General features: G+C 37.6%; 1 protein-coding gene and 1 long non-coding RNA gene across 6 annotated transcripts; both read left to right on the top strand.

Annotated features, from left to right (window-relative positions):
* The first annotated feature begins 4,752 nt into the window (after positions 1-4,752).
* LOC130143903 (uncharacterized) lies at positions 4,753-16,621 on the top strand. The gene is made up of 3 exons (XR_008819919.1): positions 4,753-4,825; positions 5,430-5,552; positions 13,562-16,621. It is a non-coding gene; the product is annotated as an uncharacterized LOC130143903 (long non-coding RNA).
* A 7,365-nt stretch (positions 16,622-23,986) lies between these two features.
* Positions 23,987-111,524, top strand: PRDM5 (PR/SET domain 5). 5 transcript variants are annotated; one of them, XR_008825131.1, is made up of 16 exons: positions 23,987-24,205; positions 29,251-29,334; positions 38,251-38,373; positions 49,834-50,017; positions 50,637-50,811; positions 51,979-52,071; positions 52,352-52,473; positions 54,871-54,950; positions 61,800-61,884; positions 63,130-63,287; positions 68,403-68,496; positions 73,883-74,043; positions 78,254-78,347; positions 84,114-86,283; positions 92,106-92,191; positions 105,322-105,344. XR_008825131.1 is itself a non-coding variant. In XM_056358169.1 (16 exons), exons 1-16 carry the CDS (start codon positions 24,113-24,115, stop codon positions 111,052-111,054), a joined length of 1,836 nt encoding a protein of 611 aa, XP_056214144.1. In that variant the 5' UTR covers positions 23,987-24,112; the 3' UTR covers positions 111,055-111,524. The 5 variants fall into 5 exon arrangements, 4 of the variants coding, with proteins under 4 accessions (XP_056214144.1, XP_056214134.1, XP_056214150.1 ...); XM_056358169.1 differs by lacking the exons at positions 63,130-63,287; positions 84,114-86,283 and adding exons at positions 66,874-66,965; positions 110,890-111,524 and having other exon boundaries at positions 105,322-105,426; XM_056358159.1 differs by lacking the exon at positions 84,114-86,283 and adding an exon at positions 110,890-111,524 and having other exon boundaries at positions 105,322-105,426.
* Positions 111,525-144,179: the final 32,655 nt, after the last annotated feature.

Below are 144,179 nucleotides of genomic sequence, written 5' to 3'. Positions count from 1 at the left end.
ATCCCAATTCCAGCTCTATTCCCTTTAGCCAGATTTCTCTGGATATTCATCCAGCTCATTTGTTTTTTCTGCCTGCTAACCACTTACATTTGCAGTATGTCACAAAATGAAACAATTCCCCAAGATGCATGCATCTTCTGTTTCTGAACACTACATTTTCAAAGAAAAATGTCACAATATTTGTCTTTATTCCCACTGGAATTCTCCTTTTCCCAAAAAACTAGCTCTATTCATTCTGGATGAAACTGAGACCACAGTAGTATCACAACTGCTAATTATCCCATTATTATTCAGGTCTTCATGGAGTCAAGTGGATCTGAGAGAAGCAGTTCTTGTTTTGAAGGATGGAGTAAAAATAAGAACACCAGTCTTTACACAGTGCAAATGTAAGTCACCCTTAGGTGGGAGGTGACCAAAGTGGGTATTAAAGTAAAACAGGTGTCATTGCTGGGAAAGCTCCAGAACGGGTGTGTGAAGCCCAGAGCCCCTGTAAGGAGTCACAGTATGGGTGAGCACAGAGCTTTCCTTATGCCCCATCACTGCCAGTCCGCCTGGCTGCGAATGCAGTTCAGGCTACGTGTGTCTTCATCCTCCAGCTTACCTCATCACCAATTTACAGCTTTCTTCCACTGAGAAATAAAACAAACCTACACACTCTTTTCACATGGGCCGCAGAACAGCAGTAACTTTGAACTGGTGTCCTACATGAGGTCTGAGAGTCACAGATCTGGATCCTGTTATTAACGCACTGTCACATCTGTATCCCTAGTTCCACATCAAAACATAAATTAAAAACTTCTTACAGAATATAATAGATGGATGGATACATGGCATAGAAGGACAAAAAAAGCAGATATATCAAATACATATACAAATATATATAACATATAAAAAGTGTTTTCATGCACAAAGCTGGAATTAAAATAGAAACATAAGCTTGGAAATAGAAGGTTCAATGAAGCTCAGCATTCATATTGATGGTATGTGTCCCTCTGGGAAAAAAATGCCATGCTGGAATATGCAGTTGAGGAACATGCAAGGCCAGCCTGGTGACAGCACCTCATTAAGGCATGTCTGCTGCAGGAGTGAGTAACAGAGAAGAAATCCTCCACGTATTTTGTTGTTGTTGTTGTTTGTTTCAAAACAAATAAAGAGTCATTGAGCCATTGCATACCACAGCAACATAATCTTCAACACCTTCATCAATCGAAATTGAAGTTATCTAATTTTACTGATTGTCTTACCGACATATGTGGCAGCAGCCTTTCAATATAAGCTTCAAAGAGGTGGAAGGGCAAAATAGTCCATGATTTACAGAACACAGGTTAAGGTTGTGATGGTAGCAAAACTGCAGAATAAATCAGTTATACACGCAGACATACAACTTCATTTCAAGAACTCCCCTTGTTCCCAGGGTATGGGTCTCAGAGTCATATTTGTTTGGGTTCTAAGCAGCAATGTTAAGACTGATAATGTACCAGGGAGAAAGAAAATCCTTACTCAGAACAGCAAACGTTTTTTACCTTAGTGCTTGGAAAAGAAATGCCATAGCTGTGGTTGCTCAAAGTCCTTTGAATATTTAGTTTTAAGGTTATCATGTTTGAATACATTCAGATAAATGGGATGTGAGCATGCATGTTACCAAATTCAGTACATAAACCATGATGAGCAACTTTGTACCCGGAACCTTGAACTCTTCTTTCTCAGCCTCCCTCTACCTGGGAACTTACTCATAAACCTTTGCGACAGCAGAGATCAACCCTCAACTTTTGTGGCAATACGCAACTCTGGTCTGACTGACAACGCAGATATTGTCCCAGATCTGCACAGCACAGCTAGTAATTTGGGTTCTCAATACTACAACTACTAATTCAAATTACTGTGGCTTCAGTTATTTAGAAGTAAAGACATATTTCAATAAAGCATATAATTTACACTTGGCTTGTACTGAGTAGAGAACATGAGGCTGAAGGCTGGTGTACACTATGAAAAGCTTTTACCGTAGGTTAAATTCTGGGAGTCATTGAATGTTACTCATACACTAGTAAGCTGTTGGTCTTTGACAGAACCTTAGGAAAAGTCAGCATTCACCTACCCCTGTCTGGCTCAGTTGGAGAAGCTGTCTCTTCCATCTTCTACAAGTGGTACTCACTCTTATCTTGTCTTGTAAAAAATATACTTCTAATAAAAACAGCAACAAACCTTGCACTTGTGAGTGCAGTGTTTAGTTCCAGATGCCAGTTGTCATGCAGTTCTGCTCATCTGGCCAGCAAGCCTACTCAGGTTTTCAGGCCACTTTCAACAAGCACATCAGGTCAAAGCTTTACTCCAGGGAGACCATCTTTTTATGTCTCAGAAAAAAGAATTCAAACCCACAGTTTCAGCATGAATGCATATTTTATCTTCTCGCTTGGCCAGCACCAGGAACTTAATTGATGTTTGAAAAGTGCAGCATCTCCTTGCAGTATTTTTGTCTGCTTCAGCAGTGCAAGCCCATTTCCCAGAGAAGTCAGACAAACTCACTCTTGGCATAATGAATGAAATTAGCAAACAAAGAAACTATGCTGGGAAGGGTTACTTTGCTGAAAGCACTGCATACTGGCTTGCGGTGCAAGGGACTGCTCTCTAAGCAGTCTGTCTGGCAATTTCCCCTGGTTTGTGTATCAACTTAATTAGTAGCTACCTGGTACAATTACTGTCAGTTGGGTCCCTGTCTTGTAACGTGATGCTCTGCGTCCGCACAAGGACCTGCTGTGGCTGGAAGTCTGTGTAGGGGCTGGGGTTCCCCTAAGCAGATCTCATTTCAGGATTTGGGTTTGAAACTATGAGGCAGACCCTCTAGAGAGTACAAGGACTGTGTGAATTGACAGCATTTGATAAATAATGTGTGTAGACTAATTTAAGTTGGTTTTTTGGCCAAGAATATATCTATTTGGGAAAAGGAGGTTGTTTGGCTTCTTTTTCCACAAATAGTAATCTCTGTTCTTCTTAACCACAAACTAATTGCTTATGGCAGAATAAAGTGGAGAATGTAACTGTGTATTTCCAGTCTTGTCTCCCTTTTCCAATTCCATTTTGCAAGCATTCCTGCAGGTCCAAGCTAAAATGAACAGATAAAGTCTTGGCATATGCAAAGAAAATATTTTATAAGATTCTGGATGCCAAAGTATACGTTAAGCTCTTGCCCTAGCGCAGAAAATTGGGAAGGACTGGAGTAGTCCTGAGGTATTAACATTTTCTTTTATGTCCTCTTCCATTTCATAATGTTTGCTACTACTTAAAAGGTCTCATAGTATTCCAGCAATGTTAGAAGGAGGCTAGAAAAATGTGAATGGTTTTTTCTTGCTTATTACACACTTTCTACTTTTTTGCCTGTTATTTCTTGCCACTGGTTTTCATTCAAACACATCTGCTTAGAAGTTGCAGCAGAGTAAGATGCACAGTTTTGCCCAATAAACAAACTCAGAGCAATTTTACTTCCTCTTCTGGGACGCAAGTAACAAAGATCATGTTAAAAAAACCATGGGGCTGTGGCATATCAGCAAAGCCACCTACCAAGGCCATAAAACCTGAGAAAAACCCTGTAAAAACCCCCTTCTCTGCTGGCCTTCCCTCTTACATAGACTTTTTACGGCGATATGGGTACAAAATAAAGCCACATGAAAGAAGATGGCTTTTTCCATCTGCTTCTACCTTGCTTTCACTGATTTGAGCTGCTACACAAAGTGCTCACCAGTTCCACAGGGAACTGTCAGCCTGCTCTCCAGAGCGTGTGGCTCCCTGTCAGCCCCGCAGGGCCAGGGAGGATGCAGCTGGGCTTCATTACTAGCCCCACCACTGGGGCCAAGTGACCTTGCTTCCTTTAACAAGCCTTTTAACATGAACTATAAAAGATGCCTGTCCTGCTTTAGGAGGAGGGAAGGTAACAGTAAGTTGCTATGGGTAGGTGAGTCAGTTTGTCTTTGCCTTTTTAAGTTTGTTTTTTAAGGAACATTTTCAGATCTGCAGGTGTTTTGGTTTTTAGCTCTAGCAAGGAGATTTTTTTTTTTTCTTATTGTGATACTGGGCTTTCAGCCAATTGTTTGTGATTTGTAACAGTAGCCCAATTAAAAAATGTTTCCTTCTTCTTTCTTTATTTTGCCTGAAAGTATATGTATTTCTGACCTGTATTAGGTCTCCTGAGTCAGCTAACCTCATATGTAAGGGGTTTAAATTAAACTGCTGTGTCTTCTTACTTAGAAAACAAACATAAGAATTCTAGAAGCCTTTCTTTGCTCTTTGAATAAATAATGAAAATGTACTTCATATCATAAATGTTTGTTGATAGTATAATAGTAAAGTTGTTAAAAGGCTGATACAGAGGAAACTATAAAGTGCAGGGGTTTTTGAGTATTAATGCTGTGTTAATACACATGCTGACTCTCATTACCTGTTTTGTCCACCCCTGCAATGCCTGTGTTTTAATGCTGGGTTTGGATGGTAGTTCAGGCTTTTCCTATGTGGCAGTAAGGGTGGGCTTAAGGCTACAGGTGTTCAGAGGCTTAATTTGTTTTTATCTGAATGTGAACTAAACATACCTATATGCTCTGTGTATGTGTATTTGTATTGCTTGGTTGTTTAATTACAATGCTAGCTATGTACTTATTGCTTGAAATAAGATACAAAAAGGTGAAGTAAATTTTCTTACAAATACACAATTGTCTTAGCTTTTATGGTATCAGGCAGAGGTATGAGTATTTTCTGTGATGTTGTTACAGCCTCTAGGTATTACTGGGAGGTACTCTCTTGCTCCAGACAGCTGAAGTGAAACTTTCAGCCTTTTGAAGTCAATGGATTGCTTTCTTGACTTCATCAGTCTTGTACTTCTGTAAATGGTTTCAGTGTAGGCAATCTAAAAAGGCTGCATCCTAGATTCAACACATGCTAAGGTATTTTCCCTCTACAGCAAATTGCATTTGGTATGCATGGACTAGTTTTATGTGAGGCTTTTCTAGAAGGCATTCGTTCTCAAACTTACTTCTGCTAATTTTGATGATAGGAGGGTCCAGCCATCACTGAATGTTTGTTTGTTTTTTTAAACCTGTCCTAGGTACTCTGAATGCCAAATAAGTGATGGCAGATACAGAAGTTGACAGGAGATGTTACACACTCTTTGTGTCACGCTGCATGTGAAAACCATCAGTTACTAGCAATACGTAGTATAGCACGTGCTAGAAGTAAGCAGCCATGTGCTTAGTCCTTTCCCTTTTTAGAAAAGTATATCCCTGTGTGTTTGTAGCAACAGGCAGCAGAAATAACTGAATTTCTGCTCCAATGGCTTAGCTTAAATAAATGTTGACAGGATTATTAACTATTAATCTTATAATGCATACCTTCCTAAAGGACCTGAATTCTCATTTTAATTGTATCAAAATTCTTTCTAAATCTAGCAGGTCTGGTAGTGAAGGGTCTGACCATGTGAAATTTCTTTGTAAGATGGGAGTAGGACTGCTTCTTCATTAAATCATAAATGGGAAACACTGCTCTAGCTTTCCACGCTTGTAGAATAAGAGGTAAGGAATTATCCTGCTTATTCTTACAGTATGCTTTTTTGCACTCAGGGAAAGAGATCAGACAGTTTGGATTTAGAAAATGACCTTATGTCTGGTGCTCAGTGGTTTAACTTGGTTCCTAATCCATGCCTATTTTGTTACCTGTGCTGTTCCACATCTGGGACTGCACACCATTTCAGGTGAAACAGTGATACGGAATAAAAACTGAGATTTAAATGTTTTGTGAAGTAAAATATTTTAATTTTCTTTCACCTGCCCCCCAGTTTCTGTGCTGTTAATGTTTACAGCATGCTCATTTCTCCTTGACTTCCCTGCCCCTCTGCCTTTTCCAGCTCCTGTTTTAAAAATGCTGCATTCCCCTCTTGAGCTATAGCAGCTGTAGCTGGCTGTGTAACTTAAACCTGTATGTAGAGGAGAAGCTGGGCTTTTCACTTTTCCATATTAAACTTTCCCCAGTAGCTCCATGAAGAGAGCCTCCCATTTGTTGTCTTTAGGTCCTCCATGGATTTCTAGAGCCTGTTTAGACTTTCAGTGAATCTGTGAAAGGCTACAATAGCAACTGATATAATTCAGAGATGATCTAGTCTTCTAAATCGGTGTTTAGACTGGTTTATAAACTTGTAGTATTAACCCTGTCAGAGATGCGAGTTCTTACTTAATTTCATCTGTTCACTGGTTCCAAAGTAGGCTTTGGAAGATTTCTTCTATCGCTTCTTGAAAGCCCAAACAACTGGTTATAATAATCATAATCCTCAGCTTTCATTGACAACCACTGCTGATACTAGGGCATGTGGAATATACCCCTCCTGTCTCTTTTAAGCCATTTATTTTAAACAGAGATGTTCTTAAATGCAAGTTCAAGTGACCCAATAACACTGATAGGTTTTTGAATGCAGCTAGTTATCACTTTCTAGCACGACTTGCTCTGTAATGGTAGGTATCTGCCTGTGTAACAAAAAAGGGACTCTCCTATCTCATAATAGGCATGAATGTATAGTTGGCTGATCTTGCAGCTGTTGTGTATTTTGGAAAGTCCGCTGATTGACAATTTGATTTCTGCCTGCTGAAAAGCGTGGAGTTGAGGTACCTTTTGATGAACTGCTAGATAAATGTTTATAATTCACTTCAAAAAGATATCCCCTCTCCTCTGAAGATTCTTTTTTTACTGATACTATCTACCATGAGGAAAACTGGAAAAGCACAGGAGGTGGAAATGTTATTACTTGAATGCCTGCTGGTTGTAGACACAGAATAGGGTGCCTATTAAAAAGGTTGTTCCATCTCAAAGCCAGATAACATCATCAGGGAGGGATGATGTTGGAGGGTGTTTCCTTTCAAGCAGTTAAGCATGATTCTTATTTTGCTCCTTGGTGGAATCAGGACTTACTCATCCTCTATGTCTTGGGGAATTAATTAATTCTTTGAGGACACAAGGATGAAGTTCCTGCTGTGTGTAGGCAGGGCTTGCACATAGGCTGTGGGCACTTCTGGTACTTTTCCTCCCACATACCCATGCATGTGCCAGCTGCAATCTGGGCCCATTATTATTACTGTGTTTATTCTCTTCAATTTCCCATCATACAGCTAGGAAGTTGTGGGTGAATGTATTGTGTTTATTTTGCATTCAAGTTATTTTGCATCGTGTTATAATTAGAAGCTGGAGACAACTCTCTGTTGTTCAAGTGAGGCATTGTTCCTTCTCTTGGCTTTTCTTTTTCCAAGTGCTGCCTCTTCATAGTCATTCTTTCACAGACCAAAAGTTTTGGGCTTTTTTGTTTGACACATTTAAAACTAATGGGCAGGTACACTGAGCTAATGCATGTAGTGTGCTGTCCTAGAGAACTGGTTTAGTCTGTCTTGAGAGCAGGAGCAGCTGCAGACCACCTGCAGATGTTGACTGGACGGACAGTTGCTCGTGAGTGATTCGATTATGTTTCTTCAGTTCCCTTTTTGAGTCATGTTGGGCAACTGCTCCCAGCCCTTAATGGCTTCCTTATGTTCTTTCACCCTCTCTTGTTCAAACTGTGCAGCTGGCTGCTGGGGAGGACAGCACAGTGAAAATGGCTGGTGCCACGTGGTTTGCAGGCAGATGATGTGTGACACTGTAGACAAGACAGTGGTTCCATTTCCTCTGTAACTAACTGGTGGCTGCTGAGTGCCAGGTGATTTGTCTCATGCCTTCTTGAGAGAGGGTGAAGGAGACCTAAAGGATGTAGAGAAAGTCATGCCTGCTGCTTTGGTTTGAGCAATAGGTTAAAGCAAGTTACAACTGTTTCTGGATCCCACTTAGTCATAGGTTCCCTTTTGATATTGACAAAGCCCCTGTTATCATTGTGTTTTAGAGATGTCTGACCACTTTCTCCTGGACTTGCTTAACCAGCATTACAGCTGGTTGTATAATAACCCCATCTAGCATTCACAGCATTCTTTGCAGGAGGCTCGGCCCAGAGGTCTTGATCAGCAGTTCCTAGTTTGGATGAAGTATGGGAGAACTAGAGGAAAACTATGAAGTTATGAAATCCTTTTTATGAGAGCCTCATGCTGACTTTATATCCAAGTGTGAAGAAATTGCTTCTGAGATCATAGCTGTTTCTGAGCTCAAATTGTGTCCTTGTGCATAGCTTGTGATGTTGCCACTCACTAACAGGTATGGCTTGACAAGGCCAGTACTTACATGCTGCACATGGCAGCAAAGTATTTATTATCATACTTAAATGAAACCCCAAAATACCTCTGCAATTAAAAATATATATATCTCTGACCAGAGCTTTGAGGTAGGTCTGTCCAGCCTTCTTCCCTCAAAGAGCTTTTAAACTCAAACCTCAGGTTTTCCGTGAACAAAGCCGACATCAGACAAACCTCTTAGAACAGAGACAAGAGAGAAAAAAGACAGACTAGACATGGGGAAGGGTTTATAAACAAATCTCCTGCTGCTCACTTTGTCCTTGCTTCCAGTCTTGGTTTCAGTCGGCTCTGTGGCTTTCAGGGTTGAAGCAGACTGTGAGTTCACTCTAGTCCCTAGCAAGTTTTTTTTGTTGTCACTGTGGGGCTTATTTCTAGCTTTTCCTGCTGCTTTTGGCCATCTCCTGAGCCTGAACTGCATGCTCATGCCTCCTTGCTGTTTGCTTCTCCCTTGTCTTAAGCACACCCAGTAGCTCTCAAATGCAGATACTGCATCCTTTTCCCTGCAGAGGGGCCCACTTGGCTCTGTTGCTCTCTTTAAAGGAAGATAATATACCAAGAGAAACAAACAAATTGGATACTGTCTGTTCTAGCCCCTAACAGAGACATTTTTCTGGAAAAAGAACGGTATGTTGTGATAAATGTGAAATGTACAATCTAAATATTTAGCTACTGTTAAGTCATCTGTTAATGTTTTCTGGCTATCTTTTAAAAGTTGTTTGTGTGCTTCTCTGTATAGTTTCCATCAAAAAATACAAAAGGCAGGTTTTTGAATTCACATGTAATGGAGAAAATGTACAGTTATCCATACCTTTGGTTTGTGCAAAGATTAACTGGGAGATCTCTGACTGCCTTACACCTCAGCTGGATTTTGTACTTTTAAGTCCTTAATAGCAGTTTTGGTTGTCTAGGCTGCTTAGTTCTGCTAGTTCAGCAGACCTCTTTGTAATGAAGAGTGGAGGTTCAGTATTTGGTATATTTTCTGCATGGGATGAATAATTTTGCTCATATTTGGTACTGTTGTAGTAGACCTCCTATATGAATACAAGTGTAGATGTCTGCTCAGTGTAGGTGCTTAGATTAGATTAAGAGGAAAGATCTGATGGGCAGCAATCTGAGAAATATAGCAAGTTTTTGTCTGGTAAAGTAATGCAGCTCCCATGTTACTCTGCACAATGAATATGGTTGCTTTTATCCTACTTCAGTCTGAAACTTCCCAATGAGTTCAGAGAAGTTTATGGTGGAAACATACCCATCTGTAAACTAACCACTAGTGTAATGAAAAGTTATACAAAAATGTAACATCTAATGAGTTCCATGGCAACTAGAGGAACAGCAAGATACTTCAATATGATGACAAACAACGATATTGAGGAGGAACGTACATGAAAGAAACAATCAAACAATAATAACAAGAATAGAGGCACATTTTCATTAGATGAAAACTACTTAAACAATGACCTTTCTGACAAACCACAGAAATAGCAAACACGCAAGCTTTTTAATAAGTTGCATATTGCAGTTTTGCACACATATCCCCTGGAAGCTTGATACAGTCCAAATGTCTGTCCCTTGGTCAAGGCCTGTGGGTATGTGCTCTTTGATGGCTGAACGAACAAGTGAAAGCTTGCAGGTTACTCAAACCTGCAGGAAATCAGTGGTTCTGACTACTCTTCCCTCCACTTGAATATGAATTTTTCTCATTTGATGTTTTCTTAGTCCTTGTCATTACTTTTGTGAGGGAGAGAGGGGAACAAAATTGTTAGTAAATGATCTGTGATCAAAGGTATGGTTGGGATCCAATAAAATTGACTTGTCTCTGAATTTAGTCCAAGCCAGCTCTAGTTCCTGCTTATGTTGTAGCACTCTTTAATGCCATATTGCATTTGAAATGTATAAATGTCTTGATTTATATTATGAATGGGTCTTTGGTTGCTTTGTCCCATTAGGCTGATGCTGTAAGCTGGAGAGGAGGGAACAAAATATCATGTGGGATGATACCAGAATTAGTAGCTGTTCCTTCCAAGACTTCTCAAAGCAGTAGGTTTCTTCTGAAGAAAGTATTTCAGATACATTGAAACCTTTTTAATTCTCACTTCTTGCTAACAGTTCTCATTGAGATCTATCAGGTCTATCTGGTTCTTAAATCAGGGGGTTATTATGTGTCTTCAACCTGTCATAATATTTATGAACAACAAATTTTCAAGAGCATTAGAGATTAATTCTGTTCAACTAAGTGTAGGCTATTAAGAGTTAAAATCCCTGCAATGGAAAAATGATTCACCTATGTCTATTTAATGTTTTGCTCACAATCTCTTGGCTTGTTCTAGGGTTTTTTTTTCTTGTCTTTTATCATAGTTCAATGTTAGTTATTACAAACATTCTCCAACCTTCAAAATTGCATTAGAAATAATGGTTATTCCTACTGTCTGTAAAGATGCAAAACACATGAGATAACAATTAAACTGCCATTCTTATTTGGTGTTTTATCAGAAATGAAATGTATGGTGTATATATGCCAGTAACTCTTACTGCAGTTTTTAAACTAAAAGGAAGTAATGCAGTGTCAAGCACTATTGGACAAATAATAAAATTCAGCAACCCCAAACAGAAAAAAGATGGTTTCTTGCTAAGAACACACGAGAAGGGGAAACAGACTCTGCTTCTTTTTTTTGCTGGGGGCTCTGTGTGTATAGTTGTGTGCCTGTGCCTATGTGAGGAGTGGGCTGGGTGGGTTCAAAAATCCACTGGTTAGACAGGCAGGACCATAGCAGCAGCTGCATATTGAGTGCTCGGCATCCACGGTGCTTCCTTCGCTCTCACTTCTCTTTGGCTCCCTTCATGCTGTAAGAATAACACTGCTTAGGCACAGATCAGGCAAAATCATGTTAGTTGTGTTGTATCCTGTGACTCTGTGCAGGTTAATGCTTTTCATCTATGTTAACAGAACAATGAAGCATGGTCAGCATGCAGGTTGGCCACAGCCATGTTGTACGACAACGGCTAAATATGGCTACTTCTCAAGAGTAGACAGAGCTTCATTCAGCCCTTCTGTGACTAATTATTACAGTTTGGGCAGACTTTCATACAGTTTCAGAAAGGGCATGTTAATGTCTTGTACCTCTTGAAAGACACACTTTTAAATAAGATGCAGCTGCACTGTATTTTCAGTTCATTCCCTTGCTGCTTTATGAGAAAAGATGACTAACTCATTTACGGCAACACTGAGCAGTAATAACTTCAAATTTATGGGGCACCCAGTGTCTAGATGCCTTAAGGCGCCTGACAGGCTATAACTTAAAATGTAACTTGAAAAAAAGCAGTCTGATTTAACACAATAGAACTGATGGAGAAACAGAAACCCTATTGTGTGATAAATAGAACAGCGTCCCACAAACAATATCGAACCCAAACTCTCTGCAGCCTGACCCAGAGGGGTGCCATTGTTCTCTCTGAAATGTCATAGGCGTACACATTTGAGCTAGGAGAAAGCATTTATATAGGCAGGCTTTGCACATGGTAAACCAGAACTAGCTACAGCTTTAGACTGAGCAGTAGGATTTGTTTGCCTTGTTAACCAAGGATGAATACTTCAGAAAGGAAGCAACATAGTGGCAGACATCTTTCAGATGTCTTTCTATAGGTATTACTTTTCTTTGAAAAGTGTGCTTTTCAAAGTACACTTCTCCTATTAATGGTTAGATTAATCTGTACATATACACATATTTTTCCACTGGTCCCTCTTCTCTACTAGTTTCAGATAGTTACAGAACTACTTCCTGGCTTTAATCTCGTCTTAAAATAAACTTCTGCCCCGAAGTGTGGGTTTAACAGGCTTCTCTCAAGCTTTTCTATCAGCTGCTGTTCTGGGTGAACAGTGAAAGTAGTTCCTAGGAGGGTGCCCTGTGAGATCCTTTCCCCAATTATTTGAGCATCTCCAGACATTTCTGCTTTGTGAAGCTAAGTAGGCTTGTAAAGTTTAAATGAAAGGCTTTGTCTGTCTGAAAGAGTGAACTTGTTTGAATCATTCTACCATTGCTTGTAAGGAAAACTATTACTTATTTCTGTCTCAATTTTGAAAACATAAAAGAAATGAAGGGAATAAAAAATATACTCTGTAATCCTTCTAGTGTTTTCAAGACTGAGTAGCTTCACTAACCCATGTTAAGCTGCACAAAATTTTTGTAATAACAGAACTTAATCTTTGAAATAGCTATTGGCTTTCTTCACTTTTACTGTTTGCTTGTTTTTCTAATGTACGTAAGTCACTTTACAGTTGATCCTTATAGTCCTTGACAACAATATCTGCAAATCATTTGAGCTAGAGTTGTATACTTGACGATTGCTGCTTCTTAAATTCTTTTTAGTCTAGTCTGACATATTGTATAACACAGACTTGGCAATAAGACTCCTGCAGTTAAATAAATTATCCTACTAAGTATTGTGAAATTTTCTTTCTAATAACAACAGAAGCCCTATGTTTGTGATTTTCTTATTTGGTGTTATGACTGTACCCAGGGGATGGGGGAGTGGAATTAAGCAGTTTCTAGAGTCTGGCATACGATTTCCAAAACAGTGCATTTCACAATCTTTATCTACCTCATGGCACCCCAGTTAAATAAAGTTAACAAGAAATACAGTGCTCCAAGAAGTTCTGTAGCCCGGAATTTACACATCATGGCATCAAAAAGTATTTCTATTTGTCGGATAGCAAAATTGTAAATAGTTATAATCTAAACACAAGTATTATTTATAAAGATTAATAGAGGAATGGAGAGGACACAATTTTACACAAACTGATGCTATTCAGTGGGTGGCTGTAAATCAGAACAATTTTTATTGAAATCAGTTCTTCAGAATGTTATAACATTTTTTTAAATATTGCTAACAAGCATATATAGTACATACCAACAGGTAACTTACAGCTCACTCTCTGATCCTGTATTTTCAGCTGACTTGACTTTGAATTCTGAATCTTTGAGATGGAGCTGCTGAGTACCCATGGTGTCAGATGGAATATAATGAGGATTAGTTTTCAGATGGGAGTATTCAACAGAAAAGTCACTTCCAAATATTCATCCTGTACGGTTTAATGAAAACCTAACTCCTGACAAATGTTGACGTGTTAGTTGGTTGGCTTGTTTTTTGTTAGGCTCAGTTCACCCTAAACAGGTGCATATGGTACCCCTGATTATTCAGGTTCTTAAGTCATATAAAGCAACTCATGACCATGGGTGTTGGTGAAGCTAGTTCTGCTGAGGCCTGTAGGTGGAAAAATCTTAGATTTGTTTTACATTTTTTATATGCAGGACTGACTTCTCTTTCAGAATTCAACATGTATTTGGATGGAGTGAAGCAAAGATCCACTGAAGAATTCAAATATGTCTTCTAGGCCTGTGTTAAAGCTCCAAGAATTTCCCTTTCTTCCAGAGGAACTTGTTACAGCACTGAGAATTACATCTTCCTGGCGGAATATTTTGCTAACTGAGAAAGTGACTTAGCGGAAGACAGGCAGGTAGAGACTGAAAACTAAGGAAAGCACTAACGTGTGTTTAAGATAGTTCTTGCCCATTATTCAGTTAGTAGCTCTCATTTTAATGTGTACTTTAAGGAAAATGCTCTTTCAGAAGCTCACATAATGCTTCCAAAAAGGTTTGGAATGATATTTAATTTGTATATTTGGATTTTCAAAAACCCCACATATTTTCTTTGTCAAGAAAAAAATTTAAATCTGTATTCTTAAAATTGATTAGAAGATGCATTCTGTGCCATGTTTACGCAACTTTCCCAAATCTCTTGTTATAACCTTGCATTTCGTAAATGGCACAGAATTGCCAGAAATCTAACACAATTTGAAATGTAAAAAAATATTACAGCATAACTAAGGAATGGTGTAGGAATGAGTGTCAGCTTAAGAGTCAAAGCAGAGCTCAATATTAAATAATTCTTCACCGAAGCAGTTGGAGGACGCAGTCTTCTTTCCAACACTGTACTGTGCATAGGACTCAAAACCCAAAAGAAACAATATTCCATTTATGGGTCTGAATGTCATATTGCCTCTTATGAGATAATGTCAAACTACACAGTGTGCTGATTTCAGCTGTTCTAAAAATAACTAAAACCTAGGAAAAAATTCCAACAGCCTTCTAAATAATACTCCCAGATACTAGATCCCTGCAGTCAATGAGAATTTATTTTGCATTTTGAATCTACTGCCTCAACCCCTAATGGTTTGGCTACCTGTCTTTTTTTGTCTAGTATCTCAGGTCAAATACCATAGATAGCTGTGAACTAAACATTTCATAAATGGGGAGGGGGGAATTAATAATCGGGGTCTGTAAATACTGGAGGCATATGCTGGTCCTTGAAACATGATCTCTTTGCATTCAAAGTCTACAAGACAGACTGAAGTGGTGCTGATGGTGAGACCAGTAGTGCATTGAGGAGTATTAATGGAAAAAAGTTTGGAGTTCTTTGAAGGGGGGTTGGGGGGAAGTATTCAGTGGCTAAAAGTTGAGGGTGTTTTCCAGTAGAAAGGAGTACTAGAAATGCCAAAATGAAGCAGGAATGAAGACAAGATGCGAGTAAAGAGGCTGGAAAGGAGTCAGAAGGGAAAGTAGCAGGTGTGCAGGCTGCAGTGCAGGAAGATAATACTTGACCATGGGATCTGGTCTAAGATGGTTACAGCTATGTAAATACTCTTAGGTGGACCTGGGAATTAGGCTTAGCTCCCCAAATAAGTGATCTTTTTGTGTTTCCATTTCCTGTAGGCCATAAAGAAATCTCTTCTCTTCTGTGACCGGGTTTCCTGACCATGGGAATCAAATTGCTCCAGCTCATAGTTCAGGAAGAAACTAACAAGTATGTAGTGTAGCTCATCAGAGGGTTTAAGCCCTCCACTGGTGGTTCAGACACAGCTAAACAGAATACAGAAAGGTAAAAGGTGGAAAGGGCATCAATGCCATTGACGAGGGGGTAACACAAGTGCTATTTTTCTGAGAATGGGAAGAAGACAGTGAGGCTAAGAAGAATAATAATTATGTGAAATGACCTGAGACCAAGCTCTGAGCAATGAACAGGACAGATCTTGAAAATGTTCTTAGAGTGCCAGGATGACTTTTCCATATCTGGCAGTTCTGAGAAATATTTTCTGCATGCATGTAGCTGTTTTCCAAGGATTTTAAAACCATTTTGTGTAGCAGCTTTATGATACCCTATGCAGCGGACTGACTGCTAAAGATTCATGGAGAAATGAAAACAGGGATATCCAACACCATGTGGCAGACATGAAAGGTAGAGGTCAGTAATGAGAGTTGTCACTTGTCTGCTATAATATTAACAAACCGCTGTAAGTTCATGGTACAGTAGTCAGCGCTCTTCCTGCTATAGGAAAACCCAACATGGTGTTCTAGCTTCCATGTCCTGTTCAGGAATGGTGGAAAAATACTTCACAGCCTTAAAGCTCTTTCAAGGTTTTATAAAGAATTTGTGTAGTTGGGCTGCTAAATATGAGTTAAATAACAGGCAGGTACTGAAAGGGAACCTAACTTCTGTCTTTTCAACAAATAAAAATAGTTACACAGAGTAGGAATGATCTTGGTGACAAAGTTCATGTTACATGAAGATCCCTCTCAAGATTAGGTTGCAAGTAGGAGAGGAAGTAGGTAAGTTTAAGACTTATTGCTCCCAGAAGGAGCATATGATCAACTCAGCGCAAACCCTAATGGGAAGCGGGGCCTGGGAAAGTATGACCTTTATGCAATGGGGCATGTATGTGAATGGTTAGGATTGAAGGAACTAGCTCACCCGGGAGAAGCTGGATCTGGAAAGTCACTTTCTATTAATAAAGGCAAGAAAAGGGGTGAGCTGATTCTGAAGGGTCTGACAGGAGACACAGGGTGGGTGAAATCAGTTTAGGAAGTAACTCTTGAGCTAAAATAGGATATTGATGGGCTGAGGAAGACACTTCTAGAAAGTGTATGGATGTGGCCCAGCAGTTCATTTGCTGCATAAAGTGGTTCTGATAGTTCCTGTCATTTGAAAAAAATAACGGAGATGGCTTCCTTTAAAACATTTACTGTATGTATTTTGGAGTTTAGTGCTCCAATTTCTGATGTTCCAAGACTCCCTAAGTTAATGTTTTTCTAGGCTTTTTGATATCAGAGCATAACATGAGTATACCAGAGGTCACTCCACAGCACTGTCCAATAGCAGGTGTCTAGAAGAAATTGAGTGGGTCGGGTGTGCATGATGTTGCCCCTGGGTACTTGTCTGGCCTCCAGCTATTTGAGGCATGGACAATTTCTTAGCTAGACACAACTTCTATCAGTGTAATAATAACCCTCAACAAGCTTTTCTTACATCAGCCTGTTGAACAGCCCTTTGAATCTGACCAGCCAGCCAGAGCTATGTAGGCTGGGGAGTTCATGGTGGTTTGTTTTTTTGGGTTGTTTTTTTTTTTTTCCCCCCCAGTTAAAGCTGACTGACCGACACAACAACAGGGGAGGGGGTTGAAAAAGCAATGATATCAAATCAGAAAAGGTCAAAAGCTGGAGCCTGAAGTCCTGGCTGGATATGGGAAAGCTACCTCACGTTTTTTTCTAAGTACTGATACTTTGTGTATCAGTCTGACACCACTTTTTGTGCATCTCATTTTAAACTCAGAATTACAGGAAATGGGACTAGAAAAGAGCTCAGGAAATAATCTGGTGCAGGTTTATGTCAAGCACTGGCTGTGCCTGTGTCACTTCATACGCTTGCCTAGCCTATTCTCAAAGACCCCTGCTGATGAGAGCCCAGTGACCTCACCAGGTGGCCTGTGCAAGTACTTTACTCGCTTAGGAAGTATTTTTGATGTCTAAATTCTGACTTGCTTCAATTTGTGTATTCATTCTTCTTGTGTCCATAGTGGTCATAAAGAATAATTTTTTTCTAGTTTTGTTTGAAGTATTTATAAAGTATTTGAAGACTATTATTACATATCCAGAAGTTTTCTGTTATCTGGACTAAACAGTTCATTATCTTCAGTCTTGCTTCTGAGGCCGTAACTACTAGGCTTCTGATCAATGTCTAAGGTTATCATCTAGCCTTTATTACTTTGTCTATAAGGGCTGTAATACCTATAGAAAGAAATTAATACACTTGACATAATTTTCTTTTATCAAAAGAACAGGCTGCCCAAGACAAGAGGAAGTGGCCTCAAGTTGTACCAGGGGAAGTTTAGATTGGATATTAGGAAAAATCTATTCACCAAAAGGGTGCTCGGGCATTAGAACAGGCTGCCTAGGAAAGTGGTGGAATCACCATCCCTGGAAGTACTTAAAAACCACATAGATGCAGTGCTTAGGGGCATGGTTTAGTGATGGACTTGGCAGTCCTGGGTTAATGGTTGGAACTGATGGTCTTGAAGGTCTCTTCCAACCTAAATGATTCTGTGATTCTAAAAACATGCTAGAACTTTGCTGTTCAACTTTTTTCTGGAACTGTGATACCTCAAAATGAATCAAGTTAGCCAGCTGAAGCTGAACTGATACTGAAGCTGACTTTATCTTGCAGTCTTTCATGATGGGGCATATAGAGTATATAATATATTTTCACACCAGCATAATAACTTTGACTCAAGTTCAGCTGAAGACCCACTACTGCTTCCAGTACTTTTTTTTAAAGACAGCTAGCTATGGGATTGTATTCTTTATCCCTTTTACTTATGTTGTGTAGCTATGAGATTTTCACTTTTGAACTGCAACCTGTTTTATCAGGTCACACCTTCAATCTGTCAAGACAAAAATGTAAATACTACAGTGCTTAGGGCAGGGCCTGCTATTCTGAAAGCAAGTTACTCCTACGCAGTATTTTAAACCACTTTCTGCTAGTTCTTTAGACTTCTTTCCTATATTGCATACATGAAGCTATGTGAGATAGTAGCAAAAATCTACTACAGTCAAATTATATTGTGCCTCTTTTAGGTCCATACGATGTGGATTAATTAAGTGGTCATTACTTAATTCAGGTTTTGTAGTGATGCATTACTAGCTTAATCTGGTACTTATTCACTTAAAAGTTTTGTCTTAAGAACTCATTTTAAACCCTGGTTTAAAAACCTCTGAAATAATAGGGGTGGATACTGAATTTGCCATCAGCTCAGGAACAGAAATGTGAAAACATGTATATATTATTTTCAAAGGGGAATGAGAAAATTCTTAATTCTGAAATCCTACAGCTAACTTCTAGGACTTCGAATAGCTGAGAAAGAAACTTTGACAGTAACTACTCTGTATATGTAAGCAAAGAGACAGAAGTTAAAAACTAATCTTACAATTTACTGCTTTGCATGACCTTGAATATCACAACACAAGAAGTCTGTATCGGTTTACAGCGAAACCAGAAAATCAAGTCTGCATTGATTAGAAGAGAGATTTCGTGGGGAAGTATTTTTAAGGTTGAAATGATTACTGAATTCAAAAAAAGCTCTGAAGGAATCAGTGTAAAAACAAAACAAAACAAAAAACGGTCCTTCAAAATGGCTCTGAAAGGCATTTTCCTCAGCAAATTAAAGTGCATTAGGGAAAGAATAACTTAAGTTTTTCAGATCCCCAGAAAATACAGACAAAACAAACACTGATAGAACTGGGGAAAAAAACCCTGAGACACTGAGTAGATAGGACTTATTGCCATATTTACAAAAGGTACATTTAACTGTTTTGGAAAATTGATTGTCTTAGATACAAAAGATTGATTTTTAGTTGGTAGTATAACATGTGGTTTAAGTTGACTGCATGTCAACACAATTTGTTCCAGGTACTTGCAGTCACAGTGCCTGGTGATAACTAGTAGCAAGGGTGCCATTGTCCCCAAAGCAGAGCAGACTTTAAAGGCATACACATCTCCTCCTGAGCTCTGCTAGTCAGCTGCTTCTGTTTCCAAATCTTTCATTTGAAAGTATTAGACTTCTTGGATTTGTCTTCAGAAACAGAAGAAGAGTCATTCTGACTGCATGAGCTGGCATATTGTGGGGACTAAAGCAATACTGTTTCATATTCAGCTTGTCAGCATTGCATATCATAGTTGTTGCTATTGGCTCTAAAGAAGGGGGAAATTTTTCCTATATGTGTATTATCTGGCTTCTTTGGGGAATGGAGTAGTTAAAAAAAAAAAAATAAAAATTTTTTTTAGGTTAAACTCCACAACTGAGAAAAGAACAAAAAACGGAGAGGTCTGTAGGCTATTCCACTTCAAATGTTCCCCTCAGATTCTGTCATCAGACAAGTTGAAACCTTTGTTTCCTGAAAACCTCAATGCAAAATGAGAAAATACAAAGCCCTTTTTCCATCCTGGTCCGGATACTGCAGTGTAGAAGGTCTGGGAAGTCATTTACAATGAAAAAAGAACAAAGGTCCCATACCAAGTTAATGACCTTGTACCCAGTCAGAGAAATGGGCTTGGCGAATTCCAGGAAAATATCTTACTGAAATCTTAGCATACCTGGTCAAAGCTAAACATTATTTGCACACTGGAAACATGCAGATATACATGAACAAAGGGAACAGTCTGATAATATTGTAAGTGTTCTGCAAATGGGGTACAAACCAGGTAAGAAAAGATTTTTTAATGTGCTGATCCTGATCTTGCCAGGTTAAGAGGAAGTGGTTGGGGTTGGAAAGGAGATATGTAGATCAAGGAAGGAAGTTTTGATTCAAAACAGTAGCTGCACATTGAATCTGCAGTGCAGAAATGTTTTGTGGACCATTTGTGAATGTACAGATTTGGAAGGGGGAGCCATTATTTATGAACAACACCCTTTCTCAGATCTGTCAGCTGCCAGAATCAAATTTGGTATTGCTATGGATACTGCAAAAGCTACTATTTTAATACTTAAGGATGCAAGGAACTCCTAAAAGGATAAAACCCCCCAAACAATTAGCCTCTTTGATTTCAGTCCAGCTGCCTGAGGGGCAGGAGGAGGGAAGAAAGAGATGTGAAGTCCCTGAAAACCTTTAGGGATGATAACACCACCATCTGAACAAGGGATTAGCTATGAAAAACCATCCTTTCCTCTGGAGAACACATTTTCCTTCTAAGCTGCTGGATACTTCAGTGGCTGGCATGTTTATGTCTGGAATCCTGAAGACCATTGTTGTCTTAAATCTTTCTGTTTCTTAGACTGTGACATGTGAACTTAAGTATGACCCTTAACTGTTCCTTGGGTTGACTGAGTATCATACTGTGCTTCTTGTATGTATTGTTACAATTATTGTAACTCGAGACAAGCAAATCTCGTAATTATTTTGTCACCACATGTGGATTCCTGCCATGGTATTTCATTTAGGGCACAGCAGCTTCCATGACTATGTAAGAGCTTTATTCTGAAAATACCTCTTTCTCTTTCCAAGAAAGTTATGTAAATAGTTCCTGACACCGTTAGGCTTCAAATCTGAGAGCTGCTGGATTCCCTTGTGTTTCTCCTTAGTGTTCCATGTAGCTGTAAACAAGCAGCTATGGAGCTACATAGAAACAGCGGGGTCAACATGTTCAATTTCTCTGTGCTGGATTGCAAATGAGTTAGTTCAATGTTTGCTTTTTAAGGAGGGTAAGATTTTTCAGCTGCTATGCCAGCGAACCCTGGTGGATCTGCAGAGATTGTAACAGAAGTGTGTATTCACTCATTCAGTTGGTCACTTTAGAGATGATTTAGCTATGTCAGTAAGAAAACACCTTTCACTAGTGTATGCTGTGTACTCAGCTGAAGGCAATCCTGGCATAGGTATGTTGTGCAATTGATATTGTTCATGATGGGCAACTACAAGAGCCTATATGCACCTATACTATTTATGTACCAAATAGAAAATAGTTCTATTGAAACTTACAGGGCTCCACTCCTGCCATTGACTAGGGATCAGCATACATTCAGCATGATGCGATGTCTTTCACCTTTGTTTGGTCCAATTTGATTCATTTGGAACTTTCAGACCTCATCCTTGTTGCGACTGCAGCTAGGACAAGATAGAACAGAGTTGTAACATACATGCCTGCTGGAGTAGCACTCATCAACTTCATGCTCAACAAGGCTGACTTTATTTCCTCCAGTGGCCCTTCTATGAACCAGAAAGGAAAAATACCAACACCAACAGGGCATGAAGCCTGTTTATAAGACCTTATGGTCAACAGCTGATTAATTTAAATTAAAAAAAATAAAATGTTGGTACAGGTGGCTAGGCAGTTGTGAATATCTGATTAATGTCACAACACCCATTAAACTACAAAAGGAGATACTGGTGTCTGTTTTGTCCAGTGCTGTAGCATTTTTCTTATGGTTCAACTGAATGAGATACAGGAAACTGCATTTCATGTTGGGATAATAGCGGATGAAGTTTATAAATGAAAATAGTTATTCTTGCATACTTCAAGAGCTTAAAAACAAAACATGCAAATGCATTGCAAATTACACTGCATTATTTCCTTTTTTTGAAGTTAAATGTAACCCAAGGTTCAAAATTAAGAACCCCCAAGTTCTTATTTTAAAGAGAAGAATACTGAGGCCTTCATAAAGTGGAAAATGATTTTAAAATTTTCATAGCCCTTGGAAAAAGGTCAAAGACAGGGGCAAATGATGCCAACACTTTAATCTGATATACTAAGGCAGATTGGTCTCCATTCAAGAAGGTATTCTAGTCTACAAAGGTATTAAGTATGTTGAATTATGCATATTGAAGCTTTGAAGCTGTATCTTTAAAAGAATAGTTAAATTATGCTCTTACTCTTAAAAATGAAACAGTTGCCCCAAGCAAATCAATTCCTCTGTTCAATGTATTTTGTTTTTGAGGTGTTTAGAATTCTTTCTTACATAAATTCAGATACTTCATTTTCATTCTTTTTACGTTTTGCTAAATTAACAATTGGTGTCTAGGCTACCAATCTAAGTGTAAAACCTGTGTGTCTGTTTTCATTCCCAGAGTTATTCTTCCAACCATATTGTTGGATTCTCTCTTTTTTTTTTTTTTTTTTTTTTTTTTTCCCTCTCAAAGTGAGGGCCTCATCTAATGTACTGGAGCAGTTGCTCATGTATTGAATGGCATCATGCAGCACCATATACTTATTTGTGTATATATGTGTGTTGGCAAGAATAAACATTATTTTGGTAACATTTTTTTTTTTAAGCTTTGATAGCTACCATATGATTGTAGATACTAAACCAAATGGCATCATTGTGCACAACATCTAAGGGCACTAGAAAGTAGTCAAAGGTTTTCTGGTGTTCACCTAGCACTGGTTTTGATTCTTTTATTTTTCCCTAGATGTCAGCCTATGGACTGGCTGAAATCCAACTGATCCAAAACAACATAGTGCCTTACAATTATCTTAGTTATAACCATGTTATAACTAAAATTCTGTACATTTTTTCATTCCTTCTAGCTGACATCAATACAAAACTTTTTTAATACTTCAGTGGAAACTAGAGACTTGTAATATTTAACTTCTAATTATAGATCTGTTAATGTCACTGCAAGAATACAGATAAATTTTTATGCTCCAGTGGTCTAATTATTAATGTTAGCAGCACAATTTTAAAATGTCTATAAATACAGCATTTTTTTCAGGTTTTTCCTTTTCCCTCTGCTTGCCGCATGTGCCTTTGAACTTACTTTTACATAATCGGATGTAACCAAATCCCTTTTCCAGCTACAACACTACTTCAATTTAGAAAGCATCAATAGTTATGATGTGGGCTGAAATTCCAACTGGAGTTCTTCAGTTTTTTTAGAAAAAGTTCAGTGTTGGGTATTGTACTTTATGTTGCATCCATTCTCTTTTTTTATTAAGCAACTTGCTAAGTGTAACTTCTTTTTCCCTGTTCAAACTAGATTGTCTGTGGTATTAGGCAGAATACAATGCCCCTGTTGGGTGCTGTTATAAGAATATATAGGGTATTACTTCTTAGACAGAAACAGTGTTATGTTATGGTTCCTTTAGGGCTGCTAAATTTCTGGCATTCCCTTGGAGTTCCCTCAAAAACAATCCATGAAAGTGAAGGATTACATAGCTTCAAAAGTGAATGTAAATCTGCATTCACCCATTCCTGCAACAGAAAAATAATTAGGATAAGTCAGAGTGATGATTGAGGAAAACATACAGTTCATGGGAAGTGTTACCTGGCATTGAAGTCTGTTTGGGCATTGTTTCTGGTGAGCATGCTCCTGTACTCTTAAGCAGTCGTACCGGTAAGTACCAGCGGACATATGCATGGTTTTTGGCACCTCTGTGAGAGATCCCAGGTCTTAAAAACAATGAACTGGATTTTCGTGACAGGGTGAAGCAAGCACCTCCATTGCTCAGATCCAAGCCCCAGCAGGACCCCGTTGCCACTCTCCTCACACCTGCCGTGGGCCGCACCGCTGCGGTCACCCAAGCCACAAGCCAACCCGCTGGCTGTGGGCATCGCCTGGATGGTGCCAGACCACAGGGCTGCAACCGGGTGGCAAAGAGCCCCTTTCTCTGGAAACAAACGCCAACCCTCGGGTGAGGAACGCGCCCTTACGCCTCGTGGCTGAGCACACCGCACGGCGGCCCGGCGGGACGCGGCCTGAGCAGCCCGAGGGCTCCACGTTTCCCGTCACAGCGCAGCCGCCCGCCGCCCCTCGACGGCGCGAAGCCCCCGCGCGCGCGGGCGGCCGGGTCCCGCCGCCCCCCTGCCGCCGCGCCGCCCCGCCCCGTCCCGCCAGCCGCCTGGCTCCGCCCCTCTTCCTCAGGAGCCGGGAGAGCCCCGCAACCAGCCCCTCTTCCTGCCCCCTCCCCCGGTCTCTCTCTCCTTGCTCTCCTGGTGGGATGGAAGGCCCCGGTAACCCTCCTCCCCGGTAGCGGGCGGCGGCCCGAGTCGGTGCAAAATGCTGGGCATGTACGTGCCGGATAGGTTTGCCCTGAAGTCGTCAAAAGTGCAGGACGGGATGGGGCTCTACACGGCCCGCAGAGTCAAAAAGGTGGGTGACGGCCGGGCGAGCGGGGTAACGGCCTGTCCCGGCCCGGCGGGGAGCGGCTGCCACGTATCACAGGAGAGCGGGGCGGCCCCGCCGCCCCTGGCCGCCGCCGGCCGCGCTGCCGCACTCCCGCTTCACCTCAGCCCCGCCGAGCCGGCGCTGCCTCCCTCCACTTCCGTCCTCCCGCGCTCCCTCTTCTCAGGGGAGGCACCGCCCGCCCGCCCCCCGGTAACGGGGCCGGCCGGGCCGGGCCGCCGGCCGACCTACGGGGCCGCCGGAATGTTTGCTGCGTGGCTTTTTGTCTTCTCCCCGTTTCTCTTAACTTCGTTTGTGTTTCTGGCCCCGTTCTGCGGGCAGAGTGGCTCCGGGCAGGGCTGCCGCCTTGGCGGTCGCCTGGCCCCAGGCCGCGAGGCGCCTCTGAGGTGAGGGCTGAGGGCACCCGCCCTGGGCCGCGGGCTGCTGCCGCCGCTCCGCTCCGGGAGCTCGGTGGGGTGGCCGGCTTCGTTCACCGTTTCGGAATAATAAAGCCGGGCCTGTGGAAGATATGATTCAGCTAAACTGCAGGTCTCTCGTACCCCAACCGGGTCATGCCCCTTGACACCTTGTAATTAAATTGAAAGTCTCTTGATTGTCTGAAATCTCAATTCTAGTTAACCAGGTGACTTGTTAGAACAGGTAAAGGCATATCTAAAATGATGAACCCTGCATTAGTATATGCTTCTATGTATTTTATTTATGTGCTTTCCATCTTTGTCCTGGTTTTGGCTCTGAAAGGGCTGCCTGACTTTTCAGTGGTTTCATCAACAAGACTTAAGATACTGTGGGGTAGGGGTTTCTCATTTTCAAGATGCCCCTAAGTGTTAATGGGAAGTGGAAGGGGAACAATTTTATATCGTGTGGTTTAATTTTTTTTTTCCTCAGAGGTTCTGAACGTTCATTTGAAAACTTTGGGAGTTCATGTAGCAAGGAAGGTTGCATGCTACTAGTGTATATTAATCCCTGGACTCTGAAATAGAGCGAGCTCTAAAGTGAAGCTCAAAGAAGCCCTCATTCGCATGCCAGTATAAATTCTGAATGTCAGTTCAGGGTCTGAGCCCCTTACTTTACACTATTGTCAATTAAACCATTAAAGCTGCATGCTTGGAAAACCAGAGCGTTTTCTTTCCTGAACTCCAAGTTGTTTTTGAACTCTGTACAGGCAAGTCATATGCTGTTAGAGCTCTGTCTGCGCAGCTCTTCCTTTGTGAGCATGTCATTCAGGACATCCTAGCAAAACTGAAATGTTGCAAGTGCGAAGGTATTGCATATGGAATGCAGAAGGTAAAGGCAGAGGCACTTATAGTTAAGATCTATTTGTGTTAATAGTGTTTGGTGACAGTGTTTGTTACAAGTTTGTCCTGTGGCACTGAATCCTCTGTGCTGGTAGGACAGACAATTGTGGTATGCAAAGCCTTGGTCAGAAGTGGTTTTTGATAGGCTGAGGAACCAGCTCCTGAGTTGCTCTGTGGGCAGTGGTTGAAAGAGGTATTCCTAAAAATGGTGGGCGACCTAAGCACTGTGTGTTGCCATGGCTGCTCAGAGGAGGGTGGATGTGTAAATAACAGATGATACGTTGGATATAGCCAAACTGTGTTAGGCTTTTCAATGGAAACTGAAAACACATCTGAAATGCTTTCAATGTGTCCTGTAATGAGGCAGCCGTACTGCACTAAATGGCTGTGATACAGAGTAGCTAATAGCTGTTGAAGTAATTCCTTGGAGGTTTGGGATTGGGAGGAGTTGTTGAATATGACACTTAATTGTGAAGTAAGATCTGTGTTGCTGAGTAGGAAATACTGTACCATTTTCTCTCTATTGCTATCACACAACTGCAGTTGTTTTAACTGAAAGTAAAACACATTTCAGATGATCTTATAATCAGAAATTGTAGTACCAACTCCCCAAGTGCTCGATAATCATAAGTAGGCCTCTGAAAATTCTGCTGTTAGCGAAGTTTTGGTAATAATACATTTTCAACTGCTGTTGTCTGCCATCTGCTTTTGCGCCTTCAGGCATTGTGCTGTGCTTTCAAGTTTCTGTCTGTAATCATAAAAGGTGGAAACTTTTGGGGTTTTTTTTTTGTTACCTTAACAAAAGCTGTGATTCTCTTGAATCTTTTCAACAGCTGGCCTTTGGTTACAGCACAGGTATTGTAAGTCCTTTGGTATAATCATCGAAGCTACCTACATTTCTTAGTGTTTTGCTGTGACTGGAAGATGATTAGTCACTGCTGCTTTCTGAAAGCAACTGTTGAAACTAGCTTTTATAACATTTGAGTGATGTGCCTTCATATCTTGAATCATTTCTGTGGTTGACTTTAGACTATGTTGTATGCCTCACTTTTATTGATCAGAGAGAAAGTTGAAGTCTTAGCACATTTTTTGATCTATATATATAGGCATACAGCAGCATGTTTATTAACTAGGACTAATAAATATATAGAAATATAAAGAAAATGCCTTGAAAGACTGGATGAATAATTACACTTATCCCCACGGACCTTTGTGTTCCAAGATACCAGATTTTGCTGTTTATAATTTCTGCTTTCTCTCCAAGTTTGAGAAGCTTTAAAAAGTGCCTACTGTTCATGTTACATTCACTTTACATTTAGAGGTGGACATTATGCCTTTTGCTTTTGCTGTAGTTTTGAGCTTCTAGAAGGTCTTAAACGTATTGCAGTAGAGGTTTATTGGTTTGGATTAGCTGAGATAGGAATGATGTATGGTGTTTCTTGTTTTGATTCGGTATGCAATATTAAGCTGTTGCTGTGCTTCATCCCAGAGGTGGTGTGCTTCAGTGATGGGCAAAATTTACACTGTACGCGCTTTATAATGTATCTAGGGGTCCTTTGGATTGCAAGGATGTAAGTATTAGTGAGGTGAGGGTTGTGGAAGCCTCCAAAGTACTTAAGGAAGAAATTAATCTCTTTATGTTCTCTTTAGAAGTGTTACTCTGTTGCTGAAATGAGTGTGGGAGACTAGCTTTTTCAGGTTCTTTATTCATTGTCTTTCAATAATTTCTCTATTAAATTTATGGAGCTATTTTCCTTTTTCTTTCTATAGAACTAATCTAGATTACAGTCTGATAAACTTATTTTCATCTTGATAATTGCTACGTGTAACGAGAGATCCAGCAGATATAATTATGCCCTCTCTTAGATCTCAGCAATTGTAGTGAGCTACGTTCCCTCTTGCACCAAAACTACTTGTTGCTTTCTAAGCGAATGAGGAAAGCCAGCTCAGCCTGGCAGGAGGTGTCTGCTCCAGAAAGAGCCTACCTTATCTTTACTGAGCTAGGTAGGACCATACATTTCCAGAGCAGATTTCCTCTGCTACCATCTTGACTCTTCCTCTTCCTTAAACCGAGCGAAAAACACAATCAAAGCAAATTGCTTCTTACATAATAGCTGCATGACCCCTATTAGACAGCAGTATGTTTGCTGGGGTGGCATGCAGCATAGGCTGAAACTGTTGATGGCTTCACATGTGTAACTGTATTCACCTGTTTTCACTTTCACTGCTGATGAGGTAAAAGAAGGAAGTTTCATTTTGAGTATTAATCCCAGGATTTGTAAAGCTGACAGGGGAGGAACTCTGACCTCGTTTGATTAGCAAAACACCGAAGGGTGGTATGGGGGTCAGTGAGAGGTGAAGGACATGATGCCCCATAGTGCTAGTTCTTGCTATCGCTGCCCGTATCTGTATCTGCATTACTGCTCTGGATTCCAGGTATCATCTTTTGCTGTTCTTGTGTTTTTACCTTCTGCCTTGCTGTTCTTCCTAATGAAATCTTTGTGCGCATTTAAAAATAGTGCCTCTCAGTTCTGTTGCCTTGTTATGTAATGCCAGTTTTCGTTTCATTTGTTTCCTAACAATGTAATGTTAAACTAAACTCTTTAGGTTGGACTTTAAATACAAGGATTTATTTTGGTTTGGTTCCTTGTTTCTGAAAGGAATCATCCTGGAAGTTTTTCATTCTTCTTTCCATTCCACTTCTTCCTCTCCACCCTACCTGTAGGCAGTCTGTAAAAACTAAGCAAGAGAGAAGATACGTAGCAGGCTGTTTCTGGGATCATGGAAGGTGCCTGAGGGAAGGGATATGTGGACAAGATCGATACTTCTATTAGCCAAAATACTGTTATTTTTAAAGAAACAATGAAGTTGCTTTTCATAATGCAGTTATAATCTAATGTTTAGAAGTATATAGAGCTTTTTCATCTGAATACTGCCTAAAGGAACATAGCGTTCTGCATTCCGGTTTGTAAGGCTTGTCACTGCAAATAAGGACAAGGCAAGGGGGGGAGTTTGGCCTTTGTAACAAGAAAGTCCTATTTGAATAATTTGCCCTGCTGCTGGTGTGATGTCTGTGAAGGAAAAAAACACCGATACCCAATACTTTTGGAAGAACATATCAGTGGATGCTTTCACAGCATGTGTTATGACTAGCAGGTGGTGTAACATTCTAATTTTGTTTATGAAGGCTTGAATTAATTCATAGACACGTGCATACTCCCTAGATTTTTAAACAAATCTGTCTATGATCAGACCCTCAGCTATTCAGTATTTTGATTTGTGGCACTTCAAAAAGTAGTGTTTCAAATAATCTTGCAGATAAATCTAATGTAAACTTTGTGCTTGCCAAATACTTTACGTTTTAGTTGGATGACTATTGCAAGGTGCTTCCTGAAAATCTTGTAAGAAATATAAGAAATTTTAATTTTAAATTTCAGCCTTATTTGGGAAAAAGCATTCTTCTTTATTTTAAAGGGGAAACAAGAATGTAGAGGAAAGGCTTGGGTTTAAGATATTCTCTGAGGTATGAAAAGAATGGGAATTAGATTGAAGTTGAACCCTCATGGATGTGCACCTTCGTGACATATACTACGATGACAAAGAAAACCTGTCCTTTTCAATTTGAAGCTAAAAATGATACCTCTGGTGGAGTTTGGTAATTCACTTGCCTTCCCCCCCTACCCCACACTGATTCTTTCTTTTATAATTGTTCCTTAGGGTGAAAAATTTGGCCCCTTTGCAGGGGAGAAGCGAATGCCGCAGGAACTGGATGAGAACACAGACTGCAGGCTCATGTGGGAAGTGAGTAGTGTGTGTGACATCATCGCACAGAGCAAAAAGTGTTCTCAGAATTGTTTTACTGTAACAATGTTTTTTCTTTTTTTTCCTAATTTAAAGATATTATAGTGAGATTTTGTGCTTTTGATGCTTTTAAAATATGCTTTTTAGGCAGAGGGGGATTGAGTTCTTTAAAACAATAAAGAAATAGCAAACTATAGTTTGTAATCAATGAAGTGTGAAAGCTATCAAGCAAAACACAAAGATATAATTTTGAAAAATTACTGGAAAATATGAACATAATAAAAACTAAAATAATTTGAATATGGGAAGATGATTGTAACTTACTGAGATACTGATTTGTGCTATCAACAGGTGTCAGCTGATAGCTTCCTCCAACTGCAATATAAAACGTTTCCTGCTGTGGCACTTGTGCTAGGGTTTGGCAGTTGTGTAAGTGAAGTTTTTAAATTTTAGCAAGTTTGTAATGCAGTGTGTTGCCATGAGATCTTTAGCGGAATAAAAGCTTGGTGCTTTAGGCAGATGAAGACGACATCAGTTTCAGGGCTCTTCTAAAATTTTTTTATATGTGTTAGGCAGCAACAGTAGTTTATGTGCTAGATTTTGTAATTAGGTTCTTAACCCATCCTAGTTCCTGTCATAGCTGTTTGCCTGTAGCAAAAATCTGTCTGAGTTTACCAGTTGAGATTACACCAACTGAAAGATAGTTGCAATAACAACATTTCCACCTGGTTAGAAACACCTGCTTTTCAGGGCCTCTGTTCTATCTTTGTAATCTTGCTTTTCTGCTGTAGTTCTTTCAGCAAATTCATTTCCTTCGCCCCCGCCCCTGTCAAGCAGTTTCTATTGAATGCGTATTTAGTCCTTTTTTATACTGAGAAGGGGACTCATTTCCTACTTTTTCACCTTTCTGTGGTTAGAGGTGGAAGGATGACTGATTTTTATGTTGTGTGCCACTGTACAAAAAAAAGCTTGTGTTTGATATCTGGCTTAAAGCACTGCCTGTGCATTTATTACAAATAAATGTTTATTTGAAAAAAACTGTAGCATTAACATCACTGAGCAGCTTATAAAGAGAGCATAGTATTGATACACTCTTTAGCAGAGCTATAAATAGATTATACACACTGGAAAAATGACTGAGAGAATGGTAAAAGCCCATCTCATTAAACCCAAACTCAACATATATACAGTGAGTGGCAGAATATTTCTAGATGGGTACTAACTCAGTTCTGTGAATCCCTGTGCCTTTGTTCTCCCCCTTCCCACCCTTTTGTAAAGTTTTTCAGTCTAGGGGTGTGCCCAAGATATCCTTTCCAAGAGAAGATTTGGATGCTTTGTTCCCCTCTCACCTTTGGTTATATGCTCAGAGCAACTGTTTAATCTTCTTTACTTTCAGCTGAAGACAAAACAATACAATGAGCTTTTATTACAAATGTTTGCTGAATATGGTACATGTTAATGTGCCCTGTCTCACTTGACTTTTCATGATGTTTCTGCAGGTTATTTTAAATCAGTAAAATACTTGAGCTAGAACAAGGTTTTCAGAAGGGATGGTGGGTTGATTATAGCAATGGGAAAGTCTTTAATACAAGTTTGTTGGAAAACCATATGATTTTCCAGATTTGTCACTGCTGATGATTAAATGAGATTTATCTGTTTCTGTAAGATAGAAAATAATAGGCAAATACATGTATTTACTGGTGACACTAACATGACCCCATTGACAGCAAGCCAAAAAATTATTTTTTTATTAGCGTGTCTAAAACCATTTCATAATATCTTATTGTAACCTAGTTTTCAGAGTCTTGAAAAGATTCTCGCATACCAAATTTTATGACTTCCGGAATGTTTGAAACAGAGTTGTTCATGTTTACTGAAGTTGATCTGAACATGAGCTTTACAATATAATTTAAATCATGCTGAGGGTAGTCTTAAGTTGAAAATCAAGACGGGGAATGCAGAAAGTAAAAAGTTGAACAGTCCAAGTAGGTGGTTATTCCAGAGACTGTGGGAGGCAGTCACAGCAACTAGCCAAGTTTGTGTGTAGTCAGCTGTACGAAAGATATTAAAAATAATTAATTTGAAGACTATTGGATGAAGGCATACTGAAGCCTTACCTCACAGCCTTACGACAGTCAAAAAAATGCATTTTCAGAGAGGACACCTTCATAAAGAAAGCTAAGTAGTAGATGCTTTTTTGTAAGTCAAGTAAAAATCAACCTTAGTGGAATATTACTTTTCTTGGTACGTAATGCATGTGATCTAAGCTTCGATTTTGTGGAATAGTCTTCTCTGAGGAAGTTTATCGCCTGCATTTCTAGTTGTGTAGAGTAGCGGTCTGTGATGTGGTCTGTTTTGATCAAGCTATTCCTTTTTCTCCAAGACCAGCACTGTGAGTTGCCATCTTTAAGATGTCACATTGAGATAGGATTGTACATGTTATGGTTTTTTTTGGGTTTTTTTTTTGGAAAATATGGCAGTCAAAACATTTGTTGGGTCCAGTGATTTTGTTAAATAAAGTTCTGAGGATGTTACAGTTTCTGTTTAATTTAAATATAGCACAATGCCATTAGTCTGGCTGTAACTTGCATAGTTTTGAAGAAATCAAAGGTGTACACTTGCCCATTCAACAGATTCCAGAGGACTGGGGCAGGGGAAGCACCTTTGGTCTTGCTGTTATCTTTGTAAAGAGCTACATGCTGAAATGTTTTAGCTACAAGTGATGTGACAAGGAAAAATCCCAAACCTGTGGTAACCATATAGTTAGGAATCATAATAAAAAGCCAGGGAAATGTCCAAATGGCTTTGTGCTGCTTCTTTGTTCTTTCTGTCAAAAAACCACCTCCCTGTTATCCCCTAGTCCCCATGTCATTATCTCTCAGACTGAATTACATGTTGTGCTAGTTAAGTACCCAGCTAGTGGCTGGTGATGAGTTGAGAGCTTTGTTCTTTATTCTTAGCATCCCACTAACACCTTGATTAAATACTGCTTTGTTGGTCTGCATTGGTATACTTGGCATTGCAATTTTAGATTATGTGTATTTGCTGGAAGAGCAAGTGCTTTAAGGCAAGAACAAAATAATCTTTAGGTACTAAAGGCCACAGAAGATTTTGCCTCTGGAGGCTCAGATTTCCCTTTGCAAAGGGAAGATATCTATTCAGTTTATTTTTTTTATTGTCCCTAACCAAGAAAGTGGTATTCATTTCACTACTATTGGGTTGTGGCAAGCATATACTTTTGGTGGTGACTTTGGCTAATGTTAAAACAGGGAGGGCTGGAAAGACAGTCCTCCTTAAAATACTGTGACGTAATAGGAGGAAATGTTGGTCAGGATTGGATAGCACATAACACTGAATGTTACATATTGCAGGTTTGGTTTCTGTCTGTCTGCCAAGATGATGTTTTCTTCTTTGTTATGTTAAAGCAAGGAAGAACAGAAACATGCTGGAGATCAGTCTTTCAATGGAGGCTAATGTTCATGTATGTTTATAATAGAAAATGAAATGAAGGTATGTTTCTACTGCTTAACTCTCACCACTTTTGCAGTGACAATTGTTTTCAGTTAAATAAGCCTGCCTGAAAACTAGTGAAGGCAACAGAAAATCTTCTATTGGCCACGCCAACTTTAGATCAGAGCTTTAATGTTTAGGATTGAGGTATGAGAAGTTATGCATTTCAAGCTAATGGTGGAGCGTTTTTGAGTTGTTGGGTTGGGGTTTTTTTTGTTTTGGTTGGGTTTTTTTTCTAATTTTTTTTCTTTGGTATCTTGCCTGTAAAATTTGGCTCTGGCATGGGAAGGCTTTGATATACATTAAGTCAAATTAGGTCCTCAGTTTCATGATCAAATCTTAATTTGAAGAATTCTGTGTTTGATCTCAAGATGAGAATGTAAGATTAGAAATCTACTTCTCAGCAATGTAGTGTTTACGTTTTTTGTATAAAGATTACCTTCCCAGTCGTTACTCCTCTGGTAGTATTTACATTTAATATTATTTACTTTTAATGTTTTTGTGTGATTCTTTGTTTAACTTTCAGAAATGTTTTTGGTTTTCTCATTTTTAGACAACTGCATCTGGATGCATTTTTATGCAAGTTGCATTTAAAGTAACTTTTGCCACAAATTAGTCAGATATTCATGCCCTATCTCATTTGCAAGTTTGAAGCCTAGATTTTCAATTTTGTTAAATTCATCTCCATTGGGATAGGTAGGTGTCTAAGGTAGTTTATTAATATTCTTACCAGTTTGTTTATTTAGCAAAATTTCATTAATCAACTCCTTTAAAGCTTGATTTAGTCATCTTTATTCATGTTAAGTGCATGACTTACAGTGACTTTTGGGATAGGCACATTAATGATCTTCTGGTTTTGGTGATAAGAAGAATCTGCTCCCGAAGGTGACTGAGAATATTAGGCTCACCTCTTCAGTTATGTGATTTATTTAAGAAGTTAGAAAGCACAGGCAGATAGGTTCTAATATGAGCTTATTATAGACGATAACACAATTTGCTTTAAGAGTTTTGGGTGTCCTTCCAGTTAACATGAAGTTCAACCCTTCTTATGAAAACTCCACAAAATGTTAGTGAAAGTCTACCAATGAGCCTTCTGAACTGCTCTGTCTCTGACAAGGTCAAATAACATCATGCACCAGAAGGAGCTTATCATAGAATCACAGAATGTTTCGAGTTGGAAGGGACCTTAAAGATCATGTAGTTCCAACCTCCCTGTTGCTGTATATTTTGGCTGAAGAAACATGTCATGTGCTGTCTATGTCCCTGTACTTCTTAGTGAGTAATCAAATCAACAGTTCCTGCCTCAGGTCTCCTTTGCAAGTGTTATTTTAATACTTCCTACAGCAATGTTAAATGTTTCTTCTCTACAGTGAGTTCTGTGATAGAGATCTGAAACTGAGGATGTACAAGTATTGCATCTAGCTGTTTTATACTATTAACAATAAAAGTCATGTTTTCAGCTAATCAGAAAAGTACAGTGCTGAAAACAGTACTATTCTTTACATGATTGTTTGAATGAACATAGGCTTTTAGATTTATAAAATCTAAATGTTTAGAAAATGGTTTCCAGAAAGCAGGCCGTGTGTTTACTGCCTTCAGCAAAAATAACCATCTGCTTATTTTCAGTGAAGTGTTTTTTCTTCTCTTGCCAGGTGTGCCTGGTAAAGCATTTGAAATTGCACTCATGAGTGTTTTGAAGTAGCATACATGACAATTTCGGATATATTTTGAAAATCTGGAGATAATTTCATCATAGCTAGCAGATGGAGTAGTGCATGTTGTTGATGGGCATTGCAAGCAGCTGAGACGTCATTTAGACCTGTGCAAGGTTTCACATGGTAGCTTGTACAATGACTAGGGCCACATTTTTTTTCCAAATACTTATATAGTGACGTGGTGTTTGTAAATGTGTCATAATTCAATGATTTCCTGATTGATCTTGAGGTAACACCCCCCACCCCCCATGCAGTAACAGTGAATTTCAGGTATTTCATCTTACTGTGAAAACATTTGACTAAATTAGTTCAGTTGGGTGATTGGAAAGGAGTCCTCTTGGAGCGGACTGGAAGCTTTGTTGCAGAATAAATCCTGTTTAGTTCTCCAGCTCTTGTATGGAGTAAGTGGTAAGGATATGCATGGGAATATTCGTAAAAGAGGGTCCTCGGAGATAAAGGAAGCCAAGAAACCTTCTTCGGTATGGGGAGTTTTTTTGCCGTGCTCTAGAAATGTACATGCTGAATCCTAGTTCTGGGTGTAGAGAGGTAAATTGCAGGATCTTTTAAGTTTCTTGAGTACCACATAAGCAGCTTGTCACATCATTTTCTCCCCTTGCTGTTTGTTATAGTTGGTGCAGCTGCCAGGGTTGGGGGAAGATACTGAAGCTACACTATATGTTTCTTGTGCTATCCAGTATCACTAAAGGAGGAGTGCAGGAGGGAAAGTTCCTTGTTATGTGGCTGGCAGAATTGTGTGGGCCTATGGTGCAACATCTGTCTTAGGATCAGAGATGGCTGTCACTGTCTTCTGGATATCAGAACAGATTTACAGGCACACCCAGGTGTAAGCATTTTAGCTTGTATTTGATGATGTATCTATTAATTAAACTGATTTTCTTGTTTGATGATTGTGCCACAAAGCAGAAGCATGACTGAGGACTTTTATGGGCTGTTATTGGGGAGGGAGCATCCTTTGGGACATATTCAAATTCCATTTTGATTCATTAATGATACAATATGGATGATATTTTGGTGCACTTATTTTAAACTGAAAATGTAGAGCCTAGCTTTTTTTAATTTTATTTTATTTTTAGTTCATTTAACTGCCATGATTAGCTTGTACTGGCCTTGAGTTTGAGACATATATATGCAAAGCAGGAGATGATCTTTTTGTCTGTTTGTTTTAAATATTGATTGAATTTGGGATTCACAGCTGTGGTGCTCAAGATAGGTTGTTCATTTAGGAAACTCACCTATCCATGCAACCAGTGAGAAAAGGAGTGGTAAATGTGACCAGTCTAGTCTGTGTTAAGTACAATGTTTTGGCTGTTTTCCTTGACTTTTTTTCCTCACATCTGTGTATTTGATGAAGCATTATTTCTTTATGAGGTGAAAAAAGCAATAGGAAAATATAGCACGTCTTTAAGGGATTTATTGTATTCTTTTATCAATTGTTTCCTTATGTGTTAAGTCTTTGCTTTGTATTTGATATCTCTTTATGGATTGGCAGAGGCTGAAAAAGCAGAATTGGGATGATCATGTATCATTGAAGTGAATATAAATTATTCTTATAATTCAAGGATCAAGCAAATGAAAAATGGATGAAAAGGTGGATAGTGTAACTATGGTTTTTATGATAGGATCTTGATTGCGTCTTTTTCCAACTGAAGTCAAGATGTGCTGGAAACCTTTATAGGACCTACATGGTTGGCTTCTGTAACCCATACTTTGGTAGCTAAATCAGAAAGCCATTAGTTTGACTTCAATTACTCAAAGATACTAATCTGCAATGTTAACCATTTTCACTCAAAGTGAAGTTCTTCTCTGTAGATTACCTATTTAGAACTGGATGTTTATTACAGTATAATCAATGAAGTGCTTCTGCTTGACAGGTGGCTTTTCAGGAGGTGAATACACTGTTGGCATGTATTTTTGTATAAATTTGGAGCTTGCTTTTATGGTTTGATTGTACTTGTTCTGCCCATGTTCCTAATGAAAATAAGGGTTCCAATAATGAGCAGGCATTACTTCTGAAGGTGATAGTCACAAAATGGCAGAATGGCTGAGGTTGGAAGACAGCCCTGGAGGTCATCTTGTCCCATCCCCCTGCTCAAGTAGGGCCACCTAGTGCCAACTGCCCAGGACAGGTTTTGAGCATCTACATCTCGCTGGGAAACCTGTTGCAGTGCTTAGTGTTAGATAATATTGTTTCCAGGTGCACTTAAATATATGGTATAAAAATAACTGTTTACTGTGGTTAATCTGTGTGTTTGAAAGTAAAATAACTTTTAAAGTTTGAAATATTGACACTTTTTCCATTACATATGCTTCTTATCATATGCCTTCCTTTGGAAGAACAGTTTGCAGAACTACAGTAGGTTTTTTTGGTTTAATCTGGGAACAACATGCTGTTACCAGCTATTATTGTAATAGAATACAATTTTTTCTTTCTAATGATATCCTGAATGTTTAGGTAATTTAAGCAGTCATACTGAAGAAATATGATATTGCATTTGTTAGAAACAAATACAGTGAGAATGTGAGCAATTTAAATACAAAGCCATGAAGACAATCTGATTTTGATCTTACATGGTTGAAATCCCTAGCTCTTAGGAAATACCTGCACGGGATACTTCTTGTTGACAGATGAAAAAGAAAATATGTTCATTATATAAATAAATCACATGGAATAATAGTGTGGCTGTATGACCTTTTTGCATGGTGCTCTATCTTCTTTATCAGTGGAGATTCAAGTGATCTTTTATTTAAAACAAAGCAAGCCATTTTTTTATATGTCAGTGGCAGCTGTATTTTTTTCAGCAGTATGTCTTTGTGTTTTGAGGGGGAAAAATGACTTGGTTATTATCAAGTTTCTCTTTCTATTATTTTCATTTTTTCCATGTAAGCTGGAATCTTCTTACAGTTATAGAAATTCTATGGATCTGCAATGACAGCCAAAAGCTTCTCATATTGACATGACTTACCTTGTGTGTGCAGTTAGTTTTTTAAAGTGGCTTTTTCATTTAGTGGACAAAAACTGAACATATTTTTTTTCCTCTACAAAATAATTTACAGCCCTTCACGTACATAGTATTCTAATTTGTTTACTGAAATAATCTCCTATTCTCATAAAATTTCAGCTAAGTACAGTTTAAGACTGGCTGCTACTCATTGAGGCTACGTATTTATATTTCATTTAGAGGGACATATATAGAAGATGTTCAAGTGAACTATATAGTAGGATATATGGAGGGGAAAAGTGGAAAAGGAATCATAGGGTTGGAATGGGAAAAGACCTCTTGGGTTGTACCTGTTTCTGGCAAGATTATAAAGAAAAAGAGAACCTGAAGGAACAAAGAGGAAAGAATATGAGCAGCAGTAACCGTGCTGTCAGATTAGGGAGACCCAGGAGTCAGTCATAATACATGTTTACTAAAGGAAAGGCTAAGAAAAGAGAGGGGGAGCTCAATAAAGGAAGCTGCTACCAGTTGCTGGATTTAAGTTGCCCCCCTGTTCTGAGGTGAATAAATATGCTTATAGGAAAAGGTGAATGTGCACCACAGCTACAAGTATCCATTGAATGCAAGATTCCCATGCTGAGTACAAGCATGTCTTGGTGTTTTACATGTTTGTGTGTTTGCTAAACAGTTTGAATTTTGCTTGATTTTTTTTTTTTTTTTTAATGTTTCAGGTTCGTGGGAGTAAAGGTGAGGTCCTTTATATCCTGGATGCAAGCAATCCACGTCATTCTAATTGGCTGCGTTTTGTCCATGAGGCTCCATCACAGGAACAGAAGAACCTGGCAGCCATCCAGGTAGATTTAGTGGATTTCTACCATTTGCTTTCTGTTACTGATTTACTAATTGGATATCCTCTTTGGTTTTTTTTTTCTCTTGCAGTAAAATTGCAAGGTCTAAGAAAAGTAGCAAACTACTTTCCTTTTCCTACCTTTCTTTTTACAAGTGAACTCTTGTGCTTAAATATAATACCATAAATATGATAGATAGAATGAAAGACCAAAGGGGTCCTTAGAATGTGATATTCTTTGGAATTGCACTGAATCACTTATATGAACTATTTCTCTTGGCTTAAAGTGAACAGTTTACATTAAAAAAAAAAAAAGAACAAAAGCATGCCAAATTCGGGTATGCGCTTAGGTGTTTGGACAGTAAAATCAGGCGCTTGCTTTAAAGTTTAATATAAAGGTGTAACAGATTTGAAAGCAAGCGTGGTGCTTAAAATATTCCAGTTGAAAACAGAGACTTGAAGGATCTAATTATCTGATAGGATGATCAGGCAGTGTTTGAGGATAAATTAATGAAAAAAGATAATTTTCTTTTTCTAGTGTTGGCTGTGGATCTCTGTTTCTCCAGCTTACTTTTACATTTTTGTGTTTGCAGCATTCTGTGGTAATGTGTTCTACTGTTTTAATTACACATTATGTTGCAACATGCTTCTGTTTTTCTTCTAGAAACTTCTTAATTTTACTTGATTCTCTAGTCCTTTTATAACAGTGAATGGTTACTTTGTGTTCATTTTTCTATGCCATCCTTGATTTCATAGAACCCTCTTATTTGACAGCTCTTTTCTCAAGTTGGAAGAGTCTTAGTCTGTTTAATCTCTCATTTTTGGAAGCATTCTGTTGCTTTGCAGAATGCAACAAAGGCAGAAATACTTTTCTTGTTACAGCTCTTGTCCTTTTGGAGATTCTGAAAGAGATGAACTACCTGCATTTTTGTTTTCAACAGCTCAGTTTTACAGTACAATAATTTCCAGTCCCACATAAGTAAGAATTACATAGCTGTGTTAAAACTTTTGCTCAAAATGTATACTCTCCAAAATGTTGTTACAGGCTAACCCAAGCTATTTGCTGATGTAATCCAAATCTGCAAAAAATTAGGAAAAGGAGAATTATTTATCAGCATTTCTTGAAATTATTGTTCTACTTTTTCATCATGAGATGACTTTTTTCTAGGATTTGCCTGCAGGCAAATATAGTTTATTGTATAGAAAACTATACAATAGTTTTTTATGATAGTATTTTTTTATATAATAGTATTTATACTGTATAGAAAAATATAGTTTATTTTGATGCAAAACAAAACAAAATGAAAGTATTTTTCCATGCCAAGGAAACTAAGTTTATTTCTGATGAAATGAAACAGGAAAAAAAAATATTTTAAAACTACTAAGTAGAGAGAGAATGCTAGTAAAGTCCTTGCATGTAGTTCTGTGAAAGATGCATTATTGCTGTTCTCCCCGTTAGCCCTTCCCCTCTATTCATACTCAGTGGCACTCAGCACTAGTAATTTAAATTTCTGTGTTGGTGACCTATGCAACTTCTTAAATCTCCCACTCATCAGAGGGACTGTGTGTTTATTTGGATCTTAAACAATCACTGCCCAGTGAGGTTGGTGCTGCCAGTTCCGCTGCAGACCTGGTATCAGTTTCCCTCTTCCTGTCCCAGTTGTGAGCATTTCTGGGATTTCCATTCTGTTGTTGTATCTCCTACCATGTCTCTTCTGCCTGGCTACATTATCACAGTAGTTGAATGCCACTATTAGCAGTGAACTGTGTTGGGGAAACCTACCTGGTTATCTGCCAGACTTCGCTTGATTTGCTGCTCCTACTTTCCAAAGCTCTAGTTTTACTCAATGTCTGTGTGTGACATTCCATCAGATATTGTTGGCTGAACGTGACTGAAGTTTTGCTGCTGATACTGTTTCCTTGGACCTTGTTGCTGTTTTAGGTCAGTGTGGACAGCTTCATCATCTGCTTTTCCTCTGGGCCTGTACTCTAGGTTGTTGTCTTTGGTTCAGACCTCTTTAAGTCTTAACGTCCAGACTACAATTGAATTTTGAGCAACAGATAAGAGAGCATTCTCTATTCATCCATTCAGCAGAAATTCTTGTCAGGACTGACTGCTTTATTACACTTTTCCTGATGCCTATGACGAGTCAGTAGTTAATTTGGTATGACCACTGCCTATGCAATTATTTCTCTATGTTTTCCTTCTGTCTTTGTCTCTCAGTTATACCAAGATCTATCAAAAGATCTGTTGTCCTACTTATAGTACCAAATATGAAAGGTCCTCATACATGAGGAGTCCTAGGCATTAGTCAGTAATTACCATGTCATCAGCACATAGGCAGTCTGATAGCAAATTACAGTCAATGTTAGCAAATGCAGAGTAAGGTTCACAAGAGGGAGCAGTGTGAACAATTAATGTTCATTATCCTATTTTAAATAGAATGCTCAGTTAAAATGACCATAGAATGCTCAGTTAAAATGACCTGAATTTCTGAGTAGAAGTTTTAATGGAATATGCAGTGTGTACCAGTGGGTTTTTTTGATAATGAAAATGATTATTTAAATAAAGAAATGGAAAGAAACTGTTATTCTGTATTGCACGATGTTATACCTTGCTGAGAGTGTGCTTAGTGCTTTTTACATGCCTTTTTAAAGAGTCATACTGGACTTAGAAGAATGGTTTAAAAAGAAAAAAGAGTGGCAAGAATGTTAGTCCTATAAAAGCTTCCACAGGAAAACATTGGGAAAAATTACAGGGAAAAATAGAGTAAACACAGTTGTGTACAAAATGATGAAAATTATAGGGAAGGCAAACTTTGAAAAATCAAAAAAACCACCCCTTACTAAATCATCTCAGGCTTTTTTAATACCATCAATAATTAGCTGCCAAAGTAACTTTTGCATTCTGTATGAGTGACCTTGAAGCTGTGTAGACACATATTTATGTAAAAGTATTTAATTGCATATAACATGAATATATTTCAACTACTTGTGTTGAAAAAAACTGAATACACATGTATTTCTTTGCAGGGTTTGATCTCACTTTAGTAGATGGAGATGGAAATCCCAAAGCTTTGCTATTCCTTTAGGGGGAAAAAAAACCCAAACCAACACAGCCCACAAATCCTTCAGTACTTTAATTCCACAATTTTTGTCTGTAATGATAAAGCACATTTAAGGCCACTTGGTGCAGTAGCACTTTATTTTATGAAATTGGTGGGTAAAACATTGGTGGAATGTTTCCACTAATGATTCCCTTTACTTTGAATTGAGAGTTGCCTGCTTGCCACTAAGATGATAAAATGATGTTTTGCAAAGAGAAGCAGTTATGAATTACATCAGTAGAGTTGTTTTACCTTCATTATCATTACTCAAGTTAATGTGGCTGTGAAAATTAAAAGTTGCGTTGCTGAACAAGTACCTAAATTAATTAAAAAAAATAGGAAAATTAATAATAGAGATAATGACATCAAACAAAAAAAATCCTAATCTTAAACCAACTGCGTGATTCCATATTGTATAATAAAGTAGACTATATCTGCATAGCTATAGAAAGGGCTAATTCACTAACTAGATAGCATACTTAGAGATGGTTAAAGACTTTGTGTTCTAACCAGCCCATTAATAATTACCCATGTAAAATGTAATTTTTCTCCAGTCATTTGTATTTTATGAAGTTTTTTGTGCAGTTGGCTGAATTTTTAAACAAGTATTCAATTTTTCTCTCTCATTTCTATTTCTTGCTCTTGAAAGTGAATCTTCAGCAGTGAATCTCACAAACTAAAATTGATTCATTGAGAGTATTTGACCAAGATTAATGTTACCAGCCTATAAAATGTGAAAATTAAGTAAACCACAGTGGTAGAACAGGGACTTCTCTTGCTTGTCCTAAGTCTGTTCTGTGAATGCTTAGGGACTTAACACTGGTTGTGTGCTTCACAGCTGCCCCTTTGCAATTTTCTAGGAGATACTGTATGAACTAACAAAAATGTGGATGGAAAATAATGATTTCCTTGTTTATACCCACTAATTCTAATTTCTACTAAAAATCTTTCACACTAGGGTTCTTTCCAGTCTCCAAATACTCCAACAGGGGCTTTTTGGTCTACTCTAAGAACATTTCCAGTCCTGATGGCGTCACTCTAGTAGTGATAAATGTTATAATCTTATATCTGAAATCGTGATTAATAATCATTTTGCTGCCTAGCGCTCAGTATTCAGTTTAAAAGAAGATGAAGTGAGTGCATATCCCTGTATACAAATAAAATAAACCATATCCTGGATTGACTGCAAAATATGATTAGTTCATCATAAATTAATTGTACCCAATAATCATGTTTAGGTTCTGTGCAAAATGCTTCCTGTGGTGAAAAAGCAACTTAGAGGGCATGGGATTCTTTTTTTAAGTAAGATTGGGGGGTTTTGTTGTATTTTTTGTTTGTTTTGTTTTCGTTCTGGTTTGTTTGTTGGTTTGGTTTTTGGCAGGGAGGGTGTTTTGAGTTTTTTGGTTTGGTGTGGGTTTTGGTATTTCTTTGTTTTCTTCTCCCTGTAGTGCTACATATGTAGTAAAACCCATGTTCTGATGAGAGGTCTAGTGGGGAGCGTTCTGAGTGCTGAGTTCTGCCTCCACTTCTGGAGGGGTAGCTGTGGTGGTTGGGTTGGTTTTGACTGGGAAGGGACAGGAATATTTTTAACACCTGTCTGGTGAGTAATACCACTGTGTGATTGCTAGAGGAGAATGGAAAGGTTGGAGGGTACCTGTGTACGTATGAATTTCTTTTCTGGGTGTTTTGTGCAGCTTAATTCCTGGAGGCTTCTCTAACTTATTTCAAGTAATAATTGAATGAGTTAATCCTCTACTATATTTAAAGTAGCTTTAGAATTACAACTTTTGCATTAACAAACTGTATGAATTGTAATCTCTTCTGCCCTTGGTTATTCCTAGCTATTTACTTATAAATATGGCTTTGGATATATAGCAAAAATGCATTGTAATTATTGTATTCAAAAGGAAAGAGCTCCTATCAAAAATACCACAGTTTTTGGTTTTTTTTTCAGTTTTTAGACTGCTACAGTATTATATTTTCAATATTCCTTTATCCAGAATGGATAAGTTATTGATTGTTAGTTGTAATTTTATTAAATACTCTCTGCTGGCGATAACTATGCAAAACAGATCCTGTTGTTAACATCAGAACTTTTATAAACAGAACTGCAGCCAGCTAGAGCTTTAAATGCAAATATTTTTTCATTAGCAAGCAGAGACTGAAATGGTCTGCTGTCATTTAGAAAAGAGTGAGTTAGAATAATGAATAGCAAAACCTAATGTGGAATAGGACATTTACTGTGAGGTGGTAGAGTGGTTTAAAGTCATATTTCACAAATGCGTGTTTGTTATTGTGGCATAATTCAATGATGCACAGGTTGATCTGGAGGTAAAAAACCCCAGCGCAGTAACACTAAATGTCTTCAGAGGAAGATTAGTATGTGAGAGACAGTGCTGTAAGAAATGTAGTAAAAATGACTACCTAAAAAGCAGGAGTGAGAGAAAACACAAGGAAAGCAAGTACAAACTGTTTAGGCTGCTAAATTTTAGATACTGCAGGGAACTTTTCAGGATTACTTGAAACTTACTGGTGGCTTAAGTGCCACAAAGGAAAGATTAATTTGTTACGCAGTGTAAGAAGGAACATGAACATAGTTGTTGGCTTCCTGCACGCTTAGAGTGGAGAACTAGAAATCTGCTTGATTATTGATTTTTTTTGTGGGGGAAAAAAGAGAACTTTTTCATTCCAGGGTCATATGCATTTATGTGTTGTTGAATACATACCAGTGCTGTTCAGATATTCTGTTACTGAAGAATTCAAAATGAGAAGTTTCTGAAAAGTGAAATAAATGGTTTTCTCCATGAGATTCCTGAAAATATGCCTGTTAGGTTTTTATTTTTTTGCAACAGGAACCTCAGTAATACGAAGCCACTGTGAATGTGAAAATCATTTAGACCCTTTTCAACACGGAGGTTACAGTGTCCTTTTTTTTTTTTTTTTTTAATTTAAATGTAACTAATTTCTGATTTTAGGCTTTCCTAATACTAAGTTGGTGCATAGAGTGGGATATTAAGGTTCAAAAAGTTCTACCATTCTCATCTCTCCATGGATTTCTTAGGGCCTCTCTTCCCAAGTTCTGCTTTTGCATCCCTTGCAGTGTGTGGTGCCATACAGGATGGTTCATTGCTGTTGAGAGCTTGTCCAGCTGGCGAGTTCAGTGGTTACTTGTGGCAGTGCAAGTCACATGTGTGAACTTCTTTATTTGTTTTACATGGTTTTGGAGTGGACACTAAATCTGAACATCTGTAAACTGTGGGGAAAACTGAGATTTAGATCCAAAGTGGAATACCTATGGCTTTGGCTTCTTCTGCTTTTTCAGTTGAAAAAGGAAAGAAATTAAAAACTGAGCTTACTCAAAAAGCACAAAAAATGCAGGGTCACTTCAGTGATGCTTTGGAAATAATGAAATGAGAATTGTATATTACTGCTGGAGTGGTTAACATCCTCTGCAAAGGATGTGTGCTAAAAGCAATATTCTCTTACTAGAGTTGTACAAGGATGTCGTGGAACAGTTGAAGAGTGCATATATCAAAAGAGAAATGTTCTGGATGATGGGGCAGGGTGTACCTTCAGCAAATTTGCTGGTGACACAAAACTGGGAGGAGTGGCTGGTAAATCAGAGGGAATCTAACAAGAAATGGGGAGAAACCATCTGACCTCTGAGAAACCTCTGCAGGGAGGTTGGGTGAGATGGCCTCCAGAGGTGCTTTTATTCCGTGATTCTAAGAGAAGGTATAACTGAAGTTGGAACCCTGTAGATTTCCTCTATAAAACATCTGTAAAAAGAAGGATGTAAACACATTGCCCAAATCTAAGCAAATGGTTTATTTTTTTGCAATTGATGGTTTATATTTTTCACAGAGCCTCTAAAGGAGACTTCCAAGAGTAAGTTGCAGTGTCTTGGTTCAGGATACTCTATAGGTTCATTACTATCTGCTAGTACTGGAAGAAGTGACATACTGGGCACGTACAGAGCCCATGTCATAAAAATGCTGCTGATGTCAACCTTCCCAAGGTGGGCAGTGGGGGTGGGTACGGGGTAGGGGACATGCTTCTCACAACAAAAGTTTTCAGTGAGAAGAGTAATCAAAAGTTCCAGTGCTTCTCTGTTGAGCCACCAGAATTGGCATGTTGCTGGAATTAGTTTTTTGAACTCCCATTTTAGTTTTTTTTTCTTCCCACAGAGAAACAAGAATATTATATTTTTAAGTTGGAAGATTGGAAAATGTGTACTGAATCGAAACATACAGTGAAGGGTGGGAGGAATACCTTTGGGCAGGGAAAAAAAATACAAATTCTTCTAGCTTTCATTTGTGTTGCTACTGTACACATAATTGAAATTCCTGAGGAGTTTAACTGTAAGATTTGGGTATGTAGTATCATTACTGCAGTGAAACATATTCTTCTGCAGATGGGAAACTAAAAGCAATTACTTCTAGTTTAACGCAAGATAATAACTGCAGCCAAAGAATAAAGCAGAAAAAGTCTATCATAGTACAGAATATTCAGCTGGAAAACTATTCTAACCTTGACAGGGCACTATCGCTAAAATCTGCGGTATGGCATAAGGACACAGGAGAAATGTAGGAATTGCTATATTAGTTTAATGTTGTGCTCTATTTAATCTCATGGTCACATCTCAAAGTTTGTGTACCTTACCACAAAGGCTGCCTACCTTACCATGCAATACAGCATGACAGGAATAAATTAGTAGATAGACCTGATGCTTCTGTGTCTCCTTATCTGTGGTTCAGGTGTTTGACTTCCAATTAAATATAGTCAGAGTTCTTGGGCTGAATGTCTCCATTGCACGTGTATATTAAAGGTGCTTTGGTTTGGTTTTTTTTTGAAGGGAGGTCTCTCTGGGATCCATCTGCTTCCTGGCCAATGAGAGCCACAAACTTGCTGCACACCCAGCAGTAGACTGAGTGGGACAGGGATATGTGCCTTAGTCAAGCATTTTTCAGTGTATGAATTAGTGTGAACACCAGAAAAGCTTCCTTCATTTGTGCCATCCGTTTCCCCTTCCTCGCTTGGGGGGTGGGGTGGGCGGCAGGGAGGGGCAAGAGTCTCTTAGTCCCCAGCATCACTTCCGGAAGGCTGTGGTGGGCTTCACCCACTCTCCCCCAAGGGGTACTTGGTTGGCTTTCTCTCTTGGGAAGGCTTCATTATTCTGATCGTGTCTTTCCTTGCACCACATGCTGGTTTTGACCTTTCCTGTGCCTGAGCTTGTGGCTTTATCTTCTGCCACAGCCCGCAAGAAATCACCTCCATGCATTTCCTGGATTGGGGTTTCTGCCATCACAGACATTGTCAAGGTTGGTTTTACTCTGGCAAACATGACGTCCTGGAGCTGCAGGCAAAGATCAGGAAAGGGAGTGTGCTTGTTTGGAGAGGTAGCAAATGAGAACTGGCAGAACAGGTAGGCTGAAGAGCTGGCTTGCTGCCAGGCAACTTGGTGTAGAGGGAGGCCAGGTAGCACTTTTAAGAGGAGTTGTTATGGGCACAGGGGGAAACTTGGTAAGGATTAGGAAGGCTGAGGTGGAGCCACTGATAGAGCTCTGAAGGATAAAAAAAGCACTACTCCCCTCAGGTAATACAAGACTGTCTGCTTCCTCCTCCTGTGTTTTCAGCTTTCAGGAGTGATGACACGCGTGTCTTACGCTTTTGGATGAAAGTGTGGTGGGCTGTCAGTGCTACTTGTCTCATGTTCCCTCTCAGCATACCCTCTTACAAAGCACACGTGAAGAGTAACTACGGAAAAGCCAAGAATCTGAATGGGAGAGGTGCCTGCAGTGGAGCAAAAATGGAATAGCAGGAGCTGTTGGAACAAAAAAAGTGTATTTGCTGGGCAGATCAGTGTGGTTTATAGCATAAAAGATGACAATTGAGGCAGGGGGTGAGAGAAGCGAAGTGGAATAATAAACTGGCAATAGCTCGGAGGGAGGTTGTGGCCCACTGTAGATGAATGCTGTTAGCAAAACAGCCAACTTGGCCTAAGCAAATAGGCAGCGAGAACAACTGGACATGTGTTCTTAGAAACAGGAGGATTATTAAATTTATTCAAAATATTTCGTACTACGTTCACTGTGTTTGCATGCATGTAGGTAAGTGTCCTTCATGCATGTGCTGCTACTGGAGACAGAGACTTAAATTCCTTTGTGGTTTCTGGAGAGCTTCCATTGGTTTCACAGAAATTACTGCCTTGAGGAGCTACTACAGTGTGGTATATCTGGATTAATTAGTGCTCTGAATACCTGACTGTTAGCATTTGTTTGGATGGAAAAGCCAAACAAATTAGCCTTGGAGGAGAAATGAGTTTGAGCTGTGTTTTAGTTTGGGCTGGCACCAAAGCTAATTTCTTTTCGATGCAAATGCGACCAAGAGTACTCAAGCATTGAGAGTTCTTAGTACTTCTTCCATTAATCTTTTTGCTAACTAAAAGTACACAAGTGGGAAGGAACCAGTATGGTTTTAGACAAAAGGTATAAATTAAGCCCCAGATGCACATAAGGGTAGTAGAAAGGTGGTGAGGATGCCGCAATACTGATAAGAGCTTAGTTGTTGGGATTCGTACACTTGGTCTAGGTTAACCGGAATAATCAGTTATGGTTGCTGTTCTCCCAGATTCACTGTGCGGTGTACGATGTGTTACGTATGATGCAATTGGAAGGTGTTCTATTTGGTTCTTTAATGTGTAAGTTTATGACTTTATTTTTGCCTGGGATACATGGCTTCCTTTTTCCTTTTCCCACTCTTCTTTTTCCATTTTGCAAGCCAGTATATGCTTCAATTTATAAGGTTGTCTTGCTTTTAGAATAAAGTTGTCCTAAAGAGCAGTCTGTTGAAGGTTTACCCCAGTGATTTTATCTTAAGCGGGGACTGTCAGTAGAAGGGCCTTTTACTTTTCCTCATGTCAAGAGTTTCAATACATGATTTGAGTTTAGACTGTATTAAATTAAAGGTCTCTGCAACTTGACAGAAGCATACAAGAAACAGCAACTTCTAGATGTATGCAGAAGTTAGGTTAACATGCTGATAGAAATCTGGACTACAGAATGTATCTTTAAAAAATACATAGTTTTTTTGTCAGATGCTGCAGTTGAGTTAAAAACAGAAAAGTTGTGTCCTTGAAAACAGTAGCTGTATCAAGTCTGTTGAAATTAATAGGTTTCACTCTTGTGTGACAATTAACTTGTGTAATATATAACAGACCTAAAGCACAAAGAATGTTACATCTCTGTTGACAGTTTAAATTAATCTTAGTATATTAACAAAATTAAAAATCATTATCTTGTCCTTGTGCTAGCAAGCTTGTTAAAAATATATGGCTAGATGTAGTGTAAAGAAGCTTCCAATTAAATTTTCTGGATGTTAATCAGATAAGCTTTAAGATTTACAGTAGAAGTTGGAAGTCTTCATTGCATAAGAATGAGTCTCCTTTGGTGCTTTGGCTAGTATCTAAAGCAGTTGGTTTGCATAGGGGAAAAAAAAGCAGCTTTGTGTATCAGTTTAGGAAACAGATGGGTTTGCTATAGTGCTATAGACCTCTGCCCTCAACCCCCTTCCCCACACCAAAATTGGTAACTTTAAGTGTTGTCAAAGACCAAAGTTGTTAGCTTATTTACGTATTTGGAAGCTTGCTTATTCATTGTAGAGGGTTTAGGACTTATCATGTAGTTTGCCCTCTCGTACAGAATCTGGGCTGGATCTTTGTCCTTCTGTGGATCTGTGTACCTACACTGATTTAAAGCAGCAAAGCATTTTGATCCAGTGGTTTAAAGTGCATTTTACAGATGTGCCTCCTAACTTGAGAGTGAAGATAACTGACCAGGGTTGAAAACCTGTTCATGAAGGAGGCTGGGTATCTTAAGGAGGGGGAGAGACAGAAAATAGCACTATGTAAACATGTTACTGAAAGCTGGGTTATAATTCAAGCAACCAACAGGGGACAGAGTTAAAGCTGTATTAGTTATTTAATATTTTTTAAAATTTTTTAAAATTTTAAAAAATATTTTTCTAATACTCAAATGTTTCATTTTCAAACTCTGAAGTCCTTGTCAGACAAAGTGTGGCAGGAGAGGACTGCGTTCACCTTGGTCTTGGCTACAGTGCCTATTGGAAAAGCCTCACAGATGAGGCAGGGGACTATTTCCAGAATACGAGGGCACTTTGTCCATGCAGCCACACATGGAAAGAAGTCTTTGAAGGGTGGTCCTAGCATTGTGGTCCCTGAGAAATGGAGCCAGCCCTTCCATAGGTGAGGGCTAATATTAGTACAGGGTCCTATACTTGTCTTCAGATTTTACTTTTTCTGACGTAATTATTCATTGCTTGTACTCTATTGTTTGCAACAGGAAGGGGAAAATATTTTCTATCTGGCTGTGGAAGATATTGAAACAGACACAGAACTTCTGATTGGGTACTTGGACAGTGACATGGAAGAAGAGGAGGAGGAGGAGGAAGAAGTAACTGTTATCCAGGAAGATGAAGACAGTGGCAACAATAAAGAAGTGCAACCAGCTGGTGAAAAAATTGCAGGTAAGCAACCTGTAAAAAAAAGTAACAAAGAAAGAGAACACTGAACTATATAGTATTGGGGAACTGGAATCCTCAGGTTTAGTCTGAGCTCTGGTATTATTTTTATCTTTTTATTTTGGCTTGAATTGAGGTTCTTTTCTTTACCTAATAAGGAGCAGCCAGTCCCATGAATTACTGAGTAAATGAGTGAGCCTAGATTTCATGAGAAGACATATAGTCTTATGAAAGCTAATTTTTTGCTCTGAGAGGGGTATTGTCTTAAATGGGAGAGAAATAAACCTTTTCATAAACCTGTTCAGCCAATCCTAAGGTTAGAAGTCTAAGAAAAGGTAGGTGACCTGAGCTGTCTGGTGAATTCTCAGCATCTTTGTCAAAGTAGAGACAACCTGGATGACTAATTTAGGCTAACAGCACCCAACTTAATATTTTGCATCTATTTTCAGTAATGCTGGTGGTAATCCACTCAAGATAGTGTGCCTATAATCCATTCAGAGACAATGTCTTTTGTGAATTTTGCAATGCCATTTTGCATAATTGGTTTCTGGCAGAGTATCTCTTAATGTAATCAAAATATTCCCTGAATACTATTCCTTTACTGTTTTTGCCTCCAATCGTGCAGATCCCCTTACCTGTAAAGAGGACCATGCGTGCCCAAACTGTGAGTCCAGTTTTGCCAGCCAGGAGATTCTAGCTGAACATCTTCAGACTTTGCACCAAAAACCCAGTGAGGAAAAGGAATTTAAGTGCAGAAACTGTGGAAAGAAATTCCCTGTTAAACAAGCTCTACAAAGACAGTGAGTAAAAACAGAAGTGTTCATTTTGGGGATAGTTTAAAACAATTTTATTCAATCTTTTGTTTCTCTTGCCTTAACGACAATTTAAGGTTTAATTTTTATGTTTATGTATTTGTACCCTTACCCTTTACATTAGTCCTTTACTATGTTAATTTCTTTTATCGGAGACTTCAATTTGAATTGCAAAATGTCACTATAGTTTTAAAGTGTCAAAATCATACACTGTAGATCAGATCAGAGCTGCTGTTTGATGCAGAGCCATTGGTCTCCATCAGTGGTCTATTTAGTAGTTTAGGAATTTTTAAACTGTGAGTGTAGTTACAGAACTGAAGTAAGATTCAGGAGAAAAAAAAGATGGTTCATATTAGCTTAACTAAATATTTGGGTGATGGTAAAAAAACAAATAGGAACATGAAAGATGTGAGATTTAAGACCCCATCTTTACTTTTCTTGATAATGTAAATGTACAGTTTTGTCACTAAAGTCATATGTCTTACAATTACACTTTTGTACAAAACTATAACTGTTTATATCTTTTGTTGTTTATATATTTTTTACTTGCAATAAAGTAGACATATTACTTATTATACATTTAATTACAGATAGTGCATTAGATACTTAAGTAATTACAGATAGTAATTTAATCTAACTCTCCTGTATTGGAAAGAATCAGATTCATATTGCATAGAATGCCCTTAAGGCTGCTCTTGCAATAAATTGTTCTTTCTTACATCTAAATAATGTAAACGTTCCTAGAACTGGCAGCTGTGTATGAGCTCTGTGTTCTTTCATGGAAATAAATAAAATTACATAGCAGAGAAATATTTGGTGGAGGCAGTTAAATATTTTCTCTTGAACTTAGATTTGTTCCTTTTAGTCTATAGTGGAAGTTGGGTTTGTGCTGTACAGCTAGTTAAGTAAAATTTTACATCATGCAAAGTAAGATTTATCTGTATGAGGATACAGAAGTATGATCCTGACTCTTGCTGTTTATGCATTTGATTAGTCCCATTAAATTCTAGAAGAGTTCACATATGGAACAGATTACTCACTTAAAGATTTGCAGAGCTGTATATATGTTTTTAGCTACTGCAAGCCTGTGTAAGTTGTAGAATTTTCCTCTTATTTTGTGTTTTTTTATTTTTTTTATTTTTTATTTTGCTGTAGTGTACTTCAGTGCACAGAGAATGTCAGCCCAGGAGACTCTTCAAGAAGTTTTCAGTGCTCTGTTTGCAATACTTCCTTCAGCTCAGAATTGAGGTTTTGTGTCTGAGTTACTGGACTGCTGTCATATCATTGCTGGCCTCCCTTTGCATGTTAGCTTTGAAGCTTGTTAGTTTATATGAATCCTAACAGTGAAAGAAGTCAAATGCTTTCATTCCTATTTGCTGTAAGTAATGCATGAGGTGGCCTTGGAACTCTGCAGTGCTGCATGCATTAAGCTCAGAGTACTTGTGATGTGTCTGGTTTCTGTAGATACTGCTTTATGTGTTGCTTTTTTTCTGTTGTTTTTTTTTTTTTTACCAATTACCCTGTATAGTTATGAACAGCACAAGGAGGCATGCAGAGGGGACGCCAGATTCATATGCAAGGCAGATAGCTGTGGGAAGAGGTTCAAGAGTAAGGATGCCCTGAAAAAACATAAAGAAAATGTTCACAGTGGTAAGAAAGAGTTTAGTGTTTCTTCGTAAAAAAACCCAATCTTCTAACATGTTTCTAGCCTTGAATTTGCAAATCAGGGTAAACATTTTCTTTGGTTTCTTTTTTAATGGATTCATTTGTAGCAAAAAGAAAATTAAGAAGTAACGAATTGCAAGAATACCTATTTCTCCTCCCCTAGGGACAAATTATTGTATACCTGATGAATCATTAGTCTACTGCAGAAAATGTAATAGGAATCTGGGGAAGTTTAAACTAGGCAAATATTAGATAAAGCAAAACATTTCAGTACTGAGGAAAGTCAACCACTGGCACAAACTGCTACAGGAAGTGGTGAGTTCTTGATCTTTTGGTATTTTCAAGACACAATGGGATGTCTTTCTGGAAGATATGCTTCACAAACGATTAGGCTTGATGAGGGTATTGCATAAAATTCTATAGCCTCTGTTGTGCAGGAAGCCAGATCAGACAATCCACTAGTCCCGTTAGGCTGTAGCGTTTTTATATCTGTGCACTCTGAATCAATAGTTTTCAATCAGGCTTCACTCTGTTTTCATGAAAGGGCAAAATACTGCTCTCAGGTCCACAATGCAGAGCTCAGTTCTGTCATTCTGGTCTCTGCATGTCCCTTCTCAATGTCAATGGCAGATCAGTCTGTGTGGGGACAGCAGAATACCAGAGTGCAAAGAAAACAGTCTTTAGTTGATGATGACAGCACTGAGATGCTTTGTAAGATTTTTCATTACATGAAAGCTCTTTCTTCTGCCAAATCCTTACAGTGTACAGAAACCCTTCCAAAACTGTTCTTAGAAAGGATTATCTCCTTTTTTCAGTATCAGTTAAGAATTTTCTTCATCCATGAGCGTTGTTATGTTTAGGCTTAACTTTGGTCAGTTATGTATTGGTATACAAATTCCGCATTTCTCTTGAATGATCACTCCAGACATGACTGAGAGCACATGCCTGGAAGATATTTTTGCTCTGGCTGCACAATGAGCAGAGCTTTTATTTTACTGCTTGGGAGTCACAGAAACCACAACTGATGTCGGTGCAGGAAGGAAAATAACCTACTACTGTCAGAGCTTTTATTTTACTGCTTGGGAGTCACAGAAACCACAACTGATGTCGGTGCAGGAAGGAAAATAACCTACTACTGTTGAGGGAGGCTTCTAGAATTCCTTCCTGCTTTGTGTTTACCTGGAGGCAAGGGAAAGTAGAATGGGTTATGTGTGTTGACTGTTATGCAAAGCTGTGAACAGATACTCACTATCACCCTTCTCTCCTCTGAAAAGGTATCATTAATGTTCTTGTAACTTGAAGTACTAATAAGTGTATTCCTGTATTTATATGTATATCAGTATATATAATTACTTGTAAGTTTTATAACAGCAAATGCGTATGTGAGATTAAGTATATCTTTGTAGTACAAACTTAAGTATCAAACCAATCAATTGACAGGATGCATTGTAGTAAGAAGAATCAACATAATATGAATACTTTAGGACAGTAAGAGGAGGAAAGATAGAGGATGCTGAGAGTCTGAAAAACTGAGCTGAAAGCTATCTTAAGGAGTTCGTTTATGATCCATACTTGCTGTGTGGTTGACTAAGGAGTACTCCTCTTTTTTCTGTGCCTGTTCTTTTTAGTGTTCAATGTAGTATGAGTACTTTTTACATAAGCTAGGAAATATCTTGCATGAGCAATTATAACGAAGAATTAAGTTTGTGGTAGCTTTGTCTTGTAATAAAATAGCCTTGTGGGTTACTAAAATTAATTTCAAAAGGTAAATAGATAAACCCAATTAAATGCTCGGTGACTTTTTAAAGCAACTATGAAAAGGGAACGAAAATACATCTGGCAGCTGACCTGTAACTTGTTTTATAATTTACATTTTAGACGAGATTTGAATTTATGATCTGGTGCTAATACAATTTCCCTGTCTTGTTCAGTTGAAGATCATTAATAATATTTGATATAGTAGAATGCTTAATGCTTTCTGAATAAAGAAAAAGGGGAAGTGGTGGTTTTTACTTCAGTTTGGGATCTTTTTTGTCATTGCTGCACTAATTCCTACTGGGAGAAATCAACTGTTTAGTTATGAAGTGAGTTGTTCTCAGTTTTGAATTGTGCTCATCGAGTTGGATTGATGATACATAATAACATCTATTTGAAGGGGTTTTTTTCTTTATTGTTCTACTTTTCTTGATTTACATTCCATCAGTAACTGGTTTTTTGGACACCCACAGAGAACTGATATGGAACACTTTGAAGATGGGATACAAATGTAAAAATCTTGTCAGTCAAATGACCAGTGAAAAGTCACAGACTCAGTGGAAATATTTAGGTTCTTTCTTAGCACTTCCTTTTTAAGATGGTGGTGGTATTTTGTTTCTGTTTCAGGAAATTCTAGGAAGAAGCTGATGTGTTCCGTGTGCAATAAGAAATGTTCCTCAGCAACAAATCTCCAAGAGCATCGAAAGGTCAGTAAGACGAAGGCTAACCCACAGCAGGCTTTGACTTCACTAAGATGAGAGACTGTGCTGCTTAGGTCACTTAAAAGCTGCTGTAATGCAAACCTTTGGGGTAATCTTTCATGGTTGCAAACCCAGTGTATTTTATTGTGGGTATTTATTTTTGTAATCACAAGTGGTTAAACCAGAAATCTTCCTAAAGTTTTAATGCATCTTTTACCAAATACAAAGATGTTTGTGCTTTTATTGTTCACACATTCCAGGATTAAGTCAAAGTTGCCTGTTGTTCTTCTTAAACTCTAAACTTCTGAAATATCTTACTGCATTCTTAAACACTAAGCTAAATGATGTAACAATAGGATACATACAGGCCATAAAATAGGTTCATGAGCCTTCAGGTTTTGTACAAAATGAATTCAGTCTTTATTACTTTGTGACATAACAGTAAGGGTGTGTTGTTTGTAATTTAGTTGTGCTGTAGTAAAAAACTTTCTTCCCCCAAACCGTATTTTTAATGTCTTTTTGTTGGTGCCCATAATCTTTTATAATCGGAACAGGAGGGGTTAACAGTTTGAAAAGCATCTATTGGAAATAAGGGTGTTCATACAGAAATACAGATGGACTATGAATATGAGATTCTGAATCCATTATACCCAAAGGAAGTCCCTGCAAGATTAATTTGATGAATCACTAAACCCCAGGAGATTCTGTTTTTGCAAAAAGCTACATTGTACTGTTTATCAGATTAACTGTAAGTCTTTAATAATGCTCTGGTTATAACCTGAATCCATTGAGGATATAGATGATATCAATTAAAATATGTTGTTGTAAGGGAAATAGTGCCCCCCCTCCCCCCTTTTTAAACTTGTTTTTCTCTTTGCTTCTATTAATATGCCCTGCATTTCTTTTGTAACAGGGTTATACTTTGTTACTTCTCAAACCAAATGGTGGTATGCCTGGTCACATCTAATTAGAAGTTTTTACACATCAGTACCCTTTATGTTGGCCCTGAAAAATGCAAAGTATCGTAGTTAGTGTGTCCATTTTATTAAAATATTTGTTTTGTTTCATTAGTTCTAATTCTGTTCAGACACTATGACACACACTAACAGGCTTTCCAAGTAGCATTGATGGTACATCAGTTGAGTGCTTTTTTATCTTAAAAATCACCGTGAAGATTTTGTGCATAAAAATGTATTTCCTCTTCTTGATTGGATCCTCTTTTAAGATATCCAGAAAATATTCTGGATTCACACCTGTATCAGATAGCGAAGGAGGTTGTATGTGGGACTCATGCCTTCCGTTTGCTTTATTTACTTTGCTCTTGTAGGAAGTGGGGTGGGAACCATTACCAACATTGCCAAAAATATTTAGACAGGCAATAAAACCAGTGAGAAAATAGTAGGTGAAACAGGGAGGAAAAGAGATTATTTTTTTCCACCTGTTTCCTTTCAGTGTAAAGAAATAAAAGTAGAGAATATGAAGGTAAAGTTTAGGAATAACAGAAAATACAACAGAAAGAGAGAAATTTGACAAACATAGAGAAAGAAGGTAATGAGGGTGGCTATAGGGGGGATTGAGATCTGTTTACTCTCTGAAAACATGGTTATTCAGATCTGTAGCTTTCATGTTATCTTTGAAACCCATTTTTAGCTTTGTGTGTCTTGCATATTGCTTGTGCCTGAATGTCTAAAGATAAGCCCTTTCTTAGCCATATATAATTAAACTTTGCTGTCATCATTGCCTGTCCTTTAGTATTAACCTTCTTGTTTTCCAGACTGTTGCTTGTACCATGCTAATTTTTGGTAGCTCAGCTTTCCCTTTTTTTTTTTTTTTTTTTTTGCTGTTTTGTGTTTTTAAGTTTATCTCAATAAATTCAATTAAATGTAGGCCTGGAAGACACCTCAGGAGGTTTTCTAGCCCATTCTGTTTCACAAAGGGGAGTCAGCATGTACTTCAATCATCCTAGATATGTACTGTTTCATCTCCTGAAAAGTTCCACTAAAGAGAGTTCTACCACCTCCATAGATCTCTCTTTGACTTTCAGCTTTAGTGCCATCAGCTGTTTAGAATGTGTTCATTAATCCTGTGTTCTCTTTTGCTGATGTCTATTTAAGTCTTTTTCACTGTAGATTGAGTTAATTGTCTTACCTGAGAGAATGCCAAAGAAGTCACCACTGTTGCCTTTGTAACAGTTATCATATTGCACAGTTGTTGTGAACTCCATTTGCAATTCCTAGGCTGTATGAACAATTATCTCAACCTTTCTTCATACATCTGTTTTTCTGCTTCTTCTTCTAGGAAGCTTTTTCTTCTTCTAGGAAGCTTTTTCTTCTTCTAGGAAGCTTTTTCTTCTTCTAGGAAGCTTTTTCTTCTTCTAGGAAGCTTTTTCTTCTTCTAGGAAGCTTTTTCTTCTTCTAGGAAGCTTTTTCTTCTTCTAGGAAGCTTTTTCTTCTTCTAGGAAGCTTTTTCTTCTTCTAGGAAGCTTTTTCTTCTTCTAGGAAGCTTTTTCTTCTTCTAGGAAGCTTTTTCTTCTTCTAGGAAGCTTTTTCTTCTTCTAGGAAGCTTTTTCTTCTTCTAGGAAGCTTTTTCTTCTTCTAGGAAGCTTTTTCTTCTTCTAGGAAGCTTTTTCTTCTTCTAGGAAGCTTTTTCTTCTTCTAGGAAGCTTTTTCTTCTTCTAGGAAGCTTTTTCTTCTTCTAGGAAGCTTTTTCTTCTTCTAGGAAGCTTTTTCTTCTTCTAGGAAGCTTTTTCTTCTTCTAGGAAGCTTTTTCTTCTTCTAGGAAGCTTTTTCTTCCTGTGGATTCTCTCTTTTTTTATCTGTATGCTTCTTGAAGTCAGCTGCCCAAACTAGAAGAGCAGTGATGCTTAGTTGAGCACTTGGTAGTGCCAAGTATAGAGGAATGATTGTCCTGAGTTTATTAATACAGGGAATATGTCTATTAATACATCTCAGAATGACAGTGCTTTCTAACAGCATCATCAATCTTGTTATTAGTATTTTGTTTGGAATTCATTAATGTTTTCTCTAGTGGTGCTATGTAAACTGTTGGTTATCATGTAGCATTTGTTCATTTAGTTTCTCCTTCCTATATACTGAGCATTTTGGCACTTTATTCAGTGTTCTAATTATTTTGGATTCTGATCTTGTCTTCCTTAGTGATCACAGTCCTACCTAGAATAGTCTTATCTACACTTTTTAGGTTTTTTGATTTCCAAAACTACTTACCATAATACAATCCTCATCCTGTATGATGCCTACAAAACTTTAGCAACAGTTACAATGTTAATCCACTGGTATTATTGCTTTTTGTGGTGATTGTAATCTTTTTGTTTTCTATTCTGTCTATATCCACCTGTTCTCTTTTCTCTTATCCTCCAATTGTCATGTGATATCCTTCTGTCTGATATTCATAACAGTCCATGATTTGGGCTGCTAAGTGATACAGTAGTATAAAAAGAATAAATTCCCAGCAAACATGACTCAGGAAATGCTGTATAGGAGCTTACAGAAGACTGGGTAATAGAATGAAAAAGATTGCTGTAAAATCTCCTTTCTGTGAGTTTCTGATGTCTCCTGCCATAGCAAATGAAACACCACCTGAATTATATTCTGATACTAAGTTCCAAAGTTTAAGTAAAATGCAAAATGCATTCATTCAACTGTGATAATAGTGAGCAAGCAAGCAAGGGGAATGTTGCCTTCATTGATGTAGATTCTTGCTAAAGAGTTCCTTTTGTACCTTAGGCATAGGTGGCTCATGTTTGGGATTTGAATTGATTACAGGAACTTGAACTTAAAAGAGAGCATATACGTGTGAATAGCACAGACTGCCAGGCTTCTTCACTGAGGCTTTACTGTTCTTTAAGTGGAAAGGGAAGAAAAGTTCGAACAAATCTCAGTGTTGTTCTTTTCCCAGGAAGATGCAGTCAGAATTGATAGTGCTACACTTTCTGTACTTGTTAGTAGACAGAGGGGGTATGTTTCTGGCTGTACAGCAGTGGAGTGAGATTCTAACTCTTGTTGTAGGCAGGTGTTTTCAGCGATAAAGTAGCTAATTCTCCTGTTAAGAAAGAAGATTAAGGACACCTTTGAGTGTCAGACAGTATAAAGTTTTTTTGACTTTGGAAAAAGTCATGAAACAAGTGCCTGTATGAAATGTAGGATTGTGCATCACTGGTAAGACTAGTTAGTGCTGTTGCCTTTTTAGATTTCTTAGCAGGTTTCTTAAATGAATGTGTAAGATTCCATTAGGAGGTATCCTTTCTGCTGGAGAGAAAGCAACAGAACCAGGAAGGATCCTGCTCTCACCATTTGTTCTAAGAGGTTGAGAGTGTTTTATTGCTTATGAAAAATCCCTGATTCTGTTTTAACTTTGTTGTAGAGCTGGACTTCTTGCAAAACTTTGGTGAGGAGAGTCACCCTTAAACATCACCTGTGATTCCTGTCCCATCCCCCCACTTTTTCACCTACTGGTTCCAAGTGTCTCTGTGTTGGTTTTTTTCCTGCCCTTTTTTTTCAACACTGGGCAGTGTTTTGTTCTACTGTGCAATCTTTATTTTTCACAATCACTGTGAAAGCCATAGAAAGGTAGAGGAAACTAAATTTTGAACACAACTCTAAAATTGTCAGTAGCATTTAATAATTTCAATTAGATGCAATATTCTCATATCCTTGTTCTCTCAGAGCACTGCCTTCCAACAGATAGTCTCATCCAGTTCTTGGAGTGGTAGATTGAAATTCAGATTAGGTTTTGGAGAAGCCGATCATGGATTACTTGTATCTTCAAAGTTTTAGCTCAGTTTCACCCCTAAAACTTTTGAATGACCTCTTGCTTTTCAATAGACCTCATGAAAATTTTAAGATCATCAGTCTTCTAAGTGGAGGAGTATATTTATCTAAGCATATATTAATCTTGTTCAGATGTTTGCTGTTTTATATAGCACTTAGCAAGTTGTTATCTGAAGGTGTAGCTCTTCAAATGCCTATGAAACTATTGTAGGTATATTCTGACTTTAATGTAGCAGAAGTTAAAGCTGATAGCTGTTAGAGACCCCTAACGAGACTAGTTTTGTTATACGAATAAACCATTACATGAGTACTTGTCTGTGGTATTACAGCCTGTATACTTGTGGAGCATGTTGCTTGACAAGTTTTCTTAAAATGAAAATCCATTTGAGTATTGTGCTGTATTTTATTACCATTGTTTTACCATGTAATTGTGCACTTTTCTGAAGAACTAATTAAAAAGTGCCAGCTATAGAATATGTACTTGATAGCTACAGCTATTTAATGCACATGCACACAGGTCTGTCTGATTCTTTTCTAAAGAATTGATTAGAGTATCAGCTATGGTATATATATTTGATAGCTGTACCTTTTTAATGCACATGCTCCGAAGTCTCTGTTTTGATGCAGATATAATAAATGAGACTGTTTATTGAACAATGCTCCTAAGCTGGAATCAGACATTTGTAGTGTTAAAGCACAGTCTGGGTTCTGATTAAGTATTAAATATTATGTTTAAGAATTACTTACAAGTTATTTCAATTAATTGTTTCAGAGGGGATTCTGATAGTGCTTGGTTGCAGAATTATGTAAACTTCAGTCAACAATTAAAGTAAAATTTGGATCTGTTGGGGAAAGGGTGGAGCAGTAGATTGTGTGCGCATTTCAGAGAAATGAATCTGAAATGCAGCTGGGTAAACAGAATATTTAGAATGAATGATCTTCATTTGAGCTTACCACCTGATTCTGTTTGAGCACTTGGTTAAGCATCACTTCCCAAAGTGTGCAAGGTTGCAGAGGTTGTAGGAAATAAGAACCACTTTTTAGTTTATTAAAACATTTAATTTGCTCTAAAGTTATTTTGTGAGTAGCAGCATATAAACATGGTGAGATAGAATACTTATGGCAAATCTCTTTTTGAGTTTTTTGTTTGTTTGAAGTAGAAGTCTTAGTTGAGCTTCTTTACTGTGATATTCACAAATGTTTTGTATCAGAGTATTGTGTTGAACCTTTGATATTTGTTATTTTTAGCCACTAGATCCTCCTACAGAAGTTTTGCTGTCTAAGGCTGCAGTTCAAAAAGCAATGTATATTCAGTTGCACTGTAGCTAAGCTGAGAAGAGGCTGCTGATGGCAAATGTAATACAGAGCAGGTGGTGAATGGTAATCTTAGCAGGTGGAGAACTATGTATGTGTTGTGATTTTGGGGGGAGCAAACAATAAAAGACAGGATTTTTTTTTTTTTTATTTAATATCAGAAGTTTCAGCTCTCAACTGCCTCTTCTATTTTCCAATATTTAGTCCTTGATGACGTTATGTGCTGTGTGATGTTGAAAATCTTGGTAATGCTTACTGCATTTCCATTTCAAGAGCCACTGCTGCCCCTCCACTGTCTTACCTCTAAAAGCTTTTAAGAAAAACAGTCCTGAGTTTGATAGCAGTTGTTTTTTAAAATTCTTATAGCAGCTCTGAAGTAGTTACTGTGTTATTTTTATTTATGTCTTGACTGGAAGGAAATGTTCTGAAAAGGTAATCTGCATCTGTTTTTTTAATGCTTTCATTTTTAATGCTTTCATAATAATGTTATTTAAAACAGATCTGATACTGCAAATTTGCATAACTTGTGTTTCTAAATATAGTTTTAGTGATGATTTTTTCTTTGCAGTTATGAATATTTATTTTTTGAAAGATACTGTTTTTCACCAAGGGACTAGTGAGGGGGGAACCACAGAATATTTGTAAGTATTAGTGTAGCTGCTGACTAAGAAGTAGTTACGGGCTGTTAGAGAAGTTCTGTACGTGATCTTGTTTGAGACGCATGTTTATTTATCATTAAACACTTATTTTGCAGGTCCATGAAATCTTTGAGTGTCAGGAATGTGACAAGAAATTTATTTCAGCTAACCAGCTAAAACGCCATATGATAACTCATTCAGGTAATGTGCAAAAATAACACAAACCTCTTTATATGTGTATATGAATTTAACAAATACTGAATTTTACCCGAATTGGTTTCTCATAGAAGGCTTGATAAATTCTGTGTTGTCCTGAGCTGTTTAAGCAAATCTCAGGTTCCAAGGAAACCTTCTAAGCTATCCTTTCTAAGCCTTTCAAAATCCAGGTGTAATGCTAATAGTTGTCTTTCTGTTGCTGCTTTGTCAAATGATTTTTTCATGCTAGCTGGATAGATGATGTCAGTTAGCTTGGATGGGGCAAAAGACTGCTTTTTGGCTTAGAGAGGAGGTGAAGAACCAATGGTTACAATCTCACGTTTAAGAGAAATGGATGGAAGCTGGGGTATGCTGTCAGACAGAGATCTATGATAAAAAGGGGAACATTCATTCATATGGACGAAAGCAGCTCATACTCCACACAGTTTCACAGACCACACAGAAATGTTTCATTGTGCCTGTCCTCTGCCAGAACAGGTCACTGTGAGCGGGGAGTGGCCTGTCCCTAGGTTTGCCAGTATGACACAAATTGGCTCTGCCAGGATTTCTGATCGCTGCCATCTAGTGTTTCTATATCTTTCACCAGTGATTAGAAACATCAACCAACACAACGGAAACACAAACATTGTTCTGTCAAATACATTAGCATTTAGAACAAGGTTTTTACAGCTGCGTAGGCTTACAGTTTAACTTTTCTTGGTATCAGTCCTCACCAAATGCTCATTTCTTGTAACATAATCTATATCTCAGAGGCTCCTAGCTTTCTGTTGACACTTTTGAATGAGCACTAATGTAGTTAAGTTGCAGTCACCATTTGAAGCATAAAGGCTTTTTGCATAGGAACTTTTGGTTTTGGAAACTAATATGTATATTGTTAATTAAGTTTTAAAACATTTAAACTGTCATGCCCTCTTTCACATTTGTAATCTGGAAACAGAGTTTTAGTCTTTGAAGTCATTCTCTTTTGATTTAAGCTAATTAATCAGAATTCAGTTTTAGTGATGATTATTGCAAAGAATGTGCCAATTTCTTGAGATACACCATGGCTCATCTTTTGTGAAGTGACTTAACTGTCTAATATAGAGGGCATTAGATGTCTTTCTAATTGGTTTAATCTTAATTGGGTTGACTTAATTGCAAAAATCTCTCTGAGGAGATGACTGTCTCTGCCTTTCATCTTCTCCCCCCGTATAAACAGGAGATTAAATGTCCCCCACTCATTTTCTGCAGAAAAACGCCCCTACACCTGCGAGGTTTGCAATAAGTCCTTCAAACGACTTGATCAAGTGACTGCACACAAAATAATACACAGTGAAGATAAACCTTATAAATGCAAGCTTTGTGGAAAGGGATTTGCCCACAGAAATGTTTACAAGAATCACAAGAAGGTAAAGCACTCTGCTGTTGTTGTTTACAGGTCTGCCAGCCTCAGATTTGCAGATTATTTTTTTCTTTTAAGTGGTTCATCATTAAGCTCTGGCATGCTTATAAACATGGGATTGAAGTATTGGAGAATGTATTTTTTAGTGTTACTTGTTATATCCAAAATCTCAAAATACTAAATGAATTCTAGTTAAAAAAAAAATAAAAAAAATTAAATAAGCAGAAGGAAATCACAGTTAAAAGCATGAGTAAATCCCCATTTTGAGTTTTCTGGGGGTTTTGTGGTGTGGGGTTTTTTTTTTGTGTTTTTTTTTTTTTTAGTACTAGGTTATTGAGTCAAGATGTAACTAATGTAAAATGTCTTCAAACTTTTGTTTTTTTAAAAAAATACCATATTTGACTAAAACTGAGTGTAGTCCTGTTGCAGTCATTGCTGCACCTAGCAGTAGATGCTTTCAAACTATGTTGTATTTGCACTGGGTAGTTTTCACACATTAAAACATGAGAAGAAACATTACCTGAAAAATAGGCTTATGAAGGGATGCTCTGCTTCTGTTGTTTTAAGCTCAAATCTGCTTGGCCTAATTTCTATAATGCCTATCATTATTTTTAACCTGGGGTTACATTTTTAATGGCAAGGCTATATCCATGACTGCTATTTCAGAATTACAAGACTCTAAAAAAGAAAGGGGACACCTCCCCCCCCCCGCCCCCGATATACCCATATTTACAAGTCTTTTGCAGTTTGGCTCACGTTATATGTCATCTGGGAATTTGGCACAGGATCTTTGCACCATTTCTTGCACTTTCAGCCATAAATCATCTAAGAGTAATAATAACGCCTCTTTCAGGATGGAAGTGGTGATGACTGTCTAAAACAGAACGAATGCAGAAGCCTGCTGAAGGACAAGATTAGCTCCCCATTATGCTGTGATTGTATCTTATTTTTTAGACTTTATTAAGAAAATGGGGCAAAAATCTCACAAATTGGATATGTTCTAAGGAAAAGGTATAAAATACTATCTGGAAAGATACTTCTATATCTGAAATGAATATTTTTTACATGTTTCCTTATATTAATTTGCAGTGGATGACTGGTAGGGGGTTTGGGCTGAAAATGGACTTCAGGATTAAGTATGAATGAGTAAACACTTTGACCCAATTCTGTGTTTAAAGCAGCAGCACCACTAGCATAAGTAAGGATTAGAGACTTCACTAATGGGAAAAATATTAAAATTTAGATAGATTTAGTGAGTGCCTTATTTTGACAGAATTCCTTAAAGCATGTTGGAATGCTTATTTCCTGAACCTGTTTGCACATAGTACTGGCTGTAAATCAATGCTGTCCTATAATGAAAGAAACTTATTCCTATGTTTACATGAAGTTTACCCAAACAGCTGTGAACATCCACACTTAGGTCTCTAATTTCACTTGCTAAATGAAGAGATGAGCATGAGACAGGAGATTGACATAGATGTCCTGTCCTGAATGGCTTCTTTAGACATGCCTCCATTCATTAAACAGTGTAAATAAGGAGACATAGTAGATAATGAAGGGGAGTAAGGATGTGTATACACAAAACGAATTGTAAGGTATAAATAAGTCAAGGATGTGGTAATTTAGGATGCCAAAATAGTTTTAAGTGCCATGATTTTGGGAGGGCTGCACTACTACTAGGAGATGATGATAGTTCTTTTGCTTGTTCACAGGAATGCTGATCCAGTAACTGGAAATTTAAACCCTTTACCATGTATCATACTTCTGTGTATTTCTTCAAATTGGGTTTTTAATGGTTCTTTAGGTGTGTATTCCTTTAAGATGTCCTCCTAGGTTTCGTTTTCTTTTGGAGGAAGAAAAGTTGGACTCTGAATAAGTTCACAGTGCTTTTTTGAGTTCCAGGACACAGTTACTGCGCTGGTAGCAGGGAACTTAGAAACCTGCACTAGGAATGATGGGTATAGTAGTTAAAAACAGTTAAATCAACAGCATTTAACAGAAAACATGCTTTCAGGTTGGATAGCAACATGCTTGAAAAAACTCTTGGGTTTTAGAGCAGCGCTATATACTGTTTATTTATAGTAGGAAACAGGATACATCTACATTTTATGCCTTTGAATTCCTATTTTGTGTGTTGGATGGAAATTTGTTGTTGCTGTTGTTTGTGATTCCTTTATGGGGGTGGTTTAATACAATTTTGTGTTGGAAGTACCAGAATAAAAATGGCTCCCGCAACATGTGCTTTTAACCATTTTTCAGGTGTGGGTGAATGTTGGGTCATTCAGAAGGAATGTCTGGGTCATAACGGAAGGAGATTAGTTCCTCACATTTCACAGGATTTCACTGGGAGATACACTTAGCAACTCCACCATTTATCTGCTCTGTTCAGTAGAGCATTGTGATGGGAACCCTAATTTAGCACATGTTAGATCCTTATAGCTACAGATCTGAGAGGCAGGAGCTAACTCATAGTCTTCCTGTAGTACCTCTGGTGTGCTGTTTCTGCATACAGGTAGTATGCTGCTCTGTGTAGGTGCACATGAAAGCTTGGTCTCTTCTTGAGGATGTCAGCACTGGGAAGTGTTACGCAAGTGGAACTAGCTCAGATGTCTTTTGAGAAAGCTCAGACTATATGACTGAGTGATCCTATGAAGAATATGGTTCCATTTTTGTGACAAGGGAAGAGAATAGTATCTTAATTTCAAAGAGGCAAATGCAGTATTGGATTGTGCTACAGAAAAAAAGTACCCATCTTTCATCCAGGTTACATTGGATGAAGGTGCATGTTCTGTGCCATATAACGCAGACTACTTCCACCCAGGAGAAGGTGAAGTTTTTGCCCCATCTGCTCCTTTGTTGCTATGTATAGAGGATGAATTCAGATAATAAAATATGAGGATATGACAGTAAGTAGAAATAGGTCAGCAGACACAGGATTTTAAAGGGTTTATGGTTAATCCAGGGTTATTTGGTCCTGTGGAGCATAATGAATTGAAACAACTGTGTTCCCTCAGTTTCTCTATTGGGAATAAGTAGCCTTGGGCTGTGTTTAAGACTCCACAAATGCTATGGTAGGAAAGGCTGCCATGAAATATTCCGTAAGAGCCCATCCTCAGTTGCTTTAATTGTATGGCTGTCCCCTGTTGTGACTGAATGGAAGCCACCTCTGATCTGGAACCTATTTGTACAAAAAAGGACAGTATTAGAACCAACATGCTTCTTTGGGGGATACCTTTCCTCATTAAGAATTGCGTGGCTTTTTGTAATAGACCTAGCTTGTTTCTGGGTCATTCACAAAAGAGGCAAATGATCTGTATACCCTTGCATGTGGGTATGCCTAGTTAGGTGTTTTTATTTGTAGTGAAGTTAAAATGTGCAGATGAATACTTGTATTTTGACCGAAAGACTAGGAGAACTGTCAGGGAGATGCTAAGTAGGAATTTTGTACAAATCACTGTGCTCTTCAGAACTATCACTCAAGTGGTGAGTGTTCTAAAAAAGGGCATTTTTTTAAATAAACAAGATGAATTTTGCGCTCGTGAAAGGTGCCAGATTGACAGCCCTAGAGACTGAACCCTTCTATTTATCCACAGAACAGGTACAGCACAGACAGCAGCACTGCGAGCTTCCCCACAGTGTCTCGTCAATATGTCTCAACCCTGTTCTGGAGGAACCACCTGTTGAGGTGAGAAGGTAGTTCAGTCTCTTCATGTCCTGTCAATCCTTGGCCTGACTGCTGAGACTGCCAAGCAGGGTGTCAACTAATGTAAACTGTGATGTAAACCTATGGAAGCTGAACTGCAACATTCAGCAGATTTTATGTAATGTGTGATATATTCCACACATTTGATGGTGCTCCAGTTGCCTTTTTGCTAAGTGACATAGGCTGAGGTCAAGGAATTGACTTTGAATCCAAAGCCTCTGTATTCTGTTGCAAGTACTCTAATGTTTTGGTACTGTTGTGTACGTAAGAGGATGTTTGTGTTAAAGATAATCTGGGTTCAAGGCCCTCAGTCTACATCAAAATAAATATGCTGACTCCACACAGTCCTTTTTTCTCCATAGTTTAAGAGTAGCTATAAATGTCATAAGGTATGATTAGCAGACATAGATTATATTAATATGTACTATGCTAATATTTACCCTCAGTCTACAAAATTAATTCATCTACCTAATTTCATTCATATTATGAAACACTTATTGTCCATCCCCTTTTCCTCTTGGCCTTTCAGCTTCTGCATAAGGTCCTTGTGAGCTAATACAATGTTTAGACACTGACGCTTTAAAAGCTTGCTTTCCTTTGCAAAAATAGTAGGAAATTGGGTAGATAATAAATTGTACGGATTAATGTACTATCTGCAGTGGGACAGCCCTTAATAACACTAGGAAACAGGGAAAGTGCTTTGAAATTTAAAAAAGTAGGATGAATCTGGATGTTTCCCAAGCTCCAGAAAAGAAATCTTCTTCAGGAACTCTGCAGTTTGAGACTCATCCAAGCTTAACCTTTTATTTTATTTATGGCTTTGAGTCTGTTTCTCAGCTGTGACAATTTTTTCTACAGCAAACAAGTACTTCTGTACTGATGCTTCTATGTTTTTTGGGGGATTTTTTTTCTCTTAATACAAGAAGCTGAAACAAGGATATGTAAGACCAGTCTCATAATTTGAGAAATTTTCTTTGCCAAATTTTAGATGGTATCTTGAGATAATCAGGTCAGTTATCAAACATAACTGAGAAGAAAGGTTTTGTGTACATGTGTTTAATTTTAAAGGATTTATTCATATTATTAAGTACTTAAGGCCCCAGTGTTAGTACTGATGAAGCAATGCAACTGAGCTTCTATTTTTTTTCCCCTTGGTTATTCTATATATTATTTCTCTTTATATGCACACCTCCTGTAACACTTCTGAGAACTGGGAAGGTAAATTTGTGCAGTAGCTGCTATGCTGACTTTCAGGATTCTGGATAATGGCAGAATGGTTGTTTTAATTCTTCATCCCCTGGAGTTTCAAATTGCTATGATACCCCTCCTGAATCCAGTCTAGAAAATTAGCTATAATTACTGTAATGACAGTTAATTGATTTCGCTGAGCCTTTCCTCTGACATGTTTTTCATCTGCAGACGCATTCTGAAGAGAGACCATTCCAGTGTGAGGAATGCAAAGCTTTGTTCCGAACCCCATTCTCTCTACAAAGACATCTGTTAATCCATAACAGTAAGTGCTAAGTCAGAGAGGAAGAAGAACTTCCTCATTTCTCACATTTGACTGAGAAAAACAGACATATGGCACCTTGCTCCAATATGCAACTTGCTATATTAAATTAGTATTATTATTCAACTCTAACCCCAGGGAGTTAGAAAATTCAGAGTCAAATCCAAACCTCATCTTTAAAGGCACTTAAATGCAAATCCAGATATGCTGTAGAAAATCTAGCAATGACTTGAGGTCTGATGACAAGAGATTTATTTCTGCTTTAAGTGTGATAGTGTTACCTCCATTTTAAGAAAGGAGAAATGGAAGCAAAGATAACTTGGTGGCTTACTCAGCTTCTGTAGGTAATCCAGTTTAGAGCTTGAAACTGAGTCTCTCTCCTGTGCCAGCCCAGGCTGATGTTTTCTGCCCCTGGCATAGAATTAGGAGCCCAGAGAAATGCTGTGGCTGTTTTCCCTCATGAGCCACTTGTTCTTGGCATTTTGTACTGGTTTTTAACTGACTGTTAAAAAAGATTTTGGTGGAATTTTCTCCATCTTTACAGAGCCTTAGACTACCATTCAACCCTGTGAATGTCAGCAATTTAGATTTTTAGAAAATATTTGTGATCTAAAATCCTTGTAGCTTAGAAGGACACAAACCACAAACCTTTCTTTTTTTAATCCTGTTTAGCAATGTTTCTGTTAGCTTAGACCAGCGAGTTTTGTTTGTTCTTTTACAGTTATTTTTCAAAGTTGCTGGAATTTCATAAAGCATTGAAATTTTGTACAATCTTTTTCCAATGTGCAATGTTAAAAATGATGGGGGAAAGAGTTAAAACCCTGTTCAGTAATGTGTATTGTAATGAACCAAAGATTTGCAGAATATCCAAAAGCAGAAATTCACAGTATGCAGAGTTGTAGGCCTTGGAAGAGGTCTCTAAAAACATATACTTTGGCCATTTCTTTGAAGAGGTTGGGAGCTCAGGAAATTTGAGATCTTTAAGTTAGGGTTGTGATTTGTGGCAGGTTTAGCTGTTCCTGAACCACCACTATTTAAGCAAATATTAAATATATCAGACTGTGAAATGTAGTGGTACAATGTCTAGTCAGTCTTCCTTGGTGCAAAAGGAGACCTGTCTTGCTGAAGGACAGGGTAGGTGTTTGAAGGTGATAACTTCTGCCATATTGGCTAGAACTGTCTCCAGAATGAGTCAAAGTCTTAAACTGATAATATTTGGTGTTTTTATTAATCATGGGGAAGATTTTGAAACCTTTATTTTTTTTCTTACTTTGCCAACTCAACAGCTGACCAGCTTCACAAGGCGGCCTTAATACAGCAGAATATAAGCAAAGCTTTTATAGCCATACTGTGTCTCTTTTGCCTGTAGAGTCCTATAAAAGAAGCGTTGACAGACCAATAGCAAAGTGAAAGTCATTACTAGGATGAGCTGAAGAATAAACAGTTTTCCGTTCAAGGCTGTGATTGAAACAAGGGGCTTCTGCTATTGTCTGAGAAGAGCTTGTGTTCCCAGTGAAGATATGTAGAACTCTTCCCCTTGTGACCTAACTCAGAGTGATAAGATGTGCTGCCATGATAATGAGTTTCTCATATTTGAAGTAACTCAGAATAATAGGCATTGTCCTGCTACAGCTGGGTGAGTCCCTCTCATAACACTGAAATATACCTGGTCTATAAAGAAAGGAGAGAAACAAACCAGTATCTCTAGGTGTGTTTAGCTGGCTTTACTGTTCTGTGTTGTGGGAAAGGAAAAATTTTTTGAGAAGCTTGAAACTTCTGGGGAAATTTGAAGTTCAGCCTACATCATATGTTTTTTTAAATTCAGTGTCTCCTTTTTGTTTTAGAAGTAGGCGCTGTAGAATGATGTAGAATGACTTAAATTTTATTTTACAAAGTTAATTTAATGGAAAAAATTGTATTTCCTAAACTCACTTCTGAGGTGTTCCTGTCTTAAAATTGGAAAAGGTGTCATGGGTGCAACTGCTGAAATTCGAGATCAAATATGTCTAAATAACAAATAATTTAAAAAAAATCCAAAATTCCGCCCCCCCCCGCCCCCCCCAAGTTCTAGCTGTGTGAACATAACTTGTCTTCTGTGACAGACAAGCTTTTTGTCTTAGGCATGCTCCTGATAATGCTTTTAATGGCGGTGCTGTCATTATGTCATTGGCAATGCCAGGGCTGACTCTTTATTCTCAGCTGTAGAGTTTGGAAGGATATGTGATACATAAGTGTATAGTAGCTCATACTTGGCTAGTACTACCTCATGAGGCTGTAAGAGACCTGGCTAACAAGAATGAGTAACCCTAAGCATCTTCATTTGGGTGATTCAGTTGTCTAGGATTGTGGAGACATGCATGAACAGTATTGCATTTGTTGACAAGGGCATCGTCCTTTTTACATATGTGCTTTCCAGAATAAACATCTACATGCAGAATGTTTATTAGTAAGAGAAACACTAATTAGCTCCTTTTATAAAGGTCAGCAGAAGTGGGCACTGAAGATTGCTCATTTCACGTAAAGCACAGGTAGCTCTGATTTTCATTGTCTTCTTTTGTCGTAAGGAGAGTGCATCAGTGAAGTGGATAAAGCCAGTCCCAGTAAAGACACTCATTATGTTGTGGATTACTGGGGGAAAGCACTGTAGGATATATTATGTCAGTGCTTGGTTTTTCATCTTTGGAGGCATTTACAGATATTGATATCATAGTTTTATGTCAAGTACTCTGAAAAAGTTTCCCTCCTTTGGTGGTTTCAAGAGCTGAACTCAGTGATTTACTTTCTTGTTTACTTCCATTCTCTAGAGTGCCTAGGCACTGAAGAGAATCTGTGCGTCTCTTTTGCTATTTTATTTTGTTACAAACCTCTTGATCTAGCACAGTGCAAACCTGTTGACTGAAAATACATAATGGAAATTCTTTATTTTTTACACATTTATAACATAAATTTATTTGGTAACCTTAATACTACTCTTACCTGCCAAAGGCAATGGAAAGAGTTTATGTTTTGGCAGTGATAGTTCTTAAGCAACAGACATAGTCTTACGTTTATCATATGAAATCTGTTCGTTCCTTATCCCAGGAATGAGGTATCATGAAATAGGTTGCATAGTTCTGTTTTTTCTTGCAGTTTTCTACAAGAGCATTTTCAGAGCTGCTCAAGGAGTTTCAGTACTTGCACCTTGTTGGAAGCGATTTAGGCTCTTGCTTTATGCTGTTCAGGACCCTTCCAAAACTTCCAAACTTGTGTATTAGTGTTTTAGGGTTTTTTTATGAAGTTTTCGTGTATCTTTGTCTATGGCTTAAAAAAAAAAAAAAAAGACATAACTATTCAGTGACCCAGCAGTGAGTGGAGACAGTGTTTTGATGGCTCTACTATAATGAGATATAGGGTTTCTGCTAAATAAGGAAGCTGAGGAGAAACACTGATTATTTGACTTCATCCAGGATAACTTTTGAAAAAATACCTAATTCTAGGCTTCCCATTACTTTGCACATTGAAAAAGTTTGCTAAACTGAAGCCAGGACTTGGTTAAATACATACTTGGCATTGCAGCTATATATAGTTGAAGGGTATTGTAATGTGTACACACAGAAGAGATGTGGTTGAACAGTATGTTAGTTTGAAATTCCCTGACTTTGGAGGTTTTTTGTTTGAAAACTGGTTGATCTTTTACTACCTTATTTTTTTGTTGTTGTTTGAAAGTTTTTTATGATCTGAAATCATAAGAGAAGCCTAGTTCCTATAAGAAGTAACATTTAAAAGAAATTACTTGACTATTTTTCCTTTGTTGAACAGTAGAAAATTGCATGTTACTTAAGTAAAAAAAGTAATGACTTCACTTTGTTAGCAGGGTAGTCTCATGTTCCCAAGACAAGGACTGAAGTGATTTACTGAACATTAGAAGCAGTAACAGCGTTAAACCTCCGCCTAACAGCATATTAAATTGCATCCCTGCTGACCTTGAAAATTTTTTCCGAATAGCTACACTGAAAGTATTTTAAGATAACACAACTTAGACTGTAATACCTTTCATCATATTCTTCTTGTGTCATCCAAGACAAAACCACTTTTGTTTCCAAACCAACAGAGAATGAGAGGTTGTGGGGAGGGGGGCAGTTATGGTTGATTTATGGGAAGCGAAACAGGTTATCTAGGCTTTGGAATGTGGGTACTTGAGGCACCACTGTATTGATAAGCTTCACTTGTGTGTATTACATGTGTAATATATAATAAAAAAGTTTTTTGGTGCTTCAACATGTAGCATCAAATGGGCTTTAATATGCAGTATACTGAAAACAATTTCCATTCCTATTGGCCTTTGCACTGGGACCAAGGCTGGGATGATTTTATCCTTTAATGAGCTATAGGAAAGAAATGAGTGTACCTCTACATGTGCATCATTGCTACTGGAAAAAGTAGCTTGTGCTTATACAAGTCTGTCTTACTCATATGGATCAGGAGGCTGCAGATCAGACCTCTGTCTTGAAAAATAAAAAGTGGAGGATGGACCTTAAATTATGGCCATCTTTCTTTGTGATGTAACTGCCTGGGAGGTTTTTTGGGATATGGGCACCTGATTTCCAGTTTCAACTGTGGATTTCTGAATGAGTGCTGTTGCAGATGTTTAACTTGTAATTCTAATCAAGAAGTCAACAATTAGAAGAGAATATTCTCTTCTGCATTCCACAGTAGTCATAAAAAGAAGGCTCATTGTAATGATTTCTCTGAAGAATCACATCTCTTTTTTTTTTTTCTTTTTCTTCTCCCGAAAATATGTATGCAGATTTTCAGAATACAATGTCTCTTCCCCTCTCTTAGGTAATTCATTTGAATTTTAAAACTCTTAGCAATATTAACATGGCCTCTGCCATAACCTTCAATGATATCACTGCAGTTTGAATAGTAATACTGCAATAACAGAAGTTATTTCATCTTTGTTACATGAGTTTTCCTCTACTGATGTGGGTGAAATAGGTTACTCAAAGGAAGTATTTCTTGTTTTGAAAATTATTTCAAATTCAGGAAGATGTCTCTTACTGTTTCAGTTTCCAAAGAGGAAGCCTAGTTCATCTTTTTGGTTGTTACTATAAAGAGAGTCTATTACTGGAGGTGCTGGTAAAACCCTTGCTCTGTTTCACTGGAAGCCATTTCCAGTGGTTGCCATTTCACCTTAGGCTATAGAGTTTAATCTCATATTTCTGGCTACTTGGTTGTCATTGCTACTTCTTAATTTCCCAATGACAATTTTACCTGACACGGTGTTCCTTTTCTTTCTGTTCTCAAGACCCAGCTTTTTGTTTCTTTGCTGCTTTTATTAATTTTTCTGAAACAATAAGCGTATCCACAAAAACCTGGTTTCTTTAAACCTTGTTGTTCTCTTTATAAGGTGAGAGGACCTTCAAGTGTGATCACTGTGATGCTACTTTCAAAAGAAAGGACACGTTAAATGTTCATATTCAGGTTGTACATGATGGACATAAGAAATATAAGTGTGATCTCTGCGACAAAGCTTTTGTGACACCCTCAGTCCTGAAAAGTCATAAAAAAGTGAGTAGAATCAGTTCTGTCATATTAATTCCTTGTGTCCTTAGGGTCGTGACTAAACATAAAATCCCCAGATGCTTCTGCATTTCTGGCTTTTCACTGGAAAGCTATGATGGTGCTTAACATCCTAAAATGGTTATTGCAATAGTGGGATTCTTGATAGCATGTAGAATCTGCAGCAGGTGCATACGAATGAATCCAGTGGAGGTACCCCATCATGAGGTGTGTGACAGGATGAGACTTGCTGCATTGCTCTTACCATACTCCTTTCCACTGATGTCTGCAATGGAATTGGGGTAAACTTTAGACAAAAGCTTGCTCGCTGGTTTGGCCTGAGGTAAGATTTATGTTACAGGGAAGAAATGCGAAGAAAGTAATTGAATCAAGAACGAATCAGCTTGGGTGTTGCCACCAAATGCAGATTGTGAGTTTGCTGGAAAATCATGCATATATTATTTGTCATATTGTATGCACTTCATATATGCATGTAAAATTGTAATAACAAAACTGAGTATAACTGACTTACTTGGTACAATATTTTCAGCACATGATTATGGTGACTACTGTGCCCGGCAACAAAAATCTATGTTTAAAATTGAGGAAAAAAATGTAAAGGAGTCTTTCAATGTCTCGCCAACCCTACCGTGTCTTACAGGTGTGGGAACTAGCACATGTCTTTGGAGCCTAAACCAAGTTGTTGGCAGATAGCAGACTATTGAATTCTCTAATGTAATGGATGGCACTGCATCATTACTGTGCATTTGATGTTTAACATATTTACAGGTTGCAAAAAAGTCACTTCGTTTTCTTCTGTGTGTCTTTTAAAGGTCTTGGTAGTTCATCAAATGCATGTTAATGCATATGACGTCTGCCTGCAGTCTGTTTTAAATGCTGCTTGTCTCATGTATTAAATACACATTAAGTTATTTAGTAATTGTAGTTTCTGGAAAACGATTTCCTGTGAATGAGTGACATAACTGTGTAACCATGATGTATTTCTCCCAGATACACTTAGTGGAAGATTTTTCGGCTGTATTTCAGAAGAACTGGAATGTCATGGGGTCGCCTTGTTTTTAAACTCCAGTACATGTAGTATAAGATGATTGAGATTCAAATAACCTGGTTCATCAGTTGTTCAGCATGTGAAGTCAGTGGAGTTTTGCTGTAATAGAGAGAACTTTATGTTATAGGACATTTTTCCTCTCTTTTTACATTAGTTTTAGAATAAGGAGTGTTAAAGCACATTTGTCTTTCAAGCTTGAATATATTGCTGTAAGGAACTAACCTTCAACTTGGTCATCATTGACCTGGATGAAGGGACTGAGTGTACTCTCCACAAGTTTGCTGATGATACAGAACTGGGAGGAGTGGCTGATTCACTAGAGGCTGCGCTGCCATTCAGTGAGACCTAGACAGGCTGGAGAGTTGGGTGGAGAGGAACTTAATGAAGTTCAACAAAGGCACGTGTAGGGTCCTGCACCTGGGGAACAACCCCACGCACCAGTACAGGCTGGGGGTTCACCTGCTGGAAGGCACCTCTGCGGAGAAGGACCTGGGAGTTCTAGTTGCCCATGGGCCAGCAGCGTGCCCTGGTGGCCAAGAAGGCCAATGGATGCTGGGGGGCATGAGGAGGAGCGTGGCCGGCAAGTGGAGGGATGTGGTCCTCCCCCTCTGCTCTGCCCTGGGGAGGCCGCACCTGGAGCGCTGTGCCCAGTGCTGGGCTCCCCAGTTCCAGAGAGACAGGGAACTGCTGGAGAGGGGCCAGGGGAGGGCTACAAAATGGGTGAGGGGACTGGAGCATCATCCTGATGAGGAAAGGCTGAGAGAGCTGGGCCTGTTTAGCCTGGAGAAGAGAAGACTGAGAGAGGATCTTATCAATGTCTACAAATATATTAAGGGCTAGTGTCAAGTGGACAGGGCCAGGCTCTTTTCAGCAGTGCCCAGTGACAGGGCAAGGGGCAATGGGCACAAACTGCAACATGACAAGTTCCGACCAAATACAAGGAAGAACTTCTTTACCTTGAGGGTGGCAGAGCACTGGTGCAGGCTGCCCAGAGAGGCTGTGGAGTCTCCTTCTCTGGAGACATTCAAAACCCACCTGGACACGACTCTGTGCAACCTGCTCTAGCAGACCCTGCTTTAGCAGGGGTTGGACTAGATGATCTCCAGAAGTCCCTTCCAACCCTGGCCATCCTGTGATTCTGTGATGAAAAAATAAAGGGTATACAAAATAAACTTGTGATTTGTTTCTGATTGTCTTCTTGGGGAGCAAGACTTTAGGAAGGCATAGCATCTTTCATTAGACAAGCTGATTTGTTTGGAAAAAACAGACTGCTTTTCGGACACACAGTCCTTTTCATCCTTATCTACATGTTTTAATCACTTGAGTAACAGACCTAGCCTGTAATACTGGTGCATTGATTTCAGGTTAACTTTTTGTGAAGGATCTTGCTAAGATGGATTGTGAGATCCAAAAATCAAAAATATTATCTGGAATCATTGATGAGCTCTGCATAAGTATTTAAACTTTTCCTCAGATACCTTTCTAAAAAAAATAATTCAGTATGACTCACTATTTCTCATTAAATATGGCCATATATATTTGTATTTGTATTTTAATGGAAAACAGCTAGTGCTTATTATTTATCCTTGTTCTTTCTTTAACATTCCTTCTTAATTGTACTTGCTGTTGCTTTGTGCTGCTGTCAGACTAGGACTAGCTGTATGTTTGTGAGCCTTGTAGTTATAATGTAAGTTTTTTTTGTTGTTGTTTGGAATGAATTAATAGCTGTCTGTTGTATTCCCTGATGTTGCTGTTAGAGATATAAGTGACATCAAATAATCAAGATGGATTTAACGTTCATATCCCTAATGCCAGAGGATGAAAACTATGCAAGTCTGTCCAGTATTGATATCTCATTTACTCTTCCTTCAGTTGCAGCATAATATGTACTGTGTGAGATAAGGTTTTTATGATATAATGAAGAATGTCTTTCATAAAATAAGAATTAATTTTCCTATTTGAGGAGAGTCATGTGCAAAGCTTGAAACCCAAAGTCAGCTGTACATATAATTTAATTATCTTTTTAGTTATTTTTCCTTTTTTCCTATTTAGTTTCCTTTTTAGTTATCTTTCCTATCCCACTTAAATGAGTTAACACTTATAAATGAAGTAATCCAAAATTCTCCACTAAAAGAGCAGTCACAGTAATAAGGAAAAAATATTCGATAGGATGATAAATCTTCAGTTCAGAATCGGATGTTAAAAGTACGGTGTGAAAAATGGTGAGAACCCATGTGTATAACTTACTTCAAGGTGGTCTGGCTGTTAACCACACAAGTTGGATGGGAGAGTTTGTGATTATTTGTTTTTTCCATTTTGAAATAATTCTTCTTATATCAGGAAGACACTGTAGCCTTAAAAGCTTGATCTCAAAAGAGAAGATTAGTGTGTGATTTAGTGTTAGTGACAATGAAATTATACTTCTTGTGATCAGTTCTCTAAATGCAATCTGATTCCAGCACTTAATACAAACTAGATAGTGTCCAGTGTTCAATTTGTGTTGACTGAAATCACTGAAAACATGCACTTTGAAGGATTGTTGTCTGTTACACTTCAGATGAACTGATGGCTGTGTTTCATTCACGTGAGATAGTCAGAAATCATATGCACAAATCTCCACAGAGACCTTTTAAACTTCCAATTCTAGTTTGCAACAGAAGTTATACTGGGCTAGGTAAACTGTTTTCACTACATTTCATAATGTAATAAAATTGTGTGAAATTATAAACTTTTAAAAATAGACCCATTTATGAAGATTGATTTTATTAGGTAACCAAATTATTGCTTGCTGATTTAGAAACCACTGTCATAGATATCAAACTGAACAGTAGGTGTCTTATTCTTGTGATCATGAAAATACACAAAGGCGAATTTGGCATTTTTTTAGTAGTAATTATTTAGGAAATAGTAAACTTAGGAACTGAAAAGCCAGTTAATTTTGCCATCAATAGTGGGATTTGTTTAGAAATTTTAGAAGAAAATCGAAAGAGCACCTATAGCTGATTCCTAGAATCTGTGCCTGATGTTATGATATAAAATATATAATGGAGATAATAATGGTCAATGTCAATACAGTTAAAATATTCCATATTTCATTTCTTTTAAAGCTATGCTTAAGCTTTCATTCTTGTCTTTCACCACCCCGTGTAGACTCACACAGGAGAAAAAGAGAAGATTTGCCCATATTGCGGACAGAAGTTTGCAAGCAATGGAACACTGAGAGTTCATATTCGAAGCCATACAGGTACAGTGTTTTTTATTGTAGTGAACAGAAAAGACTTTCTAAATATATAACAAGATGTCTCTAAGCATGTCCACAATTTGTCTGTCTACAAGCAGAAATGCAAATTTACAAGTAGGCCTAACACAGCATATTTTTCAGACTTTTTACCTGCTTAATGTGTAAAACTGGATTATATTCTCAAATCTAATAATGTATGAATGTATATGTGTGTGTATATATATATGTGTATATGTATAAATATACACATATATATGTGTGTATATTTATATGTGTATATGTTATGAGTTCATTCACCGCTGTGGCTGCTAAGGTGTTTTGAAACTGATTTCATATTAATGTAACTTCTGACCTTATCACAACCTGTGTGTTACCCAAGGTAGAATGTTCTACCTTGATGCTCTGACTCAAGATTTATTTTCTGTTGCAACATCTGATTCATTCTGCTGGTCTTCTAACATTTCTGGGTCTGAGTTATGCAAGTTATTTTATATAGCCACCCAGATTGCATTATTATTTCCCTATCATGTTGTGTATGTTCTTCTGTAAACACCCTAAAAAGAAATTAGTTGTGTTGTAATGTTTCATTTTTTGAGTTTACACTTTCGTTCAAATAGGTGCCAGGCAACTGAAAAGGGGTTTCTTTGTGGCAAAGCTTATGCTTTCATTCAGGCAAGTGGCAGGGTTTCTTTGTGGCAGTTTTTTTCCAACAGAAAATTATATAGATTTGCCTTTCACAGTCAAAGCATCAGTTAACAAATAACGTTCCTATGACATTCCATTCATTTTGAATAATCAAATTTGCTTTGCGGGGAGATGAAAAAATCGGTGTTTTTAATTATTTGGCTTTCTATTATGTTTGGAAAAGTCTTAACCACTTCAGTCTATCAAGACCACCTCTTAAGATTACAGGTTTTATTAGGTTTTGATATGCTGGATTTGACTACTATAGACACTAGCAAGTTTCTATCCTGTCCTGCAGTCAGGATAGAATTGATGTTTATCTTCAGCTCTTATTCTGTACTAAATTTCATATTTGGAACATTTATCCCTCATAGCAACTGTATAAAAACATATACAAGCCTCTATATGGATTCTGCTCAGGTGGTTTCTGTGTACTGTATAATCATAGACAGAAAAGACAGTGAAGGTCAAAGTTGTCAAGACCCAGAACTGCAATGCAGTTCCGTCCGTTCCTCCTCATTATTCTTGTTCTTTCTTCTAAAACTCCACCTTATCAACTCCTTTTGAAGTCCTTCCTGGACAGTCTCACCTGTTCTGTCTTTGTCTTCAATCTTCTGTCCTGTAAGCAGTGGGTTTCTCTTCTTTTTTTTGACTTCCTGAGGATGCAGAGAAGAGAAAGAAAAGAAAGTCCAATGCTCATGGAGCATGTGGTGTGAGGATTTAGAGAACTCTTGGGGACTGTGCCTTTTGGAAGGACCAACCACTTGCCCACCTAGGCTGTACTTTAATGAATCAGGTAGACGGGAGGAAAAAGAAGCAATTCAGTAGCATTATTAGTTAGTCGCTTAGTACATCAGTCCAGGCTTCTAGGAATACGGCTGCCTCCATTTCTAACCTGTGTTAACTTTTTTCATGAACTTATTTTCCATTTTAATTGCGGATATTTCTTCACCTTCATCTTGTCATCTCATGAGGAACTACATTACCCTTTAATTTGCTGGAATTTCAGCATACTAGATTTTAATGAAACTTAGAACTTTTATAGATTTATTTTTTTCCCCCCAATGCTTATAGGAATATCAAAATGTTACTTTAATTCTTCATTAAAATCCTGGATTCACATTTCAGTGTTTTTTGCAGGCAAGTCTGTTTTATTGCATTTACTAGCATGATGCTTCTGTATTTTCTTATTTTACAGGCCCTTTCCTTAAACTTTAGGTATGTTTTCTATGTACTATTCATGTTATACATCAGTTTGCACAGAGTAGAATGGTCCTAGTTTTTTGAGTTGATAGTGCAGACAGCTCTAGGGAAAATACGTTATAGCTGTCTGAAGGAAAATGCTTTTAGCACATGTGCTGCTACCAGTTACATTTAATGTTTCAGCTCTCAAGCAGGCTTTCCTAAATTTAGGAGTTGGCTAAGGTGAGTTTTATGAAACCACACACCAGAGACCTCTAACCTTGACTGTAGAGCCTTGCAAAATTTGTGGCCACTATTATAGGAGAAAAACTAAACTATAGCATTTTGAACTTACTTGAAGTAGAAAGTTACTGACGGTTTCCAGTACACTTGTAAATTAAATATAGTGGGAGAAACTACTTTGCCAGGAGATGATACATTTTGGAATTATGGGAAAACATGTGGTGTGAAAACAACTTATGAAAGAATAACACTGCAGAAGGAAGGAAACATTCAGGGCCTCTTTCTTCACTGAAGAAGCTAGAAACACTTATTTAAAGAGAGTTACTAATTCAAGAAAAATGCCTTGGTAAATTAATTTATAATGACATGTGATAAATGAACTCTTCCAGTCTAGCTGCTATTTTGATCTCAGACACATTTTTGGTGGAGAGTTTTGTGATTCACATCCTGCACTGGAGAATCAAGTAAAATACATTTTCAGGGTTGTTTCTGATGTCATTCTGTTACGATTCCTGACCATTTCTTGATTACCCTGATGAAACTGGGGGGGCTGAGGGATGGGGGAGTTAGCACTGGGTTGTGACTTGTGGCTTAAAAAAATTAAAAATTTCTTAAGTTATATAGTAAAATGCCGTATGTGGGGTTTAGTGAGAAAATGTCAGGTAGATTCACGTTGTACTTCTGGGGAAGTGGTGTTGACTTGTGCTGTACCTGAAGACTTCAGCCAAGTTGTCCATGATCATAATACATGCAGATTAAGCACAAGAGGAAATCGTCCAATGTTCAGTGGACCTGAGGAGGCATAGGTTTCTGAGGAATAGCTTGCATCATTTCAAAAGAAAGTAAGAGTCATTGGTGAAGCGATTTCGTGTCATCTGCAAACAGTACAAAAAAGTTGAGTACCCATTTGATGGCTCTTAGTAATAAAGTTTCACTGCATCATGAAAATCCTTGCCTAATTTTTAGGGATTTTCTGAGCAGTAAGAAATTTTCAGTTCATGAGACAGTGGAACCACAAACTTACTTTATTCAGTGATGGATGTTTGGTTTCTAAATGTTGCAGTGTTGAATACCTCATGCTCTTGGTATTGATTGAATACTGTGGTTTAGAATTAATCAATTTGCAACTGTGCCCTTTTTTTTTTTTTTCAGTCAGACTTCAAAGTATCGCTTTTCATTCTGAGCTAGAAGTGAAACCAGCCAGTCTGTTTTCCAGAGATGATTCATCATTGTGAATAAGCCTTCAGCTGGGGCTAAGCTTTTGGTGCAACTAGGTAGTACAGTGTAAGTGTAAATATTGCAGAGACCTTCATGTCTTAGTGATTACAGCTGATTAGGTTTGAGGTACTGGTGCAGACATTTGTGTTATCCCATTTTCTGTGCAGGTGGTCAGCTAGACCTTGTTTTATTAGCTACTTTGTATAAGAGGCTTTGTTCTGTATTTACAAAATAAAGCCAGACAGGGTTCTTTTAGACTCGTATATTAATTTCTGTCCTTTCTTATTTCTAAAGCTGTTCTTTATAAAAGTCATGGTTCTTGCGTACCCTTGTGGTGGTTCTGCTTCAGAATTATATTTTTGATATGCTTAGTCATCCATACACAAAAAAAGAAGCTCAATAGGTTTTTGGCTTTTGTTTAGTATGCAGCATGTATTCTTAAACACTGTTACTTACAGATGTACATATGCTTCCTTGATAAGCAATTTTCTTCCCTCTTTTACCTTAGAGTAAGACTCTGTAAATGAGCCTTAACAGTACTTGGCCTTTTGCAGAAACTGAGCTGGTTTGGGGTGAGTGAACATGTCTGCATGTACATGTATAGAGGGAAGGGGTTGATGTTTGCATCTGAACCTTGCATATTGCTCTGTAATTCATCATCTGGGTTTGCAGCCTTGGCATGACAGAGACAGCGCTCTGTAGGTCAGCTGAAACACTATAGCACATTCTCCCTCTGCTGTGTCCTGTTGGTTTATGACTTCTTAGGGTCAGAGGGAGCTGGGGTTAATTCAGCAAAAGAATCCTCTGACTGTGATATAAATTCCTTGGCTTGTTCATAAATTGTAAAAGAAATTCTATGGTCTGCTCCTTGGGCTTGAAAACTGGGGGCAAGGAGGTTAATTACTTCCCTGAAGTTTCAAGCAACTTTCAGTGTTAACAGTTTCTGGCTGTGTTTTGTGCAGCTTCTCAATTGCCTTACATGTAGCTATTTAAATCTGGTAATTGCCATCTTCTGTGTGTGTTTGTGTGCATATGTATTTGTGTATGCTTATGTAATATATCTATTTACACACATGCACACATGCATTTTATGTCTGATATTTATAGCATTACTTTCCTAATTGGTTGTATCCTAATCCCCTCCATTGCTGGGATGTAGCACATCAAGTTGTGCAGCAATGCAGGTTGTTGTGAGGTGGTTTATATTTGCAGGTAAATTTATTTTTGAGTTAATAGAATTGAGTATTTTAACTGTAATTCTATCATTTCTATGCTGTCTTTTACTTACTCCCTTTTACCAGGGGCAGGTGAGGGACAGCTAATGACCATACATATCTTCTAGAAACTGCTTGTACATGCAAATATAGGTTAAAATGTAACCTTACTTTGCTTTTTCCATCACAGTTAGTCAAAGTCCTGATAAAAAGTTAGTAAGATGACTATGAGTTTACATCTGTCCAAAACATTTTCTGAAAAGATTAATGTTTCTATTCTATGCCATTTAAAACCCGTGACTTAATGTGGCATTCGTACATATCTGTTCTCTGGTATGTGGAAAAAGCAGCTTTATTTTGTAAGAATGAGTTGAGAAAGTTCTTTGTAAATTTGCTTTCATATACGTGAGTAAAAGATAATACCAAGAGATTACAATAAAGCAGCAAAAAGCATTCGGACCACGGACTTCCATATCCTTTGTGTCAACACAGTTAAACTTACTTTTGCAATTTCCATAACTAAACACTGTTTTATAAGCTCATGAAAACATTTCTTCATACTTGTCCCTTATACATGTAGGTGCTGATTGCCGCCTTGATATGTCTGTCATCCTCTGCACTGATGTTATGGTCCTAACTTTGCCATTGTAGTCTCATTTCTACAATGGGATTAACTAGGCATTTGAGCATATTTAAAATAATGTTTAAGGTCCAACTGTATAAACATCTGGGTCCAAATTTTGCAGTTTCCTGTAAAAATTCCTGAGTAAACAAACAAAATATTAGTTGTGGAATTACAATAAAAATCTTTGGTTATTAACAGTAGTTCGATCATTTGTGAACATAATACTTCAAAGTAATTGAAGGAAGCAATGAGTTGAAGTACAGTGTAACTTTCACTTTTTACTGTATAAAATATGTCTCCGAACTTTTAATAGTTAAGAAAGCAACTGTTTATTCATGTATGTAAGAAATGATGTACATCCAGGATCCTCATTCTAGTGAATTGTCTGGCAAATTACCTTAAGTAATTTATATTTTCTTATATTTAAAAAAAAAAAAAAGATAAAAGGAAGGCTTGAAGGAACTTCCTCTTATCACAATGACGTATATGAAAAAATGTATCTGTATCTAGTCAATGAACAGCTTGGAAATGTCTACAGATAGGTTGTTTCTATTCAATAACTTATAAATGATCTCTCTTTTATCTACTGAATTTAAAATGCAGCTTGCAGAAGGCCTCAAAGGTAAGATTCTGCATTTCTAAACCCTTCAGTTTATACATCATTGTCCTATTTATCTCCAGACAACAGTTAAATCTTTAGAAATACCTGTAAAGTTTCATGCAGCTGTCAGCTTCTTGTTGTCTGCTTCCATGAAGGAAGAAATGTTCTTAAAAGGATAGATTATTTGAATGCTAGTGACAACTTTAGATCAAATGAATTATGGATTGATTAATGCATATACATTAAACGATTTGGTTGATCATGATGAGTTCACTGAAGTCATAGATGTTAATGGGAAATCAGATTGCTTAATGCTACTGATAGATGTAAAGAATGAAGCTGTTTTATTTTTTAAAGTGTGTTGGGTTTTTATTTGTGGCTAAAGTTTTAATACTACTGTGGAACTGATGAGAAACCCTAAGTAACAATGGTAGTTTAGGGTTTTCGGTACAGATTCAGATAGCCTTAGTTTGTGTAGGGTCCTTTAGTAGTCTTTGTGATCCATTTAGTTCTAAATAACTAAAACCTCAATTATATCAGGATAATTTTGATGGACCAGATAGGACAAACATTTTAACTATTGTTCTCAACTATAGGTAATCTGAGTTCTCTGAATAAACCCCAAACTTAGAAAATAAACTTCTCAGCTGTGAAAATACCGTTTCTGTGTCTCAAAGAGTAAGGCATGGCTAAGTACTTCTAAGAAAGAATATTAACAGAAAAAAATGGTTAAAACAATCTGGTTTTGAAAAGAGTAACAGTTGAGGTTTTTTTCTTATTAAATATGTGACCATTTTTAGTGAATGGGAAATGCATTTGGTTAATTCACATAAAAACGATGCTAATTCTTCCTTGTGCTGGGACATTACACAAGTATTAGAGCTTGGTTAAAAAGAATTCACAAATACACAGACTTAGTGTTATTAATCATCAGCAAAGAAAAATAAATAATCTCTTGTCTTCAGAGTCTGCTAGGTTTGAATATTGGTTAAAATGAAGTAAATAATGTGTAAGAAATGTCTCTAATTGACCCATACCTGAGCACTGTTTTTCCATTTCCCTCGGGCAACAGGACTGTTCTCCTCATAGCAGTCAAAGAGGTATCACTTTCTTTATCTGACTGACTGTGAGTGTAGAATTACATGTATATTTGGTGTTTCTGGGTCTTGTCTCAGCTGTCATTCACAGATATTTTATCTTTCAGATCATAAAGTTGCTTGGTTCTTGGCATGAGAAAGCTACTCCTGTGTGGATACTATTGTACCTTCTAAACTGCTGAATTTTGAGTGTTTAATGTTTGAAAATCAGGCAGGTCAGAATTTTGTATAAGCCAGATAAGTGTTTTTATTGTCTACTCCAGATTAAGACTAGTCCAGGTGTCATAAAGAGAGCAGCTAGCTGCTGCAGGTGGCCAAGCTTTTTGATTATTCTCCCATTTTTTTCCTTTCTTAGAATCCCTGGTCAAAATTATAAAAACCCTTAAGAGACCTCAGGTATTAAATGCTTTTGAAAATGCTACTTGGTATCTAGAAACTGCCACCTGTACACAAGAGGAAATTTAATATTTTGAAGAAGTGTTTGTCTTGTCAAGGGCCATTTGATGTGCTGTACAACACCAAGGTGGTGAAATTTATTGAGTATTTTCTTGAAGTATGAATATATAATCTTCACTCAATAAATGGATTTCTGGCATTTTCTAAGTTAAGTTCTGTTGAACTCACTTGGTTCCTTGAGTTACTATTTAGCTTAACTTTAATTCTTAATAAGTTCTTTTCATATGGGAGAAATTCAGTTCCGTGTATCTTTAGTTACTTTGTGTGGTGTAGATACTTGTAAGGTGTATTAAGTTAATTCTGTACACAAACTTCCTTTTTAATTTGATGGGAACACCATATACAGAGCAACAGCAGCTGACGATAAATGTGTAAAGCTGTCAAGTGCTCTATATGAACAGATAGTGTTCTAAAGCATATGTCACAGATTATAATTTTGTTATATCTGTTAACCTTTTGCCCATCCTTACTTGCTGTTGAATGCTGTCATCACAGCAGATTATCTCTGACTAAAAAAGCCTTCTTGCAATTCCCATTCTGGACTGCCCTGTTGATCATCTGGTACGGAGTGTTGCATGTGTGATCCAGATGGCCCCCTTGCCTCCACATTCCTCCGCAGGTGAACTGCCTTCTTTCCACCACAGTTGTGTAGAGTCTCCCTTCTTCCCCTTTTCCCTACACCAGTTTTAAGTTAGGCCTTTAAAAAGGATTGTACTTTACCATAACTGTTCTGAAAATTGACGTTTTAAAATAATACACTCAGAGATATATATTTTTTTTTTTTAAGAAATAATCTTCTAATCCTTTGTAATAAGTAGTTCAACATCTGAAAAGGAGCTATGTTTAGATGGTGGTAAATGGTCTGTGGAAGATTCTGAGGGATCACATTGCCATAATTATGTGTTAATTTTGTAAAGAAAATCAAAGAAAACTATTTCTTTTTAGTTACATACGCTGCACATGATCTGACATTTAGTGCAGTCTGTTGGAGATCTTTTCCTGATGTTCATGTTGACCTAGACCACTGGTGCTGAATACCGCAACTGACCAAGCATAGAAATAGTAAAAAGTACAAAAAAACCGCCTTGATAATTTTACTGCATAATTCAAATTCTTTATTCCTTAATACAGCAGTTGCAATAAAGACAGAAAGCCAGGAAATTTGTACATGAAGGCTAATAAACATGCCTGAGAATTATATACAGGTGACCAAGCAAGCTGCATGGGAATGGGGACAGTAAATATGACTCCAAATTTAACAGAATGAAAAAGAAGTAATGCCTGTAGAGCGTTTGAAAGAGTTCTGTTGAGACTGCTTCTAAAACTGAATGTGGTAGTTCATCAAATGCATACTTCAGCATGCTGTTGACCCATCTTTTTTTGGTTTGGTGGTCTTTTCAGGTGCTATTGTAACAGCCTTTTTCAGGAGTCTTTTTCTGTTGCATGTTTCATTTGTCTCATTTGATGGGCATATATTTGTCACTGAAAAGTACATATTTGGTTGATCTTACTTGAGGTCATTGTTTCAAGGTAATCACTACTATTGGTGTTTAATCAGCCTGATTTTGTAATCAGCTTTTTTTTTGTGGCTAAACTGGCTGCAGGGAATACAAAATACAGTATAAAAATAGCAACACATATGACTAATTTGAATTACTTTGTCTCAAATTCTCTATTAAATGTCTAGCTGTAGTCACTGAAATCTTGAACTAATGTGTATTTGGCTTTGTTTAATAGTTTTGCTCCCAGGCAGGGGTATGTGAGTTTGGGAAATCTGGGTGCTAACCTCATTGTAAATACTACCTTACAGCACCTTTGATTGCAAATGCCTTGTGGGAAGCTGTCCATCCTTAGCTGAACTGCAATGGAAGGATGTGGTGTTTAACTTTTAATGCTATGTTAAGGTCTAGTAGGTGCTGTGATCACAAGCTAGACATGTACACACTTGAGGAAAAAAAATACATCAGTTCAATCATGACATGTTTTCAGATCAAGATCCCATATGGTTTTCAATCGTGGAATTGTTTTTTGTAATCCCTGTATTAGGATTAAATTTATTTTTATTATGTTAAAAGCTTTGGGTTTGTTCATACAGAATCTGGAAGTAGAATGTCTAGACTTTGCATTATATTAAAGCCACTGCAATTTATCCAAGGATTATTTATTTGGGGTTATTTGTACAGTAGTACCATTAATGTGTTGAGCAGTTTGTTCTTGGACAGCAGGGACATGACGGTCAACTGTAACTTGAGGGTAAACGTAGCATTTATTATGTCTGTCTTATCTGAGTGTTTTGCTATTTTAATGATAGCAATTGTTCTTGGTTATTGTTGCATTCACAAAATTACTTCTGGTCATGTTAACTGGACAAGCTGTCAAATTAAGATATGTTTAATATGTCTACTGCATTTTGATACTGTACTAAAGTAGAAAGCCTTGGTGAAATGCTTTAGTGAAAAATGTGGATCATAGTCTCAGTTCTGGTTTCATGTCAGAGTTGCAAACAACAACATGGAAGGTCAGGCGGTTTTTTTTTTTCAGATATTTTCCAAATGTGAAGTGGTAGGAAGGCTGCGTAGTGTATTTGGAAGTTAAAATATTCCCTGCGCCGCTGCCACCCCCCCCACCCCCTCCCCCCATATTTTTAAATATAAATTAGATTTTTTAAAAAAGAAACAACCAACCACCCTCACTTTGTGAAATAGTAAATAATACCTTTGAAAACTTACTCTACCATTGACTGCATTGAAAAGGCATCACAGTAAAAAAACAGTGCACAGATTTACTTCAGTGTGATACCCCTGGTAAGGATTTATCATTGCCTCCAAATATAAATATATTTCTATGTTTTATATGTATTTATATATAAAAACAGATTTATATAAAAATGTAGAGTGCAAATGGCATAATTGTTAATTGGCATCAACAACTTTACCTAAGGTGCACCTCCTCCTAGTATGATGTTATCACACATTGACACCATGTCTCATAAGCATGCTTCTAGCAGTAAATCAAAGAAGAAATTGTAGTTTGTTGTAGGGGAGATAGCTTCCTTTCATTTTGGTGCTTAGTATCTCCTTTTTGTGAGGACTAGAGAAAGAGATAGATAAACAACTTCCAACACCATTTCACTTGCTCATCTTAGTCATTTTTCCTTTTAATCTCCTTGTAACAGATCCATTCCTTTTCTGATCAAAGAAGCTATACATCTGGAAATCTGCAAGTATTTATTGTGCATGAGTTGATCTGAAGTTTAATATTCTGATGCTTATAATTGATTTTTGGTGGTCTTTGCTTCATTGGGGGCAAATGTGAAAGCACTGATGGATAATGTCACCTTCCCAGGAGCTTTCATCACATCATACTTGCTGTCCAGTTTTTCTTACTGACAATTCTAAACTTTGACAAAAAGCACAAAACCCTCTAATTTGTGGACGTTGGCAATAGTTCTGTATAAGACATTGCACTTCAGCAAACCATGTGTAGGAGGAATATATTTAGCATGCATTATTTCAAATCTGTTCTTTTTCTGATGTCGTCTCATCCATTTACATATCATGGTATTGGAGAAAGGATTCACTGCTCCTGTTTATCTTACAGGACTTCATGTGGGATAGACTATATAAGACTTCTCTTGGGGAATACCTGCTTCACCAGTAATTTCATTGATGATTCTATTATTTGGATCATTTTTATGAGCAACTAACTGGTAGGATGAATAATGTTTGCCTAGTTTATCTAGTTATGAAGCAAGGAGAGAAGTTAATTTTTACCAGAGATAGAGAAGTTAAGAAATAGGATTATAACAATCTTGCCAAAAACTGCTGCTTGTAAGTTCAAACATCTAATCTGAATTGGTTGCCTAGGTTCCTGATACAGTACATAGAGAAAAAAGATACTTTGAGTGAAGGCAGTTTATTCAGTTCTCAGACAGGCAACAAAGTTAGGCCCTTTCCAGAGAGCAATTAATCTTAACTTTCTTTTATCCTTAATTTCACTGGGATTCCAAACAACTAGTTAAAATTAGATGTTATATATTTTCACAAGGTTGATGTCAAATGAGGGGAATCTTAACTCTTTTTCACAGATAAAAGAATTTTTAAATGCAAGTTATTATTTATTTAAAAAATTTATAAATATCCATATATTTCTTATACACAAATATAGGATGTCACTAAGCATTAATGTTAAGTCAGAGCTCACAATCTTGAGTTACATAGTAAACTGGATTCTTTGGAACCGCAGAGATTTTTGAAAATTCACAGAATGTAACAACTGCTGGAAGAGTTTTTCAGGTGTAACATGTTGATACGAAGTCATACTGTTGCCCTCTACTGGCATCTGCTGAAAGCTCTTCAAAGCCTTACCCATCAGCTACCATGTCTCAATGGTTAATTTCTGAAGGACACAGTTAATCCATTTCAGACAAACTCCAAACCATCCTTTGAAAGCAAAAGTCTTTACGCTTTAAAGAGACTTGGGGATGAGGGAGAGAGGCAGGAGGGATACGACTCCTACCTGTCAACGCTCATCTGCTTACAAAATGCTGAAACTTTAACTTCTACATTCAAAAGCCCTAAACCATAAAAATGTCAGCTGAATTAATTAAATATTTGAGTACTGACAACTGTTGGGAGTGTTTGAATTTCGAAGGCATGGATTAAAGACACTGAGGGTCATAAGAGTATCATATTTCAAACTGCTTGACGAAAACACAGCTATAACACAGTGATAGTTGTCATCGTCCTAAGAAAAAAAAAAAGCCAAATTCACAAAAGTGTGCTCTCTGAGAGATGGCAGAACACAAGAAAGAAAGAAAAATATTTGTATTTCACGAATACTTTGCTACACAGTGTTTTGCTGCTGTCATTAACAGAGTTATCTAAACAGTAATGACAAAACAGTCTATCTACTAAGTAGTTTTTTTAAATCCCCTTACTTAAATAACCATTTAATCTCAGCTGCCCTCAAACTTCTACACAACCTGTAACTATATGGAGATTTTACGTACTACAGTGACTATCGACTGATCAGCTGTACTGTAATCATAGCTGGTTCTTCTAAAAAGCTGTTTCTGTAAGCTGTCCCTGTTACATAGTTTTTGTGATCCTTTGACATCTTCTTTCCAAGAAAGAAAACATCCAGTATCTTCCCTCTGAGCAATCACGGGGGAATACCTCATGTAGAGAAAAGATGAGAAGAGAGATGAGACTTCCTTTCTCCAAGTCAAGATGAATATTCCTGTTATTAGGGTCTGTGAAGCTTTAAATGTTTATCTCTGTTACTGCCACTCTCTTGCACTCTGATCTTTGGCATATTGGTGAAATATTTCTGGGGGCTTCTAAAGTGTAAAATGTAGTTAATCTTCCTTACCTATTTTCCATGATTGAGTGTGAGTGTTAATGAGTGTTTGACATTTGGACTACGTTAAACCTCTCTATACATGCAAAGATTCTTTCATGAGCAGAAAGCTGTGCATTGTCTTAGCAGAACAGACTTTGCTTAAGAAGTATTTTCAAAGGTTTGTTACACCTTCAGTGTTATGATTACATAGAACAAATAGGATTTTTTTAATAGGAAAATATTTGTTGAACTGTGTGTTTGTACTAGAAACAGCCTGATCATTTGCTTTTAAAGCATTGTGTACAGAAAAAAAGAGGCAATAGACTCAGGTTCCAGTGTATTGCCTAAAGCGTTAAGAATTAAAAAGCCCTTAGGGAATTATAAGGCTTTATCACTTCTTCCAAATTATGGAACTAGCTTAGAAACTCTTCATGTGATTCTGAATAGCTCAGTATCCACATTACACTAATGTGGCTTTCAGAAGATCTGTGCTAAATGATACCAGTTTAATGGAGCATTACACTAAATACCTCTAAGATACAGGATGCTGCAAGGGAGATGCTAAGATTGTTCTGCTTCTATTTCAGTTACAAATTGCAACACAAAAATTGCAGAAACTTTTGATTAACTGGCTTCTAACACAGTTCAGATACAGCATTAAAAAAAGAGTAGATTTTATATTACATTGGGATTCTGACACCCAGAGGGCTCTAATAACGACCAGATGTGAAATAGAAGAAATATTTGGGAGCATTTAATGCCTAACCGTAAAAGTGACCATGTGTAAATCACTGCAGAATGTGTTTGAGCAAGGGCAGTAGGTGTTTTGGTTTTTTTTCTTTCTTTCCCCACCAGCCCCCCACCCCAAGGTTCTCTGTGTGTATTCATGTATTGCTAGAACAGAATCAAGCAGCAAAGAGGAATATTTTCATCCAGCCCTGCACCCTGCTGAGGTGGACCTCTATTTGTCATTTTTCTAATGCTTAGATCTCTTCTTGTTTGAATTGAGTGAAAACGAGGCCAGAAAAACCTCAATTTGAGAAATAACTGTGCTGCAAGGCCTTCATATACTGATTCTAATGCCTGCCTTGTTTTCAGGTGAGCGTCCTTACCAGTGTCCTTACTGTGACAAAGCTTTCAGCAAGAATGATGGATTGAAGATGCATATTCGCACCCACACAAGGGTAAGTCCCACGTAAGCATAAGTGTAGCTCAGTTTTTATGGTTACTTGAGGATTGTCTATGAATCATGTGTGGAGAAAAGTAAATAATTACTGTTTGTGTAGAGATTAGCCTATACCAACCAAGATTTTTATACGTATCAAAATAAGAGGCAAAGATGTAAGTCATTAACTTGTGAAATTCTAATTATGACTCCCTTACTGACCTATTTTTTTCTGTGTTAGATTTCTTATATGTTGTATAAAGTAACTCTTCCTTTAAGCTGTGGTTATTTACGAGATACAAATCAATGTGATTGTTTACTGAGTAAACAATTCTGTAAAGGCTTCACTATTCTTGAAAATTCAATACCCAGTGCTTTGGTTCTTACTGTCTTCTTAAAATCCAATCACTATGAGCTTTTGTGGCAGCTGCTCTTTGGTAACTGATGACAAAAATTAAGCTGCAAAATGACTTCAACAACTGAAGGCAAAATAGAAGGCAAATTGCATATGTTGCGAAGATTATTTTTGAACCTTGAACCTCAGTTAGCACAAAGGTTCCCTGTTTCAGGGGAGAGCCTTATTATGTGTGTGTGTTTACTAGAGGACAAAGGCGAGATCTTGGCCTCACTAAGCCAGCAAAGAGATGGTGAGCTGTCTTCAAACTGCCAGATGTGAATTCCCTTACTAAAGGGAGATCTCCAGGTTAGGCTGGTCTAGCATTCCATATACTACCTGCCTCTGGCCTCCCTATCCACCATAAGAAAGCAAATGAAAAAAATAGAAGTATACTGTAGCCTGTAGCTTTTGCTAGTAATCCCTTGGGAGCTGTTACTGCTTACAGCAGTCAAGGCAGCCTTGAGGCCAAACCAAGAAAGTTCTTTATCTGTTTGGAAGTAGAAAAGGGTGATAATTTAGTACTCTCCATGAGCAAATCTGCAGAAAGAATAGCTTTCAAAATAAGATCAAAAATGTTTAATTTTCTACCATTTTACCTAGGTCTTGAGTACCCCAAACTTTAGAAGTAAATTAATAGTTTGTGCGGTGTTAATGGTGATTCATTGGCAGCAGGCTAGTTCCATGTTGTTAGTTGTTTCTCCTTCTTTTCAGCTGTTAAATCACTTTAAGAAGTGCTAGGAATTGTTTTCTGTTGTTACTGTCCCATATTACTGTTTTTGCACTAGGAGAAATTTCATTATCATGTATATATTCTTCATGGCTGTCAGTGGGAGGAGTGGTAAACAAGACCAGCTCTGAAATAGTGCCAAGTTTAATGTTTTCCTGATTTGTCACACGGTTTGAGTAAGAACAACAAACCCCCCCCGGCTCTGTAGAAAAAAAAGAGGACAAAAAGAGTTAAGAATAGGCCTTTAGAGCCTGTAAGGATGTATCTCCATTGATGTACTGATTTATACCAGGTGATGATTTCTTCTAAAATCCATGCTCATGAGTGAGGTTAGAGAACTTTACAAACATTATCTTCATTGCTTAAAAGCTGTAAATTAATTGATAAGTCATTTACAGCAGGATTGCATATCCTAGTCTTAGAAAAAGCAGTACTTCAGTGGAGAAAAGCCGTTGATAATTGTGGGTGGGGTTTTTTTTTCAGTTGTATGCATAGGTCCTGATTACCCACAGAGGGCAGGTAATAAATACTATGTTAACAATTGAAAAATTGAAGTAGAGATTTTTAATTGTACTGAATGGAAAACTTATAGTTGTTCTTTAGCTGAGTGTAGTTTTCTTGGGATGTTTCTTGCTCTTAGCTATGCTCTGAAATGTATTTAGTGTTTGGTTGCATGCTGCTTCTATGTAACTTGTTGCTTACATATATTCCCATATTCGTCATATTCTGCCTGTGTTATATGGAAGAAAAAAAACCAAAACAAAACCAGACTGAAATTTGCAGGCGGCCTGCAAAATGCTTATATAAAATTGGACTGAAAGGCAAACTGAGGACTTTAATGTTGAAACAGGACGAAAAAGAAAATAATTATTATATTTATATATATAAATATAATTTATTATTTATTATGAATGATAAAAGGACAATTCAACCAAGGTTTGTTATTTGGCTAATAGGAAAGGGAAGAGTTAGGAAAACAGATTTTTACAGAGTGGAGATTCCTTTTTAATATATGTAGATGTTGTAATTAGATTTTTTTATTGCGCTAAGAACATAATTGCACTAAGAGCATAATAACATTTAATTTAAAACGTCTCATAAAATATTCTGCTGTATCATGTAGTCAAAATATCATCCTTACAGAAAGTAAGTGTGGTTCCCACTGAATGTAATATGAGTGTTTCCATATACTTGAGATGTCATGATCATCTAGATCTGAACACATTATATTTCAATTTTTCTTGTGAGTATGCTAAGCAGACTACTCAAAAACTTTAAGATTATGCTGGAGGATTAAAATATGCAGGCACTGTGATGGTTTTAGGCCTTGGTTTGGCGTTTTGATTCTTTTTGTGGTCATGCTGTTTATATGCTACTCCTATTACAAAGCTCAAAAAAAAATTTTTTTGCTTTGAGGTAATAAGAATCAATATTGATAATGTTAACATTAATAATAATTTTGAAAACCAAAGCCTGTTGCTACAGTCTTGCATCTCCCAACTTTCCCTCTTCCTCACACTTCAAGACCTTATTTAATATCTAAATAAAGTGGACAGCTAAAAATTTTAAAGTTTTAGTAGGAGAGGAAAAAAAGTTGACTAATAGTATTAATAAAAACAATAGAACAGAGAGCAAAGTTTATGAAGAACTTTCATAGATTTTAAAGTCAGAAGTGTTTATGCTGTGTCTGTTCTGCAAAACATTATTCATGCAGAACTGTAGGATAATAAGCTGTAGTTCAATTGTTCAGATGAGTCAATATTAGTACAGGCATAGGGGAATAAATATGTATTTTAGGTGGTGCGATTCAGACGTAAGTGAAAGAGAATGGAGTGGTGAAGGGAGTTTGGGTATTTGGAAGGAATAAGAAGGAAGAGGGGCAGAGAAATTATGGAGAGGTAAATTGAAAAGAGACCATTTACAAGAGCACTTGTGTGCTTGGCAAGAATATGAAGATTTATTTAATGTTTGTAGTAGGTTGATGCTTGTCAGGAATGTAGTGGTTGACGTTCAGGATCTTGTTAAGACACGCTGAAAAACTTAAATAATTGATCCTTGTGTGTTTGGTGGTGTTTATACATGGTTTTTAATTTAGTAGTGTGTTGAAAGAAAAAATATCTAGAAAAATATACAGGAAAAACAATGAAAACCCTTTCAGTAGGAAAAACAGCTGTTGAGTATGTAGGTTATATAATAGTTTGATAATGTCAGTATCATGTGCCTTGGAGTTTCTCTGAACACAGGGATGCTAGCAAAGTTGAGGTGCAGAAATACTGACATTTTATGCCATGTGCTTCAAAACCAAGCAGGTCTGTTGTCACTGCCAGAGGTGTTCTCTCTTGTGCTACCATTTTACCCTCAAGCAGGTGCAAGCTATTTGCTGGAGGCGGTGGTGGCAATTCTCTGACAGTCTTGCTCATCTAGTGAGATTGTCTTGTTACTCTGTTTTGTAGAGGTGATTAGGTATTATGAATATTAAGATGGTTTACTTTGAGGTTGATAGCCTAACATATTTCTGTGTAGTACTGATAGTTGAATTACCAATTTTGAGTGTTTCAGGTCTTTAACCAAGAGCAGTAGAAGCACAACTGAAAATTCTGAGTGATTCACGTGTATCTTTTTTGAAGTGAATGCATGCAGTCACATTGTAGTGCTCAGGCTAGTAGTGGTCTAATTCATATTAACAAGTAGAGGAATGCAGTAGTAGGTATGTAAAGTGAAACAGTTGGTGCTGAGGACCTGATGTTTATCTTGTATGTTTTTCAAGGGTTTTACTGCAGATGGTGGAGTATGGTCCCATGGACTGAATGCACAATAGCACTCTCTGGAATGCATTAAACCTTCTGGTTTATTTTTTTCTCAAAAGGAATCCAGGTTACGCAGTCCAAAACATTTTGAAAATGTGCACCAAAGCACAGTAACGGGACATTTGGGAAGTGTGCTTCAAAAGCACACACCTGATCTGAATACAAACACTAAGGGAGATGTATTTTAACTGTGCTATGTAAGAACATTTCCAGTGAAGAAAGATTATACCTGTGCAGAAAAAGCTTGAAACTCCTCAACGTGATTTTAATTCACTTTAACTTGTTCTATGATCTTAGGCCTTTTCAACAAACACAAAACTAAAGATCAGGAAATAAAAAATGTAGCGTGTTTGCCAATGTTTATTTTTGTCAGTTCTAAGAACAAGAAAACCCAGGAAGTCACACTTGAAATTTCTCTCTTCAGGCATCTGACATGTTGACTTTTCAAAAGATTGTAAGGATGGTGGCTATTCCTTTTCTTACCCTTTCCTACACATACATTTTATTCTGAAATTTATTCTTGCATGTAAAATAATTATTCAAATAATAAATAACAAGATGTATAAATCCAGAAGGTGTTTTTGTATCAGCTAAGCCCAGTAATGTGGAAATAAGCATAATCATAGCACCCTCCCTTAAGGGCTATGCTTGTAAATATCTTTTAAAAAAGTCTGGTCTTTTGGCCAGAAAAATTGTGAAGTAGCTTAAAATTAATAATACAACATTCAAAAGGGAAAATGTCATTGTAGATATAAAATCTAGCTATATTTTGCCCATGGGATTAAATGCCAAACCTGATCCTGTGGATCAGGGAAGGCTGCTGGAAAAATCATTGTAGAAAGCTGATTAAGGTCTGGCAGCTGCTAAACTGAGTACAACCTGGGTGGCCACAGGTGTCAACTCAAACTCTGAAGTAAACAGAGGAGGTAAACCAAAACCCCTACTGACAGTGTAAGGAGATGAAAATACTCAACTACCTAATATTGAAATGTCACCTGAGTATTGATTTGTTTCTATTAAAGTAGATGTGTTTCGTTTATGGTTTGGTTTTTTGGCTTTTTTTTTTTCCCTGAAGAAAAAGAAATATAACAGCCAAAGAAATCATACATGAAGAATTGATTGAAGTTCTTGATGAAATGAATTTACAGACCATATCAGCTTTGCAGAAATACATGCATACTTCCAGCCTTCACAGTGCAGTAAACTTCATCTATTTCCTAAGGCTTTATTCAGTGCTTGACGTAATATTGCATAGTTTGAGCTTAAACACGTAGAGAAATTGTTGTATGTTACTGCAATGTAATTGTTAATGTTTTGAAATATGATCATTGATGGATGCCCAGAGTTATTGTCATGTCAAATTGATGTTTTCATTACTTCTGGAAGTGGTAGTTTTATTACAGTTTGTTTCAGTTAAATACATGGCAGTGATGGAAAACAGGAAGAGTAGAAGCCATTTGCAAATGTTTTTTCATCGCTTGGTTTGAATATTTATACTTTGAAGGTATAACAGACACATGTAAATTTTATAGCTTGTTTAAAAATCTTATTTCTGGTGGTTGGAAAGTGGCTGGCTGTAATGCTCAAATAGTACATTTCTAAGATATTATTTGGAAATTAAAGTGTATTAATAGGTACATTTCTTTTTCATGCGTAACTGCCTACTATTTAAAGATGCATTAATCTTTAAGTATGTTTTTAAAAGCACCTAACGTTCAGAGATTATACTGTAAGAAATAGAGCAATTTAAGTGATAAGCGTATTTTTGGTCACTGCAACTAACTTTACTTTTCCACATTTGAAATGCTTGGCCAGTGTGTGTATAAAATATATATATATACATATGTATACACTTTGCATGGAACTGATTAATAGGTTGCAGTTGATATAATGTAGTTTCTGGACACTTAAGCTATCTGTACTCACAGTAGTGTTTAGGAAGCTTTGTCTCCTATTTCTTATTCATTTGAAGCTGGGCAGCTTGGATACTGTTAGCAGTGTAGCCTCAATTGCAAGGATTGGTGTGATCTCGTAGCCTGAGTATTAGATATGTTTTGAAGTCAGCTCATGAACACTTCCTTCTCAGAGTGAATTTGTTAGTGGTGGCTGAGCGTATATTTTATGAATATATCTGCATGCGCTGCAATCACGTGAGTGACTTCAGTGTAAAGGTATCCTTAGAAGCTAAGGACTCGAGGCCTGACACAGTATGTGAGAGAGTTAGCCAACCTCGAGTTACTTTTATTTATGTATTTAATGGGACTATGAGTCTTCATAAGTCTGGAAGCTAGGCAATCTCCTGGAGAGGTGTTCTATTCAAGTCAGTGTTTCAACTTGTTGCTGGGACAGTACAAGAAAGTTGTCCTTGTCCAGGTCCTGAGTTAAACAGGCTTTCCAAGGTACACATTTGGAAGTTTATGCAAACCCCTCTATTCTTTTTTTTTTTAACCCAGAAGAATGTTAAAATGAAGTAATTTTAAAAAAAGAACAATATTGACAACTGTGAAATAATTTCCCTTGTTCTGTATTTCCCATGAAATATTTGGGCTTAAAGTTTTTAAAAAGGTCATGTGTTCTAGAAACAGCATACCATGCTATTGCCAAAAATAAAATAAAAAAATACATTGGGTACTAAATATAGTCTTATGTGTACATGACAGTGTGTACTGAAATCATATGAGGTGTTGATTGAATTTTGAAATTTTTTCAATATTAGATTTTTCTCTGTATTTCCCTGTTGGTGAGACATGAGTGAGTTCCCAAACATCTGTCTGAGGATGATGACTTTGCCAGTGCTGTGGTTTCCTTGCCTGTGGAATCTGTATTTGTATACAGAATATAGAAGTTTTGAATCCCACTGCACCTATATTTTCACACATTTTTTATGTTATGTTGACTGATGATCATCTATTCCTCACAGAGTGAAAATGTATTTTATTTTTTTTTATATTGATAATGTTCTTCTTCCAAGAGCAGAATCAACATTATTGAATTTTCATCCTGGCTGATTAAATAAGCCCCTTTCACTAAATCTTAGGGGCAGAAATTACTTCAGTGGTTTTAAAAAAACAAAGAAACAAAAACTTTACAGATTTTAGGTAGCGAATAGGCAGAAATACTGTGGAAAATGGGAAATTAATGATATAGTAAAGTCCAACCAATTGCATATACTGAGTTTTTTAAGAAATATACCTTTTATTCTTCTGGCAGGCATTGCAGTAAAGATGCATGTTTTTATTTTCGTTACAATTTTTATTGCAAGAATTTCAGATTTTTTTTCCAAACACCCAAAATGGAATTTACTTTTATTAAAAATGACTGATGCTATTGTTAGAAAAGTGACTTTTGTTAAAATTTGCCAACATCCTTTCACAACTGTTTCAACAGGAGATTTTCTGTGCCTGCCTTAGTTATTGGAAATATTTTTTAAAGGATTTTATTTCTCAACTGTGGAAATCTGTACTTTTAAAGTGATTGTTTATTGAATTTTAATAATTATAAGATTCAAATCTCACCTCTGTAGAGCTGTGTATGCTCATCAGCCTTTGTTTCCCTGTGTCAATATTACTGTAGTAATTAAATGCAAGTCTGATAGTTCAAGTAGGCCTCTTGTCTGTGGGTGAGCCACTTGCTGCAACTTCCAGAAACCTTCCAATTACTAAGAGACCATCTTGTTAGTTATTGCACATTTTTCACAAATACAAAACTGGACTCCATTAATTCACACCATCTGTGATCTTAAGTGACTCAGCCTCTCTTCTCAATGGGGGATGTGTTGCTAGTGGTGATGACCTAGCAGAAAGTATTGCTGATGGGCTTTTTTGACATTAATCAGCTTAGTCTTGTTTAGTTACATTTCAGCCCTAAAAAAAAAATATAAAATCAGCTACCTAAGCCACCCTTGTTTCAGTAGATGTTTTACTGTCTTTCGTACTGTATAGTACCTCTATTCCCAGCCCTTCAGGTAAGATGAAAACTGGTCTTTTAATAAGAACTGAGCAATATATTGCATGTCAGCACTTCATTGATAGTGAAACTACCCATCATTTTTCTTAAATGTAGAAAAAAACCTGTACTTGGACACTGGAATTTGCTGAGGCTTAAAGGTCTGTTACCACAGCTGCTGTCTAACAGGTTTTCTTGTAAAGATCTACTCACTTGGCCTGACCCGCAGCATGGTCCGACACTATCTGTGGGCAGTTTCTAGACCAAGCAGAAAGATCCAACTGATTCTCTAGGACTTCTGTTACTTGTTCATCATTGTTCTGTTGAAGTTTTGGTAGAAGTTTGCTGTTAGCAGGGCTGCAAAGTGGGTTGTGGGTTGCTTGGGGGTATGCATCATGAACCCTGTGTTAGGTTGCCTCTTGCAGGACTCTTCTCCAGGCCTCTCATGCTTTTCAGGCTGTTGTAGCCCTGAACCTTCACTTCACATTCAGGTGGGGTTTTTTAAAGGATGATACCTGTGCTGTCACCATCTTTGATACATGCCATGTACAGCTGGCTAAAGAGCTCCTGAGTGTAGTTGGGAGGGACACATCAACATTAAGTAATAATTGAAAAAAGTGTTACTGGCATTAGGATAAGTTTTAAAACACACAAAGCACAAGGGTTTCAGGTTGAAACTTTTTCAGGCTTACTCAGGTTTTACCAAGAATCTTCATGTATGCACTGGGCCATACTGTTCATTTTTCCAAAATACGTCGTGTTTATCTCCAGCTTTGTCTGTTATACAGATTGCAATTTTGTATGTCTCCAGAGGAAAAAAAAAAAAGGCTATTTTCTCATCCTGTACTATTGCTGTTTTTTGTGTCTGGCAATTTTTACACTCATGTCACAAGTATAAATGTTTACAAGTAATATAAGATCTGATAGGGTTTTCCTTGTTTCTCTGAATGTTTGGTTTTCAGCATGTAGAAAATGCAGTCCCAGGAAGCTGATAGTTCTGTGAAACTTATCATGGTCAGTATGTCTTACCCTGAGATGCTAGTAATTCTAATGTGTGTTTAGATATATGAACATGATCTACAAGAAGAAACATGCAATATGTGAAATTCTGAAGTAAATCTGCTGAATTCAGGATATAAAAAAGAGAGCATAAGAGAGATTATATCCTAGATAGATCTGGGATTTTAAGTATGCTCTTACATGTCAATTAAAACCTAAGTGTTAAAAAGGATTATTGAGTAACATTTCTGTAGTCAATAAGTTAACTTTCTGAGTAGTACAAGTGTGTAATCATTGTAGTAAATTAACGTAACCAAAAAAGTAAAGAATAATGGGGTAAGAACGAGCGTGGGTTCAGCCCAGTTTAAACTTGCTTCTGCCACCTTGGAAAGAGTTATTAGAACTGTTCTTAACTCTTATTTATTTGAATCTTGAGCTATGATTATTTTGGATATATTAGTGTCTAGCTTATGTTTTTCTTGCTGTTGAGCTCTTGTAATAGTTTTAATTTCAGATCTATAAAGTTATTTGGAGATACTCCTACCAAAGTACTTTATGTTTTAACTGTGTAATTAATTTTACCAGGCTTACAGAAAAAAACATATGCACTAGTGCTAAACTAATCTTAATATATAATTTTAATATAAGTTATTTATATTTCTCAAGGGAGAATACAGTCAACTACAGCAGCAGTTAGCAGTTCAAATATTGTGCATTTAAGTATTTCCATGTGCTGTGGTTGCACGATACTCTGTACACATTCTGCCAATCTGTTAAAGGTGGCGTCAAATGGCCTTGAGAATTGGTTGTGTTCTGATGTCTTTCTAATGCAAAGCACACTTTGCATAGAATCCAAGGTAGTTGTTTGGTTCAGCTATCCACAGACAGATGAAGTGTATTATAGTTGCTGTTTTACTTGTCATAATTGTTAAAATATTGAAATCCTCCCAGTTTTAAAGTAATGAATAGAAAATTATCAGAGATGAAAGCTTCTAAGTTAGCATACCAGTCTTACAGCAAAGCACCTTCCAGAATACCACATCCCATTTGGGCTCTCCTTGGCCTTTCTTTGTTTAGAGTAGTATGGTTATAAATCCTTATCTACATATTTCTATTTATACCTGGTATACTTAATGTAATATTAAATCACTGCTGTATCAGCTACATCCTGTCTCTCTCACTGTCTCTGCTCCCTTCCTCATTTATATCAGCAATAAGAGAAAACACATGTAATCCTTTGGCTTTGCTGCTACCATAGTCATGGCCTGACAGATGCTTTTTGAATAGAGGGTAGATTTATAGTACAAGCAGTTGATAACTCCTCTGAAGTCGGGCTTATATGATCTTCCCAATGACCTCCTGTTTTGTTGACAGTTAGCAGATTTTTCCCTTTGCTTGATGTTTTAGATTTGTCCAGCTTGCTTCTAATCTCATCATTGGTCCTTATTGTCCCTCTGTGTTGGCTTTAACTTTCTTTCAGACTTATTACTGTGGGTTTTATTTATTATTTTTCTGTTCACATTTAGAGCAGTGATGCTTATGCCAAGCCAACATCATCTTTTCCATGTTACAGTTGTTGCCTTCTCCAAGTATTGTGAAATGGAAATTTGATATGACAGGAAGGAGGGGGAGAGAAAAGGAAAAGCACAGAATGTTTTGTTTTGAAGAAATTAGGCTCTGAGAATGACGTCGTCTTTTAAACTGACAAAAAAGTCTTTTTCTCTGGAGAGAAATGTAGGGCCAAGTTTTGCTCTGGACAGCACTACGGATTTTGCTGGAATGGACACAGACGTGAATGAAGGGCAACATAGCTTAGAGAAGGAGGGGCTGGTGTGAATCAGAGTTGTGTCTGCTGAAGTCACTGGAATATACGTATGTAAGGAATCTAAAATTAGATCAAAGACAACTTTGGTGTTTTTCATGCACTACATATGTGAATTTGACTACAAATGCCAAGGGGATGGTTAGATACACATTTCTTTGCCATAGAGAATAATAGCCAAACATAACTTTAGGGGAAGATATTACAGCCCAGGTTTGTGACTTCAGCTTCCTAGAGTTTATAATGCCTCTTTCTTCTAATTGGAATCCTGAAGTCCATTTAAGTTTGAGATGAATAAGGTAACTGTGATCAAGTGAACTCTTCAGATACCTCAAGATGATAAAAAGAGCAAGTACACCTGGTACAGTTTGCAATAACGAATGTTTTCCTAGGTGTGTAAGATGTACACATATACTTTAATTTACACTTTCTGTGGAACAGCCTTCACAGAGAAAGGCTGTTTTCGGACAACTCACAGAAAATGTGGTTTATGTTAACCAGAAAGCAAAACCAATTGAGGGAGTGATCAGAAACCTGCTTTTCACATGGCTTCTTCATACAGTTCCTTAAAATTTACCGACCTGCTCCATGAAGTCCTTAGCCAGTTGAGCGAAACTCCCTGTGACATGAAGTTTTTGGTCTAGATGATGATTTTTTCTTTAAGGTCAGCTCAGATTTTTTAGGGTTTTTTTAATGTTTTATTCTATACTGAAGAATCATGGAGATTACAAAATTAAGATGAGATGGAAAAACACAAAGATGATAAACATGTGTAAGGAGAATCTTGCACAGAAAAGCTCATTTGTGGCTTCCCTTTAGGCCAGTTTGATTATATGCAGCTGGGAACCATGTACTCAGCCTGTGTCAGCAGGAAGATTTGTCTTGTATCATAATGAAATTTATTTCTCATGATTTACTCATATCTGAAAGCAAAATTGCTGGAGAAATGCTTTACCCTATGTACGCAGCTAATGACCTGATTTTGGTGAGCTAGAGGATTCCTGCCACTACAAGTTGAGACATTTCTGTCTATGACACTGCCTTAACCAAGTCTTCACACCCACTGAGATCTCTGGACCTGCAAAGAGCTGCCCTAAAGAGAGAGAGCGCTTGGGGCAGACCCAGAACAACACTGATTTATAACCCATTGTATTATGTATATGTGTACGGTTTATGCTGTGTACCTGGCAGGATTCAGCAATACATGGAGACCTCATTGTCCCCTACATACTGAGAGTAGGAATTCAATAACCAGAGAATTTCTTCCCACTGTACTTCAACACCTAAGCTGAGTTGTTCCTTCTTACTTATCCTTGGATCCCACGTTATCTCCCAAAAGTCCGTTAAGGTTACTGCCTATTATTTGTTAGTTCATAGACTTAGCATTTTTATTGCCTATAGATTTTCAGTCTTTAATTTAGTAAAAAATGTTTACTTTGTCGTCTAAAATAGCCATCTTTAGTGTGTTTGGTTTTTTTAGATTGAATTTAGAATTTTAGAATGAAGAAACATTAGAAACATTTTAGAATGAAGCAATACAGAATTTGAGACCACAGAAGAAAGTAAAATGAGAGTTGAAAGAAGTATAATTGTTCGATTAAAAAATAAAGGTGCCTCTAGAGCATCAAAATTTTAATGAGGCAGTGTGTGATGCCATAATACTAACTTTTACATTTAATTGATTTTTTAAAATGTTGTTTTCCATACAGTTCTTTTTTAACTTTAGTGGAATAAAGGAGGAATTACACCTTATGTAAGTTCCTATATTAAGGAAGAACTTCAAAGAAGAAAATATATAAGTGGTTTTCCATACATATCTCTGATTTTTTTGTTTGAGGTCAGTCAGCTTGCAACTTTGATAACATAGTGTGTTACAGTAGCTGCTAACCAATAGTTCTAATGAAAATACATATGGCTTCATTGTCATCTGCAATTTTTTTAAGATTCTGCAATGAATATGTGATTAACCTTCTGTCACCACGTTTCAAAAAGTAAGCCTTTTCTCTACCACAAGCTTTCATTGTACTCTCTGTTCCTCTCCTTACTTCTTCCCTTGCTTGGAAACCTGCTAAGTAACCTGAGGTTTTTATAGACATCTTACTTTTCTTTATGCTTTAAGCTTTTGTGGAGGATAAAGGAAAGCACATTGGAATTTTATGTTTCTGTACCTTTCACATTACGAAAAACAGACTCCTAAAATGGCTGGGTTTGAAAGACTAGAATAGATAATTAATTCATAAGTGGGTGTTGAAGTGGAAACTGTCAGGCCACAGCTTTCCCAGCTTTCACTTAATCATTTAAAAGTCGTTTTCTGTTGTTTTCACTGACTGTAATCCCTTAGAGAGAATATAAAACTTGCACCATCCAGCATGGAATTCCACTCCTTTAATGACTTGGGCTCTGTGTTGACTCACTTTCACTCACTTTTGCTCACTGTTGTCATTTCATACAGGAAAAACCGTACCAATGTTCAGAGTGTAACAAGGCTTTCAGTCAAAAGCGAGGCCTAGATGAGCACATGAGAACCCACACCGGAGAGAAGCCGTTTCAGTGTGATGTGAGTTGATCTATCCCTTTGTCTCCTTGACTTTATTGCAGCAGCAAGACAATTGCAGTGGGACTACGGCCTTGCACCTATTGGCTGCGGCATAAAGTTACACTTCGTATGGTCTTTGATTGCCCAACTAATGAAAGACCATTCAGGGAATTTTATGTACCCTCTTCAGTTGCCAAGAGTGTTGCACACACTTTTATTTGTAGTTTTGCATCCTTTAAGAGTAATTTTCACCATTATTAATACAATTTAGATGTTGCAAGTTACAAGTTCATGCTGATTGGGTTCCTGTATAAGTTGTATGGCAGGATAATAGTTGGAGATTAGCTTATACAGGAAAAAGTATCTAATTCATTACATGGAATCTGAATGCTTCTGATGTTTTCAAGTGACACAAATATGAATTCAGAAATCTCTAATATCTGTTTAGTGAAATCTGGTTTGATGTTTTCAACATCTGCTCATAGGTTGTTTTTTTATTGTTCAATGAAGAAATCATGGCTGCTGTGTATGCTTGCAGCGCTGAAATGCAGCGTATCATATTACAGTTCATAGATCACTGTCAAGTACCTTTCATTCAGTATACCCCATCCTATATACAACGTATCTCACAGTTTTTGGAAGGTAGGTGGGGAGGCTGAATGTGCAGAAACTGTTGGAAAAGAATGTCTTCCAGAATGATCAAATGCAAGAATTTAAGTTGTTGCTCAAGGATTTTGAGAAGGGTATCAGAACAGGGTATAGAATTAGTATAAGTGCTTTTGTTTTGTGATACTGGCTCTTAATGAACTAGTCACAAGGGAACTGCCAGCTTTCAGCCTTATCCTAGATGGCTCAGTCAGAACAGTTGTACATTTGTTCACAAATATCTAAACTTAGATGCAAAATTAGAATAAGCATTTAGCAGGAAAGTCTTAAGGGTTTGTTAATCGATCTGGCTTTTAATAAATAATCTGGTGACATTTCACTGACAATAAAACAGTAATTTAATGAAAAATTGCAGCTATGATATTTTGCTGATGTCTACAGGTCAGGAGATTTGCTGTATTGTTTTAGGATAATCTCAGCCTGGCTCTAGATAGTACCTTGAGAATTTCTCTATTTTGAAATCATTGTCAATAATTTTTTCAGCTTTCAGATTGCTGTGCTGTTTATCAGCTGTTGGCTACCTTGCAGTGTAAATGCAAATTTTTGCACACTGTGGATCCAGGATCCACTGGTCTTGAATTCACAGTGTGCTTTTCCAGACCAATTTGGGGCAGTGGTTATGTTTATTCTTTTTTCTTTCTTTAATTGAAAGTAGGAGCTGCATGAAAGCATGCTTTCCTGCTTCAATTATTCCTTCAGTTTTCCTCATTACTTAGATAAACCGTATTTTCCCAAATCAAAGTATTTCTAGAAACAGCTGTAATCTGTATCTAGTCCTAGTCCTTCTCTGAGAATTTTTATGTGCCTTCATTTACTGGAGATTTTCTTAATACTTTAAATTACTGCCATGTTTCACCAAAATTATTCTTCATCACTAGCTTTCGTCAGCTGCATATTGCAGAGATTGCTGACTTTTCAGGGTTTGGACATGGTCAGCAGTTGCCTCTACTATTCATTCATACACCCTTCAGTTGCCTAGGTGCCTATGGCAGTCTGCTGCTTCATGCACACTTGGAGAGTGTTGAAAGTTTTGTTTTCAGTAGTTACTCCTTATTTCATCTGGCTTCTGCTTCTGCAGATGCAGGGGACATAGTAAATGTCACCCAGAGCAGACTGTTCCTGCAGAGCTGTCTGGCGTGTTGGATGTTACCAGACGTTTCAGCAGAAGTTACAGGAAAAACAGTAGTGGACAGTTACAGAAAAATGGACCTATGGGAGACGTTTATTGTTGGCTCCCTGATACTAAAGATTGCTTTTTACACTCAAGTATTCTCACCTACAATTTTTTATCTGGCTAAAGATAGCTGTAAATGTTCTCATTATTTTCTTATAATTACTTGAGTTGTAATTTATAGCAACAGGATCCAGATATTCTTAACTGTGGAAAGAGATTTTGGCAAGGGGAGTGTGTGTCAGGTTACTGCAATGGAATTTCAATAACTATCTTTTAGTTCTTTCATTAATAGAAAGGGTTAAAAGCTATTCCATTCATTGCTTTCTGTACATGTGCCATTTCCTTCTTAGTCAGCTTCTCTGAAGTCGTTTCTGTTTCCAGAACTTTGCATGACTACTTCCCATGTTCGTAATCTTTTTTGTTACCGTTTCCTAGACTTTTTCATTTCCCAATTTCCATTGCATGTCTTAGGAGGTGAAGGCATATATACTATTGACATATCCTTGCTCAGTAAGCTAATTGAAAAGTCCCTAAGTCCAATGCCCAGACCTACTAAGAATCCTTTAAAGGTGAGAAAATGGGCTGTGTTTTCAATGATTACTATATTCATAAATGTAATCATACATGAAGCCACTATGAAAGATAAGTGTCTTTAAGAGGATGAGGGGTTTGGTCTTATTTCCTGTGTGGCATTAGAAGCAGTCACAGAAACTATTCAGCTCGCTCTTCTAAATAACATATTAACATATGCTGCCAGGATTTTCTTTGTTTCTTAGTACCATTAGCATTTACAAACAAGAACTGCCACCAGTGCCAAAGAACTGAAGAAAGAAAACTTTTGGCTATTGAAATGTGTATTTTATGGACTTAGGAATAGACACTTATTCAAGGCATCTCTCCCCACCCATTATAAATATATATATATATATAAATAATTATCAATAAACTATTATATACCAATTTTTTTAGACTGCATTTTTGCTTTAAATAGAATTTTCTTCCAGAATCAGAAATAAAAGCCATGTCTCCTCTTTCTCTCTCACTCTTCTTACTCTCTGGCATATGGAGCAGGTATTACAGCACAAGATTGTGCTACATGTAAAAGTAATCCTTGTACCCTGTTTGATGAGGGTGCTAGGGTTTATTTATGTGGCTATTTCTGTGTCTTATCAGTCAACAATAGCATTTTCAGAACTTACTGTTAACAACTGAAAGCTCTCACATCCCACTGGTGACAGTGGAAATTGAATGTTACCATTTTAAGGTGAAAATTGTAATATATTAATCACATAGAAAAGTGAAAATAACTGAAATATGGAAATACAAAATGTGTTTTTTTCTAGTGTATTATATTTCTGGTCTCTGAAGACCAGCTTGCTTTTTACTGGAAGGCCAATTGAACTTCAGTTGCCTCAGAGACAACAGATTATTCTTTGGGGGCAGAAAGGTCAGGTACTGCCTGTCCTGGTTTCTTTCCAGTACAGTATTTCCCACCACTCTGCTTTTAGTTGACCCTACACTTACTTTCAAATGTCAGTCTTTTCCATCCTCCCTACTCAATCAAAACTTTGATCATTTTGAAGAGATTGATTAGAGTTCAAGTCACATTAGCAAGCACGGTTGTAAATCTAAAATGTCAGTCTTGCTTATAAAATTGAAATATGAAGCAAACTCTTCAAATAACCCAACAAAAACAAACCTAAAACTTTTATGCATAAGTACAGCACAAAATGTATCATATCTTTAATAGTCCTGTGCATTCCATGTTCTTTTTGAAGTTAGGTGGTAGAAAATGCTAGAACCTCGAAGGAACAGCAGGACACATTATACTATTTACATAAGCATTATAAACGGAAAAATGTACTTTAAGTCTGTATCATAAGCTGTTTACTTCAAAAATGGAGATGTGTGTAAGATACACAGAACACATATTTATCTTCTGTGTGTGCATATATACTTGATCGTCTTCCTGTCTTTCAAGAAATATGTTGCGTTTAAAAGTATATGATACTTTTAACATGTTGGGGCTTGTGAGCAAGCATGATGGTTATGATTAGATAAATGTTATGAGTTCACTTTGTGTGTTCTGTGGAAGCAGAATAGAAAATGGTACTTGGCAAAAGCAAAATTAAGACCTGATTAAGATGCTGAAAGTGACGTTCACTATCGCATAACAAAAGGGTGACTGTTGCTTGGGTCTGAAAGAGGTAATTATACATTGAGGGGAAAAAAGTTTGGAGAGTTACAGTTGCTGTATAAAAGTCCTTGGTATTACGTCATGTCATAAATTCAAAAGCGTTCCATTGCAACAGCGCATACAGCTTTCTTGTCTGGGGAAAAATTATTTTGGGTACGAGACTTGCCTCTGGCAATTGGCCTTTTTATGGTCTTTTTATGTTTTCGCCTTAATTGGCATAAAATACATATACTGCAGGTCAAGATTATCTACTTGGATAGTCAGCTTCATTAGTCTGTCTTGGTTTCGAAAAGAATCAGTAATCATTCCGCATTTTCATTAGTAGTTTGATACCAATATGAGTTTAAAACGTCATTTTCCTAAAGAGGGATTGTGCTGGGTTCCCTGAGTTTCTTCTGCACAGAAGACACTTTTGTCTGGAATGAACCTGGAATTCTAAGATTGCAAACCTATGGATTTTCATTCTTACTGAATTATAAGACTCTTGCCTATTTCCTTTGTCAAATCAGGAGCATGCTTTCTGTACTTTTTCCCCCCCTTGGGAAATTCATGCATACGGTATGTACTTGAATGGAAGATGAATGTGACATTATGACTGTGATTTCAATTGACTTGATGGCTTGCCTACAGATTCTTAACTTTTCATTCTAAAATCTCTTTGCTGAACTTGTTCTTAACCTTTCATTTTGACTTCAGCACAGGAATTTTTATAGGAATTGATAGATTTAGTATGGCAGAGTCCCTCATCCCTCTATCCGTTTATTCAAATGGCAGAATGAACCTGGTGCCTTGGAGCATAGTGGAAGAAGGGAAGCAGCGCACCAGATAATAAAGCAACGGAGTTGCACCTTCATTTGCTGGATACCTTCTGTTTTCTTGGCCAGGCAGAGGAAAACTGGAACAATGAGGTTTCTTCTATAATAATTATTAACCTTTCTTGAAGTTTACAGAGCCTCTTTTCTTACTCTTCCTTCCTTGTAACTGAGCAGTTTGAACTAATTTTTTTTTAGGAACCCACAGATGTCATTCTGGAGGTCAGGAAAGAAATACTTGAATATGAATTGACAGAGGCTTGTGATGTTTTGTCATAATTTTTGCTGCAACCCAGATAGACCAATAGGTTTATTAAAAAACTGTAACCAAACAGAATGTAACACCTCAGTGTGGCAGTATTTTGAAGATTGAGTCTTTTCTCCTCTTTTTTTTATTATTTTTTTATTTTACTCCCCCTCCCCATGCCTGTGGTACCATTGTTAATGTACAACTTTGAAAGGTACCAGTCAAGTAATAATCTTTAAGGTGCTCTCTGAAGGAGTTACTCTTCCAAAGACCAACTCATATATTCAGGTATATGTGACTGTGGCCTCAGTGATGTAACATAGTGAGCATTATACATGCTTGAAATTTTAAGACTTCTTTTGTCTTTGTCTTGTCTTCGCTGCCTTAGGTTTGTGATCTGTCCTTCAGCCTAAAGAAAATGCTGATCCGACATAAGCTGACTCACAACCCTAATCGACCAATGGCAGAATGCCAGCTTTGCCACAAGAAGTTTACAAGAAATGACTACCTCAAAGTGCACATGGAAAATGTCCATGGTGAAACTGACAGCTAATTACCGCCTGTGTGAGAAGAATGAATCTCATGTTTGAAAGTACTCCATTTGTATGTGTACAAACTCCAGACTTCTCACCTGACTAGTAAGCATAGTCAGGAGAAACAACTGTAATATGTTCACATTTTATTTTCTCCACTTTTTAAAATATACTAGTAGGATAAAAACCTAAGGAAGGTATTCACCTGAAGTAAAACATAGCTTGAAAATAAAAAGTTGAAGATAAAAGAACTTTGGGAAAATTTTATCCTTGTTAAAAAAAAAAAAAAAGACAAAAAAAGAAAGCTTTAAACAAAGTTCACCTTCTCAATTAGAGCCTGAAGAAACTTAGGTATTGGTTGCATTACTTGGAAATCCTGGACATTTGGAACTAAACCCTTGGCTGTCTGCAACTGTATTTCTGTATCTAAGCTTAAAGACTCCATTAAAATTCTTTAATTTGAAACCACACATAATTTGTCATTCTAATTGACTGCTGATTGCATCCAGGCATATTTTATTTAGATCTTAATTCTGCATTTTGTTGTAACATGATTTTTGTCTCATTTTATTTACAGCTTTCTCATTACTAGATGCAACTCATTAACTTGAATTGGTTCTTGAGATGCCAAAATGTGTGGGTACAGAAACTGTGGAAATCTGTCACGTGAAGTATTACTGTATTGAGCACTGAGGAGGATGTATTTCTTCTGGTTACGTGAAACAAGACTGAAGTGAAAACTTTGAGCAATTTAGTTTAAGTACTGTATTCATACTCATTGTTGTGACTGGCAAGGCAAGTGGAAAGACGTCTTAACAAGAGTGGCTTGAGCAGCTACAGTTGCCTAGTTAACATGTATTTGATTTCTTGGTGAACAGCTGCTTCTCAGAGTGTTTCTTCCTGCTGAATCAGATGCTCTGGATTTTTTCATCCCACTTAACTACCTTTGTTTTCTTAATTCTGTTAATGAGCACTGGAAAAAATACTGCTTTACAGCTAAGTAAAAATCAAATTCTACACGTTACCAGATTGGGTTGTTTACTGCAGTGAAACTCCTGAAAAGAGTTCCCACAAGGCCCTTTTGTACCACAGCTAGATAGTAAAGAAATTTTTATCTACAAGGACAGTGAAACTAACTTCAGAGAGTGATTGCATGTCAAATTCCTGAGTTAACAGCAGTTAATATTAAGGGTCTGTCATTAGTAAACTGTTAGTATTCATTTTGGACCTGGCAATGTTTTGTAAAATTAACTTGCATTGGGACATTTTGCTTATAGTTTTCATGGGAAAAAATTCAGCTTCTTTCTGAACTGCAGCAGGAAAAATGATGCTGAAATGAACAGCGTAATTCTTTATCTCACAGTAGACTCTCAAATCTGTTTATCACATGGCAGATTTTCTAACAAGAGCAAAAAAGGAATAGCAATAGTATTGCTAGCAGTGGAAATAGCTAGCAATAGATGTTGATATATTTATCATTAACACTTTCTTCCTTCTCTACTAATAGTTTGGATCCTGTTCTGCATGGACATCTGTATGTTACATGTTCAGTTTTGACACCCAGCACTGGATCCCAATAGTAATCTTTTCCAAAGCTATTACTTTTCTCCAGAAATAAGCAGAAGACACTGTGTTTTTCTCAGAAGCTGAAGACAGCATGCCACTAGTAGGGGTGATTATAATTACAGGGTCTGTGTCAGAGGGTCTTAGTTTTTTATAGTAAGCTTCCTTTTTTGTTATGAAACAGTTTATCTTCAACCTCCCTTTGCTTCTTGTGGAAGCCTATAACACTCCATGACAACAAAGAAAAGTTTACAGACATTCTCATTTACAAGGAAGATGTATGCTCAGGTTTACAGGTTCCTTTGCTTAACGAAACCAGGTCAGTTACTGCTAGCAACTCTAATAAGTTGAGCAGGGACCTGTCACGGTTTTCAGCATTGCAGAAAACATTGAAATGAAAACTGCATATAACTAGTTAGCTTGAATGAGCTGTCTGAAAGGTCTCTGCAGGCAAAGGGGTAACCTTCAGCTGTATCTGCAGGTTTAAAATTGGAATCCAGTGTCCCCTAGGCTGATCTGAGTGGAAAAAAGACTAAAGCATAGTAAGGCACCAGCCATATGATCTGGACCACAATGTAATTGTATAAAATAGATCACAGTAATTACACTGATGTAAATTCATATGAAGAGGGTCTGGGAGAAGACCTGCATATGGAGAACCCAATTTCATATAATGTTGTTCTGTAATGTATCAGTTCAGTGTGGAACAAGTGACTTAGGTGTTACACTGGTTTGTGACAGAAAGGCATATTGCTACGTGTATATGTTATCTAATTTTGTTATGTTTTAAACTCTATGGCATTATATAATAATATTTGTGCTCTTTTAAATTTTAATATAGAACTTATTTTCCTATAATTATAGTAGTATTTTTTGCAGTATAAGTTTTGAAGGCAAACTGCACAGCTGTGTTTCATGCATTACGATTATTCAGTAACACGTGAATATCTTACTGCTTTCAGTTTGCCTGTGGAAATGAATACACTTATTTGTTTCTAAATTGTTTACCATTCCTGCAGATTTTGAAGAAGTGTAACCATATTTTTCTTGTTTGTGACAACCACCTATGTGTCAAAGCATACTAAGTTGTCTTCATGCCCTTTTTTTTCCTGAGAGGTAAGTGGAACTTGGGGTCTTTACCAGTTCCATACAAACCATTTGTTCGTATAAATCAAATATGTTGTATGTGTGTAAGACAAGTATAATAGGCATTATAAAGTTGAGTAAAAAATACGTCTTCTCCTTATTTGGAGAGCTTTTATATATTTGGAGAGCTTATCAGACTAGTATATTTCTAGGTCCAGAGAACTTTAATTTGTTGCTACAGTTATTATAAAAAATTAATATAATTTAAGTGTTCAGGTAATTAATCAGTACCATATATTGACATGTCTGATGGTGTTCTAACTCTATGCTAAAACAGAGAAATAGGTTCTGACTTTTTTGACATGACCGGGATGGGACAACATTGCAAAGGTGACTTTGCTTTTTTACATCAATTTAGTCATCAGTTTGACAATATTTTAGTCATAGAAAAACTGAGATTACAATCTTTTATATTTTTCTTCCTTTATATTTTTCCTTCTTCCATTTGGTCAATGCAAACTAAGGCACAGAGAACAGCAGAAGGAAAAAAGCCCCCAGAAGTTCAAAAATGAAGATTTTCTAAGCAGTTTTTGAGGGACAATGCTATTAAAAAAAGGATAATGTGGTATATTTTACATATTTTGCATGGAGTTTTTGCCAGAGATCTTTGCTGCAAAGTTGTGTTACATGGTTAGGATTAATAGCTATATTTGAGAAAAATAGCTAGTTGCTGAAAGTCAGTACATGAAGAGGAGAATGTACTTTTTTTTTAATTATTACTGGACAAATTACAATATATGTATTAAGATTAATCATGCTGTATGTAATCAATAGCAGCAGTTAATACCTGAAGCTTTGATCTTATTAATGGCTTCAATAGAACAAGAGAGAGACAAGATTAGTGTGCAAATGGGAGACCTTCATGGGAAACACAAGAAGTAGGTGCAGGACGTTGAAGCCCAGCTCCAGGTGATGACTCTTTGATCATGGTCTCCAGGAACTTTCCTTCTGTGTTAAAGTGGCTGCAGGTCTGCCTCATCTCCTACAGAGCCAGCACCTGGCTCAGCAGCTGCAGGTGTTTCCGCGAAAAGAACTGCCCTGTTCTTTCCATGAGGTGCTTGAATTTCTCGCAGTTGGAGGTAATGTTATGCAGATCACTGAATTCATGGTGGTGAACTGTATAATTGAGTTCATATGCAATGCAGACTTACATTATGCAATATATTTGTATTTGGTTATAGCTTTCTTAAAGAAAACCAAACAACAACAAAGAAACACAACATCAAAGGAAAAAAACAAAACTAGAAACTCTTCTCCTTTGAGTAAAAATTTCCACTGACAGTCTCCCACTTGGTAAGACAGGGAACATTCCTGTCACCTGATTTTGAGAAATGAGAAATTGAAACCTGTTAGTTAAAAGGTAATTGTTAATTTTGTAGTGTGTGTGTTTGTTTTGCTTTACTGTACTGTCCACTACGGCAAATTGACAAAATTAATCATTAGTCAAAATACTGACTTTTCCATAGTCAGTCGTGCACTGGAGAATAACATGAAAAGCTGGAGATATTCCTGAAATAACATGTAGTTGCTACAATTTTAGAAGGCTGTGATTTCCACCCCCCCCCCCCTTACATTGTATAGTTTTTTGCAGATCATAACATTGAATTTGTTCTCTTTATTTTTTCAATTACAGTTGACCCCTCTTGGAGAGATCTCACTCTCTCGTGTTAGGAACAGCAGCAGTCTTGCTAGTTCCTTCTGCTTTCCATTCTGATCAGATGTGTGGCCAAAAGCTGATACAAAACATTAATATGATAAATACCCTTCACACTTCTAATGTTATAATTTTGTTTTGTCTATAAGATTGCGAAGCATTTGATGCATCCTTTAGTTTACACTAGCAAGTCCTAATTAGAAATGAGACAAAGGCAGAAACAGTGTAAGTTAACATGCATGCCAGGCATTTTATGTCATCGTATTTGAATGTACAGACATACTGTAGTTGAAGGAATTTGTATGTTCTGTGAGTTAATTTGTGGTGTTATAAGAATATGTTTCTGGTCTGTGTTTTAAATCACAACCTTTAACGTGTGTCACTGTCTACTAATACCATTATTTTTCAAAGACCTCATAGTTTATTTTATTTTTTCAGTTTAAAAGAAGTAGCATGATAGTCCCTCTAAAGCTTCACTTTTAGAGGTGGAGGATCTCAGTGTGCTGTTGTCAGTGTATGATCAGGTTATAATAAAACTTTTTAAGCTCAGTTACATACTCATTGCACAGAAGTATAGGGATTCTCTTTACAGTGAGATTTGAAATCTGCCTGATTTTTTTTAGGCTAGAGTTAGCTCAGAATATGATAGCAATTACAGCTGTAAAGCTATATTCTGGAACGTGTTTGAATTCTGACAGCTTGTTTTTGTCTCCTGTATGTGTTGTGGCACATACAGAAAATGGAGTAATTTAAGGATGTGCAGGAACAGCTGAGAAATTGTCACTGGCAAACACTTTCCTTGACCTGGAAAATTATTTGTTGAACATTTCAACCTGGGACTGCCAGTCTTCATTTTATTAAAAATTATTGGCTATTTTTTCAGTCTATTTTATCTCCCATCCCCGATCCCTTGTAAGGTGTTACTGAATCTGTAATTTCCTGTGAACAAGGGCAGGCAACATACAGGTGAACTTGGTGTTTCCAAAGCATTTGCTGCTATGTTGTGTCACTGTCACTGACCCCTGTTTGTTATGTTCAAGTAGCATGCCTCTTAGAGTGTGCTAAACTCACCTACCTCTTGTGTTACAATAGGAGAATGGTAAGAGGCTGTGTATGATATATGAACTCATCACCCTCCACTGATGAAAGAAATCAGGGGGAAACACCCATGTCACAAGTGGAGGAGAGACTTCATGGCCCATTTCTCTCCATGGACTCCAGCTGAGGTAGGCAAGAAAATATTCTTGGCTCTCCATCACTGCATGTCTCCTGGGTCTGATCGCCTCAGAAAAATCTAGGTAGTAAGATGAACAAACCCAAAGCTACTTAGTGTTTCACTTACCAGTAGTAATGTCCGTACTAGTGTGTTTTGATGCCCACCTTGAAAGTGGTATCAAGTGCTTGTAGCTTAAACAAAAACAAACACCTTTTGGTTTGACTGTGTGGCAGGAGTGGGCAAGAAGTGTGTTATTGAGACGTATGTTCATTTTAAAGTGGAACTTTCACCACTTCTGTTGGAATTTTGGTTAACGCAGTTGTTCTGCGCTGATCATGCAATGGTTGGTTGTAACCAGAGTCAACTGAGTCCTGAGAGAGTTTTCACTGCTCTTAGTCCTCTTGTGTCCTGAGTGGAATAGGATTTTAATAAATTACTTAAGCAGTATATCTTAGGAATGTACATGAGATGCATTGTACATACAAACTGAAACTGTTCTAATTCAAGTAAGTTAGATTCTACCACCATTCTACTGTATACAGCTGAAATCTCAGATGAGGTGTTTTTAAAGGATGAAAATGGAACCTCCTGGTCTTAGTCTGTAAGACTTTATAACTACTAACCTGAAGAAAACCTGGAGTTAGGCATTATTCTTAAATTTAAGAGAAGAGTAGTAAGAGTTGCCACCTAGGTTTTTGAAATGGTGTGATCTCACGTTTCACAAACAGGAATGCATGCATATGCATAAATTGTTGTATAGGTCAGATATATAAAAGGCAGTCTAGTCTGATAGCATGAGATCACAGCTTTCCAGAGCTCTGAAGCCTGGTTTGTGTGTCTGCTCCTGGAAATCAGTGGGATTTATGTACATTTTGGAATTTGGTTGCGTTCCTAAGATTTTTCTTAATGACGATGTCCTGGTAACCAGGAACTCGGTTCTGTACAAATAGAAGCATAGATGGGAAACATTTGCTCTTTGAGTTAATAGAGTCATGTGAATACAAGTGAGAAGAGAATTGAAACCTTTATCTTCAAAACAAATCATGTTTATCTGAGAAGACATTTTAACAGAACCATGGCTTCTGAGACCTTTTCGCTCTCTGGAACAGCATGAGGCCCAGGCTGGAACATGTCTGAGGAACTCTGAAGCATTGCAGGTATTCAGTTCCAGGATCTGCTTTTTGACTGTCTGCCACTTGGACCAACTGCTATATCTCTGTTTTCTTCTTCATCACTATTTTCTTCCTGATTAGCCTCTGAGCTCCTCAAGACAAAATATTTTTTTTCTGCTTATATAGCCACTTGCACTTGCCTTTGCTGAGTTACTGTACTGAATGTAGCAGTAATAATAGGGGCATTGCTTGGTAATTGCTGACAGGGTAGTAGGACCTCATAGAGAAACAAGTATTTGAGACTGTTTATTTAATGTGGCTGCAAATAACCAGAAAATTTCACAGTTTTAATTTGATATTTCTTTTGTTTAAAAAAACCCATGAGAACACCAATCAGACAAGACTGTGGCCTTTTTATTAATGTCATGTTGGTTCTGTGTAAGATTAGTTTCCCATGAGACATAAACATCTCAAATCACAAGCAAATACATGGTTAGCTGTGGTGTTTCAGCTGCTGAGCAATATAGTTAACTTAAATAGCTATACTTCAAGTATCATTGATCATGTGTTCATACCCTTTAGCTATAAAATCCCTGAAGTAAGTTTGTACAGTAACTAGCATCAGGTAGATCTAGCAAGTAGTGAACTGTGAGTTCACAGTTTTCTTGTTCCATTTATTGCAGCGTGAAGCAACATGTTTGCTGAATGATAATGGAAGAGAGGTTGTGCTCACTTCTGTTTTTCTTTGAGAAGGGCATTCAGAAAAAAGGAACCATTAGTAAAAGTTGTTTTGGGTTTATGGGTTTGTTTGGTGTTTTGGTTATCCTTCTACAAGGAAAAGATTGTAAGCTTTTAAATCCACAAGTTAATTTCCAGTTTAACAGCTGTTCAAACAAAACTGGGAGAAAGTGCTACAAGAGGTAATGTTGCTGCCGGATTAGAGACCTTCACTGCCACATTATCCAGGTTAACTCTTTGGTACTGTGGTAATTTTCTGTGTAGTGCCTCAGACTTTAAAATATTCTTTAGCAAACTTAATCTGTCAAATTCAAGGTAGATCATAAATCTACTTGGCAAGTCAAGAGGCACCAGTTATTTCACAAAATGTCATCTTTTTTCTAAATGTTATAAAACATGGAAGTCCATTTGTCTGTATACACTGACTTTTTTAACATAGGTCATTTATACTGTGATAAAACTCAGAAGAATTCATCTCTAAATTATTTTCTACATCTGTATGCAGTTTGTTCAGTTTCGTAGTAGGTAGACTGGGGATTGAATCTGCTGAGATGAAATAATAAAAGCCTTTTGGGCACGGAAGAAAAACTTTGTCATTACGGATCTCACTTTTACCTTGTTTTCTTTCTTTGTCACTTAGAACTAAATTATTTAAAAATCTGAATAATACTACTAAGGTTGAAAATATCTATTTAATTTTGTATATGTTATTTATTGGAGCTTCCTGTTTCTGAGCAGGGTTACTTGCTACCTTTCCTTTTGATTTTAAGCACAGAGTTTAGTTTATAACTTAATTGTGTCATATGACACTTACCACTTGTGCAGAGGCCATTTTCTGCTGTTTTGCTTTTACAGAAATAAAAGATTGTTGAATTAGTTATTCTGGGCAAAGTGTGCCGAGGCTTGAGTTTTCATATCCTTTCTTGTGATTTGAGCAACCTTGAGTCATGTAAGAACACCTTCTGTTAAATCTCTTCCTATGCTTTTGTTTTCTAAAGTCACTGTGTGTCTGAGAGAAAATCCTGCAGTTATGTTTAGTGACCTGGCCTAAGAGTCTTTCTCAAATGACTGTAATGGATAGTTTCCTGTGCCTTGAAGGGTAGTTTTGGTAAGCCAAGCAGGTGAGGTTATCCTTTTCTAAACTATCTCCTCACCCAGATCCAAAATATTTGTATGGGATGATAGGGCTGAATGAAGAGCTAGGCTTAGCTCTTCAATATAGAAAAAGACCAAATGATCAGCAAGCCCTCTGTTAGAGCTACAAATGAGGCCAGCTGTACTGACCTGCAAACCAAAGCTTCTGTAAATTCTTCTTCCCACTCCTTTACAGTGCATCAAGGATGGGTAGAAGCAGTGATTTCTCCTCCTTGCTTTAATGCTTTCCATCAGTTAAGAATTCACATGAGGATTGGTGCAGAAAAAAGCTATGAAATTAATGATTTGGGCTTTGTTTTTGTTTGCCTGAATCTAAAAATCAGTCTGTAAAAAGCAGGCTGCCTGTGCCAGCACAAAACTGACATCACTCATCTAATCACTGGAGAGATGGCAAAGGGGATTGCTGTTGGTTGGTGGGTGTTCTCAGTCCGATGGAAAACCTGCTATGCTTGGCATGCAAATTTGATGGTTTCTTTTTAATCTTAAAGAATCGATGGCCCATCAGAAGGAAAATTAAAAAATGTTGGCTTTCCATGTTGTAAGTTAGTGCCTTTGCTTTGTACCAGAATGGTACCTTTCTGTTTTATCTTTTCAGTGACAATATGAATTATCTACCCTTTCAGCTGAGTTTGTCTAATTTTTTTTTTTTAAATCAACAAGTATTACAAAGCATCATCCTATTTCGATTTCAGTCAGCTAGCTACCAGCCATGTGATGGCTTACTATGGACGGTGAACAGGGTTCTATTTTCTCAGTCACATTAGTATAAGGACTTCATAATATATATTAGTATATCTTTATCTTTTAGGATTTATGATTTTATTTTTTTTTAAAGGACTAACAGTAGAAGATGGTATTTTCCCATTCAATAATGTCTCATTCATCAATGATAAAATGCCATCAGTAAGCAGAAAGCTCTTTAGCCAGTAAAACAACCAGTTTCCAGTTAAATGTTACAAGGCAAGATTTTTCCACAAATAGGAAAGTAATAGATTTTAGAGTCCTTCATCCTAATATTAAATTGTTACTCCTGAGCATAGTACTGATCATTGTATCAAGTTATCAGTAAGGTGTAAGTTTATTGAATCTAAGAAAGCTTAATATGTGTGTTTCCTAGCAGACTACTTTCATAATTGCTAGCAACTTCCCTTGTGACTGTAAAAGCCTAGTCAGTAGTCAGTTCTGTAATTGCAAGTTTCCTATGATTAATAATGCTGTTTCATAAATTAGAGTCTGGCAAGGTATGCTGAGGTTACGGGCTACTGTCATGTTCGCAAGGAGGATGTTCATTTTAACCATAGTTCATCTCTCTATCAATAGAGGATAAATACTTAAATGTTTTGCTTCAAAAGATGTTTTCAGAAAGATAAAAATAACTTAGGTAGGCACTCTACTCAAAAAGAATTTAGAGCTACATATTTGCTGTGCACTTAAAATGGCTGTGGCATTTGCCTTTCCTTTTTCTAAAAGCAGATCTGGCTGGATAAAGTTTTTACCATCATATTTTTCTGCTCTGTATCCCTCAGCCATATTTTGATAAAACCCAGACAAAAAGACCAGCATTTTCTAGAAACCAAGCAAAATAGATCACAGATGAATCCTTTGGTGTGTGTTCCATTTCAGACATACCTTAGGTGAATCCATAGCTGTCTTAGATTTTGGGAATATATAGTCTGAGAAAATGGAACATATTTTGTTGTTTTGATCTCATACTTACTTATTTTTGCTTTTGGAAGTTGATTTATACTGGTGTGAAAAAAAGAAATTGCTATAATCAATACACCTGCAAGTGCGTGGTTATGGAGTTCTGTGTTTACAACAGGCACAAGCAATATATTTAAGTTAAAAAAATTATGTACATGCATATACATAGATCAAAATGTGTGCGCAATAGGAAAGAGATGTTATGTATACGACTTAAGTTTTACATAACAACTGAACAAGGCAAATCAAGTCCACCTTGATACTGGAAAGGATGAAAACCTGTTCTGTGTGTTAGGCTGAGAACAGTCTGTCTCTGCTTTGCATCTGTGAGGAAAAACTGACAGTAGTAAGAAGGCCTTTCATTGATGAAGTTCATTGACCAACCTGTTAATGAAACACAGGATATGGCTTCCATGTCCAGAGACTAACAGAAGCATCCCTGTGTATGAACAGACTTCTACAAAGTGCGAGTTACACATCTGATCTATATTGACCCTGTCCGTGGCTTGGATCCCAAAATAGCTATGTTGGAGTCCTTATTTTAATGGAGAAGAGTGAAAACTGAAACAAAATTTTTCATATTCTAGATAATGATAACATTAGTAGAGAGGCTGCAGTGGGCAGGTTTCTTTCTTGTCTAATTGTGTCTGTCCTTGGGCACCACAGAGAACAGGGTTTAGAGTAAAGAATCCTTAATCGGGTAGATGCTTACCTGCTTTGAAATGAAATGGCTAATCCTTCCTCTGACTTTATACTGATTACATGAGCCAGCTTCCCTCTTGTGCTTAGTTTTGCATACTTCCCATGTGTTTTACAAGATGGATCTTGGTATCTAATTTAGGACTGTAGGTTCTGCTGGGTGAAACAATGTCTGGGAGTAAGTCTGTTTATGGCTGTAGCCCCAAATACTTCAATGTCTTTTGAAGATTAGTTTTAGGCTTCCAAGTCAGATAGGACAATTTTGTTTGGTCCTATCAGCAAACAGCGTGAGATACTGTACGTGAGAAACCAAACTCTCCAGTTGCAACTCTTATTTGAGTTTGGCTAGCTGTTGTACAAACTGATCATATCACTGCCAAGCTGAGGGTGCAGGCTTCCTCTGTGTATTTTTAGAAGTCATTATATCATTGGCAGCGATTAATCACTTTCCAGCTGAAATCAATGAACAAATGTGAATGACTGTGGTCATTTTGATTGACTGTGAAACTAAAGCAAGCCAGTTTCAGAAGAAAGGAAGAATTACCTGAACCTGGTTAATAGGTTTCATGTTTTCACCATATGGCAAGGTTATATGTTTAAGTAAATGCTATCATGAATCTAAATGCAATTATGAATCTTATTTTCCTTACCAAATGGTCAAATTTTTCTTAAAAACACCCCCAAAACCAACAAACCACGTATTTCAGAAGACCAGGGTCTTGAGCTTCTGTTTGCTGTCTGTGTCTCTTCTACTTTCTTCAGTTTACCTATGCTTCTGCCCTCTTGTGGATTTTAAATGTATTAAATACTTTAGATTTATATTATACAGGTTTTAAGACTACAGGCCTTTGTAATGATTTTATGACTATTCTGCGTTATCTAGAAAAAAACTGGGAGTGCGTGTTCTAGGCTTCTGCTGCAGTTCTTCTGAGTGGATTGTTTGACTAAAAGAATTGTTCTACCTACCTTGTGGTTTGGGAACTTGTTTTGTTCAGTTTTTTAAACCATATTTGTCAAACTGGCATAGCTGCCACATCTTTTACATGTTCTTCTCGTTTCTCATGCCCCTGCTGTCACATAGTTGCTCTTGAAATTTGACTGTCTTGGGAAACCACAAATTGAAAGATAATACCAAGGCATATGAAATACCACTGATTTATTTCAAAGCTCTGGGAACTTTTTCTAAGGTCATAAGGTGAACAGATCAGAGCCTTCTACAGCATAACACTTTGCCAATACTGTCTATAATTTCTGTCTAAAGTATTGCTGTGTGTGCACAACTAGTAAATTGCTTCAAAGCTAGAGGCCAGGGATCACTCTCTGTGCTGAATACATCCAGGAGGATTAGTGTATGTAAGCCTGCAAGGTAGAATATAGTAAATAATACATAAAAATGGAAATCTGGGCCTAGATATTCAAAACATTCTGTGGATTTGGATTGTTCAAATTATCTGTCACTTTCTTTGCGTTTCTGGTTTTTAAGCCAATGCAATTTTGTATTTTGCAACAGAACTAAGAGAAAGATGTGTGTTATGTTCATAGTGTGCAGCTGGGACAGAAGAACTTGGCTAATGTAAAATGACCTGTCAGACAGTATCATCATGGCAATATAATGGTCAATGCAAAATAATATAAATAGCCTCTTGGCTTATATCTTGGAAAATGTAACAGACAAAGGACAAGAAAGGAGAAATGAGTAGTGTGGGCTTAAAGTCAGGAATTAAGTGTGAAAAGTGGATTCTTGGTTAGAAATTTGAAATAGATTCCTGGTTTCCTCAAAGGAAGAGGTATTCTAGCACCAGGGAGCATTCTGGAGGAGCATTCTGAAGGGCATTATAACAGAACGGAGGTAAAGACAAAAGCCCAGTCTAATCCTGCTCTTTTTCTCTTCAGTTTTCTACCGCTGCTGCTGTCAACAGCTCAATGAGCACAGCAGCCAATGATGCTATAAAAGTGTCTCTGGCAAGAGCTTGCATCAATCACGCTATTTTTTTTGGAGTCCTGTTCTCTTCTGGATGCACACAAACTGACCTACTGGAAAAATTCAACATGTTTCTGGTACAAGCCATGAGAATTTGGGCCATAGCAGAGATGTCCATAAGCTGTTGCGGGGTGTGAGTGGTGACCAGGGTGCCTCTTGTGTTGGTATTTTGTGTGTGAGCAGCACCCGTGCCACTTGTGAGCCCAGGCTCACCCTGTCCAAGGTGCTGATGGCACCTGAGACACGCGGGCCACCTCTGCACCACCAAGGTGGGGGGACCTGCCTTCTGGGAACGGACAGATCTCCCAGAGCCAAGCTTTGTTCTTATCTGCACAACAGTGTGCGATGAGTAACAGTCAGAGCCAACAGTGTCGATATGGTGATCTCTATGCAGGCATGGTATATATATAGCCATCACAAAAGCATGGCAATCTGCATTTTGGCCTGAATGTCTCATTAACTTAACCTTATTCCTCTGTGCTTACATTTGCATCATTTGCATGATGTTGCAGAATAATTTTTGAGAAAGTAGCAAAAATATTCAAAGCCTATGAAAATTAATTTCTTGTTGGTAACTAAGCTTTTACCGTACAGTGTTGCTGCCTCATGTAGACCTTGTTCTAATCTCTGTAATTCCTCAGGTCAAAACCTGTTTTGTTGTTCGTTTTCTTTACTTTTTGTTTTATGGTGTCTGTGGTAATTTTCATGACTGCAGTATTACAGCAGAGGCTTTAGAGGTCACTTTGGTGACGGTGGAGGTAGTACCTTGCTGCTTTGAGTAGTGAAACAACAGATAAAAACTGAGAAAGGCATTGAAGTAAGCCTATGCTGTTTCTTTGGAGGAGATCACAACAGACCACAGCTCCTGGGCCCAGGAAGATGCTGTTACCATACTGTGACATGTGTGGAAATGGAAGTAAAATTTCATTAGTTGTATTTGATAATATTTGTATTTGATATTACAGACCATTTGCATCTCTTGAAACTGTAAGCTCAGTTTTGACTGGTAAAGCTGGGATCATCTTTTCTGTGCTTTTGTTTGTTCTTTGTTTAGCATCAGAATTCTCAGGTGAAGGATTAAAAAGCTTATCAGAAGACTCTGTTTCTATAAAATCACTTGCAGGTTGTGGGGGGACTTGTTATTGGGAGGAATTTATTTATCCCAGCTGATAATGGAGCAATGGTTCTCCCAGTGGGAAGCTTTAAATACCTGACAATGTTGTTAGGGGGAACACAATGTGGAATATTCACTTTCCTGAAAGGTCATCTCATTTTCCTTTTTTCTCCCCTGCATTATTTCATTGACACAGGAATAGAAAAATGAGATCTTTCAGAAGAGTAATTGATCATCTAGCTCACTCAGAAGGACTGATTCAGGTTCAGAGAGAATGTTCCACAGCTGTGGAGGATCTGAAGGAGGATATACAGGTGGTTTAATGTTTAGCCTGGACTGTCAATTACTTCTGCTAACTAAAGGGTAAGCAACAGAAGTGTATTAAAAATGTAGTTCCTTTGAAAGAAAAATAATGCTTTTGAATTGGGGGTGTATATATTGAGACTAAACCCATGCAACTTTAGGGGCGCTAACCAGCTTCTTTTTCCTGTTGTACTGCAGACAAGTGCCAACCTTGCAGAATTACTAATGGATAGTGCAATAATTATGAGACTTCTAATTACTCACTGTACTGTTTTCATGATTCTGAACTTGGAAGTCAATGCAACTAAAAAGTCAGAAGGTGGTCATAGTGTAAATATTTGCTGAGTGCTTCAGATGATCAGAAAGGCAGGAAGTGTGGAAGGGCAAGCATAATTCCGATGTGAGTGCAGTAGTGTCCCTCACAGCATCTTTTGCAATGGATCTTGTGGTTCTAAGGAGGTGGATTCTAAAAGCAGATGGATTCTGGAGGCTGAACATGAAGATTTCAGATATTTTACCTTTTCTCCAGCTAGGGGAGAGAGAAGTGTGTTTTGAAAGAATGAAACTTGGAATCTCAAAATGGCACAATTTCTGAGTAGAAGCTTTCAGAAAGATGACGGGTATCATGAGGCATATAAAAAGTCCTGGTGGCTGTCAAGGCTAGAATGGAAATAACATTTGTTTAATGACTTCTTTTTTAAAGCAAGTTCATGTCTACACATGAAAATGACCACATAAATGTTGAATAATGTTTTGATCAGTAAGCCTTTATTATAGTTATAACCATAAATTTGTGTTATCGTATGTTGTCCTGCTGTGGTGCTCTTCGATGTATGTGTGGGGTTTTTTTACTCACTACCTAGGACATACACGTGTGTAAGTGTTCAGTAAGACTCCAAGGAAACATTTAAATGCATGTTGGAATTCTGGGAAAGTCCACAGGATGCAGATTTTTTTCAGAAAATAAGGAAGAAGGATTCGAACACCATCCTAAATAGGAAAGGAAGGATCTGAGGAACTGAAACGTAAGGCTATTTTCGACACACTTGTTCTTGCAAAGTAACAATATACTTTGTAAATGTCATGGGGGTTTTTGTAAAGTGCTACTTACTCTGAATTAGTGAGAAAAACTTCTCAGCATATTTTAGTACTGACAACAAATTCCCTTATTCAACCAACATAACATTCTTACTTTGCTGAAGAAAGCTTGAAGTCTGTTGCTCTTTTTTGCATCTCAACTTTCAATTCTACTAAATCTTTCAGTCACTTCTCTTTACATCTTTATTTTCAGCACATTTAGGTAATCTGTTGGGTTTTAAGTTGTTTTAGCTTGATTCCACTGTGAGACATTAATATAGCTTTGACAAGGTACATGGTGTGGAACGTTTTGGTGTATAACACCAATAAAAACAGATGGGGGAGCAGAGCTGTGTATGACGTAAGGCACGCAAAAATGTGGATCTTGCCAATTAATCATGGCATACTGCTGACAAATAAGTGACAGTAATTGATGCAGCCCTTTGAGAGACAATCTGGAACTACTGCAACCTGGGAAAGCTCATTCATTTCTTTTCCTTTGCTAACTTAGTGGTGAATAACAGCCCTACTTAATTGCTGCCCAGTATTTCTTTATAAGGTGACAGTGTCAGTGACAACCTAGGAAGTAAAAGAGTCTAGCATTATAGTACTGTCTGGCTGAATCTTGTCTGTGTTCTGTTTCTGCAAACTATTGATATGTTCTTTTCAGTATATTGGCCGCCAAAGGGCTGATGCACATGCAGCTGAAGTGTGTTTGAATATCTAAATGTGTTCTGTTAGGCTTTCTGCTTGACAGTCTAATTATCAAAATGTTTTCATTATTTGTAATGATCTTATATTCTTAGACTGTAGCATCAGGATTTCTAAGATGCTCGTTAGATTCCAGCAATAAAATGTGTGCACTCTAACTAGATCTAACTTACACTCTGTGCTTTGTTTTAGGTGAACTTGTCTGACTCAGAATAAAGCTAGAAGGTCTTATGGCTGTAAGAAAACGTCTAACTGTTTTAATAGGCGGTGTGCCAGACCAAGGCAACATATATTCAAACCACTGTCTGCTGCTAAGGTCCTGCTTGCTGAGTATTCCTTTTTTTTGACAGCAGGGAGAGAAATCAAGGCTCAGTCTAGAATACTAGAACAAAGAGATATTTCTGCTGAATTTTCTTTCTAGTAGGCAGTGGCTGCTTCCATCACAGTGAGCAAAATTTCCTTCCAGAGCAACAATAGCCTGCCTTGGTTATTACTGGAGTGAAGCCAAAATATTTCACTTCAGTGAAATAATATTTTTACAGCAAAAGAGCTGCTGAACAGAGCCTGCTAGCACTATCATATTTGCTGGCAAGGCGACCTCCTACCCAATCATGATTTAGATCAGCGGCCATTTCCTTTGTAATTATCAGGCTAAGTAAGGTAGTATTCAGATCCCCGTTACTCTTAAATAAGCTCTCTGATGGTTTCCTTTTTCATGTTTTTACCTCTGTCCTGCTGCAACAGAACAGGTGGCCCCAGCTCTGAGAAAAGGAAGAAGTAGCCAGATAGAGGTGGCATGAATAGCTGTGTGGGAAGGTGTGCAAGTAGGAAGGAACTGTTGAGGACTTCCAGCCCATTGCTCTGGTTGTTTCACGGAATCACAGAGGATGGCCAGGGTTGGAAGGGACTTCTGGAGATCATCTAGTCCAACCCCTGCTAAAGCAGGGTCTGCTAGAGCAGGCTGCCCAGTCGCGTCCAAGTGGGTTTTGAATGTCTCCAGAGAAGGAGACTCCACAGCCTCTCTGGGCAGCCTGCTCCAGTGCTCTGGCACCCTCAAGGTAAAGAAGTTCTTTGGCTGGAATTTCTTGTGTTGTAGTTTGTGCCCATTGCCCCTTGTCCTGTCGCTGGGCACTACTGGAAAGAGCCTGGCCCTGTCCACCTGACACTCGACCTTAAGATATTTGTAGACATTGGTAAGATCCCCTCTCAGTCTTCTGTTCTCCAGGCTAAAGAGGCCCAGCTCTCAGCATTGAATAGAAGGGCAGCTAGGCAGGCACTGACACTGGATAAAGGAACTGGCATAATGACAGACCACCATGGTCTGTAGGAAAGAGGAAGTTTTCAGCAGTTTTCATGTAAGATTCTGCTGGCACTTTAGAAGGAAAGAATAACTGCTCCCATTTTATGGATGTGGGAGCTAAAGCACAAGGCAGTTAATTGCCCTTTTTGCTGATAATCCAAACACTTGCAACTTCCATTGACTGGAACAAGAACTGTGGAAACTTAGGACCTCTGTGAACCAAGTTGTTTATATCTGATTTGCCAACCTCTACAATGATTCAGCAACAGAACAGAACGGAGGTCTAGGTATAGATGTAAGGTAGAGGAAAAGAGGAAAGCTACTAATGAATTGTGTGTTTCCTTACACTGAAATCCCTTGCAGTGTCACTGGAAATTTAGATCTCGTTAGCTAAGCACTGCAGTTCCTCTGTCACCACAAGTGACTGATGTGAAAAGCAAGAGAGAACTAGAAATGCTGCACAGAGCTGAGAAATGCATAGTCACCTGCATGTGAAGTAATCTGGCAAGAAAGGCAGCACACTGTCAGAGGGGATGCGCCTACCTCTAGTCTTAATTCTCCAGAGCCCCACAATATGTTAGAGAATAATGTATATTTCATGCAGGTATAAATAAACATGCACTGAAAGGTTGCCTATACCAACCTGACCATTTGCATCTGTGTCACCAGGTTTGTGGCCGGGCCTCTGAGCTACTGAAATCATAGCACAGTAGTATTTCTGGACACTTGACCAGTTGCCAATATCAGTGAAAATACCCTCTAGATTCAACCACTGCCACAAGTTCTTTCCAGGTGACATACCAGTCTCCTTTTGTGGAACAACACTTCAATAATAAATGTCCATTACTTAAAATACTTCATGATTTTCTGCTGACACTGCCATCAATCCATGGACACTATCATCTGTGTCTAGTCTGAAGGGTTTTGAAGCATGGTAATGCCAAGAAAAGAGCAGTCACAGGGGCTTTTTTCAGCCTTGAAAATCTTAAATCTGTTGAATATAGTATTTATATAGGCTTATAGTATTGGCATACCCACAAATAAACCTATAGTTAAAGCAGTGATGCACAGAATTGCACTTCTGGGAGTGCCTACGGAGGTGCTTCGTTCAATGCAGCCCTTCCTGACCATGTACAGAAGGTAGATGATCTCTTTTGGATACACTACAAACATTTCTGGATTTAGCTTCAGATTGCAGGCAGCATTGTAAAGACATTGGGTCGTTAAGCATGCATCGTGTCATCTAAGCGCAAAACTGAATGAACCATGCTTTAGTTTTCCATTCAACTCATCGTCCAACCTTTTCTTCTGGAAACACTCTAAATGATGCTTCCTTTTGTGAAATCTCCAGCTCCTGATTTTTCTTTTTTTTTTTTCCTCCTAGCTTGTGAGGGTTTTTTTTCCTTTTTCTTTTATTTTAAGCATTCTCTCCTGAGTTTCAAAGTGCTGTAGGCATTGGTGACTGAGCAGCAGATTTTTTCTTACTTCCATTTGCCCATATTTGTGTTTTGAATGCAAATGTACCCCTTTAGTCTGAATTTTTTCCTCACATAATTTTTGTTGCTCTGGTATTGCAGTGCTGTTGCTGGAATAACTAGCAAGAATGTGCTCGCAACAGACTGCAAGAATGTTATTCTTCTCTAGCAGAAATAGTCAAAATATGGGGCTTTGCAGGGAATTTCCAGTCAGAGAGGAAACTGATGGCAATGTAAAGAAAATCTTCAGTGAGATTTTATTTGTTCACAAGGAAGGTACAAAACTGTTTTTCTGAAGACAGAAAAAATAAAAAAAAAAGCACACACCAAAAAACCAAAACACCCAAAACATTAAAAAAAAAGTCTAAAAAGTCTTTGAGTGCAATTACAAGAATTTCTTGTTAGTGGTTAGTATAAAACATTCTCTTTCAATCCAAGCTTTTTTTTAGGTATAAGCATGATTCTTCTCTGACTTCCTTCTTTTCTCTTGTCTGTACTGTTTTGACTTCTCATTTCAAACGTAAAGACACACAGATCTGTCAAAAAAATACCCAGTAAAACATCCCCACCTTTGCAGCTCATGTTTTGAGGAGGCCTTCATGCTTTTCATGAAAGGGTATGCAATGTTTCATTTATTTTACTCTCTAAAGCATCTTTAATGGGTTTATAAAACTGTCTGAAGTGAAAGCCCAGTGTTATTCCAGCCAATCTTAATGAAGTTTAATCCAGTCTGTCACCTAATGACAGGATCCTTTTGACTCCACATTTTACATTGGAGTTAGTAGAGGTAAAGATGTACAATAACAGAATGGATTTTCTCCTCCTTGCAGCTCAGGTTATTTGCACCATCTGCTATTGTTACTGCATCACCTGCTGAAAATTGCTGATTTTATTGAAATGGCTTTCGCTGTCTAGTACCGAAGTGTTGATGTGGCTGTGCCTGGAAGGAGAACAGCAGCAATTAACAATTTCTGTGGTACGTTTTGGATTTGCTGCTTACACTTAGTAAAAGTACATCTTTGTCTGTACATGGTAAAGGACTCTGAGGTAAGTGTAGGCTACAAGTGAAAAAGCTACAGAAAAGAGATGTTCGTGGAACCTTAGGTAGATTTCCATAGATTTGTATGTACACTTATGAGAAAATATCTTGGAGACTAGGAAATGAGATCCAGAAGGAACTTACAATTTCATCTAAGTTGAGGTGGTTTTGCATGTGAAATAGAGGGAACTGGAATTTTAGCTGTTGCAAACACCAGGAGCGTTTCCCTTGGAAGACTTTACCACTATGTTCTTGATTCCAGTGAACCTTTTCTCTTATTTTAGTAGAATTTTTGGAGTATATTAGGTATGATACAAAATCTGTTTCCCTCTTAAGTTTGGGTTTTTTCCCTTCTCTGCCTTTTCCCTTCAGGTTATTGTTGCTCTTACACATGTCAGCTTCTCAACCCTTTCTTTCCTGGCTGTCTTTCTCTGTGTTTAGATCTGTCTCCAAGAAATCTGGAAAGATGCACTCATCTATTTTCCTTCCAAGAAGAAGAACAAAAGCCCAAAATGAATGGTGTATTCCCTGCTGATTTCACAACTTGAACCAATATTTTTCACAGTGTTTTTGCAGCCTTCCTCCAGAGGCACCTGCCAGATCTTGATCCCTGCTCAAACTCTCACTGCTGTGGCTATGCACTGATGTGGATTACTAGGATAAGATGTGACCTAGGAAAATGTGACTGCAAGTGGTAAAAGCAGGAATGTTATTCTGTAGGGAAAAGTTAACACTTCCTTTGCATCTGAGTTTGTTATAAGTAATTATGCAGAGAGAGTTCAAGGTCCCTGGAAATCTATGTTCTGGTGTCTTTGACACACCTTACAATGTATTTTTTGCTTTGATGCACTGTAGCTGTCACTATTTCCTGCATGCTGTAGCTATTTTACTGAACTGCTAAAGTACTGTCTTTTTTAAACCATGTTTTTCTAACATTTTCAGAGCTGCATGGGTAGAGGCAGTCAGCTTTGTTAGGTTCATTCAGAAGAGTGCTTGAGACTGGCTGCTGGTGATTACGTGTCTAAGCAGTGACTGGGAATATAGCTACCAAGGTACTTAGTTCCTTACTACATTTGTAGTTATTTACCATTTCAGTATTTCCAAAAGAAAAAGCTGAATGAGACCCACAAATACTAATGAGAGAAGGAGGCACTGTGTGGGGTGATTAGGTGGTGTGTCTCTCTGGGGGTGCTTCTCTGCTGCCTGCCTGACACGGGGATGAGGACCCATTGTGTGGCAGTCCTTGTGTAGGCTGCAGCTAGTGGCAGCATTTTCTTAACGTGACTTGTGGCCTCAGGAAACTGGCAAAGGCAATTAGAAGATTAAATGTGGCAAATTTATTGAAAGTATTTGTTAGTAATGTCATGGTTTATTTTTGGTATTTTTTAAAAAAGATACTTGTTTATTGCAGATACTTTATTTGTTATATCTTGTGGTATTTTTTTCCCTAAAGCATCTCCAGTTTACATAAATGCTGCTTCTCTAAGCATTGGTCAGAGTCTGTGTGTGAGGGCGGCACTGGGTGGATTTTTGTGCGTGTTTTTCCATTCAGTAAGATTAGTGCTAACAGTGTAAATGAACATTTGTTCTGAAAACTTTGTTTTCAGCTTGAACTTGTTTGAGTGTTACGTGAACGGTCAGCATTTTCCTGCCAGTTTGTACCTGAAACTAGGTGTGACTCTGTGTAGAGCGTGATTTTTTTAAAATTATTTTTATTTCTCTTGATATGGTAGTAGTTCATTACCATGCTAAAATGTTTTGATTTGGGGAAATATGTTTGTGAGTGATTTTTGAACTGAAAGCCTCACTGTCAATTGAAAATGATACTTGATAAGAATTACAGTTTTATTTGATGTGTGCAGTGTGGTCTTCTGCCTTGTTCTCACTTACAGCCTGGGATGCTATTTTACTTTGTATTGTTTTGCGCCTAACTAGTGAGTGTATGGTTTAGATCAATAATTAAGAAAAAGGAAGAATGCTGTTTCTCATTTGTGGTTGGTAAATGAGGAATGAAATAATGAATTGGCCTGGCCATGCTCTGAAGTCTGTGGCAAAGCTACAATTTGAAACTACAGTCAGTCAGCTATTAGATTGGACTCTTCAACTGAGAAGAGTTTCAGCTGTACAAAACCTTTTTTGATATGGAGTAGTTTGAATGTCGCCTAACAAACCAAGTTCTTTTCTTGATTTGACATGAGCAGCTGAGATTTCCTCTTTTGCTTGCAGACTTCATTAACTATGTGGCTTTTTTAATCACTAGGCACTCACCCAAAATAGCCTACGTGTATTGTTCGAGTGTCCTAACTGGTAGGAAGCATGACCTTCTCTCTGATACTGGGCCACCAAAAAGAACGTAGTAAATTTTTATGTGATTGTAACTTAGCCAGCATTTACATAAAAGAAAACAATGATCTTCTTGTTATGGAGATCATTAATGAAACATCAGCACTGGTCTGCAAATGCTACCATGTTGTGATCCAGCTGAAAAAACAGCCTTGTGTAACTTGAGTACGTTGCATAACACAGGAAGTGGAAAAACAAACTAAAATTTTCAAGGCTTGCTTACATTTTAACTACATCTGAATGAAAAGTCTACAGTGAATAGCTTTTTGAGTAATTTAACTTATATATCCTCTGAAGGAATATCTATGAGGCTGAATATATTCTTTTTCACATATTCAATGCTGGTATTTGTAGTCACATTTTTCAGTGTGTTAATGTTCAAAATTCAAATAGCATTGAATTTCTGATAAGTCATGTGGCAATTTTCTGTTTCCTATTGAAGAAGGGTATGAGTGGTCTGCGGTTGGGATTTGTAGATGATTCAAAATTCATCTTCTTTATGCAGTCAGGCATGTAACTTTGGAATTTGCTTACCAGTTAGCATCTTGAAAGATAAAAGCAGTAAGTCACGTTGTTATAAGTGAATTCATGTTCCGGTAAATTCATGAGAACATAATAATTTGCAGAACGTGCTTGATTTTTTTTATCTAGCTATAGTTAAATGTGTTTCAATGCCAGTGCATTCAAGACGAAGTAATTTCCCTCAAATAGTATTCTTCAGTTATATTTCACTGTAGAAACGCAAAGTTGTAAAACTGCAAGATTTCAGGAGGCAGCAGTCAATCAAGAAACTGCAACTATTTCTTATAAGGTCTGCCATTTTCAAGTGTGTTAAATTCCCATGAGGATCAAGTGTGTAAACAGTGATCTGAACCTAGGTTCTGGCATTCAAGTCTGAAACATTTGTTAACAGCTTTAAAAGTCCTCCCCTGATATTTTTAAACTTCCCAGATCAGAGATTTCTTTACGATGAGTTACAGCCTGTGGAAGCATATCTTGTTATAAAGTTTTGAAGGAAATTGCATCCAAGCAAAAAGGGTAAAAACTGAATTTAAAGACTGACAAATCAAAACTGTGCTGCAAAATGAAACTGTCAGCTCTTGTTAGGAGTAGTGTGTGAACTAAGACATACACAGTTTAAGACACTTAGGTTGAATTTTCACTAGCTGAAGATCTGTTTCAGTGACCGAGCTGAAGGGACACAGACATTGCTGACCATAGAAAGATTGCTCAACATCGACCGTGAGATTGATACTGGCCCACATGTAAATTATTAGGAGATAGGACAGCCGCATTGTGATTTGTATTTTGTTTTTTTATTAGTGGGAGAAGAGGGGAGGGTTATTTTAGTAAGTAGAGTGGAGTTGTAAACTTTTGTACTGAACTGAAATGCAATGCACACATTCATTATTGTTTCTTTTGTTATCATTAAAATTAATAGCCATCTGGTGAGCATCGGCTTCAGAAGAGATGTTCTTTAGTTTGGTCAGCCTTCAGTAGATAAATATGAGGCACAGAGGATCTATGTCTTCTCAGACATTGCTTGGCATTGGGTTTTTACTGCCAGTGGGATCTAAGGGTAGATGATGAGAAAGTAGCTGACAATGGATAATTGCTGTATACCATGGGGCTAAATTAACATTCTCAGCCTATATTATCTCCTCAAATAACAATGTAATATTAAGTATGCATTAAGTATTGTGGTTTATTTGATCAACAGAACTCTCCCATCTCTGTCCCCCAAGCCATAGATGCAGCAGTGGCTTTTCAATTGAGTGAGGACACCACGTAATTTATGGTTGCCTGGAGATTGTTCTTTGGATTTGGGTTAACTTAAAATTTGGCTATGTTTTTATAATTAGTTTTCCTTTATTTTATTTTCCCCATGTGCAAAAAATATGCTTTTGATATGTATTATTACCCATGTATTTAAAATATGTGACAATATGCAAATTGTATTTCAAATGGCGCAGCACTGGCCAATTTCCAACCCACATTAGATTTATAGGATGACAGTATATTGTATTGTTTTGTGTCAAATTCTTGGACTGACATAACACTTAGTTAATTTCAAACACCACCACCCCCCCCCATCTTTCTCTCTATAAAACAGATCTTACGAAGCACAGCAAATAGGTGGAAGATGAATGCTTCTTTAAAGGGGTGATTGTTTCAGGGAAAATGTTCTCTGTAGAGATTTGTTGAGATTAAATGCATGTGCTCCGTTTTCTGATTTGTTCTCTGCATTTTAGTAAAGTCAAGACAGTTGTGCTAAGTGCTGTATGCACATAATAAGAAAAGTGGTCATCCCTGTGGTTGAAGAAGGGAGAAGCCAGAGCTGGATGTGAAGAACAGTTGTAGAAAGCATAGATCGTGCTTTGTGAACATACATTTTCTTTTCATTTTTATAACCTTCATATGTGTGAAAACAAACTTTCCTGTTCTTCTTGCTGCTTTTCTTCTTTCTGTTGAGTTGCAGTTCTCTTTTCCTGACAATGCTTCTGTCTATATAAAGTAAACATGATTTAATGATTTAAAGATTTCATAAACTCAAAGGGTAAAACAGACACTTAGATAAGTGATTTCACCTTTGTGAAAATCTAACCCTATTCAGGCCATATGCTTTTTTTTTTTTTTTTTCTCCTGTCTGCCATTGCTTTTGAAGCAATGTAGCTGGGAAGATCTCTAAAGCAAATATTTTTCAAGTATGCCAAGAAACAAAAAAGTGTTTTTAAATTTTATTCTTTCTGTGCCCATGTCCTGATGTAAAGTACTTGTATTAGTCTCAGCAGGTTGTAACTGAATGTGTGTGTTGCAAAAAGTATTTAGGTACAAAGTATCTTAAAGATTTTTTGATTGTACATGTGTTCAGAATGTATATCGTAGGTACTTATAGGTGGATCAAAAATTATTAAAAATGTGGTTTCAGCTCCAATAAAAGTTGTAATTAGAAGGGAAAGTAGAAAGAGGTGAATAAAGGCAGAAATGTCAATATGTTTTAATTCCATGTATTTTTTTAAAAAATAACTGTATTATATTTACTGCAGTTTTCTGGGAAATATATACAGGTGACAGTGTATTTTTAATGCTTAAATGTAGACCCAAAACATGTTGTTTACTAAGGCCTGTTTAATTGCTTCCTAAACCTGGGAGGGTGTTGGTTGTTAGTAATACTGTTCCCAGAGATGAGTAAAGTCCTGCAGCTCTTTGTTGCTGAAGGTGACTTACTGCTGACAAGATGGATCTTTTCTCTCATGCTTGCAGTCTGTAGGGCACATGTATTAGGCACGTAACTTCCTATATCTCTTGAAGGCTCGTATCAGGAGGAGTCCCGGCAATATAACTAATAGAAAACTGCTCTACATTCAGCACAACAGCGGTTGCGGCTTTCCCTTAGAACAGATACAAGGAGTTGACATCTGTTCCTTTTATCCAGTATTTCAGTGACTGGAGTGTACACATTGATCTTGGGGAACTTGGATTGAATTTTGTCCTTAGTTTTCCTGTTTTGCAAAGCAATGGCCTGGAATAAAGGAGTTTGTTACAGTCAGAGATGTGCCACTGTAAGGAGAGAGGCAGGGAGGTAGGTGCATTGCTGTCTTAAAAGGTGGATTCTGTGCCTGTCTTTATCCCTGGAAAAGCTGGTTTTATAACCCAAGGCTGTGAATCCCAAATTGGAAAAGTGACCTCTTTATGAACCTTTGCTTCTGATGCTACAGCAAAGATGTTGTCTTAGCAGCCAGATGGAACATAGACAATTTTCAGTTAAAAAAAATGTACATTGTTTTTGCACTGCACTCTCTGTTTTGTTTCTTTTTTGTCTAGTCCTTAGTTCATTCTCCTTGTGTTTCTCAGTTTACAAATCTGAACAGGAAAACATTTGCCACACTGGGAAGTAACACATTAGAAATCTAAAATGAAAAATGGCTGCATGTTTTCTTTATCATCTTAATTGAAAGTAGATTTTTCTCTAAAGTACAAAAAATTGCCTGTTTTTAAAGAAAGAAAAACGTATTTTCAGTGCAAAATGTTGTTTGAGAACTGTAAACTGCCGAATGCCTTGTGTACTGAAGTTCTGCAGGAGTACTTAGGAAACAGCTATAATCTAGAACTCTGAATAATTTACTGTGGCTACTTTATTCTGTGATCTGTCAGAGCCAGGGTGCAGTAATTGAAACTGAAGTAGCTTAGCCACTGGAACTGCACAAGACAATAGGGGTGAATGTATTTCAACTGAATATACGGGTTTGATCAAAGTTCTGTGTGTTATCAAAAGTAATACTCTGTTGTAACAGGAGATTGCCTGCTGATACACATGTTTTTAACAGATACCAAAGCCTATTTTCTATTATTCTTGCAGGAGAATGAACTTCTGTTCAACAGCCCATCCTTTAGTAGAAGTAAGTTCAAAGAAATGTTGAGCAAATGTCATGCAAATGTCGCTAATCCTTTTGAATTAGTGGTGCAAGTTCATGAGGTCACTTGTAAAAGTGATGTAATATGCAGAAAACCTCTAATAACTGAACATATGTTGCATGTAAAGCAAGAAGCAAAGTAAACTGAGACACTGACATGAAATGGAACAGCATATATTCTCTATCCATACCAAAGGTCTGGATGGAAGGCATTTGAGACAAGGACTTGGAACTGGTAATGTCTGTATTTTTCTGGCTGTAGCATCAAACATTGAATACATTGTATTCCAACAGTCTGAACTTGAACCCCTTAAAAACGGGTTAGATTTGAGGAGATTTAGCATTAATGGCACAGTTGCAAATATTTGGGGGTATTGCTTGCTTGTTTGTTTACCTCTGTGATAAAATTTGTCTGGATCAGGTGATATGCATCTAATGAAATGCCATGTATTAAATACCATTTAATATTTTTCGTTCTTTTTTCTCCTGAATGGGCTAAGTGGTCGCATCCACGAATCCTGACGATGCTTGTTGCAGTGATATTAAAATGCACAAATTCGTTCTACATTAGTTAACACTACTACAAATTAGCGTGCTATGAATTTGTCATGTTTTCTTGAACTAAGCAGAATGCATACTCGTTGAGCCCAGTGCTTCATAATATTCAAACCTTTGCATTTGCTGCTTAGGTTTCTCTATAAACCTGTGCTAATAATTAGGACAAAAGTAACTGGAAAAGGAGGAACACAAATACCTCTAAGTTAGCCCTAACTAGGAGAGGCCATAAGGTGCAACTCAATACCATAGATAAACTAGCATTGATACTTGAAGCAGCAGAGCCTAGCTCTTGGCCTGAGTTAGCAAACCCACTTTTCAGGTCATCTTAATTTGGGAAAGGGCTGCGCAGTCTCAACTAAATGGTTTCAGAGTTTGAAGGTAGCTCAGTGCATCGTAGTCTTGGGTGTTTGCTTTGCAATTCATCCTGCAGTGTAAATTCCTCTGTGATTTTTTTGGAGGAGGGACAAAACATTGGCCGCTCCTTAGAAATAAAATGTGACATTACATTGACTGCAAGATAGGTCCTGTCGTGTGAGTGCATATGCAGCGCAGAACGACTGATTCACTGCTTGCCTGTGCTGGATGTAACGATTTTATACCACTGCAAAGTGAGTACAAACTCATGGCTCATACTGGGAGTTTTTAAGTGTGCTTCACTTTTGTATTTCTGAGTTTAGTGGAGCTTCCAGTGCAACGCAGCTCTGGCAGGCAGCCCAGAGAGGCTGTCCAGTCCAGGTAATGGGTGGACTGGGATTCTTACTGCCTTACAACTGTACCCCAGTATCTAGTTATGATGCATATTGTACATGTATGGGGAGAAATGGTGAATGAAGACTGTAATATTCTACCCTTGCTTAAAATGTAATACTTTGGGGAACTTATGACATACATACTGTAATACCTGTCGTCTTCAGTGTAATTGGCAGTTTAGCTGAGGACCTTTGTACAATATGATTTGTAATTTGATTTATTTTGACTGTCGGCTGTGGTGATCTCTTAGCAAATCACTCTGAAGTAACTCAGAAAATATTTCTCAGGAAATAAGTCTTTTGATATCTTCAAGGCATTAGTGTTATTCTCCATGCTCAGGATGAGCAAAGAAATAAATTCTTTACATTCACACTCTCTCTCTTTTTTTTTCTTTTTTTCTTTTTTTTTTCTCTTTTTTTTCCTTCTTCAGGTGGAGGAATAGCACAGTGCCTCCAAAATGGCTAAGCATTACCGTGTGCAGAATATGTGTTTGGAGAGCAGAGCTTTTCACCTATCAGCTGCCCCTAAATGCATCAGCTGGAATTAGATGGCTACGGAGTCTGTAACATTAAAGTTCAGAGGAAGATGCTGACATTGGATGATTTCTGGTCCTGTAGCCTTCATGCAAAGTGTGCAATATTCCTCCCCTCTAATCAGAAGCAGATCCTTCCCTCCCAGCTGTCCCCTGTACTCTTGCTCACATTCTTAAATTAGTAGCATGGGCCAGGCAGTGAAAACTTCATTTCCCATAATATCTTCAAGGAAATCCATGGGATTATCACCACTTGTTACCACTGTGCAGCATTCAGATGCTGTTCCACTCTCCAAGGTGAGATAGAAAGTTAATGCAAATGTGAATGACAATTGCAGGAGTGGATGGCTGCAAAAGAGAGCTTTGCAGGTAGGATTTCTTGCCTTGGGACCTCTGTCTGGGTATCTCAGGACTCTACACTTCAGTCCATGTTCCTCCTCTGTTTTTTTCCCCTTCGTCTTTGTACCTTTTCTTGTTACCACTGTGCTTCACTAATGCTTTTTGCACTCTTGTTTTAAAATTTCAAAATCTCAAGTAAAACCTGCCCACCCAACCAACCAAAAGTTGAATTTACCCTAATAGATCTGAACATGCAGACTCTGATACTGGTGAGGCACACATTGTGGGTGGGATTCAGTTGCCTAAGCATTGAGCCCTATTGTGCTCTGGAAGATGCCCTAGGGCAACTCACTTGGGCCTGCATTTGCCCAGGAGGGCAGGAGGTCCTGTCTCATTTGTCAGCCTCACAGAGACATTTTCACATGTCCCGAGGCAGCTGAAATGCCACTGATACCTATGTTTACACAACTGAATCTCATCCGCAGTGAGGCATTGCACTCCCTACAAAGGTTGAGAGAAAGTTTCCTGATGAGTTTTTTTCACAGAAAATTGGGGGTTTATTTATCCTTTTGTGTGGTATGTGCCTTTCCTGTGGGCAGAATTCCCAACGACAGCTTGGTTGTTCTGCTCACGGCATGCATGCACCCTGCCAGAGGGGAAAGCAACATTTTCCAACCAGTTTTCATAGCAGCAGCAGCAGCTTATGCCGGTGACTCCTGTGCTCTGTTGTACATTATCGCCACTTGTGAAGCTTTGCATTTATAATGGAATAATGTGCTGTTTGGAGGGTAGTTTCCGCTGTTTGTCAATCCTGCTTTTTGTCAGAAAAAAAACCAACCCAAAACAAGAACAACTGGCAGAATAACAAGCAATAACAGGAATATTTGTCTTCCTATCATAAGCCCAAATTGTTATAATAGGAGATCATCTGGAAATTGAACAATTGTGTCTTGTTTTCTTAGTGGTCTTAGAGCAAGTAATGAAAAGGTAAAGAAGACTTGAATGTTTTAAAACGAAAGAGAATAAAATCCTGGAAGAATACAGAACAAATTGCTGTTCTGGCCCCTTTTGTTCTCTGCCTTGCCTTGTGCAGTCTTTGTGGAGAGTGCATAAGGATCTATTTAGAAATGCAACCCTCACTCCTGTGATCATCTCCACATGGGGCCAGAGGTTGGTCTGTATCATTTTTGCTGGGTGGGGATATTAAGTTTGAAAAGATCTGGATAACAGACTGCCTGTATGTTTCTGATATTTCTTAATGTGGTTATGGTGGCTTGTGCTTCTCTCCTGTCACTGAGGAGGGGATTTTCAAAAGTGCTCTGTTTGGCCAGAGTCTGTTTGTATTAAAGACATCTTCTGAGTGTAAGGGAAGCTGAGACTGGACAATAATGATCAGTCTTTTTAAAAATCTAAGTTCTTAATTTTGTAGACAGCAGATAGAATAGTTGAAATGAAATACTTGGCATACAGTCAGCCTGTCAGTAGCTGCTAAGAAAACGTGTATGTATGACCTCTGTGCCAGGAAATACAGTTCCTGGTGCATGCTGACAATTTTTGTTGTTGGGCAAGAATGAGGGGAAAAGGGCAACCAAGGGTAGAATATGCTGAGAACGTAGATGCTTATCTCAAAAAAACCCAGCTGAAAATTACTTTGTTACTTATCTACAGGTATTCTTGACTTCAGTATTCTCGTGTCATTATAATCCCCCCATCTTTTGCTATGATTTATTCCAGGATATGCTTGATAGGCATCATGCATGGTTGGAAAAATATTGATACAATTTATACAATATGTGAATAAAGGATGTTGGTGGGGGAAGTTCACCTAAGTGGACTAGAACAGGTAAAGTACAGCAAAGACCTGAAAGTATATTTTATGTCTCCTCTCAGTCACATCATATTAGCAATGACATTGATTGTAGCTGTTCTGATTGCCTGAAGATCGTGCTAGCAATATTTTACCTATAGCATAAAATGTAATATGGACATAGTATGCATAAGTAGTGCCTGTCTCCAAGCAGAAGTTAAAAGGAGAAGAAGCAGACATCCTTGAAGCACTTACGGTTTTTGCTGAAAGGGGCAGGATTTATATCCATCTGTTTTATCAGTGCACTTTATATAGTGTTTCAAGCCTTTTGAATGTTGTTAGTCCAAAGCACAATTTTTTTGAGAACTGCTAAGGATAAGGGCTGTTCAATGGTGTCAGATGCTTTTCTGGAAACCTGTGATAGGATAGTTGAATATTCAGATGATCAGGCCTTGGGCATTAACCATATTATTCCTTGGATATAGCTTTTAACACTCGATTTATGAAACCCATTTGACCTTTCTGTAAATTTTAAGGAAATCCGATAGTGCAGTCTGACCACCATGAGTTTTTGCTACCTTTTGAAATTTAGTTGGGAAAGCTATTAGTTGGAAATCCCTGATACAGTTTCCCATTTTATCCATTTTGGAATTGGTGTAATCAGATGAGTTTTCAAATCGGCTTGAACAATGCCTATATTACAGTATGTCTCCTATAGCTATTTTAGTATCATTGGTATTTGTCAGTGATAGGTCCTCTTTAACACAAAATTACATTTGTAGCTTATCTGGGTTTTTTTCTAGCCTCTCTACAATATATATCTCAGCTGTTTCATTCATGTTAGTTTGTTAGCAAAATGAGATATTTATCGGTCTATATTGGTAGATGTCCTAGTAAAAGGGTAAGGGGAGGAGTTTGGCTTTTTTCAGCATTGGGCCTACAGATGTTTTTATTAATCAAGTTACTCTTCCAGGAATATTTTTTGTCTTTATCTGCTGCCTTGAAAGGGAGGGAGAAGTGATGCTGAATTTCAGATTTGCTCAGTCACATTTATCTTGTAAAAAGTTTCTGCACTTGACTGGAAGTTGCTGTGACAAATGTGAATAAAAGAGGGAGCGATAATTACTACTTTGCAATAAACGAAAAATGTAATTGCAGAGTCAGTGCTACTAGCTAAAAAAGCCGAAAGAGAGCCAAAAAATGTGCTAATGCTGCAGAGTTTGGTTCTGGATGCCAAAACTGAATTTCATCTTCCCCATTGGTATTCTAGTACAGTATTCTAATCTCATCTTATTCCAGAGAGAACTGTGGTATTTTGATTTATTTTTGATATACAATCTACATTTCCCTAAGCTAAGCAGAGTTTCTGGAGAGGGATGCAATGTCCTTGTCAGAGGACATCGTTCCCAAGTCCCAAACTGATCCTCTGCTTACAAAAGTGAACAAGACATGTTCTGGCACCTAGGTTGTTGTTTTTTTTCTTTTCTTCTTTTTTTCATTAGGCTCTATGGCAGTAAAATATTACCTCTGTCAGGGAAAAAAAAAAAAAAAATCACAATCCACATCTGACCACATCTAGCCCCAGCTATAGGTCCTTGCTTAGGTTTACCAAACCTGTTCTATCTTATTGAAGCCTGAAGCTGTTTAATGCAAAAGCTATCAGGATTGTCTTCACCATAGTGTTGCTAAACTGGGAAGTGGAGAACTACTTCATCATTTGTCTCCTGGATAGCTTGCTTTGGGGAGTTCCTGGAGTCCCAGCTAGGATTTAAATCATACTTGCTTTTGTGACAGCTCCGTCTGTTAGCAGTGGTGGCAGTCTCTGGGAATCATTCCTTGATGCTCGCAAGGGCTGTTTCTTCCCTGTGGTTAATGGCATTGAAGTAAATTAACTACTAAACACTAAAGCAAGGAAACACACACCTTCTAAAAATGAACAGAACATTCACTCATTATTTTTTTTTCTGATCCACTGTGAGAACACTTAAAAAAAGTTAAATTAAAAACTCTAGTATCGTAGAACCATTCAGCTCATGGCTTTTGTGATGAGTTGTGGGCATATAGCATATTTGGGATCAGATTGTGACAGATGTGACTTGCAAGGCAACACAGTGAGCAAGATTTGGGAAAAGAGATTTTTTGTGTGCTTTGACCCTGAACTAATCTACACACTTGTAGGGACTGCAGACCTACTGGTGCTGACAACAGATGGCTCAGAATATTTTCAGAAGAGAGCGTCAAGTAAAAGGGGAGGTGGATAACACTGTGTTCATGCTATTGTCCCCAAAGTCCAGAGTAGTTACAGACTGCAAAGTGATGCAAAGAAAATAGTTGACCACAATGATGTGTAGCAGTAACAAGATGAAACTGCATCGCCATTTTCACAGAATTGATAGTGTTTTGAATATTCTACT

Source organism: Falco biarmicus, chromosome 1 (genome assembly GCF_023638135.1).
Source record: "Falco biarmicus isolate bFalBia1 chromosome 1, bFalBia1.pri, whole genome shotgun sequence".
Classification (NCBI taxonomy): Eukaryota; Metazoa; Chordata; class Aves; order Falconiformes; family Falconidae; genus Falco; species Falco biarmicus.
Note: the sequence above shows the minus strand (reverse complement) of the source record. Positions and strands in the feature narration are given on the sequence as shown.

Excerpts from the sequence above, each read along its gene's own strand:
- PRDM5 (XM_056358159.1), top strand. The coding sequence starts at position 24,113 with ATGCTGGGCATGTACGTGCCGGATAGGTTTGCCCTGAAGTCGTCAAAA. Across the intron at positions 29,335-38,250 it reads ACTGCAGGCTCATGTGGGAA|GTTCGTGGGAGTAAAGGTGA; the intron begins GTGAGTAGTGTG and ends TTAATGTTTCAG. Across the intron at positions 74,044-78,253 it reads TCCTGAAAAGTCATAAAAAA|ACTCACACAGGAGAAAAAGA; the intron begins GTGAGTAGAATC and ends CACCCCGTGTAG.